This window comes from Balaenoptera acutorostrata, chromosome 3 (assembly GCF_949987535.1).
Source record: "Balaenoptera acutorostrata chromosome 3, mBalAcu1.1, whole genome shotgun sequence".
NCBI classification, from domain to species: Eukaryota; Metazoa; Chordata; class Mammalia; order Artiodactyla; family Balaenopteridae; genus Balaenoptera; species Balaenoptera acutorostrata.
In genome coordinates this window covers 182,024,517-182,132,933 of record NC_080066.1, presented here as the reverse complement: position 1 = coordinate 182,132,933, position 108,417 = coordinate 182,024,517, and the positions used below count along the sequence as shown (strand labels likewise).

Below are 108,417 nucleotides of genomic sequence, written 5' to 3'. Positions count from 1 at the left end.
ATAGTGTGTTAGTTTCTGCTTTACAACAAAGTGAATCAGTTATACATATACATATATCCCCATCTCCAATAAAGTTTTATTGGAACACTAAAAAAAAACATGGACGACTCAGGTTTGGACCAGAGCAGCACCTCTGATGGAGATGTTCTTTCCCAAGTCCAGAAAGCCTGGGGCAGGAACTGGGGCCATACTGGGTGCCTTATGTTTGAGATGCCACCTGGAAAGTCCAGAGGAAACGACAGCTGTATGTTCTAGAGTCAAGAGCACAGGGATGACATTTAAAGTCATGGCAACAAGGTGTCTCGGAGTGGAAGCAGGGAGACTGAGGCCCAGCCTGAGCTTGGCATTGCAGCTGTGAAGCCAGGAAAAGGGGAGAAGCCAGGAGAGTCAGGGGTGAAGGTGGGGTCCACATGCCAACACCAGGGCTTGAGTGTGTGTGGGGGGGTGCCCAGACCCTGAGCAAGATGAAGGCCCTGGGCAACCTGACCCCCAGTCGTGGAACAGAGGGGACAAACGACTCCTGGAGGGCTGCTTCAGTGCCCATCGTGCCCCTGCCGGCCGATCTGGCTCCTCCCACAGGGATTGGGCTCCCCGACTCTGTGGTTGGGGGGATGACATGTGCAGCCCTCTCCCTGGAGCGGGAGCTGTCCCCAGTCCTCTCTCTCCCCCTGGGGGGCAGGGAGCTGTCCCAGACCCTCTCCCTGGAGTAAAGAGCTTCCAGGATCCCCCAAGGCTCCTCCGCTGGTCAAGCCTTGCCAGTGGTGCCCAGACTGGGAGGGGGGTTTGGAGGACCTGGCAGGGCCATCAGTTCTCCTCAAGGTCACCCCAACCCCTGCCTTTATCTGTTTTACTTCTCAAGTTGTTCAGAGGAACTTGTTTCTTGGACCCCCAGGGATCCCTCGTACCCTCTTTTCTCTCTCTCTTCCCGTCCACACCCTTGCTAGAGCCAGTCCCTGCACCCGGCGCAGGGGTGCTCATGGTCAGAACCCCTCCCGGGGCATTTATAAAATATGAGGCCCGGCCCCAGCCCAGGCAGCGGGATCACGGTGGGCGAGGCGTGTCTGGGGCTTGGAAGCTCCAGGCTGGTCCCGATGCACCCACAGCCCCACCTACTTGCTCCCTGCCCACCCGGCACTTGTACCCGTCTTCCGGAGCAGGGCTCTCAAAGCCAGCCCTGGTCTAGAGCCTCATCTGGAACTTGGAAACACACACTTGCCAGACGGCCTGACTCAGAAACCCGGGGGTGGACCCCGACAATCTATGCTCCGATGCCCCCGCGGGGGGACAACGACACAAGCACAAGTCTGAGAACCACGGGCCTAGACCAGGGGCCGGCAAACCATGACTCAGGGGCCAAATGCGGCCCAGCTGTCCCCGCAAATGAAGCGTTACGGGGACAGTCACGTCCACACACTCATGTGCGGTGTGGGGAGCGGCCGGCGGAGAATCGGTGGCCACGTGGTAGCTGGTCTTCCGGTGGCAGATGGGGACCCCCCTCCACTCAGCCCGCCCACTGGGACAGGCTTTCGTCCCTGGTCGTCGCCTCCGCCCTCACGGGTCTCGAGCAGTGGTCTGAGGGCCCGGCCTCTGCAGACAGACACGTGGGGACTCCATGGGAGCAGAGCAGCCGCGGGTCCTGAAGGTACGGTGGGCGCCGGGGAGGCAGCCCCCACCAGTCCTCTGGGAAAAGCACGCCCCCTCTCGCCTGAGGCCCTGGCAGACACCGGGGGGCACAGGCTCCCTCAGCTTCGCCCCCTTTAACAAACCCACCCGAGGGGCCAGGCACTGCGGGACACCCTCACGAACACGACTCCTTCGGCCTGGGACGCCCCTGTGTGTCAGGTGAGAGCCCTGAGGCTCCGAGAGGCTCCCGTGGCCAGTGGGCAGTGGGCGGGCCCGTGGACAGCAGGTGGGGCGGCAGCCCCTGTACGGGGGCCGCGGGCACGGGCTCATATGGCTGCAGTGCAGACTGAGGGCCGCCAGGCGGGAATGATGACGTAAGGTGATTTTTAAGGCAAGAAAAGAAAAGAAAAATGTAACATAAGATTTTCTCTGCCGTTGGCCCCCTTCCACACGCCCTGTGCGCCTGCATCACACACTAACTAGACACCCCCCCCACCCCACCCCGCGAGACACAGGAATGCCCGCTCGCCAAAAAGGCCGTTTCCCCTGGCGCCAGCAAGGTCACTCCTTAGGAGATAACATTCCTTTCTCAATCCCGCAGGGGGTCACGATGACCCACCACTCCCCTTGCTGGACTCCGTAAAGTGTCCACATGTTACCTTGTCGTGTAACCCTTTGTCTCAAAAACATATACAACTGTGCTTTGACCTCTACGGGGAGGGACAGTCCTCAGAGCTTCTGAAAGTCTGTCCCCCGCGTTAGAATCCTCAGGTTGGCTCGAATAACATTTTCCATTTTTTCTTAGATTGACTATGGATGAATGTTTTCGTCAACAGGAGGCTGGAGGACAGAGCAGGGAGAAGAGCCGCCGCTGGGACACGGGGAGAGGCGCGGGGCGGGAGAGGCGCCGAAGAAGCCCTCCCGGTGGGGATGGGAACCGAGGAGAAGAACGGGGTGCATCCTCGGCTAAGCCCAAATGGCCCCCCGAGCTCAGAGACCCAGCTCGGGCCTTCCTCCCCGGACGCCGCAGCTCCACACGCCCACCGTCCACACGCTCCTGCCTGGGCCCGGTCACTGCGGGGAGCGGCTGCTTCCCCCCTGGGACTCAGCCCCGGGAGGGTGGCAGCAGGCCACCCGGCATGCCCGCCAGGCCGCTGATAACTGCACGCCAGACTCAGGCCTTGCCTCTCACCGCCTCGGGCCACTCTGAGCTGTCACAGGGCAGGCCACTGCTCCGGGGATAAAGGGCGGTGTGGAGGACGAGGGACGGGGTAGAAGGGACCCAGGGTGACCCGGGCGCCAGGCTGAGCCTTTCTGAGCCGTGCAGGGGGTGGTGTCGGGCTGCAGGGCAGGCCCCTGCGGGGATGCGGGGTGTGGCTTGCAGAGAGATGCGACTCTTCCTTTCACTTGAACTCTTAGGGGCCTTTGTAGGGGGATTAATTGGCCTGATTTCGTGCTGTCATGCCGCAGGGGATGGGAAGGCCTGGGGGGGAGAAGCGGGGGAAGCGGGGGACGGCCGGTCGGCAGAGCAGTCAGAACACAGGCACGTGCATCCACCAAGGTTGCCGGCTGACGTGGGTGCAGTTCAAGGCGCCCCAAAACAATGACAACGTAACTTCAAAGATCACAGGTCACCATAACAAATATGGTAATAATAATAAAGTTTGTGATACTGAGAGAATTACCAAAACGTGACATAGAGACACAAAGTGAGCAAATGCTGCCGGGAAAACAGTGCCAACGGACGGAAGTGCGCAACGCAAGGTCACCACAAAGCTTCAGTTTGCAGAAACACACGGTATCTGCAAAGGGCAACAACGCAGCGGCGGCCTGCAGCGGCGGCCTGCAGCGTCCGCCCGGGAGCTGCACTGACGTGAGTGGTCCGTGATGAGGGCGCCCACTCTGGCCGCCTGACCCCGCTTTAGTGAGGTTTCCCTCCATGAACTTTCACACCCCTTTTGGACTAATCTGGTAACCTAGGACGCACCATGTTTCCCTGAGTTCCGTGAGCCGCTTTAGCAAATTAACTGAACCTGAGGAGGGGGTCACGGACACTCTGATCTACAGACGGTCGGTCAGAAGCCCAGGTGACAACCGAGCCTTGTGACTGGGGTCTGACGTGTGTGTGTGTGTGAGGTGGGCGGACCATCCTGCAGGGCTGGTCCCTGGACGTGAGGGCTGACGGGACGTCCCAGGCACCTGCTGGGGCCCAGGGATTGCTTGCTGGAGGTGAGGGGGACACACCCCGACTGGACCTGGGACAAGGAACCGGAAGGGACCAAATGGATGTCTTGCACGCGAAGACAGTGCCACGCATGTGACCAGGGGCTCTGGGCAGCGTAGGCCGCTGCTGCCCTCCCTCTCCCCGGAGGGTCCGGGCGCCCTGCAGGAGCCCCACCCCTGCCCCCAGTCGAGGAGGTGTGGGGCGTGGCCGGGCCCCGGGGGAGGCTGACTGGGGGGGCTCTTGGGACGCAGCCCTGCAGGGGAGGGAGGTCCAGCCCCAGGGAGACCCTGGCCAGCCCAGGGCCTCGGGGCCGGCCTGCACAGCTGTCTGGAGTCGGAGGGAAGGTGCTTTCAAGCCCTGTATGGATCGGTCACTGGACGCACACTTCCTCTGGAGGAAAGTGTGATCTTGGGGAGCAGGGGAGGGTGCGGCTTCTTCAGCAAAAAACGTCCCCAGAGAGAACTGCCAGCCGAGGGCCCCTGCCAGCCGGAGGAGAACACCTGTCACCTTGAGGGGAAGCCCGTGGAGCATGGCAGCATCTCCTGCAGCATCCAAAGGCTGGGGAGGTCTGCTGCAGTAGAGCCTCCGAGGGAAAAACATCCTCCGCCCCGATCTCACCCCACACAGGAGTTAATCTGACATGCGTCACAAACCCAAATACAAATGCTAAAACTGTTAACATTTCTAGAAGAAAACACAGAAGAATTTCTCTGTGACTTGGGGTTAGATAAAGATTTCTTAGGAAACTCAGAGGAACTAATCATAAAATAAAAATTTTAAATTAATAGAATAAACATCAAAATCCCAAACTACTGTTCATCTGAAGACACTGTTAAAAATTGAATAGACCACATATAATAAATAACTCAAAACGGCTAAAAGACCTAAACGTAAGACCTAAAACTATAAAACTCCTAGAAGAAAACATGGGGGAAAGCTTCATGACACTGGACTTGGCAATAATTTCTTGGATGTGACACCAAAAGCCCAGGCAACAAAAGAAAAAACAGACAAATGGGACTAGATTAAACTTTAAAACGTTTGTGCATCAAAGGACACAATAAACAAAGTGAAAAGCAACCTACAGAATCAAAGAAAATATTTGCAAATCATGTACCTGATAAGGGGTTAATAGAATATATAAAGGATTCCTACAAATCAACAAAAATCAAATAACTCACTTTAAAAATGAGCAAAGGACTTGGATAGACATTTCTCTAGATTATATACAAATGACCAATAAGCGCCTGAAAAGATGCTCAATGTGACTAATCATCAGAGAAATGCAAATAAAACCACAATGAGATATCATCTTATACCCAATAGTGTGGCTACTATAAAAACAACAACAACAGGAAACAACAAATATTGGTGAGAAGGTAGAGAAATTGGAAGCTTTGTGCACTGCTGGCAGGATATTAAAATGGTGCAGGCACTATGGAAAACAGTACGGAGGGTTCTCAAAAAATTAAAACTAGAACTACCACATGATCCATCAATCCCACTTCTGGGTATTCATCCAAAAGAATTAAAAGCAGTGTCTTGAGGACATCTCTGCACACCCATGCTCATAGCAGCGCTATTCACTATAGCCAAGAGGTGCGGGCCACCCAAGTGTCCATGGATGGATGAACGGAAAAGCCTAATGTCCATCCACACAATGGACTATTACTCAGCCTTCAAAAGGAAGGAAGTTCTGGCACAGGCTGCAACACAGGTGAGTCTTGAGAACATTACACTAAATGGAATAAGCCAGTCACAAAAAGACAAATACTGCATGAACCTACTTATGTGAGGTAAGACAGAAAGGAGAGTGGTGGGCATCGGGAGCTGAAGGAGGAGGGGGGGGTGCTCTTCAGGGGGGACAGAGTTTCAGATTCACAAGATGAAAAAGCCCTGGAGACGGGTTTCACAGCAATGTAAATATACTTAATATTTTGTAACGGTAATTGTTTTGTGTTTTTACTACAATAAAATGAATAGGCAAGGATAGACTAGGATAAAATTTTCGCAAAACATATACCTGACACAGCACTAATATCCTGAATAAAGAACTCCTACAACTCAGGAATAAAAACACCAACCCCCAAAACGAGGCATAAGACTTGAGCAAATACTTCACTAAGGAAGATACAGGTAAAATTTAATACAAAGAACAATTAATAAGAGGGAATTAACTACTTTAGTTTAGTGGGGTAGACAGAATTCTCAAGACTACAGGAAGAGAAGGCTCAAAGCAACCACCACTTCGGAAAGTTTGGTCATTCCTTGTAAAGTCAAACCACCATCTGCTCTATGACCCAGTAATCCCACCACTCCTAGGTATTTATCCGAGAGACATGAAAACATGTATCTATAAGGACTTGTTATATGTCCTTGTCTTTTTTTTTGATGTGGACCATTTTTCTTTTTTTTTTTAATTTTATTTATTTATTTTTTTAATTTATGGCTGTGTTGGGTCTTCGTTTCTGTGCAAGGGCTTTCTCTAGTTGTGGCAAGCGGGGGCCACTCACTATCGCGGCCTCTCTTGTTGCGGGGCACAGGCTCCAGACGCGCAGGTTCAGTAATTGTGGCTCACAGGCCCAGTTGCTCCGTGGCATGTGGGATCTTCCCAGACCAGGGCTCAAACCCGTGTCGTCTGCATTGGCAGACAGATTCTCAACCACTGCGCCACCAGGGAAGCCCCTGTCCTTGTCTTATAAAGGACAGCAGCTTTATTCATAATAGGCCCAAAGCGAAAACAATCCACATGCCCATCAGTAGGAGAATGGATGAATAAACTGGTGTTTTCGTACAATGGATAATAAAAGAACAAATTATTGATTTATACAACAACATGAATGAACCTCAAAAATATTATGTTGAGCAAAAAGCAGCCTGACTCAAAGAGTATATTCCGCTGTAGGATTGCACTTACAGGAACTTCTACCACAGTCAAGACTGCAGTGAAGGAGGTCAGAACGGTGCTTGCTGTGCATGTGGAAGTTTCAGGGCTGATGGAAACATCCTGTCCTCTTAGCAGAGGTGGGGCTGCATGAATTCATCAGCATTCGCTGAACTATGACTCAGATCCACACACTCCCTGTGTGTAAACTGTGCCTCAATTTTTAAAAAAGGCAAAAATAACCGCTCATTTAGAGCTATATGAAAAAAGGAGAGAACAGAAAAAGACCGGGCCATATCTTTTTTTGCTTTATGCTCTCCCAAATCAAGTTACTTTGTAATAAGCCTAAGCCACCAATAATATACAAACAATAAAACTTATATAACGCTCCATATTGTTTATAAAAATGTTTCCACGAAGTTGGAAGAAGTTCTGCTTTCTGGTCATGATTTCTCAACAGTACTTCCAATTTTTTTTTTCATCTATGAGGTAGTCCCTACCATTACCAGTTTGCAAGCTAACATTCAGAAAAGCTTCAAAAGCATTGCCTATGAAGACGGACAGCTGCTGAGGCAAAACCTGCAGTTCTAGGAGAGAGCAGCCAGAGGGCAGTGCTGCTACTCTGATGTTTCTCTACTTACGAGGAAAAAAATGTTCCCCACACTGGAATTGGCTTCCTGAAACCCAAGTATAAGTAGCTCATTATGAAATGTAATTTAAGCAAGAAAATATTATGTAAGAGATAACACGCCTCTCTCTAATTGCAGGTCTTCAAAAGCACAGTCTAATTTAAGATTCCTTTGAAGTCTTTGCCTATCATCTTTCAACATTATACTACTTCTCTGAGGTTACAATGCCATTTTTCTCTTTTGTTTAAAAGAAAAATCTTTTCCAGTTAATGTTCTAAAACTACTGTTCCAATTCAAACGCAAATCCAGGGAATAATCCATAACAAGTCAGAAAGCGGAGCACTGAATTCTGCAGCACTTCCTCACGCGGTATTTAATTGCACTCTCTCAGCCATTGTTCTCTAGTTTCTAGGGAGTCTTAACTTGCCATCAGGGACTGGATCAGATCCATCTTTTGCATTCCTTAATGTACAGAGTAACCTCATGGTGGAGAGAGAAGATGCTTAGTAGAAGATGCTTTACTCACTTGGATTCTGGCAATTTGGATACTGTCTATGCTTCTAAAAGGAAGCCTGGACTTTTCAGAGTGGGAAGCAGGTGGTCAAGAGTTACTTTGAATTCAGCCAAGTCAGAATGTATAGCCTGGAAGCAAATATCCATGACTGCACTGAATCTAGACGATATCCATTTGCCTTGGTCTCTTCTTGTGATTTTTAATACTCCTCCTGTAACTGAGCACTTTGTTGATTAAACGTGTATTCTTTTACTTTTTAAGTTTTTTTTTTCCAGTATATATTGTATCAAACAGGAACTATGTTCGGCTGCTTGTAACACAGACCAAAAATAACAGAGAGTTTAAAAAGTTAATTTCCCTCTCACATAAAAGAAGTCTAGAGGTAGGCAGTCCAGGGCTAATGGGATGGCTGTGGTTGACAGGAACCCAGATTCTGCCATTGTATGTGGGTGGTTTCCACTATCAAGGTCATCTCAAGGTTGAAGATGGCTGCTGAAGCACCAGCCATCAGGTCTGTGTTCCAGGAGAGCAGCAGGAAGAAATCTAAAAGGGCCCATCCTATCCCAGATGACAGAGGTCATTATCTAGAATGTATCCTTCCACATTTTTCTCTGTGCTCTTAGTCCCTTCCAGACAAGCATAAGCACAAATACACACACGTGTACATGTAACATGGTTACTTATTTTTAGAATGAGGTAATATGCACATTTCCACACCTCTCTGTTCCCGCTCGCCCTTCCTTGTGGAATCCCTTCAGGGAGCAGCTCTAAGTCTCAGCTCACTCTTCATACAGCTGCAACTATTCCCTAACGGCGGCAGCCGGATCTTTTTAAAAGTGCTGTATCATTTTAAAAGTTGCTGATGTGGAGGTGGAAGGGAAAATATATATATATTGCTGGTAAAATATGAAGTGTTTTAGCTTCTTTGGAAATCAGTCTGGCAACATCTGTGAACATTGAAAACAGGCCTCTCCTTTAACTTTGATATGTCAGGACAGCTGTACAGTGTAAGGCAGAAGAGAAGTGGTGACTACCCGTCAACGTCAGGGAAGAGTTGCAGCTGTATGATACAGCGCTTTAAAACATCTTGCCCACCAGTCTGTGGGTATAAAGCTCGCTGGTTTCTATTTCCCTTACTCCTAAGGATTTTGAGGATTTTCATGTTTCTGGCCATTCAGATTTGCTCTTCTCTAGACCTTCTATTCATATAATTGTTGTTTTTCTGTTTGATTGTTGCTCTTTGCTGACGGGTTTTTTTTAAGGTTTTTGTATAGTATATATTAGCCCTTTGTCATCCACATCACAAATATTTTCCATTCTACCCGTTGATTGGTTATGGTGTCTTTTGCCATACAACGTTTTTCAGCGTTAATCAAATATGTTTGTATCTCCTTTTATAGCTTCTGGTTTTCCCATCTAGGTTAATAAGGGGCTCCCCATACCTCAAGCAGGATTCTATCCTTGGGCATTTACTCATCCACATACATTTTAAGATATTTTCATCCAAATCCAGAAAGATACCTCATTGGGATTCTTGCTGGAATCGTACTATATTTGCATATTAACGACATCTTTCATGATGTAAAATCTTCCCAAGTATGCTTTTTCATCTGTTCAGATTTTGTTTCTGTCTTTCAATACGATCTCAGTTTTCTTCGTGAGGGTATAGATCCTCCACCTTTATTCTGAAGCATATTTTTTCAGGATGTACATGGAAGGCCTTCTAGGCTCTCATCGCCACGGAAGCTAAGGACTTTTGTATCCCTAGCGTGCATCTAGAAGCCTTACCAAAGGATCTTGTTGTTGCAGAGCTCACACAGCAGGCACGATACTGGACTCCTGGAAAGGCCTGCTCGCAGGGCTGGCCTTTGCCTGGCATCTGGGAGCTTAGATTTCAGGAGGGTTCCCGCCGTTCTCTAACTGATAAGGGTGCCTCACTGAGCCAAAACCCTTTGCATAAACGCCGAGATTTATGCTGAACTGGGAGACTGGCGCTGCAGCACATGCGGGGCAGAGGGGGCCTAGGTGACCAGCCTCCAAGACGACCGACCCCTGGGCCCTGAGGCTCTGAGGAGCTTCCTGGTGGGCAACACTTGACACAAGCTGTCACAGCTCGTTGCTGGACAGATTAACGGTGTGTGACTTCCCTGGGAGAGCACTCTTGGAAGTTTGCACCTGGTGTTTTCATGGACTTTGCCCACGTGCCTACTTCCTTTGCTGATTTTACTTCGTATCCTTTTGCTGTCGTAACTCTTAGCTGTGAGTCCTGCTAGTGAATCACCAGAACTGGAGGAGGTCTTAGGGACCCCAACACATAGATTATACATCATATCAGCAAAAAAGAGCTTTATCTATGTCTAATGTTGTATCAGTTATTCCATCTTTCTAGGTTTACTGCATTTGCTAGAACCTTCAAGTCATTTTTTTATTAATTTTTTATAAATTTATTTATTTGTTTTTATTTTTGGCTGTGTTGGGTCTTTGTTGCTGCACGTGGGCTTTCTCTAGTTGCGGCGAGCTGGGGCTACTCTTTGTTGCGGTGCGCGGGCTTCTCATTGTGGTGGCTTCTCTTGTTGCGGAGCACGGGCTGTAGGCGCGCGGGCTTCAGCAGTCGTGGCGCACGGGCTTAGTTGCTCCGCAGAATGTGGGATCTTCCTGGACCAGGGCACGAACCCATGTCTCCTGCATTGGCAGGCGGATTCTTAACCACTGTGCCATCAGGGAAGCCCCTTCAAGTCGTTTTAAACAATAGCGACAGGAGACATCCCCGTCCAGTTCCTAATTTTAACTGAATGGTCTGAATGCTTTGTCACTGAAGAGAACACTTACTGTGGATTTTGGGCTTTCATTCCTTTTCAGGAGCACCAGCCTCCCAACAACTCGGTTTAGACCCCAGTCCCCGCAGCGTGGTGACAGTGAGCAACTGCGCCCAGGACGAGCCGGGCGCGCGCTGAGCTCCTCCGTCCACAGGCACGCGAGGAACAGGTGCGCAGCGCGAGCGGGGACCACTCACGGCGTTTCTCCCGAAGTCCGCCGGTCCCTGATCACCGAGTGTGTTATTTCACTCACACACAAACTGCAAAGTCTGTAGGGACGTCGCCTCCTTGCCTCACCAGGGACAAACTCACATGATGTCTTACAAAAACGGACACTTGAAAGAGGAAATCGGCCAATAAAGGTGAAAGTGAAGCAAAGATACGAAAAGCGCTGATAACACTGGCAGTGAAATCGGAGTGGACCCTAACGGCCCTAGAAGAGAGGCTGCCGGGGGGACGCGGGCCCTGCGGCTGCTCTGGGGCTGGAGGCGCGCGGCCCGGGACCTGGGGCATCAGGGAGGAGGACGCCGAGGGAGCGGGGCCAGCTTCCCGGCAAGAAGGCGGTGCTGGAGGCTCGTCCCGACCTAGGAAGGGCTGTGCCAGTTGACACCGCGGAGAAGAGGTTCCGCACCAAAAGTTACACGGTGAAAAGAGGGAAGCGCTGTTCACACCACTGTTTTTTCACTTTCTCAGTGTTTCTAATCTTAAATTAGAGTGTACGACATGCACTAGATTGACTATTCTTTTCATTATTCTCTGTATTTGAAGCAGTGTTCCACTGTTCTGACCAAGCATCTCACAGGACAGCTTCGCACTCAGTCTGCATTTTCGCCGCCCCGCCTGCTGTGCAAGCAAGAACTGCCTGCAACTCTCTCCTGTTTCTACTTTACTTCACTTTTTTCTTTTGACTTAGAAATGGATGCTAAATTTCATGAAATGCCTTTTCAGCATCCATTGAATAGAACCACACACTTTTCCTCCTGTATTTATGTGGGACTTGGCTGATGGTTCTTGACATGAAACTGCTCTTATGTTCCTGGAATAGGCCCTGCTTTGTCAGTTATTTATTTTAACATCACTGGATTCCATTTGGTGATAATTTAGTTTTTTCTGTCTGTATTCCTAAGCGGGCTCTGTGTGCAGTGACATTAAAGTCACACGCCACCTTCTTCAGATGAACTGAAGGTGGCTTGAGAGAGATTAGTCAGCATTTGGGTCATCTGTTCTCTGCAGGCTGCGAGCCAAGCTGATGCCAGACCCTTTTTTAGTGGTGGAATTTTACTTCATTTAGCCTGTTTTGCTCCCATTCTTATTTTTTCTCTTAGTCAGACTTGTGAAGGGCTCATCTATTTTTATGAAATCAGCTTTTGGATTTATTTGTCCTGATTAATTTCTATTTCCTGATTTTATATCTTTACTATATTTCTCTTCCGAGCAATTAAAAAAAATTTTTTTTATTATTTTATTTATTTTGGCTGCGACGGGTCTTCATTGTGGCATGCAGGCTCTTTAGTTGCGGCATGCGAACCCTTAGGTGCGGCATGTGGGATCTAGTTCCCCGATCAGGGATGAAACCTAGGCCCCCTGCACTGGGAGCACAGAGTCTTACCCACTGGACCACCAGGGAAGTCCCAGCAATTGCTTTTCTTTGTCTAATTTCTTAAGAATACCTAGTTCCTTTTTCTTTTAGCCTGAGAATTGTACACATTTCAGTATAGAGCATCTTTTCATTGCATTCTGGGCAGTTTGTAATTTTTCTTTTAATTTCTTCTTTTGATCCAAGAGTTATATAGGGACATCTTCTTTTTCTAATTTCCAAGCAGTTAACATTTGGAAAGGAGGGGGACACCTTTTTATTATTTATGTCCAACTTTAATGGATTATAACCAAAAACATGTGGCCTTTAAATTCTCTGATTTAAAAAAAATTGTTTCTTTGTGGTCACGTACACAATCTATTTTTGTAAACATTTCACAAACCTAAGGGAAAGGATACTTTAAATGTGAGGGATGCTGGATTCTACATACATATTATATCAGCTTTATTGACTGTATGATTTAATTTCTATATCCTAATTGGTCAATTAGAATGCTCAGGAGTGAACCCAGGTGTGCCAAGATCACCCATTAGCACTGTATTTGCATGAAACTCTCCCAGCATTTCCAGAAACTTTCTGTTCACAGTATTCATCACTATGCTGCTTGGTGCACACGTGTTCCTAACACACCATTAACTGTGCCTTTGACATTACATAACATTCTTCTTAATTCCACACACTTGACCTTAAACATCACCTCGTCTGATGTTAACTGCACATTCTGCTTTTTGTTCTCATTTATCTGGTATCTTTGCCCTCGTCTTTATTTTCAACTTTCACCACTTTGTGTTCTCTTAAAACACTTAAAGCTGTGTTAGCTGTGTAGCGTAGAGCTGGGTTTTGTTTATTTCGCAGCTCTACTTAGGTGCCTGTCCTTTGGTGGGAAAATTCAGTCCACGTAATAACTAACATACTTGATTCTGTTCCCTTCACCTTCACGTTTATTACTCATCACGAAGGGACCGCCTCCGACCACTCCCTCCCCAGTTTCCTGGTCTGCCCAGGTTGCAGCCACTGTGTCTCTCCCCTTGCTTGTTTGGAAGTCCCCATTCAGGGCTGCCTCCCTTCCACGGCCCTTGTGACCATGGCCACCACGTGAAGACTAGTGTCCAAGTACTTCCCACGCCAAGATGTTTTCTTCCCCCATCTCCCCAACGCACTAACCATGGCCCAGGAGGTCTGTGGAACACTGACTTTTATGATCGGATCCCTACTTCTAAAAGGAAGAATGGGCAGAAGGGGAGGAGAAACAGCAGCCACGGAGAGACTGGGTGAGGAAGTTACTGGATCAGAGATGCTGGTGGCCACCAAGATGGTGACACATGATGGAGTTGCAGATGTGTTTTGGAAATTAAATTCTAAGAGAAAACATAAAATAGTTCAGTGACCACCTATAAATTGCTCCATCCAAGACCCTTCCCTCCACCCAGATGCCTCTCCTGACCTCCAGACGCCTCAGGGCTTCTTATACATCTTTGCTCAACTACCCATGGGTGCTTCAAGCTCAAATCCATAATCTTTCCCATTCCACCAAATCTGTTCTTTATTTTCCTGGCAAAAGATGTCACCATTGACCCAATTATCTAAATTAAACCCTAAAGGTCACCCCAGAAGACTGTTCATCACTCACTTATACATCAAGCCTACCTCCTTCAGGGGTCTGAAAATCCATTCTTCTCTCTCTCCCCAGCTCCACTGCCTGCCTCGGTCCTGGAAGGTCCCCTCCTCCTGCCCGAGCAGCTGTTCTCCCAGTCTTTGCGCTCATCATTTTCTGCTCCTATTCATTCCATCTATTCATCACCCTGAAGCCAGAATTATTTAAAGTTCAGACGTTATCATGCCACTGCTCTGCTTAACACCCCTCGCTGGCAAGCACTGCCTTCATTATAAAGCCCCACACTCCACTGTCTGCTGGCATTCTCTCAGACAAAACCCCAACCTGAACCAGCCTACCTGTCAAGCAGAGTTTATTATTAGACTTCTGGACGGTGTCGTGGAACCCAGGGGCAGGACTGAGCCCAGAACAAAGGACTCAAATGTTCTTCAAGCTTCCCTGCCCCTCCCATCCCTGCTTCTCTGGACATGATGGCTTCAGCCATCACTCAGGCAGCAGGCTGGCCTTCTCCCCACAGAAGAGAACTCCAGAGCTTCAGGCCTTCTCGTTTCAGCCACTCGAGAGTGGCCTGATGCCCTGATCGCCAATTTAAAAACCTGACGGGCACAGTGGTCCAGTGAAGGCAGGTGCCCACTTCTGGATCAATATGGGGCCCACCACACAGATGGCCTGGGAGGAGAAGCAATACTCAGAAGAGGTGTCCAGTGTCAGGAGTTCTCAGAACAGGGCTGGGGAGGTACTGCAGGGCAGACAGAACAACAGCTGCTCTCCGCCCCTTCAGTCTCCCCTCGGGCTAGTTTCCCTGCCTTCGATCCTACACCTGAGTCTTCCGGAACCTTCCAGAACTGCTCAGCCTCCAGACCGTGCAGGCGTTGCAGCGTCTTCACGAAGCTGCCCCTCCGTGCCCCAAACACTTTCCTCATCAGACTCTCCACCTGCCCTCAAAGCTCAGCAGAAACGCCGAGTTCGGGGAGACTCCCCCCGCGCCCACCTGCACCAGGCTAAGGCCCGCCCTCGACAAGAGCCCCCCGCGGCCCCGGCTGCCCCGTGACAACGCCGACTGCGCCCCTCCTGAACGCTGTCTCCTCGCTGAACCACGAGCCCTCGCGGGCAGGAAGCCTCCTTTACGTCCATCTGTAGCGCCCTGGGCCTGGCGCCAGCAGGCATTCACCTGTTCCGAAAGCCGCCTCTTCCTGAAACTATTTACGTTGATGATCTCCTTCTGCACTTCCAAGTCAGAACTGCTGTGATTCACTAATCCACTTCACTTTTAGCAAGTCGCTCTTACATCTGAACACAGCACTTTGACGTCTCCATGGCAATAAGCCCTGTGACAGGAGGTGGCTTTGCCAGCTGCCTCGAGACACATGCCCTGGCCAGCGCCATCGGGTTTCCCTGCCAGAGAAGCCCGGTCACGGAGGAGCACCGTCTTGGTGTGTGCCCGTGGCTCTCACCCCCCTGCCCGTGGCCCTCCTGCTCCTCTAAACACAGGGCCACCCCTCAGCCCTCCCCTCCTGACAGTATGCCGATGCCCCACTCCCTCCCCAGACTGCGGTGGGTTCTGTTCAAACCGTATTTGAATACCAAGTAGGTGTCAGGTATTTCAGATTCAGAAATTAATAGATTCTACCCTTAAGAGACATATAATGTGAAACCCCTCTCTTAGCATTTACTAAGGGGCGGGGTCATTTAACCCTAACCCCCCAAAAGGCAATCCAAAAATGCTTGTGGAATAAATGAACTACTTAATTCTGGTAGCATAAGCAGATGCTTGGACCACCCAGGAAACGGGATACTTAATTCTGTCCAGAGCCTTACAGACAGCTTTGCAGTACAGGGGGCACCGCTGGGGGTGTACAGAGGAAGAGGAGGAATTCACCAGGGGCAAGCAGGGGCAGAAGTCAGTCCAAGCGGAAGGAACACTGTGTGCACGGAGAGAACGTCCAAGTACATGCAATGCTCAGGAAATGATGAGAAATAGCCCCGTGGCACTGGGACCCGGGCTGCAAGGTTGTGTGGTGACACGACAGCCAAAGGCACGTCCAGGCTGGACCAGAGGCATCTGAGCGCTGAGGTGACGTGCATGCCACAGGGTGGAGGACGGGAGGAGGGGCAGCAACTAGACATCAGGCAGGAAGCCTCAGCTACAAAGCATTCGCCTGCCATTCTGACACCATTCTGACAAAGTGTTTGTGAATCTAAAACACATTAATTAGCATTACATCAACAATGAAAATTTTCACTGAAAGAAGTATTTTCTGGAATGAATTCCACTAAATCTGTACAATTCCCTGCTCAATTTTCTAAACAGAGAATGTTTGGGGAGGTGTGTTCTATCTACAGTTGTATTAGTCAGAGCTTCTGTCACCGTGGGATTTCTTTGGGGCCATTTTTTCCCGTGTTAGATCTTATAAAGATGACGGTTGTGTCCATTTTTTAGCTTTCTGTGGCTGCTGTAACACACTGCGGGGCTTGACACGACAGAAGTGGGTTCTCTACAGCTCTGGAGGCCAGGAGTCTGAGAGCAAGGGGCCAGCAGGGCTCCACTCTTCCCGCAGCTCTAGCGGAGGCTCCCGCTGCCTCTGCCAGCCGCTGGTGGCTCCGAGTGGTCCTCGCCTCATGACCACATTGCTCCAACCTCCGCCTCCTTCTTCACGTGGCCGCTTCCCTCTGGGTCCTCTATGTGTCTTTTATAAGGATGCTGGTTAACGGCATTAGGGCCTACCCTAAATCCAGGGTGATCTTCTCATCTCAAGATCCTTAACTTACCTAATCAGATCCTTTCTCCAAGTGAGATCACATTTACAGAGAGTCCCAGGGGTTAAGATGTGGACACAGCTTTGAGGAGAAGTTCAGCCCACTACACTGGTGTCCCGAGAACGTTCTTCCTCTCTGATTTTTCGAATCCAACCCTCCTCCCTCGTGTCCCTTCCCCTCTGGAACACACCCCAGTCCGGCCACCTGCTCTCAGCACCAGTGTCTCTCCCTGGGCCTTACCTGCGGTGGTCTCAACCCTGTGCCCCATGCAGCAGCCAGGATGGTCTTTCTCAGAAAATCAGTTGAGGCACAATACTATACTCAAGCCCCTCTGTAAGCCCGCCACCTCACTCCGAATAAAAGCTGGACTCTGCCCCACGGTCCCAGACCTGGCTTCTGTCTAATGTCCCCTCCTAACCATCCTTGCCCCAGCCTCCTGGCTGGCTGTCCAAATACACCAAGCATGTGCTCCCTCCACAGGGCCTGGGCACATTTTCCTCTGCCCAGAACACCTTTTTCCCAGATATCCCCAGATGGGATCTCTACTTGCTGTCCCCTCATCACAAAGGCTTTCCTACCTGCCCTTTAAAACCTTTTCATTTCACATCATGGATATGTATTACTTACTAAGTAACTTTTTAAATAAAGTTACTTACTTAGCAAGTAATACATAACATTTTAAAAATAAACAACTGTTTAAAAATATGTGACTAGAGAATTATGCACATGAAAAGCAAGGCCATTACCCTCTAAAGTGATGTGGAAGGAGATGCCATCAAATACACTACCTGGTTTTGCAGAAAATATTTACAAAGTTAATGTTATAAAGACTGATGACTGATTTAACCAGCAATATTGATGTGACTGTATGGGGGATGGGGAACATAAGGTACAGAATGATGGAAAGAGCTCAATCTTCATCTATTATAGCAGCAATTAATTAATGACTAAAGCAGAAATCATGAAAAAGCATAATTTACTTAATAAAGTACTTATCAAGATGGAGGCAATTCCAAAAAAAACAGGTAAGAGTTAAAATGGTTTTCTTTGAGGCTGAGAACCAGAGAAATCAAAAAACTGGATTTCTTTTTTTTCTTTTTAAACAAGCCTTTTGGTACTGTTTAATTTTTTAACCATTCACAGAACTTTTCTTCAAAAGCTAACAAGCAGAACGGCTGCTCGACGGCTCAGGTCCATCCTCCTGCACTGCTAACCCCATGGTGTGCTCACTCTGCAGACACGGGCTAACTGCTCCCACCCGGCAAAGCAAAGCGCAAACAGCAGGGTCAAAATATCCTGCTTCTTTTCACAGGGCAGGTGAACTCTTAGCCTTAAAGTTGAACAAAGGACGGTGTGTTGCTAGCTTGGTAGCACCACCTCCTGCGTAAGGTGGGAAGCGCGTTCCCCAGAAACCCCCCCACTGGAATGCTTCTGCTCCGAGCTGCCTCAGAAGCAGCTGAGCAAGGCTGGGGCACAGGTGAAGTGGGGGCCGTGTGCTCAGAAGGTCGTGTCGGGCGGCACAGCCGCTGCTGCCAGCACACTCAGCATCCAGCGGGCTTCCTGGCTGCCGGCCCAGCACAGCACTTGGCCGGGCCCCCAGTTTACAGAAGCTCCCCTAGACGGGGTGGTTTTCGAGTTCTCTACATGAGCTCCTGGTCATGATCCCACGTTGCTGACCAAATATGTGTGCTCTCACAAGCCTCAAACTGTCCACCTGTAAGCAGCCGGCTCAGGTGGACCATTTCTCCGATCCGCCCACTGGCCCTTCCAGACCTTCACTCCAGCTTCTGTCACGCTCGTGTAAGAGCTAACTCAGATCTCATTTACTGCTGCATTTACAGTGGCTCTGCTTTTCTGGAGAAACCCTGCCTGACAAAAGTTGACTTTTAAAAAGAAGTCTATATTCCTTTATCAGTTTTAGAAATTTGGATTTTTTTCAGAATGAAATACCTTTTAATCTCCTCTGACTAATAACTGTCAGAAACAAACTTAGTCTAATGCTTTTATTGTTTTAACATAGATATACTAGTGACCAGGTAATCTCTCTAATTTCCAAAATGTGGACTAAGAATTTAACTTAAGTAGAAACCTAAAATATACAAAACTGAAGCAGTTTTACCAAAATTAGGTATTTTCCCTCATGGAAAAAAAATTAGAAAATGCCATGTGGCTTTGGAAAAAACACACAGCTTTCTCCTTGTGGTAAACTGGGAGCCCTGGTTTCTCCTGTGCCCCAGGTTTAAATCACTGTAACAAAATAGAACATACAAGCATGTTCTGGAACCTTACATGAAAGATTAGCTACTTATATTTACCTTAGTAAATTGAAAGCAAAATACAGCTCTTTTTCCAAATGAAGTCTTCTTTCAAAATAATTTTTCCCAAAATGTTTATTAATACAGTGATCTTCTGTTTCTAGAAAAGACAAGACTTTTCCCAATCTTCCACTTCAACAGAAATACCACTCTCCAGCCTCCACCCGAAGAGGAAAGGAACCGGGACCGAGAAGGCCTTTCAGACCGAGTGGACAGAGGGAGGCAGCCCGCAGGTGGAGCCTTTAACAGGCCTCCGTGGTCCCCAGGAGGGCTGGGAACAGCCTGCGTCCCGTCTAGGAACTGAGGACAATCAGTTTGTGCAGCTGGTACAGAAAGGCGTTCTTCCCTCTGCTGCTCTCCCCGTCCGCCTGCTCCATCACCAGCTTCAGATCAACCTATTGGGGCAAAAGGACCAGTCAGGCTCTGCAATGGGACTTTTCTAGACATAAAGTAAAACAAATAAAACTATACACACACATATACATAGACACGTAAGATGGCAGAAACTACTCTTTTAATTTTCCAAAAATATTTACAGAATGCTTCTCTATTCTCACAACAATAAATACTATATATCTGCTATTTCATCTTTAAATTCATCCTAATAATATGGCAATCTTTACCCAGAAATCTCCCATACATTCCTTCCTATGTAATTGTGAACAGTGAACGTGAACAGAGGCATTAAAGCATGTAAGTTTTCTAAACCACATCAACCTCAGAATGAAATTCTGCTTTCAAATTAAGCCCTGCTATTAGCTTCAAACACCCCCATGGAGGCCGTAGGAGAGGGGGCTGGGGCACAGCTCTGTGCACATGACGGAGTTGGCTCCAGGGACTGGTCCTCAGGGCTCTAACGGGGAAAACCAATCATGGAGCACATGGAGAGAAGGAACATTCTGCAGCAGAAGTAACTTCCAGACTCAGAGTGGGAAAACACCATCTCCAGGGTTGGTAGCCTACTTCCACTGCCAAAGGGATGAGGAACTAGTGCCCCAGCTGGTGTATTTATAAAGACATCCTTGGCTCTAGGATTAAAGCTTCAAATTCCTCCCTGAGTTCCTTTCCTGAAATCACATTTGACTCTAAATCTTACAGACAGGAAATGTCAAGGTGCCCAGTATGGGCCGTGCTCTACCTCACAACTGCTATGGACTGAATTGCGTCTTCCAAATCCCCAATGTGATGATATTTGGAGATGAGGCCTTTGCAGAGGTTATTCAGGTTAGATGAGGTCATGAGGGTGGGGCTCCCATGATGGGATTAGGATGGGATTAGTGCCCTTATAAGAAGAGACACCAGAGAGACACCACTCTCTCTACCATGTGAGGGCACAGTGAGAAGGTGGACGTCTCCAAGCCACTCCAACAACCACTGATGTACCCTAAAAGCTAATCCAGACATTCATACCTGTTTTATCCAAAATTAAAGGATAATTAGCCTGAGGTCTAATTTTTCACCAAGACATTACATAGAGTATACTATCCAGAAACAGCCTGTGTGGTCCGTGACCCCGCCCCGTTAACTGAAGAACCACGCACTTCGCCGCCAGGCCCCCTCTGCTCCCCGGGCACCCTCCACCAACCCTGCTGGAGCCCCTGAACCCATCAAGAGTTCTGTTCCCATCAATCCTGGTGGCAGGCTGCTCACATGGCCACCTATTTCTCACTCACCTGATTCCACTCATATGGCTTTTCATGCCACTTAGGAACAATCTTCTCTCTTGGTTTCAATGGACAGAACAAACTAAAATTTAAAAAAAGAGAGTTTAAGTCACCTTAATTATATGTTAGTAATTGAAAACACTACTGTGATTTTCAAAAAGAGATTTAAATCCTATGTACTTTCCCCCCTCAGAATTGTAACTCCAGTAAGTTTCTTAAAGGTCAAAATTTATGTAATTATGATCAGAGAATATTTTAACCCCCTATACATTCAAAAACAAAAAAAAATGGAGCAACGTGGGTCTATAAGACTGACCCTTGTTTTTTTCTGTGTTCCCCTAGTAACCAGCGGAGGCTGCTCCGTTACCACACATCACCTGGGTTACTGAGTCAAGTTCTAGGAAATGTAAGAGGATCTTTTATACCATTTATTCTTTTTTTTTTTTTTTAATAGTTACTTTATTTATTTATTTATTTATTTTATTTATTTTTTTTTTTGACTGTGTTGGGTCTTCGGTTCGTGCGAGGGCTTTCTCTAGTTGCGGCAAGTGGGGGCCACTCTTCATCGCGGTGCGGGGACCGCTCTTCATCGCGGTGCGCGGGCCTTTCACTATCGCGGCCCCTCCCGTTGCGGGGCACAGGCTCCAGACGCGCAGGCTCAGCAGTTGTGGCTCACGGGCCAAGTCGCTCCGCGGCATGTGGGATCTTCCCAGACCAGGGCTCGAACCCGTGTCCCCTGCATTAGCAGGCAGATTCTCAACCACTGCGCCACCAGGGAAGCCCTATACCATTTATTCTTAAGCAGCCATGACAAGTTGGAAATGTCATCAGCTTAAAAAGGCAGAGATAGAGAATTCTAGCAATAAGAATGTAAAGAAGTCTGCAAATCTTCTTGCACTACGCCCCCCCCAAACAACTATAAAACTAGACAAAATCGTGCAAAAAACATGCCTGAAGACTCTGGATATTAACCAAACGCAAATAAGTGCAGAAGCATTCATTCACAAAAAACTGCTGAACTCCAGGTAACAACAGTGGAGTCTGTGGAATTCGTGCCTGGGGCTACTCCCACCCACCACTCACGCCCACCCCACCAGCTCAACCTGGCACCCTAGTGTTCCCAGGGTGAAAACAGGCATCTTCACTGCCAGACTGAATTCACTTGATTTGGAGCAGAGGGTAAAAACCCTCATGCCTGGCAGCACTGTCAGTGAAAATGGCAACCTCAGTAGGAAATAAATGGAGAAAGCCCACAGCTCTGGCAGCCTTCGGCCCTGGTCCTGCTTGGGGCCAGCAGCAGAGCAGCTGACAATCCAGAAATGCAAGAGGGAGACCCTGGAAACGGGTGCCGCAGAGGCTAGCTGGGCTCACCACACATTCCCTCGCTGACGGAGAAGCGGCACACACACGTGCAGCGGAGACCTAACGGAGGCCCCTGGCCTGCCACACAGCCCTGGCCAACTGGAAGGTGGCATGCACGCACACGAAAGCCCTGGCAAGAAATAAAAGCCAGAGTTCAAAACTGCCTGAACTTTGGATGTACTACCTGACCCACACAGAGACCCACCGGCAGAGGGCAGAAGCCTTAATGACTTAGGTATTTAAGCACAACTTCTCACTAATCATTGGCTGAGCACTAAGCAATGCAGACACAAGGATGACCCCTAACAAGTCAGGCTGAAAAATAAAAAGGAGAATTAAAAAAACAGGCATTGGGGCTTCCCTGGTGGCGCAGTGGTTGAGAATCTGCCTGCCAATGCAGGGGACACGGGTTCGAGCCCTGGTCTGGTAAGATCCCACATGCCGCAGAGCAACTAGGCCTGTGAGCCACAATTACTGAGCCTGCGCGTCTGGAGCCTGTGCTCCGCAACGGGAGGGGCCGCGATAGTGAGAGGCCCGCGCACCACGTAGAAGAGTGGCCCCCGCTCGCCGCAACTAGAGAAAGCCCTTGCACAGAAACGAAGACCCAACACAGCCATAAAAAAAATAAATAAATAAAAGAGCAATGTACATACCTTAAAAAAAAAAAAACAAACAGGCATTAGTGGCCTTACAACATGGTGGGGAAACTGATTCTGCAGAATTCTGCAGGGAGTAATCAAAACCCTACATTAATACACTACATTATCTAAAATGCCCAATTTTCAGCAAAAATTATGAGATATTTTGTGAAGAAACAGGAATGTGTGACCCATACTCAGGAATAAAAAAAAGAACCGCCAACAGAAGCTGACTGAGTGGACTCAGATGTGGTTTTAGCAGGTAAGACTTTAAAGAAGTCACTGCAAGTATATACAAAGAATTAAAGCAAACTATGTAGAAAGAAATAGAGGAAAATATGATGGTAATGACTCAAAGTTAATCTCAATAAAAATTTAAAACTATACACAGAACCAAAGAGAAATTTTAGAGTTGAAAGGTACAATAACTAAAATGGAAAATTCCTTACGTAGGAGACCAAAATCTGTAGGTGTGAGATGGACGAATAAAGAATCAGTAAACTTAAGGACAGACCAATAGAAGTTAACTAATCTGAACAACAGAGAGAAAAAGGACTGAAGAAAAATGACCAGAGCCTCAGAGACCAGTGGGACAACATCAATTGTACACAAACACATGTAAAATGGGAGTCCCAAAGGAGAGGAGAGCAGGAATAGGGCAGAAAAATCATTTTTAAAAATTCAAAGATGCAAATAGGTTATAAGTAAAAGGATAGGAAAAGATATGCCATGCAAACAGTAACAAAACCAAGCCAAAGTAGCTATATTAATATCAGACAAAATAGACTTTAAAACAAGAAATATTACTAGAATAAAAAGAGAGATTTCATAATGACAAAAGGGCTAATACATCAGAAAGATACAAAAATTATAAACATAAACGTGTCTAATAGAGCCCCAAAAGACATAAAAGAAAAGCTGACAGACTTGGAAAAAGAAATAACTCAATAATTAGTTAGAAATTTTAATATCCCAGTTTCAACATTCATAGAACTAGAGAGAAAACCAGCAAAGACAGTGAGTCCTAGAACACCAACTCAATCCACCCAACATCTACAAAACACCCCACCCAACAACAGACATGCATTCTTCTCAAGTGAACATGGACCATTTTCCAGGAAAGACTGTATGTCAGGCCATAAAACAAGTCTCAATAAATTTTAAAAGAAATTCTGAAAGACTGAAATCATTCAAAGTATGTATAATACCTACACAGAAATAAATTATATATCAACATTTTAAAAAGTTGAAAAATCCCAAAATACTTGAAAATTAAACAATATACTTCTAAATAACCCATCAAAGAAGAAATCACAAGGGAAACTAGAGAATATTTTAAAAAGAATAAAAATCAAAATACAACAAATCAAGAAGTATGGGATGCAGCAAAAACAGTAACGGAGAGAAATGTATAGCTTTAAATGTCTGTAACAGAAAAGAATGTCTCAAAACAATAATTAAGCTTCTAAGTTATGAAACTAGAAAAAGAACATGCTAAACCCAGGGCAATCAGAAGTAAGAGAATAATAATTATGAGAGTGAACATCAATGAAACAGAAAAAAAGATAAACACTAGGGGGAAAAAATATCAACAAAACCAAAAGTCAGTTCTTTAAAGAGGTCAACAGAATTAATAAACTTTAGCTAAGCTAAACTGACTTAAGAAGAAAGAGAAAATCTGAATAGACCTAAAACACAAGAAATTTAATTAGTAATTTTAAATCTCCCCACAAAGAGAAGTCCAAGCTCAAATGATTTCATTAGTAAATTCTATCAAATATTTAAAGAAATAATATCAATCTTATATAAACTTTCAGAAAATAGCAGGAAACACCTCCTAACTCATTCTATGAAGCCAGTAGTACTCTGATACCAAATCAAAGATATCACAAGAAAACTACAAACCAATAACCCTCATGAACACAGATGAAAAATCTTTAGCAAAAACCTATTAAAAACCTTTAACTTGTTTGCTATAAAACAAGTTTATAGGGACTTCCCTCATGGCGCAGTGGTTAAGAATCCGCCTGTCAATGCAGGGGACATGGGTTTGAGCCCTGGTCCGGGAAGATACCACATGCCGCGGAGCAACTAAGCCCGTGTGCCACAACTACTGAGCCTGCACTCTAGAGCCTGCGAGCCACAGCTACTGAGCCTGCACGCCTAGAGCTCCGCAACAAGAGAAGCCACCGCAGTGAGAAGCCTGCGCACTGCAACGAAGAGTAGCCCCCGCTTGCTGCAACTAGAGAAAGCCCGCGCACAACAACGAAGACCCAACACAGCCAAAAATAAAAATAAATTTTTAAAAAATAAAAATAAAAATAAAACAAGTTTATAAAAAGAATTACACACTATGTGGAATTCATCCCAGGAATGCAGGCTAGTTTTAACAACCAAAAAGCAATTAATGTAATATACCATACAAATCAAATAAAAGAAAAAAAAACCATGATTATCTCACAGACACAGAAAAGGCATTTGGCAAAATGTGACATCCTTTCCTGATAAAAGCTCTCAGCAAACTAGGAATAGAAAGGAACTCCTTCAACCTGATAAAGAGCCTCTACAAAAACCCTGCAGCTAACATCATACTTAGTAGTGAAAGACGATGCTTTCTCCCCAAAACCGGGAACAAGGCAAAGATGTATATTCAGCTCAATACAGAGGGTTCTAGCCAGTATAATAAAACAGGAAAAAGAAATTAAGAGCATACAGATTGGAAAGGAAGAAGTAAAACTGTCTTTATTCACAGATATGATCCTGTATGTAGGAAATCCTAAAGAATCTACAAAAACTACTGGCACTAACAAACAGGTTTAACAAGGTCACAGGATAAAAGATCAATATATAAAAATCAATTGTTCATTTCTAGCAATGAACAATGCAAAAATAAAGAAAACAATTTAAACTCAAAATAGCATCAAAAAGACTAAAATAGAAATAATTTAACAAAATTCTACACACTTGAAAACCATAAAAAGTGTTAAGAGAAATTAAAGGATATCTAACAGACATTCCAGCTCGGTGCATTGGACAACTCAATACTGTTAAGATGGCAATTCTCCTCAAACTGATCTACAGATTCAATACAATCCCCATCACAATCCCTGCAAGGTTTGTTGTAGAAATGGACAAGCCGATCTTAAATTTTATATGGAAAGGAAAAGGATCTAAAATAGTAAAAAAAACAACTTTGAAAAAGAAGAACAGAATATGAGGACTAACACTACCCAATTTCAAGAATTACTATTAAAGACAGACATAAATCAATAGAACAAAATAGGAAGTTCAAAAATAAACCTTTACATTTATGGCCAATTGATTTTTGACAGGTGCCAGAGGGGGAAAAGACAGTTCTTCAGCAAATGATGTTATAACAACTGGATGTTCATATGTGAAAAAATGAACGTTAAGACTCTTACACGTCACACCATATACAAATATCATCTCAAAATGGATCAAAGACCTCAGTACCATAAGTAAATATAAGAATTAGAGGAAAACAGAGGAGAAAACTTCTGTGACCTTGGGTTTAGCAAAGATTTTTCAGATATAACACCAAAAGCATAAACCATAAAAAAAATTTTTAAAAAGCTAGAGTGGACACCATCAAAATTAAAAACATGTGTTCTTCAGGATATGCCATTAAGAAAATGAAAAGACAAGCTATGCGATGGGGAAAATATCTGCAAATTGCATATTCGGAAGAGACTTTCAGCTAGCATTTATAAAGAATTTCTACAACTCAATAAGATGACAATCAAACCAATTAAAAAACAGGGAAAAGATCTGAAGATACTTCACCAGAAAAGGTGTATGATTGGTTAATAAGGATATAAAAAGATCCTTTATATCATTAGTTATTAAGGAAATGCAAATTAAAACCATAATAAGATACTACCGTAACTCCACTAGATTAAGTAAAATAAAAAATACACTGACAATGCCAAGTGCAGGCAAGGACGTGAAGAGACTGGAACTGTCATATGTTGCTGGTGGGAATGTAATATGCGAGTCACTTTGGAAAACGGTTTGTCCATTTCTTAAAAAATTAACATAAACTTACTATACAACCTACCAATTCTACTCCTAGATATCTACCCAAGAGAGAAGAAAATATATGTTCACTCAAAGACTTTACACGACTTTCCAGAGTAGCATTATTCGTAACAGCCAAATACTGGAAGCAATCCAAACATTTCATCAACTGGTGAATGGATAAAGGAAATGTGGCATACACAAACAGTGGAGTATTATTCAGTCATTAAAAAGGACAAACATGTTACAACACAGATGAACCTTAAACATATTATGCTCAATGAAAGAAGCCAGATTAAAAAAAAAACATTATGCCATTTATATAAAATTTTCAGAGAAGGCCAATCTATGGAGACCAAGAGCAGCTCAGTGGCTGCCTGGAGTGGGGGTAGGAACAGGAGTTGCTGACAAACTAAGAACTTGTGTTTCTAAAAACAGCTTTATTGAGGTACATACCATGAACTAATTAATTTTAAGTACACAATTTAATAATTTTAGTAAATTTATAGATTTGTGTGACTGTTCTAAGGTATTTATAAGCGAACTTTTGGGGATGACAGAACTGTTGTAGAGCTGAGTTGTGGTGATGGTTAGCACAAGTCCACAAGCTTACTAAAACCACTGAACTGCTACCCTAACCCCCACCTACCCAGAGCACAGCAAGTCAGGACACGGCCACCCTCGTCGGGGGTGGAGAGAGAGAGGGGCGTAAGGAGAAGCAAAGGAGTACCAGGTGGCTGGTCCTTCCTGACGAGAAGGCATCCTGTGCTGTCGGGAGCAGAGCTGTGTAAGAACAGGGAGCATCTGCCAACGTGGTGACCTGCCGCTCCTTCCCATATGCATCTTGGGTGATTTCTTTTAGCTTTATGAGCACTTCTAACTTTTTTTTTTTTTTTTTAAATGAAAGAGTTAAGCCTTTTTTTTTTTTTTTTTTTTTATTTTATTTATTTATTTATGACTGTGTTGGGTCTCTTAGTTTTCGTGTGAGGGCTTTCTCTAGTTGCGGCAAGTGGGGGCCACTCTTCATCGCGGTGCGGGGGCCGCTCTTCATCGCGGTGCGCGGGCCTTTTCACTATCGCGGCCCCTCCCGTTGCGGGGCACAGGCTCCAGACGCGCAGGCTCAGTAGTTGTGGCTCACGGGCCCAGTTGCTCCGTGGCATGTGGGATCTTCCCAGACCAGGGCTCGAACCCGTGTCCCCTGCATTGGCAGGCAGATTCTCAGCCACTGCGCCACCAGGGAAGCCCACTTCTAACGTTTTATAACACGGTTTCCCTCACCTGCTGTCACGTGGCACATTCACTGTGTGCAAACACACTGAGATGACCCGTGCACTGTATGTATGTTAAACTTCAACACAAAGTTCACGTAAACATATTTTCAGCCTTTATCGCAATGGCTAAGGCAACTCTGTTCATCTAACGGCTTTCTGAAAGGTGCGCACTGCTCCCTGTTCTCACGCAGGGCTGGATGTGCTGGGAGCCTTCTGTTTGCTCCTCCCCCATGACTGTCCTCCCTTCTCGGCCTCCTCTGAGCTGTCCAGGCTGACCTGGGCTCATGGCTGCACCAACGAGGGCCCCTGTCCTAGGGACTCGGGTTGGGTTTGGCCAACGGGGAGCCCAGCAAGTGGCGGAGGGGGAGGGGGAGGCCAGGATGCTTATCCTGGGGGAAGCGCGACAGCGGGGCCCACTCCTCTAAGCTGGTCCTCTCCACACAGCCGCTCAGCCTCCACAGCCCAGGCCCCCTCTTCCCTCCCTTTGCCCGAGGTGCCCACTGTGGTTTCCCTCCGACCTGCCTGTGCTATTTGAAAGGGTCTCTTTATCACATATTCTCAAGCCGCCCCTACTCGCTGCCTGGCTCCTGGCTGACGATCAGGACACAGGTGGCTGGTGCCTCTGTCTGGCACCTCTAGATGCCACCCCGCGTCAGAGGATCAATCTATCACGTCTCATAAACAATTCAAGGCGTTCACAATCTAGACAGCTAAGAAAGAAACCTCGTCGTCACACAACTCACCCTAAAAGTTTCTGCCGAGCATTATCCTGCAACTGTGTGATTCTTTCTGGCCCAAGACACATCGATCCATTTGGTCCATCACACGCTAGCTTGTTAATAGCGGCTCTGAGAATATTAATCTGTAAATAAATGGCAACGTAAATACTCATATGGTTCTTCTATAATTGAATTCCACTCCACATTCAAATAATTCCTAAGCATTCAGATTTCATATTTTCATGATTATCATCGGTATGGTTTCTGGAAGAAATTATCAAAACGACACAAATAACACCAATAACCACTACCAATAATTTAAGAAACAATAACAAAAGAAAAAAAACAGCAAGGAAGGTTCAGACTTTTCAGTGTAAGCACACTTTTTAAACTTCCATTCTAAAATTTAATAGTTTAACCCATGGGGTTACAATATTCAAAATCTACTTGTATCACATACACAGTAAGCCCTCTGTATCTGTGGATTCAACCAACCTTGGATCAAAAACATTCAGGAAAAAAAAAATTCAACGAAGTTCCAAAAATCAAAACCTGAATTTGCCATACACTGGCAACTATCTACATAGGGTTTACATTGTATTAGGTATTATAAGTAATCCAGAAATCATCTAAAGTATATGGGTGGTGTGCACAGGTTATATGCAAATACTACACCATTTTATATAAGGGACTTGAGCTTCTGTGGATTTTGGTATCTGAGGGGGGTCTTGGAACCAATCTCCCACAGATACCGAGGGAGGACCATATGTTCCTCTCACTTTGTGTGTGTCTTTTCTTCCTTTTTTTCTTTTTAGTATTTGTTTATTTGGCTGCATCAGGTCTTAGTTGAGGCACGTGGGGTCTTTCGCTGTGGCACGGGCTTCTCTCTAGTTGTGGCACACGGGCTCCAGAGCATGTGGGCTCAGTAGTTGTGGCGCGCAGGCTCTAGAGCGCGTGGGCTTAGTTGCCCCGCGGCATGTGGGATCTTAGTTCCCCGACCAGGGATTGAATCCACGTCCCCTGCATTGGAAGGAGGATTCTTAACCACTGGACCACCAGGGAAGTCCCTTGTGTGCGTTTTTTCAATTGAGGTACAATTGGTACATGACAGTATGTTAGTTGCAGGGGTACAAGAGAACAACTCGGTGCTTGTATACACTGCACGGTAAGTCCAGTTACCATCGGTCACCATGTACCTGACCCCTTCACCCTTTCAGCCCCTCTCGGCCCCTGCTGTCGCCCTGTTGGCAACGTTCCCACAGAAGCCCGAGGAGTGCCCCCAGAGCAACAACACGCCACACTTTGTTCCAGCCTGTGCCACGGTGTTCAATGAACTTTCTGCTTTGAGTAATCTGAAATTTAGGAAGAGCAGCAAAGACAGAACAGACGTTCCGTGCACCCCTCGCCGACGCGAGCGCCTTCCACCCGCGGTCCATCTGTCACTACTGAGAGGCTGACCTGGGCACGTCACTGTTAACTAGAGTCCAGGCTCCATGTGGATTTGACCACCTTTTCCACTCACGTCCTCCTTCTGTCCCCCGACCCAATCCAGGGCACCACACTGCACGTCCTGTCACGTCTCCCCGGTCTCCTTTGGTCCAGGGCAGTTTCTTAGCCTTTTCCTGTTTTTTGAGACCTTGACAGTTCTGATTTCTGGTCAGGTGTTTTGTGAGATGCCCCTTCGTCTGGGCTTATGTGACGTCTTTCTCATGATTAGGCTGGGGTGGTGAGTTCTGCGGACAACCCCACAGAGGTGGGGGCCCTTCTCATCCCGTCCCGTCAGGATGCGTGTGCCATCGCCAAGACGGATCACCAGTGATGCTGGCCTTGGCCACTTAGCCGAGGCAGCGTCTGCCAGGCTCAGTGGAAGCCAGTCACTAAGTCCAGTCCACTCTCAAAGTGGGGAGGAGGGGACAGGGGAGGTTTAAGCTCCATTTCCTGGGTACTGTTGGGAATTCTCCTGAGTGGAAGATTTGTCTCCTCTTCCCCATTTGTTTATTCAATCACTTGTTTACACCCTTTGGACACTGTGAGTTATAACCCAATACCCCATGATTTATTTTGTTGCTCTGTTCCAACCTTGGCCACTGGGATCCCATGTCCCTGTGACAGGCTGCATCCTTTTGTTTCTTGAGTGCTTCTTTACTTCCTGGCTCTACAAGAAGCTCCAGGCTCATCCTGTGTTTCCTCTGCCCATTTCTCCAAGGAGCCCTGGTTCCTTTTATCAGAAAATCCTATCAGAAACCGCAATCTGGGCCCTGGGTTTGTTCATGGCTACTGGGGTGTCATCGTTTCTTGAGCTCAGAGAGCTAGGTTATCGGTGCGTGCGTACGAAATCATGTATACACACGTAACTTACTTGCATGCAGTAAGTTAAACATGAATTCCTACTGAACCATGTCTCTCAGTCACCCTGTCCCACAGGGTGTGTTCTAGCCTTCCTTTCTAAGTCCATCTCTAAGTCTAGTAATAAGAAACCTGGCTCCCGCGTCCGTTTACTCCGTTGCTCAACCCCAGTAACACGCAGTTTCAGAATTAACTTGCACTCCATGAGAAACAACTTTACCAAGAAGAAGACAGTGTATATGTGCAGTTTCTTTTTGTCTGTAGCCTTACCATTTCCAGTCAAAAGTGTTTTCCAAAGCTCCTTTTCCCCTCACCCCCTTCAATGCAATTATCCCCCAAATCCTAGTCGGTGTTGGGGGGTGTGTGTGTGTGTGTGTGTGTGGATTGCATATATCAGAGTTCCACTCTTTCACGGGGCACGGACTATGTTTTGTTTTTTTTTTAATATTTATTTTTTCACTTATTTGGTTGCACCAGGTCTTAGCTGCAGCAGGTGGACTCCTTAGTTGCAGCACATGGGCTCCTTAGTTGTGGCAGGCAAACTCTTAGCTGTGGCATGCACGTGGGATCTAGTTCCCTGACCAGGGATCGATCCCAGGCCCCCTGCACTGGGAGCGTGGAGTCTTAACCACTACACCAACAGGGATTTGGTCCCCAGACTACGGGATTTTTTGTTTTTTTGTTGCTTTTTTTTTTTTTAACATCTTTATTGGAGTATAATTGCTTTACAATGTTGTGTTAGTTTCTGCTGTATAACAAAGTGAATCAGCTATACGCATACATAACACTGTATCCCCTCCCTCCTGTGTCTCCCTCCCACCCTCCCTACCCCACCCCTCTAGGTGGACACAAGGCACCGAGCTGATCTCCCTGTGCTATGCGGCTGCTTCCCACTAGCGATCTGTTTTCCATTTGGTGGTCAGACCACGGGTTCTGACGAGCACACGGAGCCGTGCACCCACCCCCGCAGCACACACAGCGCAGCTCCGTCCCTCTCCAGTCCCTGTGGTACCCTTGTGGTCCATCACTCCTCCGCCCCCAGGAACCACGAATCTGTTTTCCGTCCCTATAGTCTGGCCTCTTCCAGAATGTCATATGAATAGAATCATACCGTCTGTAGCCCCCGAGTCCTGGCTTCTCTCACTTAATAACATGCATTTAAGATTCACTCACATTGTTGCATGAATCAACTGCTCACTCCTTTTTATTGCTGAAGAGTACTCCATTGTATGGCTATGCCACAGTTTGTCCATTCCCCTGCTGAAGGACATCTTGACTGCTTCCAGTTTTTAGCTACCATGAATTATGAATGCTGCAATCCATATCACAAACAGGTCTTATGTGGATGTAAGTTTCCAAATCTCTTTGATAAGTACTTAAAAGTAGGACTCCTGGGTCTTATGGCAGGTGTATGTTTAACTTTTAAGAACCTTCCCTTCCACAAAGCACTGGCTTCACTCCGCATTCCCACCAGCAGTGACAGTGTTCCTGTTGCTCCACGTCCTTGCCAGCACTGGGTATTTTCAGGTTTTTGGATTTTAGCCATTCTAATAGGGCTGCAGAGGTACGTCACTGAGATCTTAACTTGCATTTTCCTAGTGACATATGATGTTGAACACCTTTTCATTGGTTTACTGCCATCCATATTTAATTTAGTTGCTTATTTTATTGAGTTTTAAGAGTTCATTACACATTATGAACAAAAGTCCTTCCTTAGATACATATTTGCAAATATTTCCTCCTCGTGTGTAGCCTGTCTTTTCATCCTCTTAACAGGGTCTTTTGCAGAGCAGGTTTTAATTTGATAAAGTCCAACTTATCAATTTTTTCTTTCACAGATTATGCTTCGTTGCATCTACAAACTCACTGCCAAACCCAAGGTCATATAGATTTTCTCCTGTATTTACTTCTAGAAGTTTTACAGCTTCACATTTCACGACTAGGTCTATGATCTAAGGAGTACTTTTAAGCCCCAAAGCCTCTTTACATGAAAGGGCAGTCAAGTTCAATCAACAAAGCCACATGCCCCCTGGAGAAAGGACCAGCCCGCAGGCCTCGTCCAGCGCCCCCCCTCACCCGCTCCTGCACAGCTACGCCAACCTCAGCGACGTCATGGAACTTCCAGCACTCTGGAGGAGTGCTTCCAAACTAGCTGTCCTGAAAGACCAGCTTTGTTTCTCATTTTGTAAAATGCAAGAGAACTGAGTTACTACAACAATGAAATACAAAAACAAAAGCATATAAAACATAAGCCCAAATTTTTCATTATTAAATTCAAAAGCTATAAAATTACTTTTGTCACCCAAGTCTCTAAATGGTCAGCCTTAACTTGTGCACTGATCTGGTCCCAGACCAGCACAGGTACTTCAGCTGCAGAGTCGAGTTTACACCCAAGGGTCAGCCCAGCAAGCCTCCGACCGTGTGTGTGGGAAGGACCGAGTGGGGCAGGACCTTCCTCAGTTCCCACCAGGAACTGGCAAGGATGTCCAGCTGGTCCTGGCCTGGGGTGCGGCCTGGGTAGACACGCACGGCAGTCTTGCTGCCCGCTGCTCAGTTCCACCGCCCAGGAAGGCTTACTGTGCCGGGAGGGACCTAATGAGAAATTCAGAGAGCACCACCTGCCAGGAAGCTACTTCGCACAGAAAAGTGAAACAGGCAGGTCAAGGGAGAGCGAGCGCCTCCAGGACCAGAGGTGTGCGCCTGCACTGTAAGCACGGTGTCAGACTCAGCTCCTGTTGCTGAACGGCTGTACCAGCACAACGAGAGCGAGAAGTAGCTCCCACCCTATGATGCCCTCAGCGGCCTTACCTCTATGACGTCCTCCACGCTGAACTGCACGTCAAATGCAAGCTCCATGTCATGCTCCGGCAGGACAGGGGCCCCTGTAGTCGGATTCCACCCCAAACCACAGAGGACTCCAGTATAGCATCTGCCATCTCGATCAACTCTAAATGAAAAGTTTTGAGAAAAGTTAATATTTCAAAATTGTTAAGCCACTGGGTTTTTTGTTTTTGTTTTTTTTGAATGGGCAGCCTGAGTTTATTTTATATATATAGATAGTATATATGTATTTATTTATTTATTGAAGTATAGTTGATTTACAATATTGTGTTAGTTTCAGGTGTACAGCACAGCAATTTGGATATACATACGTATGTATGTGCATATATCCCTCTTCAGACTCTTTTCCCTTATAGGTTATTAGAAAATATTGAGGGGCTTCCCTGGTGGTGCAGTGGTTAAGAATCCGCCTGCCAGTGCAGGGGACACAGGTTCGAGTCCTGGTCCGGGAAGATCCCACATGCCACAGAGCAACTAGGCCCCATGCGCCACAACTACTAAGCCTGCACTCTAGAGCCCGCAAGCCACAACAACTGAGCCCGTGTGTCACAACTACTGAAGCCTGCGCTCTAGAGCCCGTGAGCCACAACTACTGAGCCTACATGCTGCAACTACTGAAGCCCGCGCGCCTAGAGCCCGTGCTCCACAACAAGAGAAGCCACCGCAATGAGCAGCCCATGCACTGCAACAAAGAGTAGTCCCCGCTCGCCGCAACTAGAGAAAGCCCGCGCGCAGCAATGAAGACCCAATGCAGCCAAAAATAAATTAATTAATTAATTAAAAAAAAAAAATGCGAGCCCTGCTCACTGACACCCTTCTCTTTACTAAAGCCTCTAGGAGTTCCTGTCTGATCTTGGCACGAGAAAGAGCCACAGCTGCAGTCTTACCTCGCGGCACCACCGTGAGTGGGACGGAAACGGTTTCCCACTGATGACCGCTGCCAGGAGACTTGGCGCCACATCCACAGCCCGTTAACAAGAGGACGTCCATCAGCGCGGTGCTGATGCTGGGCCTCAACTCCACCTCCACTTTGATCCCTTTTGCCCCACTTGAACTCGCGCTCCCGTGTGAGGCTGCGTGTCTGTCAGCTCTGTGAGCCTCTTTCTAAACTGAGTCTCAGGGTAGCTCCGCAAATCACCGTAAAGCCTCCCTCAATCACACTGAAGCCGGGGGAGGCGCGGCCGGCCCCAGACCTGCCAAGGGCACTTTTCCATCAGCGCTTTCTCTCCAAAAGGAAGCAGGGGCCCCGTTTCTCCCACTGGGTTCGCATCTTACCCAGGCCTGGGGACAAGACAAGTGCGCGCCCCATACCTGAGCTCCATGACCGGTGCAAACAGCATGCTGAGGAGCGCAGGAAGGCCGGGCACGTGCGGCATCAGCGAGGTCTCCCTCAGCAGCACGGTGGACCCTGCAGACAGTCACGGCCAAGGGCAGCGCTGGGCGCGTCGTCACGCGCGTGACACCTTCCCGCCCCACAACTCCTCCTTGTCCTCAGGCCTCCCTCCCTGTGTTGAGTCTGTCCCACAGGTGTGCCCCAGCAGACAAGTGCTCCCTGGTGTGGGTCCCCACAGCACCCCAAGAGGAACCCCTCCCCCTAAGGCTCAAGCTTTGACCCCGTTTGGGGACCCGTCCTGTCTGGTTACTCTTGCCTTTCCTTTCTCCTCCTTAGGCTACCGGGTTTGTCCCTGGGCCAAGCTCTTGGATTTGCTCTCCTTTGCGGCCAAGCACAGTGGAATGCATGGATGATCAAGGAGTCAATCCACGCACCCCTGCACAGCGGGAAAGGTGACGATGCTCCAGTTCTTAAACCCCCACCAGCCAATGCACTCGGGAAACAGTCTAGAACACGGCCCACAGGCGCGAGGCTGCTCACTGATCATAGGACAAACTGTTCCGGGAACTGGAGCCACGGGGAAGAAGAGAAGAGCGACACCGAAGGGACAGCAGGCCTTCACTCACCGGTGGCGTTAACCGAAAGGGAAGCTGCAACCAGCATCCTCTGGTGGAAGTCCTCGGGGCTGTCGCTGATGATGACAGAGTTGATGCTCTCCTTCTCAATCCAAACGCACCTGAAAGGAGAGCTGTCGGGAGACGGCTGCTCCTCCGCCCGCGAGGCAGTGAGTGATGCCAAACCCGCGAGGAACACATTTCAAAGACAGTCGAACACGCAAACACAGGCCCAACAAGTGCAATACACCACGGCCCAGTCTGCGCTAGGCCTCCTCACGCGGGAGTCCTGGGGCCAGTCCTCCACCTGCTTCGCTCTTCCGCTCCTCGTGTGATCCCGGGCCACTCCCTGGACCCACGTGCTGACCCTGCCCAAACCTCTACCTCCACCCCAGACCTCTGTCCCGTGGCCCACCCACCCCCTTCCACCTCTCAGCAGAGCCCCAGCAGGGCACCCTCCACTCGTGCTCCTCCCCCATCATCAACTCTCATCAAGCACCGGCCTGTTGGGTCCACACCAAAAGCTCTCACAAAGCTGCCCATTTCTGCACCTCCTGTCGTGGACTCGGCACGGTCCGCGGTGGTCCCGCTCTGGAGCACAGTGAGAGCAGCCTGAGAGGTCTGCACCTACCTGAGCACCCTTCACGCTGGGGCTCTGCACACTTTAAAGTGCTCACAGAGCACTTGGACACCTTGTGAAAATGCAGGTTCGAAAGGTCTGGGTGGGGCTGAGCCCTGTATCTCTAACAAGCTCTTGGGGACGCATCTGCTGCTGGCCCTGGAGGAGACTTTGAGAAGCCAGGGTCTACCCTGTAGCCGAAGTGACCATTTAAAGTGCACACAGTGAGGCTTCCCACGGGGCTCGTGAGGCTCTGCGGCCCCCGCACTCCCCCTCCACTTCCTCAGAGGTGACCCAAGGCCCATATGCCTGCTGCTGGGACCCTCCCCCCCCAGCCCTCGCCCTGCCTGCCCTGACAGCTGGACTTCTCCTGGTCTAACTCCTCTGCAGGCTTCAGGTCTCAGATTTCCCTGGAAAATCTCGATGGCCTTCCGACTGTGGACAGGGGCCCCTCTCAGATGCCTTCGTAATGTTCCATGGCCCCTAACAAGACCCTCATCAACCTATCTTGAACTAAGTGGCTTTCTCTGTCCTACCCTCTGCCCGCTGGACCCGTCATCTAGGGGAGGACACCAACTGTGCCGGTCACGACTGTCCCCCAGCTGCTCCCAGGACACAGGGGGCACGCACAGACCTGCTGAACGTACAACAACTGCAGTAAGCACAGAAAAAACGACGGCTGTGAGGAAAGACACTCCAACATGTCTTATACAGAATGGCTTTCACGTAAGAGAGAACAGGAACCGCAGATTTGGAGCTAGTGGAGAAGCTGGAAGGAGTTAGAAAAAGTACCACATTCCTACAGGTTAGGTATAAAAAAGGTTAGTTTCTGATGAGCTCTGTAAAAAGAGGACCAGAGAAAAAAACTTCATGGGAAACTTAAGTTAATCATACCTGAACTTGGATATTCTGGTCAGACTATGACACTTCAGTTCATAAGGGTTAAAAGGCCCATGAAGTATTGCCTGTACACGTAAAATACACAAGATGTTACCAGTAAGTAAAATGTCACTTCACATACATTTTAAAAATCCAAAAGCCAGCTCATAGTTTAAAAAAAGAAAAAAGCTACACCTTCGTCAGTCATAACATCTTCGAGATTTAATGGGAGGAAAATGCCTTAAAGGAGGCATTTTTCTGGGATGCAACTGATTCCATGGTTTCGCTAACCTTCCTCTCTCTATATATATATAAATACATACACATACTTTGGTCAAAAAAAGGAAACACTGCCAAATACTTCAGTAAAAGTGTTCTTTTCATGGCAGCAGACTATTCCAGTTAAATAAGCAGGTCTACGACCACACAGCCAGAGGCTGGGGCAGTAGAAGAGTGAGTCCCTGTCAGCCCTCCTCCAAACGGGCCGAGCGACTGGAGCACCTCCACGGGACGAAGCTAAGCCTTGGCGCTGGTTCCCAAAAGCCCACACACTGTGCTTCCCCTCGTTCTGATGGGCAAGCACTGGTCGCCGTGACTGGAGAATGCTGCCTGCCGTCTGACTGCCTGGTTCTTGTTGCAAAATTCCTGTACCTCCTGGCTCCTTCCTCACCTCCTCGGAGCAGAGTCCCTCAGAGCTACCTGAGAGGCTGCCTCCTGGGCTCCAAGTCCTCACAAAGTCTGCCGAATAAAACATAATCCTCAACTTTCAGGCTGGGCATTTTTTTCACTCAACATCGCCTTTGGAAAGGTTAGTTTTAAAAAAGAACTAGTCATGGGACTTCGCTGGCGGTCCACTGGCTAAGACTCCGCACTCCTAATGCAGGGGGCCCAGGTTCGAGCCTGCTCAGGGAACTAGATCCCACATGCTGCAACTAAGACCCGGAACAGCTAGCTAGCTAGCTAAATAATTAATAAATAAATAAATAAATGTGTTTTTTTTTTTTGGAAGAAAAGAAGAACTAGTCAAAAAGCATTGCTCTATATACTAAACCCTGGGTTTTGGTCTTTTTTTTTTTTTTTAATTTTTATTTATTTATTTATTTATTATTCTTGGCTGTGTTGGGTCTTCATTTCTGTGCGAGGGCTTTTCTCTAGTTGCGGCGAGTGGGAGCCACTCTTCATCGCGGTGCGCGGGCCTCTCAATGTCGCGGCCTCTCTTGTTGCGGAGCACAGGCTCCAGACGCGTAGGCTCAGTAATTGTGGCTCACGGGTCTAGTTGCTCCGCGGCATGTGGGATCTTCCCAGACCAGGGCTCGAACCCGTGTCCCCTGCATTGGCAGGCAGATTCTCAACCACTGCGCCACCAGGAAAGCCCTGGTCTTATTAATATAGGCTCCATTGTGAGAAAAGTAACAGTTAAAAACCAGTAAAGAGGGACTTCCCTGGTGGCGCAGTGGTTAAGACTCCACCTGCCAATGCAGAGGAAACAAGTTCAAGCCCTGGTCCGGGAAGATCCCACATGCTGCGGAGCAACTAAGCCCGTGTGCCACAACTACTGAGCCTGCGCTCTAGAGCCCGCGAGCCACAGCTACTGAGCCCATGTGCCACAACTACTGAAGTCTGCGTGCCTAGAGCCCGTGCTCCGCAACGAGAAGCCACCACAATGAGAAGCCCGCGCACCGCAACGAAGAGCAGCCCCTGCTTGCCGCAACTAGACAAAGCCCGCGCGCAGCAACGAAAAACCCAACGCAGCCAAAAATAAATAAATTAATTAATTTTAAAAAAAAACAGTAAAGAAAAAACCATCATGACTACTAGCTACAACTCAGCTTATACATGTACAATGATTTTTTAAAAATTTAACTGTATTTTAAAATAACTCCTATAAATTACCTTGCAGTTTGGGTTACCCAGTTTATTGGAAGAAAAGCTCTCTAACAAAATCCGGATCACATACTTTTCGTCGTCTTTCAGGGGGGATGGCACGGACATGTCTGTCACATATTCTACTGATTTGGAAAAGAGACCCTTGAGAACTTCATGGCTTTGCTGAACAAAATAAGAAAAGTTCATTTTGCTAAAACGAAAACCAGTATTAAAAGCACTTTATTCCAAACTAATCAAAGTATTTCATAGGCATGACCTTATTCTTAGGTGGTCTTTAGATTATTAAGATGTCAAAAGATAATTTTCTCAAGTACATTTTAAAATTCAAACAAAAGAAATAAAACAGAATTCATTAAAGGCTCAAATCATTAGCCTTTACGACCTTTCAGCCATCAGAGAACTGAAAAGAGCGAGAAGAAGAATTTTCTGTATACACAATGTCAGTTTCATATTGGGACTATTACCAGGATCCCTGGAAGCATTTCCCACATGGAAACACAAACCCAGCCAGCTCTACAGGGACGTTTCCTGCTTGTTTGTCCCTTGCCCAACTCAGCACCTCATCCCCAGCAGAAATTATAGAAGGAAAAACAAACCACCTTCAACATGAGCCTCAATGTGGCATCTCAAACCTTCAGATCAAGAAAAATAGCTTCAGAACTGATTTTGAAAGAAACAGTTGAAAGACATTTTGAAATGTTCAAAATACTTGAAACTAATATTTTATAATTACTTTCCTTAGGGAGATAAATCTTGGAATCCATTTTTAAAAAACTCCCCAAACAGAGAACACTTTCACATCTAATCTTCATTCCAAGAAGAAAAAAACACAGCTCCATAATCAGAAACCAACAAGAACAGCACTTGACCGCCATAATTTGGTCTCAAAGAAACTAGAAGCCATTGACGAGGGCACCACAGACCTTAACACACTGAACACTGTCCAGCTCTTCACCCCCCAACACCCTGAGAGGGGAAAAGGGCCCCCCTTCTCGCTCACTCCCCCGCCCCCTGCACACACACACTCAGACACACACACACGCTCCTCAAAGGAGGACGGAAGCGCACACCTTGGACTCATAGGGCTCCTCGGCCAGCTCGGCATAGCCCTCCTTGACGAGGACGTCTCGCACGTTGGTGGCGCCCTGCAGCGCCGAGGAGAGGTAGGCGTCCACGTGTAGGACGCCGTGCACCACGGAGAAGACCTTCACGAGGAGGGCACGGCCGCTGACCAGCGAGGAGAAGCGCCGGCTGGCCCTGCCGCTCCAGTGCTCGCCGCACACCAGACACCTCGCGGATGGGCGCATCTTGCAAATCTTAAACTCCAAAGCCTACGGGACAGAAGCGCACAGCTGAGCCAGTTTATAAATGTGCGAGACACTCACCCCAAATACCACTGAAAAGTGACCCTGGTGCAGGGATCCTCACCAGTGATCTCCTACAAATCCTACTGAAAACAGTTTCAGGGTAAGTGAGTATTTCATAGGTAAAAAAAACTTGGTTTTCCTTTTCGACAACAAAAAAAGTTTAGAATAACTTTTAGAAACTGCATGTGGGAAAGCATTAGAAATTACTGCTGAATTAAAACTACTTTTTTTGCTAAGTGTGAAACACTCCATATATTTTAATTTGCTCCAAAAGCAGTACTAGCAAAAATATCTACAGCAATATATTTTTGGGAAAAAGCAGAAACCAAATTCGGAGAGCATGACAAAACGAGTGCCAGCCCTCTGGGCCTTGGCCCTGTTCATAAGCTGAGGGGCGACCACATGACCTCCAGAATCCTTCTAGCTTTACGCTCTCAGACCACAGGAGCGTCTCGACCTTACCTGAAAGGGAAGTTCAAGAAACTGACTGGGAATCTCCATTAAGACGTCCAGAGCTACGTGCGCTCTGTTTCCATAGTCTACAAAGAACACCTAGAGGATGAGAAAAGTGCCTCAGTTAGTACAGGCCCAGGCAAACACCGTGTGCCACCAACCATGGCCACGCCACCATCCATCCCAGCTCTGTCATCACAGGATTCCTAGGGACTGGGGCTTAAATCCTCACCTCACTGAGGGAAGTAACTTTTCTACTAGACCACTTTTCTAACTGTAATTATTTTATATTTAATTTCCACTTGAAATTAGAAAAGACTTTCTATCAACTGCTATAAGTCTGTCTCATTTCCCTTTCAGTGATTTGTTACAGAAAAACATACCTCAGCAGAATTTCCAGAAACATAAAGGATTTGTGCTCTAAAGTAGCTTTCTTTATCAAAATCAGCAAAAGGAGCCAGACAGACCAAGTCTGGATGTGGGTGAACGGGCAAGGGCACCAACTTCAGACGGCTGATTTCAGCAGTAAGCTTTTCCAGAATCTCTGAGCTTTTTTCATCAATCCTATATCCCCAGAAGTGCCCCACTTCAACCACCTAAAAAGGAGGAGGAAGAGCAGAGATGAACTCTAGAAAGGATTTCTGTCAAGAGGGACAGAAACTCAAACTGCAGCCCTGGCACACCCCCCTACTACAAGTCACAAACCAGATTCCCCGGTCCCTAAGTATTCTACGGGGGAGGGGGTGCCCGGCTTGAGCGAGGTGAGGAATGGTGTCTGGAGGCACAAGACTTGCGGGCACACAAGCACTGTAGGCTCTGGGGGGCACGTGGGAACAGGGCTGTTCCATCCCTGACCAGAGCCCAGGGCCCCCAGGTGCCCTCTGGGTGGCGAGGGCCGGGTGCGGGGTGAACGCACAGCCCCCTGGAAGAGCAGTGGGGGGACGGGGGAGTGGATGTCCTCGCCTGCTGCCGCTGCAAGACGGCCAGGGCCGCACTGCTGGAGCTCTCCGGTCTCCTGGCATCCAGGTTTCTATGGGAAGTCTCCCAGTGAAGGGTAACTACAGATTTACCAGGAAGCCCGATGCATTTTAACTGAAATTTTATTTTGAAGAAGTAAAAACTACACCCCAATGAATAATGGTGCCAATGCTAGTTTTGTGGATATAAACTGAATTACACAAGCAAATAGCACTATGCCAATTAACATTTTTACATGTATCTTGTCGCCAAAACTGATTTTAAAATGTACTAACATTTTAAAAATTAAACTTTGACTCTAGAATGAATATTTGTGTTTACACATTTGTGTCACAGCCACATTTCAATTCAGCAAGCGAGAGTAATTCAAGCTCACCCAGATTTGCTACAGGTAACCCTTAAACAAGGCAGGTTTGTTCTGCAAGGGTCCGCTTACCCGGATACTTTTCAACAGTAAAGACTACAGGACTGCATGGTCCGTGGCTGGTCGAATCTGAGGATGCGGCGGGACCACGGATACGGAGGGCCGACAGTGAGTTACCCATGGATTAGCCCCACATTGTTCAAGGGTGCAGTGTAGATGACTAAGGTACACAGGCTGTGGGCGAGGGTCTCTATACATCCACTATCTCATGTATACAACACGACAGTTCTAGGCTAAGAAGACAGAAAAGCTCTAATGATTGGATCACACCATTCTTACCTCTGTAACATCAATTGTTAAGAGGAGATCTGTAATCATCTGGGATCTGTCTAACGTGCTAAATGAGACTTGCGCAGGATCAACTGTCTGCTTCTGGAAGTCCACATTCACCCTATTTAACACAATTTATTTTAAAAGGCAATAAAAGTATTACAAAGAAAACATGTTTACATATATGAAGTTACTGCTTGAACTATTCCACTGTTTCTATAAGAACAGAACATTTTAATAACATACCTAAAGCCAGAGATGATGAAGTCGATCTTATCTGAAATGTGTTTCTGATGGCTTCCTGAGCTGCCCTGGGGGAGGGTGTGTACCCCAGTAGTTACATACTACCCTTCAGGAATATATTCTAAAGATCAAGACTGTTATGGAATATCTACTCTTAAGGATATAAATTCTAAATCTAGGACCTGCAATGTTTCCTAACTTGTGGTTTCAGAGGTGAGTGACTCTGACCTTTAGAAAACTACAAGAATCCAAGCCTATTTAATGTTGTTAGGAAACACATACATGATTTTCTAATAAACCTAAGAATTATCATTCATCCCTTGAAGCAATAATATAATAAATGCTAAAATTCCAGGAGATGAAATATAAATTGATAAAAAAGTTTCCTTTCCTAATAATTTTATTCTTAAATGAAGAGGAAGAATTATAAGAGATCTGATCCACCTCTCTTCCCAATTTTCCAACCCATTTATTAAATAAGAGTGACTCAGGCTAAGTTACCCAGCAGGACAGGCCTACTCCACGTTGTTACAGACTGAACCCACTCAACTCCCAAACTCGCAGAATCAAACCATCCCACACTGGATGAAACTCGATGGAACTTACTTCCCTACCTCATCAATTCCTCAAATCCCTGTCAAATTCCTCATGGGGTTAAAAAGATTACAAACAAGAAAAGGTGCAGGAGAATTCTACACACAGCACTGTGTGAATATGACCGAAAGGCAAAGTAATCTGTCAGAAACACTGAAGGGCGATTTAATTGGGTCCAAGAGAAGCCAGCCTGCAAACTGCACGGCAGCTGCCTGGGGGCCGAGCAGACCCGTGCAGGCAGCCCGGCCCCCCCACCCTGCTCAACAGGGACGGGTGGCCTGTGCTGGCAAGCAGCGGGCTGCTGCCAACTGCGCCTGCATCTTGTCCCGCTGCTGGCTCCGCTAAGGGCAAGGGAGACCCTACTCTGCTTAGGAAGAGAAAGGCGGTAACTGTAAGGAGGAAGAAAGGAAACTAACATTAGAGTCAATCCCTTCTATTTAAACTGAAAATGACACAAATGGTTCTACCCAAAACTCCAAACAGCCTTGTACAATAGGTATCATAGCTATTAAACATATGAAAACACTGAGGTTCAGAGAGGTCAAGTAATGTGCCCAAGCACACACAGCTAGAAGACGATGAAACCAGGCTACCACGCCAGTGCTTTTAGTGTGAACTTAAGCAAGGTTAAACAGTTGTTTAAAAATAATATTGAGGGGGCTTCCCTGGTGGCGCAGTGGTTGAGAGTCTGCCTGCCAATGCAGGGGACACGGGTTCGAGCCCTGGTCTGGGAAGATCCCACATGCTGCGGAGCAACTAGGCCCGTGAGCCACAATTGCTGAGCCTGCGCGTCTGGAGCCTGTGCTCCGCAACAGGAGAGGCCGCGATAGTGAGAGGCCCGCGCACCGCAATGAAGAGTGGCCTCCGCTTGCCGCAACTAGAGAAGGCCCACGCACAGAAACGAAGACCCAACACAGCCAAAAATAAATAAATAAATACATAAAGTGTAAAATTAAGAGGTAGAAACAAAATATAAAAAAAAAATAATAATAATAATAATATTGAGAATGTGAAAGCAGGTGGACAGAGTTGTGCCTGCCTCCCTTCTGAAAATACCTTGTGTTCCTGAGCTTGGAAACAGCCCCTCCTTGCACCTTCCCTTCAATCTCCTCTGCAGAATGAACACTGAGTTTAAGGGAAACTTTCAGCTGAGACATCTTAATGGCCATATACACCGCAGGAAGAGTTTTAAACCTCTCTGTTGGATTGCGTGAAAACTCCACAAAGGCTCTGTTCCACAAATGTAAATAAAAAAATAAGTTTATGAGGCATGTTAATTTCTCTCAAGTTTAGAGATTTTCAGTAACACCTCTCTTCAAAACACCAGCAACTCTTCCTTCTGTAATTAATCAAGAAGACGTATTTAAGGGAAAATTATTCACTTAAGAGAAATAAAAGTTACAATGACGTACCATTAAATTAAAACCAAGTATCATCCTCATGTATTACTCAGTATAATGCAGAATAAAGATTAAGTTCAAAAGGAATTTTCGGCTAAGAAATCTTAATTCTCATTAGAACAAAGTGACAGATTTGGGTTTTTGTTTTCCTCTATTTTATTGTAAAATAAAAATCAGACAGAGAAAAGCACACAACTGAGAAGTTCAGTGATCTTTCTGATCTCCCTCCAAAAAACCACCCAGTTTATCACCCAGTAATGTTGAGGCACGCCCCACCTTACGACCCATCCACGTCGCAGTGTCCTATTATCACATCCCTCCCTCTGGGGGAATAAGAATCAAACATGCAGTAAGGGGACTTCCCTGGTGGCGCAGTGGTTAAGACTCTGCCTGCCAATGCAGGGGACACAGGTTCGAGCCCTGGTCCGGGAAGTTCCCACATGCTGCGGAGCAACTAAGCCCGTGCACCACAACTACTGAGCCTGCGCTCTAGAGCCCGTGTGCCACAACTACTGAAACCCGTGCACCTAGAGCCCGTGCTCCGCAACAAGAGAAGCCATGGCAATGGGAAGCCCATGCACCGCAACGAAGAGTAGCCCCCGCTCGTTGCAACTAGAGAAAGCCCGCGCACAGCAACAAAGACCCAACGCAGCCAAAAAATAAATTAATTTTAAAAAAAAACATGCAGTAAGGGTGCCTGCCAGACACTTCCTGGTAAAAGGAAAAAAGCTTCAAGTTTACATTTGTTTGTATATACATGTCAAAATCTCCTGGAGCAAAACATCATACTCAGAAAAACAGACTTATGACCGCTTCAACTACTGCCATGGAAATGCGTGATTTTGGGTGACCTGAAAGGACCCTGAGCTGATGAAAAGCGGCCTGTCGCGTCCCATCCTGTCCCGTCCTCTGGCCTCTCTGCAGCCTCCTGTCTCCACTGCACTGTCCCCTTGCCCTCGGCTCCCTTTCAACCCTCCTCCACCGACACTGGGTGAGCTTACAAGCGAGCACGTGCTGTCTCCTCCTGTCCTCAGCTCCCTTTATTCACTTCCATTTCTGCCATCTTTCTCTAGAAGGAGCCTAAGTCTCTCCTTAGAAATAATTTCTTTCAAATACTCTAGAGCACATTTCCAAGACTCTCGTCTTCCCTGAGTATTTTCAACTCAACACGTGGAGAGAGCCAAGCCCATGACATTCCCTGCGCCCCCCCAGCCCCCGGCCCTGCCCTCCTGTCCACTCCCCCCAGCTGAAGTCCTGGCCCTCGCTGGCTCCTCTCTCGTCTTCGTCCTCCACAGGCCATCAACAGCCGAATCCAAGAGCTCTTCCCTCCCATCCGCTGCCTCCTTTTCATGTCAAAAGTCACCTCGGCTTGGACAACTGCCAAGTTTATGCTGGACGGCTTCTTCTCCTCTTCATCACTCCCCGATTAAGTTCTACAAAACACAGTTCTAGTCAGAACACTCAGGGCTCTCTAAATACCCACTACTGACGTTCATACTCGTCAGCTGGTTACAAATACCATCCGAAAGACAGCGCCTGATGCCCACTCTTCAGACTCAATCTGACACAAAACCAGCTCCTGGCAAGAGGGCTCTGGCTGTGCCTGGCACAAGCCCTACACTTTCCCAAACCACAGCTCCGCTCACACTGGGCTCCTGTCCCACCTGCCAGGGCTGCCTCCCCTCCAGGCCCCTCCAACTCCTCCAGAGGCAGGCCCAGGTGAATGTCACTGCTCCTACTCTGAGCCTCAGATACAATATCTTCTTCCAACCCCCCAGGCCTCTCCCAGGACACTTCACGATGGGCAAACATCTGTGGAACCGATTTTACTCTCCACGCCGACCACTAATTTGAAAATGTCTCACAGGAGGAAACCGTGCGCCCACGTACGACCTGTGCTCCAGTGCCCTTGGCCCTGCACACAGCAGGCCCTGCTGGATCCCAAGGCGGAGGACAGTCTTGACTCAATAACTATTTTATGTCATTCTCTGCCTTTAATATTTGATGCACAGAACTGATAACCAGAAGAACACTGTTACATCCCCAAGTAATTGGTAAGACACTGGTATTACGACTGAACACCAGAAATCTATGAGGAATCGAGTAAAATATAATTAAAATACCTATATAGACATCCCTGAGAGCAAGAAGAAGAAACGAACAGCGAGCGCAATCCAGCAGTAAGGATGAAGGAAAGAGGCCGCTGCGAGCTTCGTGAGAGCCCAGACAGCACCATCCCAATCATCCAAAGAGCACCCACGCACACAGAACTGGAGCCTCAGTGAGGCAGGCGGACTTTCCATAGTCAAGAATGATGGCTTAGCTACGAGAGTCCAATTTTAAGTAAGTAATTTTGTATATGTGATTAAGAATTTGACTGCTAATTTATATTAGAATATTTAAGAAAACTTGAGACACTGTAAGTTTAATTAAATCTGTAACGGTTGTTAGCAGCACCTAGAAAGACTTTACTTATTACGGTTATATATTTGCCATGTGAGGCCTTTACATGCTTACAAAGAAAATCAATATATTAATCACAGGAATGGAACTTAAAATGTGTGAGGCAATTAATCCAAAATTTAAGCAGAATGAATATGCTCAACTTGAGCTATTGGACATAATCAAAGAAAAACCAGAAGTATTTCTCATTTACTAGATTTACAAAGCTTTGTAAATTAAATAAAATGTGTAGGACACGAGAAAATTTTTTCCAATTTTAAAAATTAAAAATCAATTTAAAAACCGTAATAGCCTTTTCTGTGCATAAGCATTCTCTCTCGGAAATGAAAACTCAAAGTGATACTCCAAAACCACTCACTTCTTATCTGCAATTAAAATAGGCCAAATGTAACTGAGTTTTACAATATTTGTCTTCCAAAAATATTTAGAACATGTAAGTTCTAAATGACTATCAGCAGATAAACTCTCCTGCAGGCATCTCTGGCGGCCGGCAACTTACTGTGAAATCTCGGATGGACGCGCCCGAGTGCAGCGCACTTCCAGAGCGCCAACCCTGTACCTCATCATGCTAGTGAACCTTCTCAGCATCAGACGTCCTTTAGGAGGAACGTGGTTGAAAGAGAAGATAAATTGCTCCTGACAACAAGATAAACCACAGCTACGCTTTAAGAGCTGTCCTCAGCAGCCCTTCTGACGACCCATTTCCACACGCCCCCAGTTGAAAGAATCGGCCCCTGTAAACATAAAATCTCGTGGTTCTTTCGTAATTGCAGTGGATTACAAAAATACACTACTTACTTTGCACCATCAAACACGATGGATCTGACTTGGCCGCACTGTCTAAAGAGAGACTGCAGTTGTTTATAGTAGAGAAATCCATAGGGAGGAACGTGCTTCAGCTGTAAAACACCACACTGCATTAACAGCAGCAGACAGAGCTCACAGTCATAATGTTCACAAAAACAGAGCACGCTGTCTTTAAGCACAAGACGTAGACCCGACAGCAGGGTATTTAAGGACTAATGACTTTTAAATTATAATTAAGTTTTAATAATACATGTTAAACAAAGGCTAATTCTTCCCCTGTTAAAAGAATCCAAAAGTCTGAAACAGAAAAGTTAAGACTTATTTTTCATTTTTACTTTAAAATAACCAAGCTGACTAAATACATCTTTTTAAAACATAGTATTTCTATGTAGGCAGCAGCGGGAACCTAAACGTTAAAGGTTAATGCACCCCTTGATGGAGGAGGGGGTGCGTGCTCGCCCCGCAGGCAGCGCTAACCGGACAGGAGCTGCAGCAACCCCTCCCTGTCCGTGCGCTTTCTCCCTCCCATCAGCGCGATCTGTGTTCCGAGCTCCGGCGCGAAACTGGGAGTCCCCTGCCCCGTGACCTGTTTATCTCAGGGCCCAGCACAGCTCCATGAGAGGCAGTGGGTGGCTGAAAGGCAAGGGCTGGGGACTCAGGTCTGAGCTCCTGTCCTGGCCTGTCAGGGTTCTGCAGGCAAAAAGTTATGGAGCCAGCCCAGGACCCAACAGCCACATCCCTTATTAAGGGGGACAATAAGTCCCCGACTCAGAGAGTCAACGTGAAGCTCAGAGAAGAATGCGTAAAAAGCACTCGACAAAGGCTCTCTCAGATGATAAGCGCTACGTAAACACCAGCCACGCTTAGTTTTTATAACGCACACAGCAGGTGACTTTCTGGCCCCCGAGTGCAGGGTGAACAGGCTGCCTGGCGGCTGAAGGAGGCGAGCACAGCCCGCGTCTGAGGAAACGTGCTGGGGGCCCCCACCCCGCTGCACAGGTCGGGAGGGAGCACCACCAAGGCGTGAGAGGAAGCCAACCAGAAGGGCTTGGTCCGCCACGAAGGGCAGTACGAGCAGAGCAGAGGCCCGGCCACACTTCCTCGAGAGCAATAAGGAGCTAATGACCGCCCCTTCAGGTAAAACCCGTCCCCAGGTACAAACTGCATCTCAGCTGCCTCTCGTCCCCAGTGTGAGCACCAGCGCCTCTCCAGTGCTCTGCAGAGACCCTCTCCCTCGTGAACTCTTACTTCTTCAGTAACAGTGTGATGGAAACAGCAAGAGGAGTAAGAGCTGGCAATGACGGCATGTTTACTTTAGGCCAGGAACTCTGCCAAGTGCTCTACACCCCCTTTATTAGATATAGGCCGGTAATGGAACCCAGGGTCTGATAAAAGCCCGATTCCCAAATGCTTTATGCCAGTTGCCTACCCTGAAGTGATCCTGTGCTCAGGTTTAAACAAAGGGTCCACAAATGTTGATCTGATAGTCAGTGCCTGGGACTGACCATCAGATTTGCCCAAAGCTCATGTTAAACACTAATTTCCAGGCCACACTTTCTAGTTCAGATTCTGTGCCACGGGGCCTCAAATCTGAATTTCAAAATAAACAAACACTCTCTAGGTGATTCTATCAAGCATGAATGGGGATCAGAGTTTAAATCACAGTACAAAGGTGCCAACCAAATAACTCTTTACTTTGTGTAAAATGAAGTTGTCAATTAACTAAATGTTCTTAAATTTATGGAGAAGTATCTTAAATCCTTCAAAATGGGACATGAGCAGTCAAGGTTAGCCATGAATACCTAACTCTGCAAGGCTTTCTTTTTTAAGGCCAGGTCTGCAAAACAGGAAGCGAGACTGAGGAACTAGTGGATGCATGTGAAAAGGTCAGACAAGCCATGAAATTCACTTTAGGGGAAAAAAATCCACTTAGTACTTATAAAAAATAGAGACAAGTGGGGAAATAAAATGTTCCGTGTTCGCCACATTGGAATGAAGCTCATCCGAAAACTGGGCACCTGGCCTCCACCCCAGAGAAGGCTGCCCATCTCTCCACCTACCACAATGGTTGTCTTTGGGTCTTTGCCTGCCAGCTCCCTCACTGCCATCTCTTCGTCAGGCTGCCCAAAAGTAAAGTAATTTGGATAAAAAGCACCTGCCAATACAACCTGGAAGAGAAACTTATTTTCATGAAGTAACAGCATTATTTTATCACTTTATCTCACCAATATACTAATCTCATCCCAGAATGACATCTACACTATAAAAGATGAGTTCAATGTTAAAAAAAACACAGAAACACTGGACCTTTAAGCCAATCAAGCAGAAAGTCACAATTCTGGTTACTTCGCCATAACCGAAACACTTTCTACATGTCTTTCCTCCAAGGAGCCTGAGTTCTTCTCAGAATTAGGTTTAGAAAAGAGTGGTGAGTTGAACAAGGATACAAATGATTGTACACACAGAGCCCTGGGGGTTAGCCAACTTTTTCTGCATTTTCCCTGACACACTTACTTCTATGGGTCAGGCCCTTTCCCAAATGTTTAGATAAAATTACAATTAAGACACTTAGATTTAGAGCAGCAGACTTGCATCCAATATTCACTTCTAAAAGCATGCTGCGAAGAGTCCCTTCTTCAATAAAAATAAACCATGTGAAACATACACCCATGGAAGACTCTCTCCTAAACTTCAAGTAATTTTACATCCAGAGAAACACTCCATTTCCCAGCATCCCCCCGTTTACAGGATCCACCTAGAACCCAATTCTGTATGCGTCAGCCAACACACGGACACATACAAGAGGTACTCCTCCTCTGAGCCCCTACATCAGAAGCACTGGTCACCTTTCTAGGACACACTTCCCTCTACACAATGCCTAGAAGGTTCCATCCAAGAAGCTAATTTGATCATGGCCTCCAAAGTTAAAATAATTTTTCAGTGCAAGGGAAGAGCCACATAATAATATTAAGAGCATTTTTACTTTCTTAAAAGCCAAAACAAAAGGATCTCTCCAGAAGCAGTAATAACATTTAGCAGTCTTTAGAAACACTCCTCCAGAGATTAGAAATGGGTCTGGATCATCAACTCAATGACATGGAAAACCTAAACTAGGTAAGACCAGAGTTCTTCCTGGTGCCCAAACACAGCATGAACACTATGGACCTAAAATCTCCTGTGAGGCATGATTTGTATCAGAAAGGGGAAATAGGGCTTCCCTGCTGGTGCAGTGGTTAAGAATCTGCCTGCCAATGCAGGGGACATGGGTTCGAGCCCTGGTCTGGGAAGATCCCACATGCCGTGGAGCAACTAAGCCCGTGCACCACAACTACTGAGCCTACGCTCTAGAGCCCGCAAGCCACAACTACTGAGCCCACGAGCCACAACTACTGAAGCCCTCGTGCCTAGAGCCCGTGCTCTGCAACAAGAGAAGCCACCGCAATGAGAAGCCCGTGTACCTCAACGAAGAGTAGCCCCCGCTTGACGCAACTAGAGAAAGCCAGGGCGCAGCAACAAAGACCCAACGCAGCCAAAAATAAATAAATTAATTAAATAATAATAAAAAAGGCCATCAGATTTCTAATTAATAACTGTAAGCTTTCCAAATCATTAAAAAAAAAAAAAAGGAGGAAATAAGCACTGTCAAAACCACGAGACCTAATAAGAAGAAAGAACCAGGAAGAGACATCCAGGAAACTCCAGAGTACCTGCAGGATGAATCGTTGCTTATATGTATACTCTTGGTCCATGACAGGCCGCCGGGAATCAACATACATGTTGAACTGTGAGATTCTAGTCTTCAATTCTTCATATAATTCAGCCACCTAAGAAAAACACATTGGGAGATGATGTCTCCAAGTGATTATGTTATTCAGAATAGCAAACGCACTAGAAAAGCAGTACATAATAGGGAAAGAATTAGTATGTCTATGGGATGAAACACTGCAGCTATTAAGAACCATATTATTAGGACTTCCCTGGTGGCGCAGTGGTTAAGAATCTGCCTGCCAATGCAGGGGACATGGGTTCGAGCCCTGGTCTGGGAAGATCCCACATGCTGTGGACCAACTAAGCCTGTGTGCCACAACTACTGAGCCTGCGAGCCACAAGTACTGAGCCCACGCACCACATCTACTGAAGCCCGCATGCTCTAGAGCCTGTGCTCCGCAACAAGAGAAGCCACCACAATGAGAAGCCCACGCACTGCAACGAAGACCCAATGCAGCCAAAAAATAAATGAAAAAATTTTAAAACTCATTTAAAGAACCATCTTATTAAAGATTAATTAATAAAGAATGGAAAGGATGCTCAATACAATGTTAACAGAAAATACCAGGATACAAAGCTGTATATGCTTCATGATCCCAGTTATAAACACACATGCACACACAGGAAACCACTGCAAATGCACAAACACAGTCATCTACAGGTGTCAGAGGAACAGGAGACCATGATCACAGCCTTTACTTTAAGTCCTTTAAACACTTCTGAAACCTCTGCCATAAACATATACTTCTTTTGTGATTAAAAACAAGCTAACAGGGGACTTCCCTGGTGGTGCAGTGATTAAGAATCTCCCTGCCATCGCAGGAGACACGGGTTTGAGCCCTGGTCCGGGATGATCCCACATGCCATGGAGCAACTAAGCCCGTGCGCCACATCTACTGAGCCTGCGCTCTAGAGCCTGCGAGCCACAACTACTGAGCCCGCGCACCTTGAGCCCGTGCTCCGCAACAAGAGAAGCCACCTCAATAAAGAGTAGCCCCTGCTCACCGCAACTAGAGAAAGCCCACGTGCAGCAACAAAGACCCAACGCAGACAAAAATAAATAAATAAAAAATAATTCTATTAAAAAAAAAAATCTTCTGTAAGGCTGTAGTATTGATACATACAACTTCTCTAATTAAAAATCAACTAAAAATTATGCAAGTCACTTTCTCTGATCAAAATGCAATAAAAACAAAAATATTAACAAAAACACAAGATACCTAAAAATATTTCTTTCTACCTGGAAACTCAACTATTCTTCTAAAAACTCTGAATCAAGGAGGAAACCGACCCTAAACTAAGTTACAGACAGGGATGACAGTGAGGCCCTACATGCCACACATCAACGAGGTGTGCCCCAAACTGCGCTCACAAGACAATTCACAGCTTTAAATACTTTTAATTAGAAAGACTGGAAGTATTAATAAATTAAATTCTCATCTCAGTAAGACTAAAAACGTAAACCAAGAGACACAGAAAAACTAAATTAATGGAAAAAATTAAAAATCAATTCTTCCAAATCCTCCACCTTCCCCCTCCCCTCAAAACACCTGCACAGTAAAACTGACAAATCAAACCAAGAGTAAGTTCTCTGAAAATAAAAATAAAACAGACAGATTATCTTGCAAACTGTGCCGTAAAGGATTAAGTCAGCAGGCCCGGCTGTCCACACCTTGGACATTCCAAAGAAAGGTTTGGCTCCTGGCAGGTCACCTCCAGGCCCTTGGAATATCCTGCCTTGTAAGAGTGACTTTGTTCACCTGAGGCCTTGGACACAACAAGCAGTTCATGGGAGCAATGTGACCTTTGTATGGGGGGGCCATACAGTACCGGTAACCTCTGGAGGGGCTCAAAACTAAGGAAGTTAAGGTCAGCCATGTGGGCACCCCACACTTATGTAACCAACCCTCAATAAAACCTTGGACGCCAAGGCTCGGGACAGCCTCCCTGGCTGGCGGTGCTTCACGCGGGTTGTCACGCATCGTGCTGCCCAGAAGACTCCACTGGGAGAGGACAGCTGCAAGCTGGCCCCTGGTCTCTCCTGGCTCCTCCCCACCCGCCTCTTACCTTTGCTGACCTTAATCTGTGTCCTTCAGCTGTAGTCAACTGTAACCATGAATGTTAACACATAAATTCTACCAAAGCTGGAAACGAGGGTGTACTACTTGGAATACTCTCTGCTACGCTGGGTATTGCTGGTACTTGATAAACATTTGATAAGTCATCTTTACTTGTATTCAAAGAATTTATAACTTACCTCTCTAATTCTCTTGATTTGAATGTAATTTAACCGTCCCCAGTCAAGTTCATCCTTTAAATACATAAAAGGATAATATTCAATATTAATGTAACAAATTACAGCTAATTTGGCTACTGTAATACATATATCTCAGCTAAAAGTATATACCAAAAAGAATATATACCAGCAAGAAAAATAATATGGCTGACTCTGTAAAAGGTGGCTTTCACGAGTAACTCATGTAGTTATTTTAAGGATACATCTAGGCATGGCAAATTTAAACACACAGACCTATCAACAATCTTTTGAACCTAGTCAGTTTAGAAGGAGAAGAACAACATGCAACCGCACCCACCCCAAAAAATGAAGGCTAACAGGTTGGTTTTTTCAAGCCCATTATCTAAAACTTTGCTGAAAACAGCAGAAGGAAAAGCTTCGGGTTTCTCAGTTTTGAGCCAACACGCCAGGCACGTCCCACAGGTATTTAGTGCTGGCAGCTAAGAGGCTCCTGACACAGGAAGGGTCACTACTACCCAGGGGTGGGTGAAAGGCAGCGCGGCTGCCTCTGGGAAGTGACTACAGCTGAAGGTGGGCCCAGGAGCTGCCCTGGCCTGTGGGCCCTGAGGACCGTCCACAGTGACCTCCGCTCAGGCTGAACGCTGCCGGTTCACACACAGCGCTGAGGCTGAGCTAGAGAAGGCTCGGGAAGCTTCCATGACACGGGCAGCCATCCACAAAGAAACAGCTCACTGACCTTCGGATGCCGCAGCTCTCCTCTTTGTCTGCAAGTCTGCCAAGCCTAAAAACAAATGAACCAGAGTTTCAAAATACTTTATTCGCTAACTGAATTTTTTTAAGTCCAATTTCAACACATTTTGACCACAGAAAATTTACAAATTTAATTTTTCCAATCTACTTCATAGAATTGGACTCCCACCCTCATCTTCTTCTCCCAACACAACTTTTTTTTTTGTCTGTGCCGCGAGGCTCGCAGGATCTCAGCTCCCCGACCAGGGATGGCACCTGCGCCCCCTGCAGCGGAAGCGTGCAGTCCTAACCGCTGGACCGCCAGGGAAGGCCCCATCTCCCAACACACTTTGCTTACTACTGGACATCGGCACCCCTCACGGCGCTTCCGGTGGAGACGGCGTGTGCTGACAGGCGGTGGCAGCCGCCTTCACAGCTCGCCTGGGAAAACCTACCCTGAACGCTTCGACAAGCGCAGCACAGTCACTCTTACTGTTGCCACAGAAATCCACTTTGTTCCTGTAAACAGACGACAAAGAGTGTCACTGGACACCATTAAAACACTATGACTTTTAAAAATATGAATGTTAAATACCTATATCCATCAAGATGCTGCCTAAAAGGCATCACAAAAAAATTCTTCAAAGAAAGAGATGCCGCTAATAAGAGAAAAAACAAAGAGAAGGTAAGACTGTTGGAGCAGCCTTACATTACCCTCCATTACCGCTTCTCGGCTCCCACACTCACCTATAATAAGACACTCATCTAGACATCCAAACACATGTCCGAGGACTATGAGTTTACCGAGCTGCTGATTAACAGGAAGTTGGGCTAAAACTCTTCCTAAGAAGGTCAATTCACCATCATGGGGGTTTTCATCTTCTCTCTGCCTGCTCACCGCAAGTGCTCCAACCTTTATAAAATAAATTAGTGCGATTAGCAAGCACTGATTTATTCACACTCTTTTCTTCCTGAAGGCAGGGAGTTTAAAACAGGAAACGACCAAATTTTGGTGAATAAGGTTCTAAAAGATACCTAAGTCAACTTATGAAAGATTGATACTAAAGTTTTTTAATTCGTTTTTTGATACTCAGAACACATTTTATTATTTTTTAATGCTGGGAGGTGACGCCCAAGCTACCCCCACAAAAGTCTACTTAAGTCCCAGATTTAACGACCATGGCACGCACAGCACTAAACCAAACCTCCAACCACCACGTCACGTGGTCACTCACAGCCAAAACGTACAGACTGTGCACAGAAAACGACGTCCTCAACTTGACTAAGTGTATTTTACGGACGCCCAAGCAGGTACCCAAGGTATCAGAGGCAGCCCCAGCTCTGAGGGCCCGAGGCAGAATGTCCACAGCCCCAACAGGTGGCGGCGCCCAGGCCGGGGCACTGGGCACTCACTGCAAGCAGCGAGAGCGGAGCGCGGGTCGGAGGAGAGTCAGAGAACGCGCAGGAGCAGAGCAGGGCTCCCAGCAACAGGAAGAGGAGAGGCCAGCATGAGGGCGAAGAGCAGAACCAGAGGGCAGGTGGGGAGGAGGCTGGCGGAGCCAGGGCGGGAGAGCAGAGCTCCACGGCTGCATCTCCTATCCAGCGCTTCTCAGCCGCGCCGACAAACCGCAATCCCCTGTCGGGGGGCGGCTGGGGTGGTGAGAGAGTAGGAGCTTCAGCTTCAGACAACTAACAAAGCTGGTCTGAACAACATATATAAAATCTGGAATCAAAAATTAGTCATGACATGCTTTTCCAAGCAAATGCTGATTATTTACAACTGTCAAAATACCTTAAAGATATACACAGTATGAAACTTTTAAAATTCACCCAAAAAATCTTAGCTTTTCCTAACACGAACAAGTATCAGATGGTCCCACCTCCTTTAGCAGAAGGATGGTGCGTTCAATGTCACTCAGGCTAGGTGGAGAAAGGGCTGTTGCCAGCAGAGCTCTCGGTTCACCCATATCAAGTAATTTCACTTTCAATATTGTGCTTCCTAATGGACAACGCTGAAAAGAACAAAACTTAAATTTAGAAACAGTAAAACTAAGTAAATCAATTAACCTATTCACATGACTAGTACTTTAGAGAGAGAAGGAGAGAAAAAGAAGAAAGGAAAACAGAAAGGGGTGGGAGAAGAAGAGAGAGAAATGGGAGATGAAGAGATGGGGGAAGAGAAGGAGAGGGAGAGAGATAAAGAAGGCAAGATGGAAAAGGGAAAGGGTGAGAAAGAAAGGAGAGGAAGCAGGAGAGAGGGAGAGAAAGGAGAGAGAGGCAGGAGAGGAAAGACAGAAGCCAGTTCCACAGCACGAACTATAAAAGCACACAGCAGCAGCGTCTGTGGACAGTCCTCCTATGGGGCCAGAAACGTGACATGGGTGTCAAGTCCCTCACTGGTGCTTAGTGAACAGAAGTCAGTTCTGTGATTAAAGACAAGTTTGATCAGAAGTAATTTTTCTGGGATCAAAATCACATGACACTCAAAATTATATTACTTAAACTATTCAGCAAAACTGTCTACAAAAAAACAAACTATGTCATAAAGATGACCAAAGTTTATTACCAACATCTCAGGAATGACATGGTCGGGGATGGAGCTGTCCCAGAAATCCTTGTATATGAGTCTATAACAGCATCCTTTAGACACTCGTCCAGCACGGCCTGCAAAGGAGAAACATTCAAACTGTGGCATTAATTACTTTAACACTAGCATAAAGATATATTTAAGAATAACCATTAAATATTAAGAAAAACTTCTGTTATCTTCTACCAAACCAGGTCAGTTTGGTAAAAACTTCAGTATAAGTCAGTGTTAGAAGTGATCTTCTATATACAGATTAAGTGCTGACTCCTACTCAGTGATGTATAGTGGAAAATCCAATGCATATTTCTAAAGAGAACCACCTTGGCCCCAAAATACAATGGCAATCAAAACATTTAAAATACCACACATCTCCTGCAAATGCATAGTTCATACTGGTAAAAATACAGAGATCACCAAACGAAAGTAATCAAGTTGGCAAGAGAAGCCCCAGTGAAACGGCTGGTTGTTACCCATCCCAACACCTCTGCAAAGGCGTCCTTCAAGACAATGGCTTCATATGAAATGAGTGATCACATGCAAACAGCTCAAAACCAGGCCTGGACCACGGAGAGCATCCTATAAACGACTGTTCTCTTGTGATGGTATTGCTTGTGCAATGGAAACTCCTTTATCCCCAAACATAATAAAATCTGAGAGAGAGGAGACAGGTGGGGAGGGGGGATCCTTCACAAATACTCAGCTTTTAAAAAATGGGGCAGCCCAGGGAGGAGCTTTCCTTCCCCACCTGTGGAGCCTGGACCCCTGCCCCCTTCGGCCCCCACCCACCTGTCCTGACACAGGAGACTGAGTGCAGAGTCCAGACTGCTGCCTCCGCCACCATCTACCCGCCGTATCTTCAAATGACAGGACTGTCTAAATGGAAAATCCCAAGGTAATGACAAAACCAAAATCAACTCCTAGAACTAATCGGTGAAATCAGCAAGTCACAGGGCACAATACCAACACACAAAAATCAATCATATTTCTATACACTAGAAATGAACATGTGAAAACCGGAATTAAAAATGCCATCACATGGGCTTCCCTGGTGGCGCAGTGGTTGAGAATCTGCCTGCCAATGCAGGGGACACGGGTTCGAGCCCTGGTCTGGGAAGATCCCACATGCCGCGGAGCAACTAAGCCCGTGAGCCACAATTACTGAGCCTGCGCGTCTGGAGCCTGTGCTCCGCAACAAGAGAGGCCACGACAGTGAGAGGCCCGCGCACCGCGATGAAGAGTGGCCCCCGCTTGCCGCAACTGGAGAAAGCCCTCGCACAGAAACGAAGACCCAACACAGCCATAAATAAATAAATAAATAAATAAAATTTAAAAAAAAAAATGCCATCACAATCATTATAATCCCTCCAAATTAAACTGAATACTTAGGTGTAAATCTAGCAAAACATATACAGGGATCTGTATGCTGAAAATAACACAATGCTGATTAAACAAATCAAAGACGACCTAAATAAAGGGAGACACACTATGTTCAGGGATACACAGCTTCATCATAGCAAATATATCAATTCTCCACAAACTGATATACAGGTTAACACAATTCCTAGCAAAATCACAGGAGGCTTTTTTTGTGTGTGAATATAGACAAGATCATTCTAAAGTCTATATGGAAAGGCAAAGTAGAATAGCTAAAACAATTCTGAAAATGAAGAATAAAGTGGGAGGAATCCATCTGTTTCGTGATAAGTCTTACTATACAGTGATCAAGACAGTGTGGTATTGGTGGAGAGAAAAACACACAGATAACAGACATAATGAAGAATCAGAAATAGACCCAGACAAGTACACCCAAGCGATGTTTCACAAAGGTACAGAAGCCTTCAATGGGAGGAGAACAGTGGTGCAGGAACAACTGGGCATCCATAAGCAAACCTCACACCATCTACAAAAGTTAATTCAAATGGATCACAGATACAAATGCAAAACATATCTATGAAATATCTAGAAGAAAACACAGGAGAAAAATCTTTGCAACCTAGGGCTAGGTGAAGAGTTTTACACATGACACCAGAGGCATGATACATAAAATGAGAAACTGATAAATCAGACCACACCAAAATTTAAAACTTTTTTTCTATGAAATACCCTGTTAAGAGGATTAAAGGACAAAATATAGACTGGGGGAAATATTTGGAAACCACCTATCTAATAAAGGACTATATCTAGGATATATAATATAAAGTACTCCCAAAACTCAACAATAAAAATACAAACAATCCAGTTAGAAAATGGGCCAAAGACTTGAACAGACATTTCACTGAAGAGATACAGAAGACAAATAAGCATAAGAAAAGATATTTAACCTCATTAGCATTAAGGAAATGCAAATTAGAATTGCAACGAGATATTATTATGTACCTTTTAGAATGGCTAAAATAAAAAATAGTGGTATACCAAATGCTGGCAAGGATGTGAAAAAAACAGATCTCACACATTGCTGGTAGAACTGTAAAATGGTACAGCCACCATGGAGATAGTTTGGGGCAGTTTCTTATAAAAGCAAACATATACTTACCATACCACCCAGTAATTGCACTCCTGGGCTTTTATCCCAGAGAAATGAAATTTTATGTCCACACAAAAACTTGTACATCAACATTCACGTGGCTTTATTTGTAATCGCCAAGAGCTAAAAACAGCTCAAATGTCCCTCAACAGGTGAATGGTACTGTTGACCTTAAAAATAAAATAATAATTGGGACTTCCCTGGTGGTCCAGTGGTTAAGACTCCATGCTCCCAATGCAGGGGGCCTGGGTTCGATCCCTGGTCAGGGAACTAGATCCTGCATGCCACAACTAAAAGATCCCAAGTGCCACAACTAAAAGATCCCGAGTACCGCAACTAAGACCTGGCGCAGCCAAATAAATAAATAAATAGTCTAAATAAATAAATAAATAAATAAAAACAGTAATTTTACCAGCAAAAATGGGTTTATTCAGAAATAGCAGAGAATTGCAATTTGGGACAAGCAAGCTATGGTAAAAACCATAGGCAAGTCCTATATAAAGAAGAGGAACATTATTTTATAGAGAAAAAGGAGGAAGCTGGGAGGGGTTGTTTTGAACACAAGTCCACTGGAGAAAAGCGAGAGTTCAGGGTGGGGACAGTTTCTCATTGGCCAAGTTGCTGGGGCAGATGATTTCTTGTAGGAGACGCAAGGCACAGTTTTTCCTGTTGGGGCCTATAACTGATGCTTCTTTCCTGTTGCTGGTTCTTGTTGGCTTCTGAAGTTGACAACTCTTCCTGTAATTGAGCTCCAGTGGTACTTCAGGTGGTACTGCACAAGAGCGCCCCCTTCTGACCTCCCCCCTCCATTTTAGTGAGGTTTCCCTTTACTAATTTTCAAAATACAATGGAATATTATTCAGCAATAAAAAGGAAACTTTTGACACATGCAGCAACTTGGATGGAGCTTAAGGACACTACAGCTAGTGAAGAAAGCCAATCTTAAAAGGTTACATGCGGTATGATTCCACCTAATAACGTCTTTGAAAGGCCGCAGCTACGGCTATGAAGAAGGGGTTTGAGGTCGGCAGAGAGTGGCAGGGGACAGTGTGACTAAAGATGCAGCACCAGGCAGCTCCTTCAAGGCAGCTGGAACAGCTCTGTGTTCTGACCGTGGCGGTGGCTACACATGGGATCAACTGGAGAGAAGCCTGCACGGTGTGAACCTGGGCAACTGACTAGGGTCCGCGGTCCAGCCCTGTGCTGACATCAGCTGCCTGGGCTGACGCTGCACCGAGGTAGGAGGTGTCACCACTAACAAGCTGAGATGCTGGGGCTAGGGTTCAAGGGACTCTATGTACTATTTTTGCAACTTCCTGTATGGGAAAAATTTTCTAATCATAGAAACTTTGAACATACAAAAAGACAAAGGATACAATTCCTATAATCTCAAGACTGACCCAAAAATAATCACTTTAAACATTTTTGTATATCTATTGGGTTGGCTTTTTTCCATTATACCTTATGGCAAAAACCAAACGAACTTTTTGGCCAACAATATTTCTAGTCACTTCTTCTAAGCATAGTTTTATGTTCTGGGTTTTTTTCGGCGGGGGGGGGCGGGGGGCGGGGTTGAGATGATTATAACAATACATAAGGTTTTTCCAAGGTGATGAGAAGCTCTCTATGACCGTATACCAGTGACTCCTTAATCATTCTCTTTTTTTAAAATTAATTTATTTATTTATTATTTTTTGGCTGTGTTGGGTCTTCATTGCTGCGCGTGGGCTTTAGTTGTGGCGAGCGGGGGCTACTCTTCGTTGTGGTGCGTGGGCTTCTCATTGCGGTGGCTTCTCTTGTTGCGGAGCACGGGCTCTAGGCACACAGGCTTCAGTAGTTGTGGCTCGCGGGCTCTAGAACACAGGCTCAGTAGTTGTGGCGCATGAGTCTAGTTGCTCCGCAGCCTGTGGGATCTTCCTGCACCAGGGCTCGAACCCATGTCCCTTGCACTGGCAGGCGGATTCTTAACCACTGCGCCACCAGGGAAGTCCCTTAATCATTCTCTCTTAATCCCTCTCCAGGCAAGTTATTTCAAGAGAGGTAACACGGCAACATGGTTAAAGCTGCGGGCTGCAGCCGGACGTCTGGGTCCTAGTCTCGGTCCCAGCACTTCCCAGGGTAACCCGAGCAGGCCACTCCTTCTGTGTGTCGGCTGCATCACTGAGAAGTCAGGGTGTTAACAGCACGCTACCTCACTGGGGGAATGAGGGGTAAATGCGTAAGTACACGGAAAACACTTAGACTCGTGCCTGGCCTGTGGCGAGCATTCAGTAAATGTGGCCTCTATTCTGTTTTTTGATGTGGTAGCTTTGTGACCCAACCCAACAGGTATTCTTGGAGCAGTCCTTCAGCTGTCCTCCCCGAAGGCGCTCTCATAAAGCACAAGCTGCGTCTCAGTCCATGGCGAGAAGGCTGTGCCCTGGAGCCACTCCCCGCAGGCAACTGCACGGCCACTGTGGACAAAGCCCCCCCCACCCCCCGACACCCTGGCGCCGACAAACGACTCCACACCCTCGTCTCCCCTGCAATACACCATGTGCACTCGCAGGAAAGGCTGAGCCCTCCGTGGAGCCAGCTGAGCTCAGGAAACGATCATCCCAGAAGGATCAAAACCTGGAGAGAAGTCAGAGGAAGGACGAGCAGCAGTTACCGAGCGCCCCGCTCGGCTCCCGTGACTAGTCCCCGCGGAAGATGGCGGGACGCTCGTCCAGCAGGCGCTATGGCTCTTACCTGCTGCAGTGCACACGAGGAGGGCCGTGGATTTGAACAGAGTCTGCCAGTATGAGATGCTGCTGCTTAGAACTTAAAACCGGTTCCAATAAAGGAAATCTCTGAATAAGACTAAACGTACAAAAAGCAAAAAATTCAAGAAGACACCCGAATGTGCCACCAACTCCTATTATTGTGCTGGAACGCAAATGCCTTACCTTTTCTCTGATCACAACTGGTTTTAGAGGCCCAACTCAATCGCAGGCTCTGGTAATTCGTATCTTCATCACAAACCAGAGTTCTCGTCAAACAAAAATCTATAACTGTCATTTAAAAAAGGGAATGTAAATACCAGGCTAGCAAGAAATAATTGCATAACAATCACAATGCATAGCGGTAAGACAGTTTATGAAACACACAGCCTTTAGAATTAGTGTACACACAGAAGCCTCTGGAAATGCACCGGCCATTCCCGACTGCTTAGGACGGGGAGGCTGGGGTCACATTCTTTCTTCTAAGTCCTGGGAGTCTGGGCAGAAAGGACATATGCCCTGTAAGAGCCCACACGTCATAACACGAGCCAACACGGGCTGCAGCGACAGGCCAGCCGCACGGGGCTGCGCAGAAGCACGGCTGAAGTGGGGGACTGCCAGGCCCCAATCCTGTGTGTGTGCTGGCGGGGCGGGGGGACAGCTGCTCAGCATCTCTGTGCTTCAGTGTCCTCCCCTGCAAAACCCAGGGACAGGAGCCCCGGCAGCTCCTCCCAGGACAGGCCCCGCCCCGTCCCTCGGAGGAGAGCAGGAGAGCCGGCGGGCCTACCCCTCAGGGCCACTTCCCTCCTCAAGAACCTCCTGCTCCTTAACTACCCCACCACGACCACCCCTCCTTGCTGGCTCCCCAGGGCTCTTGAACACTCCTCCCGCCATAATGTTTGGGGATCTCAATTCCCATAAAAACGGTGCTGGCAGCACCCCGGCCCTCGGTTTCGTGACCCCATCTTCCACCTGTCTCAGCATCTCCTTCCCACGGCCCTGCCTGAGCCCCCTCCTCAATCTCAACTTCACGCATCCTTCCCTAGCAGCAGACCTCTTCCCTCTCCCCGTCCTGTAACCCTACTGCAGCAGTCCTTAATCCCTACAAACGGACCTGCAATCTGTGCGTGTCAGGACCTGCTAAACTGTCCCTGCCCCTCCGCCTCCTGACCCTCCTTCCCTCCTGACCGAGCCACGGGCTCCCAGCCCCCACCGTGACCGCTCCACACATCCGCCTCGACCCCTGGCCTCCCGTCACCCTGCTCTGCTCAGCTGACTCGACCCCAGGCCTGCTGGTCACAGCTCTCCACCTACACTGCGCAGCCCAAGTGGCAGGAGAGGGAAAAAGAGAAACAAAACGGGCTGCAGGCTGACGGCGCCCTTTCAGCTCCCGGTGGCCAGCGGCCCTCGGGACTCAGGCTGCCCCGTCCATCCAGCCTCCTCACACCTCCAGCACCTCCTGCTCGCTTCCAGCTGAGGCCCGGCCTCTGGCTCACGGGGAAAGCAGAGGCCATCACAGGACCCTGCGCCCCCTCGGCAGCACCCCTCCGCCCACGTGGGCCTTCTCCCCAGCATGGGGCCCGAGCCCCGCCCCCACGGCCGGCTCCCCCGCGTCCTCTGCGCCTCTGGGCCCCGCGCCGCCCGGCACACACGTTCTCCCGGCCCCGCCACCGCTCCGGCCGCTGCCCCGGCTCTCCGCTCTCCGCCCGCCCGCCACAGAAACCGCCTCCGCAGCGCCGTCTGGCTTCGCGGCCCCCCGGGGCCTCGGCGCCGACCCTCCGCGACCCCTCCAGGCCGGCCGCGCCTCCACAGGCTCCCCGCCTTGAACCGCCCTCGTGCTCCCCGGGCGGCGCGGAGCCCTGGCCTTAACCTCCTCAAGGCCGCCACCGGGACACCCGCCGGCGTCTCAACAGCCCGGGCCAGTCTCCGCCGGCTCCCGGGGGTGGGCGCACGGCGGGGAGTCACCACGAGCCGTGAAACCTCCGCACCCGGCCCCTCAGCAAGTCAAGCCCCGCGGGCTGCGCCCAGGAACGGCCGCTTCCGCCTCTGCCCCCGCGCTCCCCTCCTAAGGCGCCCGACTCCCACCCGCCCTCTCCTCGGCCTCGTCTCCGTCTCCCCCACCCCCGTCCCCCCCACAGGCCGTCGAGCGGACCTGACGCGCCGTCGCTCCTCCCTCACAAGTCGCTGCCGTCCCGGCTCCCTCGGGAAAAGCTGGAGTCTCCGACGCCCTGGCGGCCTCCCGCCTGGTGCCCTGGTGCCCGTGACCTCCCTGACCTCGCCCCGTCCAGCTGGCCCGGCCTCCCGGCTGTCCCGCGCTCTTCCTTCAGGGACTTGGCACCTCCTGTCCCTTCTACAGAAACGCTCCTCCCGCAGATGCCCCCCACCAGCCGCTGCCCCGCTCCTCCACCCCTTCCTCTGGACATGCCGCGGCCTACCTGACGGCACGTGGTTACCTGTCTAACTGATGGCCCGCCTGTCAACACCCGCCCCCCCTGTGTCAGGAGAACGGCGCCTCGCCTGTTGGCGCACTGTCCCCCCAGCACCTGGACGGCCGCCGGCACAGACGGAGCGCTGCCGGGGCGCCAGCTCATCTGTCCCAGCCACGCTGGCCACCTTGCTGCTCCTCGCACCTGCTCCCCACGCTGTCCCGCCTCTTTCCACGCTCACTCCTCACCCAAGTCACGCCGTCCTCAGCTATCACGTCCTCACAGAGGTGTTCCCACAGCGCCCCATCTAAAAGGTCATTTACCCAATTCACTGTAACCCCTTTCTCTGATTTATTTCCCTACATAACATTTACCTCGACCTGAAATTGCACCTATTTTATCCCCTGCCAATTGCCTGTCTCTCCCACCAGAAGACAACACGCCTCACTCGCCCCGTCCGCCTGCCCACCACCGAGAACAGCGCCCGGCAAGCGTCAGGCTCCCGAACATGAATTAACGCAACCTCACAAAGTGATCAAGGACACACACGTGGGAGACCAGACTACGAGTGGCCTCACCCCGAGCTGACGTGGTGTCTTTCTCAACGACCTGCAGCCACCGGGCGGACTCGGGCTCCTCCCTCCGGTCACTATGTCCAGCGGGGGCAGCCCCAAAGCTCTCCCACTGCCCGCAGCGCCCGGGAACGCCCCGATCGCTTCCTGTGTGTGTCAGTAGCCGCGCCGCAGAGGCTGCCCGGCTGAACGGACCCGTGAGCTCAGATGAGGGCGGGGAGAGAAAAGTACAGGAGGAACTTCGGAACCCACTTTCCTACATTCTCTCCTCCAGAACAGGGGAAGAGACGGGGAAGAACAACTCCTGAGGGACACACAGGCTACACATTCTATGGTTTACGCTGTGAGGAAAACAGCAGGATCTCACCGTATTTGACGTCTGGAACCGTGACAGAACTCTCCGCAATGTTGGTGGACAGAATGATCTATCAAACATCAAAAAAAGAATCTGACATGCTCACTATATACAGGAAATCATTAGGTATTGGGCTCAAATTCTGAAATGAGCCATTTTTTCTATTTTATACAGAAGTCACAGTTAGTCAAGGGTCCTGGGGGCGGGGGACGAGGAGGAGGAGTCAGTGCAGTGCGGGCTCAGCAGCCAAACCTGCTCTGAATCCCAGCTCTGCTCCACCCCAGCGTAGGACCCTAGACTACTTAACCTCAGTTTTCTCATCTATAAAATGGAGATAACAATAGTATCCTCCCTATTACTTGAGTTAATAAATGTGAAATGCTTAGAACTGCTCCAGGCGTGAACCAAGTGCTCAATAAGTATTAGCTATTACCTGTACTACCAGCATCCAATCATTGGACACCTACTTCGTGTCAGGCACTGTAGCACTACCACAATTTAAGTATGGACATATATTATTAAAATTAACCTTCCTAACAGCTCTGCAAGGTAAATATTATCGATTCTACTTTCCAACAGTAAAATTAAGTCTGAGAAGCGATGTGCTCAGAGGCACACACCTACAGGGGACAGAGACCCATGGCATCTGTCCAACTCCCCACGCATGCTCTTAACCCCTACACCTCAATGTTAAGATACAGCCTTTTCCTGGTGGAATCATTCCAGGGGTCCAGTGGAAGCCCCTGATGTACAGAAAACCAGGCCCATGCAACACAGAAGGTTCATAAAAGCAGCAGGCAAGAAACGGCAAAGACAGCTCTCCCTGACCTCAGATATGATAGCTTCAGGGGGTCCTGGAATTACCCAGGGGCACAGAGCACAACCAGGCTAAAGTTCCCAGGAAGGTCTGCAGTACATAAGAGCCCTGAGTTGCCATGCAAGGTCTAGGCTGCCCCTAGAGATGCAGAACCTTCTCACTGGAATCAAGGGGGCTGGGCTGCATGTCTGGGGTCCCTGATGATCTCAAGCAGCACTAGAAGGGTTGTGATAAGACAATCCCATCATTCACACACACAAAAAAAATTAAAGAAATACTCTTAAACCAGGACTAAGAATGTGGGTTCTAACCAAAATCTCCAGAGCAGTGCCAGGGACAAGAGAACAGTCCCCCAGTTTGAGAACTGCTGGGAGTAAGAGGCACTGAAATCCACTAGAAATAATGTCCTGAGGCTGAGGAAATAAAAAACTTTAGCAAACTGATTTATAAAATAAAGACAAAATGAAATAACAGACTTGGCTCATCAGGCAAGTGCTTGTTTAGGTGACTAACCACCAGCTACAGAACATATCGTACAAACAGCTGGAATGTCAGCACTTCTCATTAGCAGAGTCTCTAAGGAAAATGTACCTAAGTGCTCAGAACTGGTCTCCCAGCTGTCCTACCTTTCTGTACCCAGGCACTGGACTTAAAAACACGTTATTCTGTTCTTCCAAAGTCACACTTGAATGGAGTGGATAGACCTGTAACCTAAGAAAGAAGTAAATGAAATAAAATATCCATAAAGAGTAGATATATATGAAAATGAATAACTACTCACTGAGATAATTAAAATTATTTAAGCTAGAAACAATACAATGCTTTACAAGTAAAAATACAACAGTATCATTTTAAACACACCTTTTATGAACCATGTTTGTGAGAATTTCATGCATATAGTTTATTTCACCCAGACCTAGGGAAGAAAAGAAGTGGAGGGGGAAAGAAAGATCTGTATTTATTTCTAAAAAACAACCTTTAAATTAAGATGACATCTTTTATAAATACGGCTCTACCAATTCATTTTATCTGACTTTTTTATCCTCTTCACCTAAATATATCAGAATTACAAGTGAAAATGCATAATGACACTGACTACCAGTAACTCAAAAATATGAGAAAAACCATATTCTTTCTATGTTTTCCTTTCCACAGCAATGACTGCCTGTGAGTGCTGGCCATATGAGATGAGTAATTTTACATTCCTCTCTTCCCCCCACTGGTTTTCCAAATGTCCTACTTTGATTATGCAAAATTTTACAACCAAAAAATAATATTTAAAAAGTCTTGGTCACAGAGATGTGTTAATTTTTTTTCATAAGGTTCATATTTGTAAATAAAGCATGATTGCAGATATAATTAGTTAAGATGAGGTCACAGTGGAGAAGAATAGGCCTTTATTCCAATAGGACTGGTGTCCTCGTAAGAAGACACCCACACAGAAAATGCCATGTAACGATCAAGGCAGAGATAGAAGTATTGCAGCCACAAGCCAAGGAGGGCCAAAGACTGACAGCCAAGAAAAGCTGGGAGGAGTCAAGGAAGGATTCTACCCAGAGCCTCAGAGGGAGCAGGGCCCTGCGGACACCCTGATTTTGAACTTCTAGTCTCCAGCAGAGTGAGAGAATAAATTTCTCTTGTTCTAAGCCTTCCGGTTTATAGCACTTTGTTACAGCAGCCCTAAAAAAACTAACACAGAACCATTCCCAAAAGATCAATTAATGAAATAAATGTATTGTCAAATGAACTCACATAAACACATAACAGAAAAACAACAAACTAAACTGTAGAATATCATTTATACATATTTTATTCAGGCAATGATCAGCAGTTAGGAAGCATTTATTTCACGTCAGGTGTTCTTAAGCTAGTACTGCCCTGACTCTACTTTGGTCATTTCTTCCTTGATACAATATTATGCACACAGCAATCACTGACAAGTATTTATTGGGACAAATGCAACTCCACACCACTGTCAGCTAATGCTTGTTTTCTGGAAATAAAACTAATCCGTATCAACCTAAGCAAAACATGATCAAAGTTTTAAACTCTCATGTTGCATTCCAAAGTAAAATGTTACTCTTATTCATGCTTTTTGTTCTCCACCACAATTAGCACAAATACTCATATGTTCTACATATTACCTTCCAACAACAAAAAATACATGAATTATTGTCATAAGGTTTCATCAAGCTATACCACTTGATTAAAAAATCAAAATCATCATTTTGAAAAAGTACAATTTAACAAAAATTAATCTTTAAGTATCTTAAGAGATTATTTTGTCAAATACTGAAGAAAAAGGAACTCAAGGGCTACCTTGATGATTTTCATGGTATTACAATAATGATATTATTATTAAATAAGCTTTAAATACAGATTGATGACAATTACTTCACATTTCTAACCATATATATGAAATAGCAAATTTAACATAGCCAATTTTTTCTGAAGGGGGTCAGACTGCCCTCAAAAAGTTAAACTCTTCATTATCAACGTTTTTAGCAACACAAAGGTTATAGTAAGAGTCAAACTGAAAAATCACATTTATTCACATTCCCAGAGTCTAAAATGAATAAACCTGCACTACAAATACCATTTTTCACAATATGTGCTAGACACAAACTAGTCTCCATCCAGCGCAGAGTCTAGACCACGAAAGAATGACACTCACCCGGCAAAAACACCAACACACTGCTCCGCTCTGACACAAATGGGGTGCCCGACCAGGTCTTGGTCCTGTTAAAATGGGAAGTGCACAAATATTAATCAAGGCTAAGTAGCCATTGTTTTTCCAGAATCCTCATATTATGGCTTCTGACCCTGAAAGGTTCTTACATCTAGGTCATCGAGTATAATTTTCCTTCTTTTACATAAGAAAACACAGAGGCCCCAGGACGTGAGACACTGTCCAAAGCCCCACAATCACCCAAGGGACCCCAAGCCTCTTGACTACTTTCTCCCATAAAAACTCACTATCCGCAAAAGTCTTCTTTGAAATTCAGTTACTGTAATCCAGAACCTCAAAATACAAAACATTTAGAAAAACTACTACAAACAAAACTTAAACTCTAAGGAATCCAAACTATTATTAGAAAGCATTTTTATAGACCAAGATCTCAAACTGTCCTCTCGCCTCCCTGCTGCTATCAACGTATTTATGTTGTGTGAAGTCAGAACTTTCATTCCTCCACACACCCTTGAGCCCCTCCCCTGTGCCAGGCCCTCCTCCGTGCAGGCAGGCACAGCAGAAAGACAGACAAGGTCCCCACTCTTTGGAGCTTACATTCTAGCTAGAGAGACAGACAAGAAACAAGGAAATCAGACACTTCAGTTCAGCAGTAAGACCGTGACAAGAACAAACGGGACACAGAGCCATGGAGCTGCAGGTACTAGTTTACCCCTCTCACCCCCTCCTCTTTCTTTGCAGTTACTGTTCCCAGGCACAGCATGGATTGTTGTTTCTTGACTGTTCCAAGAAAAAAATAAAGGTTAGAGTGGAAATCAATGAAATAGAAAAAGAAAAACAAAAACCTAGCTCTTTGAAAAGATCAACAGATTGACAAATCTACTTAGTTTGACCAAAAGAAAAAGAGAGAGTCCATATACTACGATCAGAAATGAAAGAGAAGACATTACTACTAGTCCTAAAAAGACACAAACTACTGAAACTGACCCAAGAAAAAACAGACAACCTGAATAGATCTATAACAAACAATGAGATTGAATTAGTAATTTTAAAACTACCCATAAAGAAAGCCCAGACCCCAATGGCTTCAAAGCTGAATTCCAAAAAACATTCAAAGTAATACCAATTCTTCACAAACTCTTCTAAAAAACAGAACATTTCCCAACTCATTTTATGAGGCCAGTATTACCCTGATACCAAAACCAGACAGACATAAGAAAACTACAGACCAATACCTTAAGAATATGAATGTAAAAATCCTCAACAAAATACTAAGTAAACCAAATCCAGCAACATATAAAAAGAAGTATACACCATGACCAAGTGGGATTTATCCCAGGGATGCAAAGTTGATTTAACATCTAAAAAATCAATAAAGACAAAAATAACATGATTATCTCAATAGACAAAAATCATCTAACAAAATCTAACACGCTCTCATTTAAAAAACACTCAGCAGGACTTCCCTGGTGGCACAGTGGTTAAGAATCCGCCTGCCAATGCAGGGGACACAGGTTTGAGCCCTGGCCTGGGAAGATCCCACATGCCGCGGAGCAACTAAGCCCATGTGCCACAACTACTGAGCCTGCGCTCTAGAGCCCATGAGCCACAACTACTGAAGCCTGCGCACCCAGAGCCCACGCTCCACAACAAGAAAAGCTACCACAATGAGAAGCCCGCACACTGCAACGAAGAACAGCCCCTGCTCGCCGCAACTAGAGAAAGCCCACACACAGCAACAAAGACCCAACGCAGCCAAAAATAAATAAATAAATAAACAAAGTAATTAATTAATTAAAAGAAAAGAACACTCAACAAACTAGAAATAGAAGTGAACTTTCTCAACCTGATGAAGGTCATCTACAAAAAGCCCTCAGCAAACATGATAACCTAACAGTGAAAGATGGATGTTTTCCCCCTAAGATCAGTAACAAGACAAGGGCATCCACACTTGACACTTCTTTTCAACAATGTACTGGAGGTTCTAGCCAGGGCAGTTAGGCAAGAAAAAGAAATACAAGGCATCCAGATTGGAAAGGAAGAAATAAAACTATCTTTATTCAACAGATGACATGACCTTATATACAGAAACCCTAAGGAATCCTCCTAGAACTAATAAATGAGTTCAACAAAGTTGCAGAATATAAGATCAATAAACAAAAATCAATTGTCAGGGACCTTCAAGATGGCAGAGGAGTAAGACATACAGATCACCTTCCTTCCACATCAAAAATACATCTACATGTGGAACAACTCCTACAGAACACATACTGAACCCTGGCAGAAGACCTCAGACTTCCCAAAAGGCAAGAAAATCCCCACGTACCTGGGTAGGGCAAAAGAAAAAAGAAAACACAGAGACAGAAGAATAGGGACGGGACCTGCACCTCTAGGAGGGAGCTGTGAAGGAGGAAAAGTTTCCACACACTAGGAAGACGCTTCACTGGCGGAGACGGGGGGTGGCGGGGGGAAGCTTCAGAGCCACAGAGGAGAGCACAGCGACAGGGTGCAGAGGGCAAAGCGGAGAGATCCCTGCACAGAGGATCGGTGCCGACCAGCACTCAGCAGCCCGAGAGGCTTGTCTGCTCCCCCGCCCAGGGGCAGGTGGGGGCTGGGAGATGAGGCCAGGGGCGGGAACAGACGCCCTCAGGCGACCTACATGCAGAGGAGGGGCCAAAACCAAAGCTGAAGCCCAGGAGCTGTGCGAACAAAGAAGAGAAAGGGAAACCTCTCCCAGCAGCCTCAGGAGCAGCAGATTAAATCCCAACAATCAACTTGATGTACCTGCATCTGTGGAATACCGGAATAGACAACGAATCGTCCCAAAACTGAGGCAGTGGACTTGGGAGAAACTGTAGACTTGGGGTTTGCTGTCTGGGACTGATTTGTTCCTGATTTTTATGTTGATCTTAGTTTAGTTTTTAGCACTTGTTATCACTGGTGGGTTTGTTTACTGGTTTGGTTGCTCTCATTTTCTTTTTCTTTTTTTAATTATTATTTTTTTATTTTAATAATTTTTTAATTTCTTTTTTCTTTCCTTTTTTCTCCCTTTTCTTCTGAGCCATGTGGCTGACAGGGTCTTGGTGCTCTGGCCTGATGTCAGGCCTGAGCCTCTGAGGTGGAAGAGCCGAGTTCAGGACACTGGACCACCAGAGACCTCCCAGCCCCAGGTAATATCAATCGGCGAAGGCTCTCCCAGAGCTCTCCATCTCAACGCTTAGACCCAGCTCCACCCAACGGCTAGCAAGCTCCAGTGCTGGACACCCCATGCCAAACAACTAGCAAGACAGGAATACAACCCCACCCATTAGCAGAGAGGCTGCCTAAAATCATACTAAGTTCACAGACCCCCCCCCCAAAACACCACCAGATGCAGCCCTGCCCACCAGAAAGACAAGATCCAGCCCAACCCACCAGAACACAGGCACCAGTCCCCTCCACCAGGAAGGCTACACAAGCCACTGAACCAACCTCACCCACTGGGGGCAGACACCAAAAACAGGAACTACGAACCTGCAGCCTGAGAAAAGGAGACCCCAAACACAGTAAGTTAAACAAAATGAGAAGATGGAGAACTACGCAGCAGATGAAGGAGCAAGGTAAAAACCCACCTGACCAAACAAATGAAGAGGAAATAGGCAGTCTACCTGAAAAAGAATTCAGAGTAATGACAGTAAAGATGATCCAAAATCTTGAAAACAGGATGGAGAAAATACAAGAAATATTTAACAAGGGCAAAGAAGAACTAAAGAGCAAACAATGATGAACAACAAAATAAGTGAAATTAAAAATTCTCTAGAAGGAATCAATAGCAGAATAACTGAGGCATAAGAACAGATAAGTGACCTGGAAGATAAAACAGTGGAAATAACTACCACAGAGCAGAATAAAGAAAAAAGAAGGAAAAGAATTGAGGACAGTCTCAGAGACCTCTGGGACAACATTAAACGCAACACATTCGAATTATAGGGGTCCCAGAAGAAGAAGACAAAAAGAAAGGGTCTATGAAAATATTTGAAGAGATTATAGTTGAAAACTTCCCTAACACAGGAAAGGAAACAGTCAGTCAAGTCCAGGAAGCGCAGAGTCCCATACAGAATAAATCCAAGGAGAAACACATCAAGACACATATTAATCAAACTATCAAAAATTAAATACAAAGAAAAAATATTAAAAGCAGCAAGGGAAAAGCAACAAATAACATACAAGGGAATCCCCATAAGGTTAACAGCTGATCTTTCAGCAGAAGCTCTGCAAGCCAGAAGGGAGTGGCAGGACATATTTAAAGTGATGAAAGGAAAAAACCTACAACCGAGATTACTCTACCCAGCAAGGATCTCATTCAGATTCGATGGAGAAATTAAAACCTTTACAGACAAGCAAAAGTTAAGAGAATTCAGCACCACCAAACCAGCTTTACAACAAATGCTAAAAGAACTTCTCTAGGCAGGAAACACAAGAGAAGGAAAAGACCTACAACAACAAACCCAAAACAATTAAGAAAAATGGTAATAGGAACATACATATCGATAATAACCTTAAATGTAAACAGATTAAATGCTCCAACCAAAAGACACAGACTGGCTGAACGCATACAAAAACAAGACTCGTACATATGCTGTCTACAAGAGACCCACATCAGACCTAGGGACACATACAGACTGAAAGTGAGGGGATGGAAAAAGATATTCCATGCAAATGGAAATCAAAAGAAAGCTGGAGTAGCAATTCTCATATCAGACAAAATAGACTTTAAAATAAAGAATGTCACAAGAGACAAGGAAGGACACTACATAATGATCAAGGGATCAATCCAAGAAGAAGATATAACAATTATAAATATATATGCACCCAACATAGGAGCACCTCAGTACATAAGGCAACTGCTAACACCTATAAAAGAGGAAATCAACAGTAACACAATAATAGTGGGGGATTTTAACACCTCACTTACACCAATGGACAGATCATCCAAACGGAAAATTAATAAGGACACACAAGCTTTAAATGACACAATAGACCAGAGAGATTTAATTGATATTTATAGGACATTCCATCCAAAAACAGCAGATTACACTTTCTTCTCAAGTGCGCATGGAACATTCTCCAGGATAGATCACATCTTGGGTCGCAAATCAAGCCTCAGTAACTTTAAGAAAATTGAAATCATATCAAGCATCTTTTCTGACCACAACACTATGAGATTAAGAAATCAATTACAGGGGGAAAAAAAACGTAAAACACACAAACACACGGAGGCTAAACAATACATTACTAAATTACCAAGAGATCACTGAAGAAATCAAAAAATACCTAGAGACAAATGATAATGAAAACAAGACGATCCAAAACCTATGGGATGCAGCAAAAGCAGTTCTAGGAGGGAAGTTTATAGCTATACAAGCCTACCTCAAGAAACAAGAAAAATTTCAAATAAACAATCTAAACTTACACCTAAAGGAACTAGAGAAAGAAGAACAAACAAAACCCAAAGTTAGCAGAAGAAAGAAATCATAAAGATTTGAGCAGAAATAAATGAAATAGAAACAAAGAAAACAAGAGCAAAGATCAATAAAACTAAAAGCTGGTTCTTTGAGAAGATAAAGTTGATAAACCATTAGCTAGACTCATCAAGAAAAACATGGAAAGGACTCAAATCAATAAAATTAGAAATGAAAAAGGAGACGTTTACAACAGACACCGCAGAAATACAAAGCATCCTAAGAGACTACTACAAGCAACTCTATGCCAATAAAATGGACAACCTGGAAGAAATGGACAAATTCTTAGAAAGGTATAACCTTCCAAGACTGAATCAGGAAGAAACAGAAAATATGAACAGACCAATCACAAGTAATGAGATTGAAACTGTGATTAAAAATCTTCCAACAGGGCTTCCCTGGTGGCGCAGTGGTTGAGAATCTGCCTGCCAATGCAGGGGACACAGGTTCGAGCCCTGGTCTGGGAAGATCCCACATGCCGTGGAGCAACTGGGCCCGTGAGCCACAATTACTGAGCCTGCGTGTCTGGAGCCTGTGCTCTGCAACAAGAGAGGCCGCGACAGTGAGAGGCCCGCGCACCACGATGAAGAGTGGCCCCCGCTTGCCACAACTAGAGAAAGCCCTTGCACAGAAACGAAGACCCAACACAGCCATAAATAAATTAAAAAATAAATTAAAAAAAAAAATCTTCCAACAAACAAAAGTTCAGGACCAGATGGCTTCACAGGTGAATTCTATCAAACATTTAGAGAAGAGTTTAACACCCATCCTTCTCAAACTCTTCCAAAAAATTGCAGAGGAAGGAACACTCCCAAACTCATTCTATGAGGTCACCATCACCCTGATACCAAAACCAGAGAAAGATACTACAAAAAAAGAAAATTACAGACCAATATCACTGATGAATATAGATGCAAAAATCCTCAACAAAACACTAGCAAACAGAATCCAACAACACATTAAAAGGATCATACACCATGATCAAGTGGGATTTATCCCAGGGATGCAAGGATTCTTCAATATATGCAAATCAATCAATGTGATACACCATATTAACAAACTGAAGGAGAAAAACCATAGGATCATCTCAATACATGCAGAAAAAGCTTTTGACAAAATTCAACACCCACTTATGATAAAAATTCTCCAGAAAGTGGGCACAGAGGGAACTTACCTCAACATAATAAAGGCCATATATGACAAACCCACAGCAAACATCATTTTCAATGGTGAAAAACTGAAAGCATTTCCTCTAAGATCAGGAACAAGACAAGGATGTCCACTCTCGCCACTATTATTCAACATAGTTTTGGAAGTCCTAGCCACGGCAATCAGAGAAGGAAAAGAAATAAAAGGAATACAAATTGGAAAAGAAATAGAACTGTCACTGTTTGCAGATGACATGATACTATACATAGAGAATCCTAACGATGCCACCAGAAAACTACTAGAGCTAATCAATGAATTTGGTAAAGTTGCAGGATACAAAATTAAGGCACAGAAATCTCTTGCATTCCTATACAGTAATGACGAAAAATTTGAAAAGAGAAATTAAGGAAACACTCCCATTTACCACTGCAACAAAAAGAGTAAAATACCTAGGAATAAACCTACCTAAGGAGAGAAAAGACCTGTATGCAGAAAACTACAAGACACTGTTGAAAGAAATTAAAGATACAAACAGATGGAGAGATATACCATGTTCTTGGATTGGAAGAGTCAACACTGTGAAAATGACTATACTACCCAAAGCAATCTACAGATTCAATGCAATCCCTATCAAATTACCATTGGCATTTTTTACAGAACTAGAACAAAAAATCTTAAAATTTGTATGGAGACACAAAAGACCCCGAATAGCCAAAGCAGTCTTGAGGGAAAAAAACAGAGCTGGAGGAATCAGAATCCCTGACTTCAGACTATACTACAAAGCTACAGTAATCAAGACAATATGGTACTGGCACAAAAAGAGAAATATATATCAATGGAACAGGATAGAAAGCACAGAGATAAACCCATGCACCTATGGTCAACTAATCAATGATAAAGGAGGCAAGGATATACAATGGAGAAAAGACAGTCTCTTCAATAAGTGGTGCTGGGAAAACTAGACAGCTACATGTAAAAGAATGAAATTAGAACACTCCCTAACACCATACACAAAAATAAACTCAAAATGGATTAGAGACCTAAATGTAAGACTGGGCACTATAAAACTCTTAGAGGAAAACATAGGAAGAACACTCTTTGACATAAATCACAGCAAGATCTTTTCTGATCCACCTCCTAGAGTAATGGAAATAAAAACAAAAATAAGCAAATGTGATCTAATGAGACTTCAAAGCTTTTGTAAAGCAAACTACAAAAAAGACGAAAAGACAACCCTCAGAATGGGAAAAAATATTTGCAAACGAATCAATGGACAAAGGATTAATCTCCGAAATATATAAACAGCTCATGCAGCTCAATATTAAAAAAACAAACAACCCAATCAAAAAATGGGCAGAAGACCTAAACAGACATTTCTCCAAAGAGGACATACAGATGGCCAAGGAACACATGAAGAGCAGTTCAACATCACTAATTATTAGAGAAATGCAAATCAAAACTACAATGAGGTATCACCTCACACCAGTTAGAATGGGCGTCATCAGAAAATCTACAAACAACAAATGCTGGAGAGGGTGTGGAGAAAAGGGAACCCTCTTGCACTGTTGGTGGGAATGTAAATTGATACAGTCACTATGGAGAACAGTATGGAGGTTCCTTAAAAAACTAAAAACAGAATTACCATATGACCCAGCAATCCCACTACTGGGCATATACCCAGAGAAAACCATAATTCAAAAAGACACATGCACCCCAATGTTCACTGCAGCACTATTTACAACAGTCAGGTCACGGAAGCAACTTAAATGCCCATCAACAGATGAGTGGATAAAGATGTGGTACATATATACAATGGAATATTACTCAGCCATAAAAAGGAATGAAATTGGGTCATTTGTAGAGACATAGATGAATCTAGAGACTGTCATACAGAGTGAAGTAAGTCAGAAAGAGAAAAACAAATATCACATATTAACGCATATATGTGGAACCTAGAAAAATGGTACCGATGAACTGGTCTGCAGGGCAGAAATAGAGACACAGATGTAGAGAACAAACGTATGGACACCAAGGGGGGAAAGCATCCGGGGTGTGGGGGTGGTGTGCTGAACTGGAAGATTGGGATGGACATGTATACACTGATCTGTATGAAATGGATGACTAGTAAGAACCTGCTGTATAAAAAAATAAATAAAATAAAATTCAAAAATTCAAAAAAAAATAGATAACCAACAAGGACTTACTGTATAGCACAGGGAACTATACTCAATATTTTGTAATAACCTATAAGGGAAAAGAACCTGAAAACGTACATATATACACACACACACACACATACACACACACACACACATACACACACACATATATAAAACTGAATCAGTATGCTGTATACCTAAAACACAACATTGTAAATAAACTGTATGTCAGTTTTAAAAAATTGGAAAAAAACCCCAAATATCAGAAGCCTATGTAACACTATGGGCCTTATATAAAGGTATTAAAGGTAAACACAAAAACAAAATTATAAACCTTCCTAACTACCAAGAAAAAATTCAAAACATAAAAAGAAAAGGAAGGACCGTGCAATAAATGTGACATATCTGAGGCTGAACACATGAGTCATACATCAGTAAGCCTGGACGGCTGAAGCCAATGAGCAAAAGAAAAAGATTTTCAAGTGGCTCACAAAGCAAAACCAACTCTATGCTATATGCAAAACTCACACTTAAACCCTAAGCAATTCAGAAAATGAAAACAAAAGGATGGCAAAGATTTTAGAGGCAAAGACAAACAAAAGAAAGCAAGAGTTGCAATCCTGATATATGACAAAGTAGAATTCAGACTCCACAGCATTAAGCAAGGCAAAGAAGGGCACAGTATAATGCGGAAGGCCATAGTTCACAACGACACTGGGACAGTTATGAGTATCTAGCAGCAAAAGACTGGAGCAGCCCTCTTCACAAAGCAGAAACCACACATGATGAAGGGAGAAACAGAAATACACTAATAATAGGAGACTTTCACACACCAGTCTCATTCCACGACCATTCCAAGGGTCAAAAAATAAATTTAGGGACCTCCCTGGCAGTCCAGTGGTTAAGACTTCGCCTTCCAATGCAGGGGGTGCTGGTTTGATCCCTGGTCGGGGAGCTAAGATCCCACATGCCTTGGGGCCAAAAAACCAAAACATGAAGCAGAAGCGATATTGTAACAAATTCAATAAAGACTTTAAAAAATGGCCCACGTCAAAAAAATTGTAAAAAGAAAATAATAAATAAATTTAAAAAGCTAACAACATAATGGATAGTGTGCAACTTATGACCATATGTTAAACTTTTCACTCTGATAACAGAAAATTGTCATTTCAAGGGCATGCAGAATATTCATGACAACTGACCATGTGCTAGATCACAGAAAAAAAAACCACTTAAGTTCCATGAAGCAAAAATAATACAAATAATATTTTATGATAACAATTCCATCAAACTTGACATTATTAGTAAAAAGTGCTTAAAGGCCCTTTAATCAAAAAACTTTAAATTTCTCTTGGGTCAAAGGGGAAATATAAGCCAAAATTGAGACTGTCTCAAAAATAATAACAAAAACACTACACATCAGAACATATGGGATACAATCACAGAAGTCACCAGATAAAAATTCATGGATTAAATACTTCTATCAATAAAATAAAAGGATGAAACTAAAATAACAATCAATTTAATAGTTAGAAAACAGCAACAAAGTAAACCAAAAAAGTGGAAGGAAGGAAATTATGGCAAATAATAAATTAAAATAGGGTTCTTTAAAATGTTTTAAATAGGCAACTAATAAACGAATGAACCTAGGTGTAAAATAAACTGATTACCAAACAGAGAGAATTATTATTTAAAGTAATATTTGAAAACAGCTCTCTCTGACTGTATATCCAGTAGGATATATTCTAAGAACAAAAGGAACAGCAAAGCAGTTTTATACTTCACTCACAGGTTTAGTTTTAGAAGGACTATCACTATTTACTTGTTAAACTATTTTATTATTATATTATGGGGAAAAACAAAAAAGTAAATAATGCTTTAGCAACCAAAAGTTTTGGTGTTTAAGAAAAGCACTAAAAATGTAATCAAGCAGGACCCTATGGGGCCTTCCCAGAACAGAAACCACCCCCACACACACACCATGTCCTCCACCTGCCTCTTATTTGTAGAAAAACTTTAGCCTCCTAGGCCTTCCGAGAGTTCCAAAGAGCAAATTTAATCAGAGAAGTGAGAAAATGCAGAAACAAAGGACAACAGTCAAGCAAGACAAAATAATACCAATTTGGCCATTAAACAAAGGCAAGGACCTTTAGTTCCTCCTCAAGGGCGAGAGGTACTATTCTGAGCCACGCTCTTTGAGCTGTTTTGCAGATACTGAAACCCCCACCGGGTGGAAGAAGTTAACTGCATGGTGACCACAAGCCTGTAGACCCCAGACCAGCTGGAACCAGAAGGCTGAGGATGCTGACTCCGATTACCTCACCAACAACCAATCAGAAGAGCGTCCACGAGCTGATCGTGCCCCCACAACCCCCTCCCCCACTCTGTCTTTAAAAACCTGTCTTTAAAAGCCTTTAAAGGCTTTCAAGGAGTTCGGGCTTTTTGAGCATTAGCTGCCTGGACTCCTTGCTTGGCGCCTGCAATAAACCCTGCACTTTCCTTCACCACAACCAGTGTCAGTAGATTGGCTTTAGTGCACATGGGTGAGCAGACCCAAGTTTGCTTCAGTAACGAACATATAAAAGAAAAGCTAAGAAAAGAACAATATTAAATTTGAGTTGAAATATCATTTCATGTATGGCAGTTAAAAATACATTACCAACAACAACAACAAAAAAAACCAATCAAAAAATGGGCAGAAATAGACATTTCCAAATAGACATTTTTCCAAAGAAGACATACAGATGGGCAACAGGCACATGAAAAAATGTTCAACATTGCTAATTATTAGAGAAATGCAAATCAAAACTACCATGAGGTACCACCTCACACCAGTCAGAATGGCCATCATTAAAAAGTCTACAAATAACAAATGCTGGAGAGGGTGTGGAGAAAAGGGAACCCTCCGACACTGTTAATGGGAATGTAAGTTGATGCAGCCACTATGGAGAACAGTATGGAGGTTCCTTCAATAACTAAAAATAGAATTACCATATCATAGAGCAATCCCACTCCTGGGCATATATCCGGACAAAACTATAATTCAAAAAGATACATGCACCCCTATGTTCACAGCAGACTATTCAAATAGCCAAGACATGGAAACAACCTAAATGTCCATTGACAGATGAATGGATAAAGAAGATGCGGTACATGTATACAATGAAATATTACTCCAGTGGAATATAACCTATAATGGAGAAGAACCTGAAAAAGAATATATATATATATATATATATATATATATATATATATATATATACACACGAATCACTTTGCTGTACACCTGAAACTAACACAACACTGTAAATCAACTATACTTCAATAAAATAAATAAATAATACATTTCCAGATACAGCCACTGAAAAGACTTAGAAGCAATGACAGACACCCCAGCAGCAATGAGCACACTTAGAATCCAAATCCTGTTTTCTAAAAACATTCCTCACTACAAGAATCAGTTCCTTGGAGAAATGATTCTTGGTCTAGTGCAGGGAAAGAACACGGTGAATGGCTTGGAACACCTTGTGCCAGAAAGCAAATAAATGCCCCAAAACTAAGGAAGTCATGTCAAATAATACAGGAGCCAACTTACCCAAGGCTCCCACTGGCCAAATTTTGGACAATTGATTGTTAAAAAAATAAAACTGATTATAATTAACTTTGACACTTTAAATAAATAAAATCCATGAGTCTCAAGAGAATGAGAAGACAAACCACAGACCAAGAGGAAACATTTGCAAAACACATACATGATAAAAAGACCTGTTATCCTAGATATATATATAATGCTCTTAGAACTCAACAATAGGAATATGAACAATCCAAGTAAAAAATGGGCAAAAGCCCTGAAAAGACACATCACCAAATAAGACACACAGATGTCAAATAAACCTATGAAAAGATGCTCCACAACATATGTCATCAGGGAAATGCAAATTAAAACAAGATACCATTGCATACCTATTAGAACTGTCAGAACACTGACAGCACCAAATGCTGGGGAGGATGTGGAGCAACAGGAACTCTTGTTCATTGCTGGTGGGAACGCAAAACAGTGCAGCCACTTGGGAGCACAATTTCGCAGTTTCTTACAAAACTAAACATACTCTTACCATATGATCTAACAAATGCGCTCATTGGTATTTACTCACATGAAATGAAAACTTACATCCACACAAAAACCTGCACTTGGATGTTTATAGTGGCTTTATTCACAATTGCCAAAACTTGAAAGCAACCAAGATGTCCTTCAGTAGGTGAACAGATAAACAGACTGTGGTGCATCCAGATGATGAAATATGATTCAGCACTAAAAAGCCCTGAAAAGACATGGAGGAACTTTAACTGCTTATTTCTAAGTGAAAGAAGCCAATCTGAAAGCTGCAATATGTATGATTCCAACTCTATGACATTCTGGAAAAGGCAAAACCGTGGAGACAGTAAAAGGTCAGTGATTGCCAGAGGTTATGGAGGAGGAAGGGGTGAACAGGTCAAGCACAGATGATTTCTAGGAATCTTTAGGGTTAAGAGTGAACCCTAAACTATAGTCTCTGAATGATAATGATGTGTCAATTGTAACAAATGTGCTACTCTGGTAGGAGACTTGATAGGAGGGGAGGCTGTGCATCTGTAGGAGAGGGGGTATACAGGAACTATTTGTACTTTCTGCTCAATTTTGCCTTGAACCTAAAACTGCTCTAAAAAATAAAATCTATTTAAAAGGAAAAAAAAATCCACGAGTCCACTGTGACATGAAAAGAGAGAGATAAGGAGAAAAGAGGCAGGGTAATAAAAGGAAAATTCCTCTTTATAGAACAATCTCAGAGAATAATAAGAACAAGTGATAAAATCAGAACCTCACTAACGTACCAATGACCCAGGCGAGAGCATCAGTGGATACTATTGGATGAAAGGTCGCTGGGCAGCACCCAAGCCACCACCATTCAGACTCCCTGAGTCCACTGAGCCTCAAGCAAGATCAGTGAAAAGACAGCCACACCTATTCACAGCAGTCAAACCACAGGAAAAAGACAAAGGAATGAGGCTGAAAGTTAACCAGGCAAAGGCAGATTTGCCTACAAGGAACAGCTGAACCAAAAGGTAACCTCTCACCATAATAAGAGAAGCCAGAAGACTATGGGAAAATATCATAAAATATTGAAAGACAATAAAAAATGGGTGCATTTAATATATGTAAATTATAGCTCAATAAAGTTACTTAAATTAAGAAATTAGAAGAAGTAAAAAAAGGAACGTCTGAGATGAAAGAATGATGAATAAAATGATATATATTTGAGTAAAGCTAAACACACTGATCATATTAAAAAAACAAAACAACTGTGGGAGCTTAAAAGCAGAGCTGCACGTAAGCTGGCTTTTCCACCTCGCGAGTCAAGCACTACTCAAGGCCCCCGACACACGGAGATCCTGGTGCATCGCTGACCCCGTCCCCGGAGAAACGGGGGGTCAGAATCCGAACACACACAAGTGAAATGTCTGGCAGGAAATCTATTCTGAAGGCGCAGAATACAGCCACCTCACTGCAAGGTACTGTTCACCAGCAATGTAAGACAATGAATACCTTGACACTTTCTGTATGTTTACGTTACACAAATAACAACTAAAAGAAGAGAAATACCATGTCTGTGTGTGTCTAGGGCCTATAAGAGAACAGCTTTCCCAGCAACCGAGTGCTGGTTACTATGAGGAGGTGGAATCTATATTCTGTTTGTTGTCCCAATATATAAATGGTATTTATGAGCTGTAGCAAAATGAGCGCAGTAAAAGGTCTTAATATGGTATAATATTTTGAAAATTAAAGACTCTAACTACCACTTGTAACCTAAAATTGTCCTTAAGGGAAAATAAATATGTTCTAGGTTTCAAAGAGCCAGCTAAATGAAAAAACGTCTGGATTACAATGGGAAACTGCTTAGAATCGGGAATGTATCTTTACAGTAAATGGAAACAAAGGCAAAGAAAGGCTTTCAACAGTTTCTCCTAATATGGTCCTTTAAGTTTTACCTTAGGACTGTGAGTGACTTGACTGACATGACTTCTTTTTTTTTTTTTTTAAAGATTTTTATTAGCTTTTGGTTTTATTTTCTATTTTTAAATTTATTTATTTTTGGCTGTGTTGGGTCTTCGTTGCTGCACGTGGGCTTTCTCTAGTTGCGGCGAGAGGGGGCTACTCTTCATTGCGGTGCGCGGGCTACTCTTCGTTGCGGTGCGCGGGCTTCTCATTGCAGTGGCTTCTCTTGCTGCGGAGCATGGACTCTAGGCGCCCGGGCTTCAGTAGTTGTGACACGTGGGCTCAGTAGTTGTGGTTCGCAGGCTCTAGAGCACAGGCTCAGTAGTTGTGGCGCACGGGCTTAGTTGTTCTGCGGCATGTGGGACCCTCCTGGACCAGGGCTCGAACCCATGTCCCCTGCACTGGCAGGCGGATTCCCAACCACTGCGCCACCAGGGAAGCCCTGACATGACTTCTGCGTGTCTGGAAAAACTATTCTATCTTCAGGCTGCAGTTTCTAGCTTTAAACACAGTCAGTCCTAAACTGTTCTTAGCATGATTTTAACTACTTTAAAATAGAAGTTTCCAGTAAAAAAATTTGCAAGATACTGACTTTATTTTAAAACATACACAGTGGGCTTCCCTGGTGGCGCAGTGGTTGAGAATCTGCCTGCTAATGCAGGAGACACGGGTTCGAGCCCTGGTCTGGGAAGATCCCACATGCCACGGAGCAGCTGGGCCCGTGAGCCACAGCTGCTGAGCCTGCGCGTCTGGAGCCTGTGCCCCGCAACGGGAGGGGCCGCGATAGTGAAAGGCCCGCGCACCGCGATGAAGAGCGGTCCCCGCACCGCGATGAAGAGTGGCCCCCACTTGCCGCAACTAGAGAAAGCCCTCGCACGAACCGAAGACCCAGCACAGCCATAAATAAATAAATAAATAAATAAATAAATAAAATTTAAAAAAAAAAACATACACAGTGACTACTGAAACAGTATCTACAGTTACTATTATAGAAACAGTAAAAAGCTTCAAAACGAATAAAGATTTCTTAATTCTCAGATACATTCAAGTACACTGCCAAGTGGAGCATCTCTTACCCACTCTCCTTCATGTCCAAGCCATCAAACATCTGAATGAGGGAGACAGCGACTTCATAGATGTCCTTGGTTATCACTGGCTCCTCCAAGAGGTGAGGAGAAAGCTAGAAAGAGGAAGAGGAAAAGCCAAAACAGGATCACCAAGGAAACTCTGGGGTCGGATGGGTGACCCGTGAGTTTACCACCATGACAAATACCCCGAATAAACATGGCAAAACTGGTATGCAGCCAGTATCTGGTGCCTGCTAAGCATCAAGCCCTTCTCAAGGCCCGACACCCACGGCACACACGGCACGGGAGCAATGGAGGAGTCAGGGTCCACACGTACAGAAGCGAGACCTCTGGCGGGAAATCTATTCCTAAAACAAAGAAAAAGTTGCTCCAAATGCCGGTGGAGCCAGGAAGAGCTTCTGGTCAGAGCCAGTGCTCATGCCCTCGACCTCAGAGAGCCTGAGGACTGCACCAGCATCACGTGGAAAGTAGCCCTAAAAATCACAAGTACCAGGAAAAGGCAACAGCCCATCTGTATCTGCCAATTTACAGTAATAATATAACCATGTCATAGTATAGCTACCAAGCTTTTTGAGGGGGTCCCTAGACTACTTTTAATTGTGCATTAAAACAAAGCCACATGGAGCCCCGTTCCTTTAAACTTGCCCTTCAGGTGCTTCTCTGGAACACTGGGGTTCAACCACATCCACAGACCCCCTGGTGAGGTTAGAATTACCCGTCTGAGCTGAGACCGTTCACAGGACCAAGGCCATCACTGCGTATCTCTCCAGAATATTCAGCATTACGTTATGTCACTGTTGCCAAAGAATCTATTTTATAGCCATACTGAGTTTTTTCACCAAGAATAAGACAGCTTTTTTGTTTATTTAATAATTTTACTTACCAAGTACTGTATGAAAGACACAACATTTGATTTTGTGAAGAACAGATCAGAAGACTTCAGGAGAAACTCCTTTTCCAATTTTTACTTAGAGTAAATTAAGTCAGCTAGTATTCAAATAATCCATGTTTCATTAAAATTACAATTCTACTAATATAAGTATGACAAATTGACTTTTACTTGATCAATAATTTTGAATAAGCATTCTTGACGTTCAACCTTTAAATAATTTTCTACTTTACCCAAACAATAACCACTATTTACCATAACACAACCAGACAAAAAAGAAATAGAAGAAAAGGTATACTTTTCACAAACTCCAACAGTAGATCCAAACCCCTCTAGAATTGTTTTCCTACAAGCAAGCTGCGGGAAAAGCATGACATCAGTTCACAAGTGATTTCACTGAGTTCTAGAATACAAGCCCAGAGAATATTTTTTGAACACACTGCTAAGATACCAAAGAGAGCCCTGCTTTCTCCAAGCCAGCCTTGACACAGGTGACAAAGGACATACACCAGTCACAGCCCACCCATCCACTTGTTGAACCCATCCCCTTCTGTTTGCGGAGAGGAAACCAGAAGGAGACACGACAGACAAGCGTCCGCATTCCCGGAGGGCACGGTGTGGCCAGGCAGCGGAGTGAAGTGCACTGCAAAGGGCGTGCTCAGTCGGGAGCAGGACCGTGGAGGGAAGCGCCGCGATCCACACAGGCGGGGCCAGGGTAGCTCCAGTCAGCCCGCCCACCGGTGCCCAGTGTTCAGCGACCATGATGTTTCTGTTCCAAGCTGAGGCCCCGGAGCCCCACCTGTCTGCCTCCATCCCAGTCGGCCTATCCGGGAAGGAACCCGTCCCAACCATCCTCCCAAATCCCCTTCAAATGGATTACAGCAAAACCAAGCAGAGTTCTAGAACCGTGATGCTCTAGGGTGGTGGCGCGTGCTCCAAAAAGAACCCACAGGGAGGCCTGGGGAGTGGGCCACGCTCTGCTGCTGGACCAGGCTGCAGATCACAGGTGGCCACAATGCATCCCAGTGCGCGATTACATTTTATGTCCTTTCCTACGGGCCGGTTCTGTGAAGGTTTTTTGGCAATTAAAAAAAAAGTTGAAAATGAAGCATGAAAAGGGCTCTTCAAAGGACACTGAAAGTAACAGCCAGAGTTGGTAACAGAAAAACCAGGAGGGCATCATGGGACCCAAGGGAAGGGTGAGTTTCAAGAAAATCAAAGTGGCCAACAGTGTCAAATATTAGAGAGCTCAGGGGGTGTAGGGCCGAGTGCTCTGGACTTCACAAGGCGGTTACTAGTGATACTGCGGGGTGCAGGCTTGGCTGAGAGGCGGCAGTGAGTGGGGGGCGGGGGGTAGAGAAGTGGGCACTGGGAGTTCAAAGTCTGGCAAAAGCTATGAGAAACAGGGCACCTAACGTGGGTGTCTTTTAAGATGAAAGAGACTCAGCGCTGTTTAAATGTGGAAAAGATGCTAGGAAAGACACGGAGAGGAGGGCAGTGAATCAGACGAGGCCTCTAAGGAGGTGGGAAGGGATGAGACAACCACAGGGTGGAGAGGCCACTGCTCTGGAGGAGGAGGACCTTCTCCCTCACAACACGAGACAGCGTGCTGAGTAATCACATGACAGCACGACTAATCACGGTAATAAAACTGTGATTTTAACAAAGGTCCTCTGACTCCAAAAATTATAATAGAATCTACATAAAGCACCTTTTCTGTAAGGCTTAAAATTAATACGGAGTTAAATCTTGAGTATCGGTTCATTGAAATCCTAAGTGACACCGATCAGGACAGCGCTGGGGCCAGGTGTCCTCTAGCAGGTGAACACGATGCACCCATCCGCCGCCAGGGCCCACACGGGCTCGGGGCATGTGCCCAGGCCAGACCCCACTCCTCAGCACATCCACAAGGAATCCAACACAAAACACACATCAACAGAAGTCAATCAGACATTGGCCAGGTGAAAAGACTAGTAAAGCATTATTACTCTCATATTCCAAAATGGGTCAGACAAGGCACAATGTTTAAATGTTATAAATACGGGCCCTCTTCCCTCCACCTTGAATACGGGCTGCACTTAGAGAGACTTGTTTCCAACCACGGAGTCCAATAAGAAAAGGAAAGAATGTCTCTCCTTACCCTGTTCATAACCTTAGTGGGGGTGACAGACAATAAACAAACAAACTAACCTAATATATATATACACATATACATGGAAAAAGAAAAGGAGGGCAGAGTCACATTGCAAGGGAGCAGCCTGGTAACCACCACCGGGGCCAGGAGATCCGGGCCGCGTCACCAGCGATGAGCCGTGCTGCTGGTCACGATGGGACGGAACAACACTTCACTGTGGTGCTCTTCCTCCCCCAAACTCACAGCCCCGGTCTACCCATGAGAAAAACACCAGAAAAATTCCAGTAGTGGGGCACCCTACAAAATACCTGGCCAGTTCTCCTAAAAATCGCCAAGGTCATCAAAAATAAGAGAAGTCTGAGAAACTGTCACAGCCCAGGGGAACCTAAGGAGACATGACAGCTAAACACAATGTGGGATCCTAGAGCAGAAAAAGAACATTAGGGAAAACCAGTGAACTCCAAACAAACTCAAGTTCAGCTAATAGGAATGTACCAGTGTTAGTTTCTTAGTTCTGACAGGTTTGGGGTTTTTTTTGAAGTGCTACAAAGTGAATGTTAACTGTAGACTCTAGGTGATGGACACATGGGTGTTCACTACAAAATTTCTTTCAACTTTTCTGTTTTGAAATACTGTCATTTTAAAAGCTGGGAGAGGACTTCCCTGGTGGCGCAGTGGTTAAGAACCCGCCTGCCAATGAAGGGGAAGTGGGTTTTGAGTCCTGGTCTGGGAAGATCCCACATGCCACGGGGCAACTAAGCCCGTGCACCACGACTACTGAACCTGCGCTCTAGAGCCCGCGAGCCACAACTACTGAGCCTGCGTGCCACAACTACCGAAGCCCACGCGCCTAGAGCCCGTGCTCTGCAACAAGAGAAGCCACTGCAGTGAAAGGCCCGCGCACTGCAACGGAGAGTAGCCCCGCTCGCCGCAACTAAAGCCCACGCGCAGCAACAAAGACCCAATGCAGCCAAAAATAAATAAACTAGTTAATTAATTTTTTTTTTAATTAAAAGCTGCGAGAAAAAAAAGAAGTGCTACATTCTAATGGCCATCACTGGCCTCCCTCTGACATAATTAGATTTGACAAAATATATCTTCTAATGAGGTGAACCCTAGTCGGCCAACTCATTGTAGTAGAGACTGTTTACTTTAACATTATAGATTTCTTTTTTTTTTTGGAGAGCTGCGCAGCATGCGGGATCTTAGTTCCCCAACCAGGGATCAAACCCATGTCCCCTACATTGGGAGCCCAGAGTCTTAACCACTGGACCGCCAGGGAAGTCCCTACAGATGTTTTTAATAAAAGTCAAACTCTTATACAGAGCAATTTGGCAACGTCCATCAAAATTCCAAATGCACACATCCTCTGACCCACTTCCAGGAAAGCACAACCTACACAGGGGTCCTCGAAAGAGGTGTTTTACTCCCATTCCAAGGATGTCCAGAAACATTTTTGGTTGTCACAGCGGGGTGGGGATGGGAAGGAGCCCTACTTGCACCTGGTGGGTCAAGGCCAGCAGAGCTATTAAATATCAAGCATCCTACAATGCACAGGACAGCCCCCACCATACAGAATTACCTGGCCCAAAATATCAATTGTTCTGAGGCTAAGAAACCCTGGCCTACAAGATACACCTTCACATGCACAAAGATGTTCTCTTTAGCACTGTTTTTAATAAGAAAAGATAAGAAACACTGGAGATTAGTTAAATAAAGAATAATCTTTACTACATGCACCCCAACGTTCATAGCAGCACTGTTCACAATAGCCAAGGCATGGAAGCAACCTAAATGTCCATCGACAGATGAATGGATAAAGATACGGTACATATATACAATGGAATAATACTCAGCCATAGAAAAGAATGAAATAATGCCATTTGCAGCAACATGGATGGACCTAGAGATTATCATACTAAGTGAAGTAAGTCAGACAGAGAAAGACAAATACCATACAATATCTCTTACATGTGTAATCTAAAATATGATACAAATGAACTTATTTGCAAAAAGACTCAGAGACATAGAAAACAAACTTCTGGTTACCAAAGGGGAAAAGGGGTGGGGGAGAGATAAATTAGGAGTTTGGGATTAGCAGATACCAACTACTACATATAAAATACATAAACAGTTAAGGTCCTACGGTATAGCACAGGGAACTATATTCAATACCCTGTAATAAACCATAATGGAAAAGAATATGAAAAAGAATATATACACACACACAATATATATATAACCAAATCACTTTGCTGTACACCAGAAACTAACACATTGTAAATCAACCATACTTCAATTTAAAAAAAAGAATAATCTTTATACTTATATTCACATAAAAGAATGTTATGTAGCCCTAAAAAGGGAATGAAGAAACTATATGACATGTAAAAAATGTGAAAAGGTAAGTGAAAAAAAAACAAGATGCACATAGAATAGAATGCTATCACTCTGTAAAAAAGAGAAACAATACATCAATATTTGCTTGTAAATATGGAAAGATCCAAAGAAATTAACGACAATAATTTAGTGGGGGAACTGGGCAGACAGAGGACAGGAGTAGGAAGGAGATATTTTATACCTGCATATACTCTTCGATCTTCAAATCCTATAAATGTATTACCCACGTGAAAACAACTGTAAATCAACTGCAACTTTTCATAAGAATATATTATCACACACTGTTCCCACAATGCAATCCTCCTTCAGTTTAGAGCAATACAACTTACATTAGAAAAGTTAATTTAACAGAAATAAAATTACCTCTACCCTCAGCTGAAATCTACAATTTTGTAGCTGACCAAAAGCTGACATTTTATTCTTCAACATCAATAAAGTATAAAACCAGTTTGAATAATTTTCACCGGGATATACAATGTGAGTGCTTATCATGCTCACAGTTTAGGACAACAAACCCCGGAGTTTCCTTCCTCTTATTCTTCGCCAGTCCCATTCCACACCATCTCTCTGCTCCAATTTTAAGCTCCAGTAGAGCCTTGCAATTGTAGCTAATAAATGCGGTTTGATCAAATACAGAAGTACATTCACTGTAAAAGAAACAATGCATTCCAACATACCCTGTTATGATGAATGTGCTCCAAATCATTAAGATAATACTCCTCAACTGAATAGGGCTTTCCTTCCACTTCAAAAATATAAGCAGGGTTCATCTTGTTCTGAACGGGAACAGCAAAGTAATCTGCAAACTCTTTACAGTTGATGGTGGCCGACATCAGGACTACCTACAGAGTCAGAGAAACCATTAGAACAGACAAAATGATGGTGATAATAATAACTGAAATGAAATACTTTTACAATTCCAGGCTTGTCTTCTGTTTTAATAATTTTCAAAACTTTAACTGAATACTTCGATTTGATCTCCAGTGTAATTCAAATTATTACAGTTACAGAATGCTCAGAGATGCCAACTTTTAAATTTCTCTTCAATTGCTTTATCAAGTGAGAAACTACATTTCTCCAATAAAGCTAAATTACAACCATTAACCTAAAAGGACACTTTGCATCAGAAAGCTAACTTAAGGGCTTCCCTGGGGGTGCAGCGGTTAAGAATCCGCCTGCCAATGCAGGGGACACGGGTTCGAGCCCTGGTCTGGGAAGATCCCACATGCCGCGGAGCAACTAAGCCCGTGCGCCACAACTACTGAGCCTGCGCTCTAGAGCCCGTGAGCCACAACTACTGAGCCCGCATGCCACAACTACTGAAGCCTGCGCACCTAGAGCCCGTGCTCCACAGCAAGAGAAGCCACTGCAATGAGAAGCCCGTGCACCGCAACGAAGAGTAGCCCCCACTCACCACAACTAGAGAAAGCCCGCGTGCAGCAACGAAGACCCAACGCAGCCAAAAATAAAATTAATTAATTAATTAATAAAAAAAAAAACAAGCTACAGCTTAAAAAAAAAAAAAAGAAAGCTAACTTAAGACAGAATAAGCTACTAGATGATATGCTCCAGAAAAATGAGGGAGTAAAAAGCACCAAAGAGAGGGCTTCCCTGGGGGTGCAGCGGTTAAGAATCCACCTGCCAATGCAGGGGACACGGGTTCGAGCCCTGGTCCAGGAAGATCCCACATGCCGCGGAGCAACTAAGCCCGTGCGCCACAACTACTGAGCCTGTGCTCTAGTGCCCGAGAACCACAACTACTGTGCCTGCATGCTGCAACTACTGAAGCCCACGTGCCTAGAGCCCGTGCTCCGCAACAAGAGAAGCCACCGCAATGAGCAGCCCACGCACCACAGCAAAGAATAGCCCCTGCTCACCACAACTAGAGAAAGCCTGCACACAGCAATGAAAACCCAATGCAGCCAAAAATAAATAAATTTATTAAAAAAAAAAAAAAGAAAGGTCCAGATTCCGGGGACTTCCCTGGCAGTCCAGTGGTTAAGACTCCACGTTTCCTATGCAGGGGGCACAGGTTCAATCCCTGGTCAGGGAACTGAGATTCCACATGCCCTGTGGCATGGCCAAAAAAAAGAAAAAGAAAGGTCCGGACTTGTTGAATAACCTTCAATGTCATCTTTAAGATTCAAAAAAAGGAATGAAATAGCCAAATTCTCTCATTCATTTTATAGTCATCTCAAGCAATAAGACAACTTATTGCAAATCTCGGGTTCCATTTAGTCAGCACCCACCAGGTGAGACTGTGAGCGCCCTAAGGTAGATGTCCCTACCTTGGGGCAGGGTGGGAATGTCTCCCTAAACGGACAGAGAGATGAAACACTTGAAGACAAAATATGTCATGATTTAGAGGGCATCTGTTTTCCAATAACAGCAAATCCTTCCATAGTTCCTTTATATAATGAATGACATGCACCCAATCACTGCTGCTTCTGAAAGACTCCTACTTAGCATGGCTGGATTGACCTATGTCTAAACTGCATAATAATTATAAACCTTTTGCTATTTTGGCCTAGTTCACTTCTTTGTCCTTTTTGTTCAAATAGAATGTAAGCAATGTTTACCATTGCCACAGACTTTCAGTTAGCTCCTAACTCAAGTCTCCTATAATAACAGTGCATATAACTATTCTCAAACTTCAATGTGACTCAGTGCTACTTTTAAAACAGAGATTACAGATATAGTCACATACCTTCAGATTATGGTACCTATTCAACCAAAAGCAGCGCTCTAATACCCAGCATTTCATTAGAGTCAACTATTATCAGATCATTTTCTGCAGCCTGGAGAATATTTTACAATTTAATGCAACATAATAACCAAAAAGTACTCCATAGTCTGATCATACGAGAACGCCCTTTAGCCAGCTTCCTAGCAAGATCTGGAGGACTACACAAGACAATGAATTTTAAGACTCACTGCTTTCAACTGTTTCTATTAAAATAAAGAAAAACAAAACTAAATAATAAATCTTAACCCTAAATGTTTCAGTTACTCATGAAATCAACTTTACCTTCACAAAACGTGAATTTGTTCTTAGAAGTTTGCGGACGACCAACAACAGGAAATCCATTTCTTCAGTTCGCTCATGTACCTGCAAAATAGAAAGGGGGCACCCCACGTGGGAAGGCACACGGCACCGCTGAGTGACCGGAGGGAAAGGGGTTCAACGGTCGCCTAGGGGCCTGGGGACTAAGTCTCTGCGCTAAACGCCGTCCCTCAGGAAACTATCACTCCTGGTTAAGAGGAAGCAAAGAACGGCGGCCCACAAACCAGAGAGCACACACGAGAGGCGTGTGTGTCACTGTGCCCCCCAGCCCCCGTGCTTCTCTGTAGGGCCCTACTGGCATCTGGACAGAGGAATGTTTAGCACTCTCGGCCCTGCCCACTGTGACAACACAAAGCGTCCCACCACCGAGGAGCTGCAGACCAGCCTCCCTCTGCCGCTGCCGGCCCACAGCACCCCTCTGCATGGGCGTATTTACACTACTACTTCAGCAAGGGAGCGCAGGGCGGTGGCTATGCCCAGGCAGCAGTGCCCCTGCCTGGCAGGCTGGAGCTCACAGGGTGGGCTCGGGAAGAGCTGGCTCAGTCAGGAACAGGTAGCGCAGGGCTGGGTGAGGAGCTGAGGGCAACAGGAAGCCCCGCGGTAGCACCCCGGGAAATGGGGCTGCGGGGTCCCCCGGGGGCCTGCTGCTCAGACAGCGCCCTCCTGGCCGAGCCACCCCGAGGGCCTGCCCCGAACCAGCCAACACCCAGGGCTAAGTCACGTGTGGCCATTTCTCTACACTTAGTCGGGCTCCCCAAGGCACAAGGGGACAGCAGATTCTACTCTGGGACATTTCTCTGCCCAAGTGGAGAGATTAGCTACTGAGTCTGAAAGAGGGCGCTCCCTTCTCCTCCAGGCGAAAGGCTCCATTGTTTATTCTCTAGCCGGCTCCTTCCCGGCCGCACTTCCCACTGAAGCAGGTATGGACAGAAATAGTACAGAGAAAAGAAAAAAAAACCAGCAGCTGGAAAGTATTTAACGTTCCTGCATAATGGCTGGAAACCCTAACAGACACCTTATTAATCTAACTCTCATTTCGTTCTATCACCAAACCCCAGAGCACTTCCTCAACACAAACATCCTGCCTCACGTACTTAAGAAAGAAAAATAAAGGCTGTGCTCAGGCAAGAGCCCCAAAGTGACCTCTCCTTAGCGCTGAGACTCCCCTGGCCTCCACACCACCACTACAGCCTCCAGAGCTCTGACTTCACACAACCCGGCTTCTCCCAGTTGCTGGAGGCCGGGCTGCCTCCCCCTCCTGCCCTGAGGACCCCACTCACCCCTGTATCCCAGGATGCCCACAGTCCTCTCCCTGCCCCAGGCCCTTCTCCGTTGCCCATAATTACACATATCTCAGTAGATATGTGCCTCCCCAGCAGAGTGGCTGAGGGCAGAAACTACAACTTCTGCATCTTTACAACCTCAGCACCTAATGAGGCAAGTACTCAAAAAATGTTTACTAAACGAATGATTCACCTGAAGCTAGTTTATCCTTTTTCAAGAGCTAAGAAGTTAAGGACATGATCATTCCATTTTCAACTGCCTGGCCATCTTCAACTTCTTAGATTTCTTTTGAAATTCAAATCATCCTGGACAATAGGAACAAAATTCTTTGTAAAACTGAAACTTCAGGTCTATCCAACCCATTAATTCGTTAAGCAAATAGTTATTAGAGCACGTACGAGGAGCTGGGGACACGGTGGTAGAGCAGGAAGCTGCTCGTGTAACCGAGTGATGAGACGCTCCCCTGTAGGACAAGCTCCTGCACAGTGTAGCTGACTTGCGTTCAGCTACCATCACGCAGCTTCAGGAAGGAATGCACCCAGTAACGCAGTGTGCATGGGCACGTCCACGCCACTCAGGCGTGTGTGCGCAAAGACACCTCCTAACACAGTCAGAGAGTTGCTGGATCTACAGAAATAAATGGAGGCAAGAGAAGTAGAGCTCTGGAGTGAACTACCCCACAACACCATGCTATCTGGAGGCCTCAGTAAAAGGCTCAACAACAAACGGTAACTACTGTGGACTTTATAATACCACCTTTGGGCATACTGCCTAAGTTTGAATTTCATCACTACCTAAAGACACTCAAAACTGCCAAAAGTCATAAAGAAAAATTATGAACCATACTGCACATCACACTGTATTGCAAAGAATAACAACATATTTTCCACCTTTTACTCTCCCAAACAACCAACAGTAATTTAAAACCAAGTAAATGTACACAGGCTAGTAAATGCACCCACTCAGCTTTACCTGCAGTATCAATGGAAGAAATTTTCACATATTGAGGTATGGGGAAGTCATTCTGGCTTATACATGACATGCTTGGACTTTATGCTAATTAGAACAGCCTTGTTTTGTGGCCTGTCACACAGGCATTGTGCATCTGCTTTAACCATTAAAGAAGAGAATGCATTTAAACATAAAAATGGAGTAACTATGGTTCAGGCATCCAAAATGGAGCCGGGTGGCCCTTGTGGATGTGGTTTCAGACACGTTCCTCCATCACTTGGAACCTGAATTTTCTGAACTGTATCAGACTCAAGGACACCTTCAGCCATTCTCAATACAGTATCTGCCAGCAGCTGCCAACTGCAACCTTATGGTCTCAAGGTCTCCGCTTATAATTATGCAACCATTTCAGACCCCAACCAATCCTTGCTTAACTAGCACCCTTACTTCTCTCCAGCTCCAATCCTAATTCTCAACAAACAACTTGTATTTTTCAGTTTTTGCCTTTATAAGCCCCCCATTTTGTAGTCCAGCAGAACACAGTTCAAGTGCTTCTTTAATCTGTGTGTCCCAGGCTATAGTCCTCAGTTTGGCTCAAATAACACTCTTTTCTATTCCTATTATAGATTGTTTACTGATTATTTCCATTGACAGTATGTTTCGGTATTATACTGATCACACACATCTCAAGAGAATGGAGAGACCTTTCCCTAAAGGGCTGCTCAGGGGGTTTCATTCCAGCCTCTATCAGGTACTCCAGCCCCACCTCACAGTCTCCCACAAATCCTATTTATTTGCTGATGTTTCTAACGCCACAAAAAATAAGTAAAGCTTCTCAAGGCATAATTACTGATGAGGTTTAAAACTCAAGAGTTTGGGGTAGAGGCATTTCCAAAGCTCCTAGGAAAACTGTTTGAACACAGCATCTCCCCACCTCAAAAAACTCTATAAACAAAATCAGGAATTCCCTGGTGGTCCAGTGGTTAGGACTCGGCGCTTTCACTGCAGAGGGCGCAGGTTCAATCCCTGGTCAGGAAACTAAGATCCCACAAGCCGCACTGCGCGGCCTAAATAGAACAAAATAGAATCAAATCAAAATCAATTAAATATTCCATCCTTACTGAGAAAAGTCGAGAAAGCTAAGACTGGCACAAAGACAGGGTTCACAATACTTTATTAGAGATTTTTTTAGAAAAGTGAATAGATCAATATCATCTATTTACTTTATTCATTTTCTTAAAAGATATTATGGTCCTTGTTTTACTAGATGGAAAGTATCTGTAAGGCACAAAAAATACCTACAGACAATTAAAGTTCTTTTAATTGTCTGATGTGGCTAACACTCTAAACCAGGGTCAGCAGCCTTTCCCTGTAAAAGGCCAGAGGGCAAATACTTCCAGCTTCACGGAACATATGGTCCTGTCCCAACTACTCATCTCTTCTGTAGAACACCAGCAATCATAAACAAAGAGCAAAACTGTGTGCCGATAAAACTTTACTTACAAAAACAGGGGCCAACTTTGGCCTGAGGGCTGTAGTCTGCCAACCCCTGCTCTAAACAAGGAATCTTTTCACAGTCCTCAACATCCCCACCCACATTTGGGAAGTAAGAGCAAAGTATAAAAACAGAAAATCAACATTCTAAGTAGAATAAGCAGATATAGACCCAAAGTACTTTTTGACACTTTACAAGTAACTTGCACTGTGCTCTCTTATCAAATAAGAACATGAACATAAGAGAAGAGCACTTACTTCATCAATGAAGACATGCGTGAATTCCATCAAACTCTTGGCACTAACTATTTTCTGAAGCAGCACGCCGGTTGTCATATAAATTAACTTGGTATCTTCTGTTGCTATTTTCTCCAACCCTACCTAAAATTGGGGAAGGAAAAAAGAAAGGAGAAAATTTTCAGTTTAAATGGTTCACATTTAACTACCAAAAAATGCTATGTTCATTTCATAATGAAGGTAAGTAAGAAAGGGAAAAAAAATTATTGTATATCACAAAAAATATAGGGCCTAAATTAAAACTGAAATTCTCAAGTTGATTTTTCTTCTTTCTTCTTCTTCTTTTTTGGTGATGGGGGGAGAGATTGGCCTATCTAGTCGTACTTCCCATATCATTTTTATGTTAAAATGATTATGTATGAAGACATCTTCAACATAAAGATATAATTAATAGATAAAATTATATAAAAGTCATTCTCAAGTCTGAGCATTCTCACTTCTTTTCTATTCAACTGAGAAAGAAACTAAAGTTATCAATAGTTTCAAGAACTTCAGAGATTCACTGTTTTTAAAATTATGCCATAATTCTGCTCTATAAGCAACTGATTTCATTTTCTTTTCCAGCAGAAAATAGTCACATCTTATCATCAACTTACATAAAATAAAAAATTAACAAAGAGGGACTTCCCTGGCGGTCCAGTGGTTAAGACTCTGCGCTTCCGACACAGGGGGCGTGGATTCAATCCCTGGTCGAGGAACTAAGATCCCACATGCCATGTGGCACGGCCAAAAAATAAATTAAAAGAAAAAATTAACCGAGAGCAAGATGGCTCCCTGTCAGTCTCACCTGATAGCCCACCAGACCACCCAGGGCCCAGGCGCGCTCTCTACTGATCCACCTGGCGATGCTGCTGGCCCCGATCTTCCGCGGCTGGGTGACCACAATGTTGCAGTAGGTAGAGCGCTGGAGGTAATGATCCAAGATATACTGCGGGAGCTGAGTACTTTTACCACTACCAGTGGCACCGTGTATGATTACCACAGAATTACTTTCTATCAAAGAAACGACCTAGAATTTAAAAAAAAAAAAACCTTCCAAATTGCCACAAATTTAACAATGATGTAATAAAGTATTACCTATGAACCAAAAGCTTTATCTCAGGAAGACTTTCAGAATTTATTTTCTTTTCATCCTTAAAAGTTAAATTATTACCTAACCACCTAAGCATCACAAACGAGAGAAAGAAGGTTACTAACGGTTGCTGAATTTGAAACCAATTTGACTACTGTGAACAATAACTAATTGCCAAAGAAATTCAGGCCAAGTTCACTGAGCCCTATGTCTCAATTTCTTCGTCTATAAATATGAAAACACCAAAATGAATTTCTATAGCTCTTGCTAAGTTTAAATTTCTATTATTTTAAAATTTTGTAATGAACCTCCGTGTAATTCTACTGAGAAACATGAAAACACAGCTGTTATTACACTCAAGTGGCTTTAAATTCTCATTTGAAACTCTTCAGACACATTTTTAAACAATTAACTTCTACTGTTCCACGTACAGACTGTACGGAGCAGCTCTAGAATGCCAACCCAATTTCTCCCCACCACCCCCCGCCTCCACCCTAAACATGCGTAAGCTCTTATCACTCTAGCAATTGCCGTGGTCAGGGAATTCAAATTAATTTTAATATTGGCCTCTTAAAAATTAATAAAGTATATCTACTCTACAAAAGCTGCATGATTCGATCTAAAGCAAAATAAAAATTAAATTTAGAACATTTACAGTTTAGTCTTATCTATAACCACTTCTTCCACTAGTACAGTTAATTAAGGTTTCAATACGCTTACTTTTACCCATGTTTAATAACATGTAACTAATTAAAAGTGTAATCATCCTGCTGCTACACTACCCAACATTGTTCTTAAAATAATGTATCAATGACTGATCAATCACCAGGCAAACAAACCAGGCAGAGTGTAAAGAAAACCCAGTGGAATGCTAGAGAAGACTGCGGCTGAGGGCATTATTTGCTTTCTAAAAAGTCTGGGCAGTGGGTATTGCAAGAAGCAGCTCTCCTGGGGCCCAGCAGGTGTTTACTCACACTTATTTCAGAGCAGGGAAGACTAGATGAATAATTAAATATGAGGAGATGAGCTCAGGGGAAGGCTGAACAAATGAAGCATAGCCGAAAGGAAGGCCATCAACATGCTTATTACACAAAACCACCTCCCCGGGGTGCCTGCCCAGCACCTCATCACTTTCAGACCAGAAACCAAGGGCTGGGTCGCCGGCATTTAGTCAAACAACAAAATTACATTATGACAAAAATAATTTTACCTCTTCCTTACATCGATTTATAGGCAAATCAGGATATTTATAAGTTGTCTCTGGGATGCACATCACATTGCTTGATTTAGCTAAAGGTGGCCTTGGACCTGGATTCAGACAAAACAAATACAATGCTATTTCTTATATGAAAAAAGACAAGGTAGACAACCTACTGTTTTATCTATATATACAGCAAGCTGTACACACACACAAATACACATTCTACAGGCTAACGCTGTGAGCAGGGTAATTAGAAAATTCCCTTAGCACCCACTGCTAATAACTTATACGAGCTGAGCACCACCTTACCCTCCGTGAGAGCAATCAGTGCTGTAGGCTCAGCACTACCATCTAAGATAAAAGATCTGCGGAGCACAGTGCTCATCACTTGAAAATGGCACAAAAATGATTAGCTTAAAGAACAAACTTTTACTTGAAATTTCACACCAATTTGTTAAGTGTTCATTCCTTGCTACTAAAATACATCAGTAGTAGACAACCAAACACCCTAAGGATACCTTGGGAACAAGCACCCTGGAAGGGACAACTTTACTCTGACAAAGACACACCTTGGGGGGCTTCCCTGGTGGCGCAGTGGTTGACAGTCCGCCTGCCAATGCAGGGGACATGGGTTCGATCCCTGGCCTGGGAAGATCCCACATGCCGCGGAGCAACTAAACCCGTGCGCCACAACTACTGAGCCTGCGCTCTAGAGCCTGTGAGCCACAACTACTGAGCCCGCATGCCACAACTACTGAAGCCCGCGCACCTAGAGCCCATGCTCCACAATGAGAAAAGCCACCGCAATGAGAAGCCCGTGCACTGCAACGAAGAGTAGCCCCTGCTCGCCGCAAGTAGAGAAGGCCCGTAAGCAGCAACGAAGACCCAACACAGCCAAAAATAAATAAATAAAATAAAATAAATTTATTACTTAAAGAAAAAAAGAAAGACACACCCTGGGGAGCTCTGCCCAGCCCTGTTACTAAACATCCTCCTGTACATACACGCACTACACTCCGGATGCCACAAATTCTTGACAAATCATCAAAATTCACAGGATACAGACTTCTATTGGGAAGGAAGTTTGACTTCCAAAGTAAATAAACTTTGAAAGCTTCCCTGTCTCTCCCAAACTCAGCACTGAGCTGGCTCCCTCCCCAGGTCTCCCCTCAATGCCCCCCTCCCTGTTCCTCCCAGCCCTTCGCTTCTCTGCCCCAGCCTCTCCCTCTGTTCTGCCATCACCCTTCCCACTTGACACACGTGTCCATGCTTTGCTTTTGCTCTCCTACATTTTCCCCTACACATACTCTCAGTTTCAAAATCGGTCTAACTATATAATTAAAATATGGCTATTTTCCTACAGTTGAATCAAGATGTGCAGTACTTGTTCTGAATTTTAAGAACAGAGGAGACCGTTCTGATCTCTCTCAAAGCAAAAACAGCTTCTCTGTGGAAGCAGAGTTCCTTCTAGGGCATCGCGGCACTGACTTCAGGGGAAAGTTCTCTAAGTCCTGCCCTCAACAGCTTTCTAACCTTCTAGTCACCTCACTACTGACCACCAAACTCCAAAGCGTGCATTTCTCTCCACTCTCACATCTCACTCTCCTTCCGTTGCTCCGCTTAGCTTTTAAGAACAATCACTGACGCTGTCCTGTGTTCCCACTGGTATACTTGCGCTCAATCTCACCCCTTCCAGAAGCACTCTCAGCTAAAAAGCCCTTTAATTTAACCACACTACCTTCAAAACATGTAGCAAAACTCAACGTGTGGGACTTCCCTGGTGGCTCAGTGGTTAAGAATACACCTGCCAAGGCAGGGAACATGGGTTCGAGCCCTGGTCCGGGAAGATCCCACATGCCACGGAGCAACTAAGCCCGTGCGCCACAACTACTGAGCTTGCGCTCTAGAGCCCATGAGCCACAGCTACTGAGCCCACGTGCCACAACTACTGAAGCCCTCACGCCTAGAGCCCGTGCTCCACAACAAGAGAAGCCACCGCAATGAGAAGCCCGTGCACCGCAACCAAGAGCAGCCCCCGCTCGCCGCAACTACAGAAAGCCCGTGTGCAACAACAAAGACCCAACGCAGCCAAAAATAAATTTTAAAAAAAACAAAAAAAACTCAATGTGTGAACAGTTCCTAACTTACAAATGGTTCCAAGATTTTATTAAATTATTTAGAATTCTAAATGATGGCTGGGTACCCAGGCCAGTCTACAAATGCAAGAACTGAGATGATATATGCATAAATAGGGAAAAAATAGAGACCTTCCCATTCTTGGTGTTGGTAGGCTTATCAATCAATAATAGGCCTTCTTAACACAAAGGGAAGGGATGAGACTCCAAACAAACGAGGAGAGACAGAGGGAGGAGCTCCTGAGCTGTGACACCGCTGGGAGACGCAGTGACAGGGAGTGGGACGCAGGGTGAGAGGGACAAGGCCTGCACCGGGAAGAGAGGTGACACAGACTCTTTAGAAAGACAGAAAGGCAGCAGCTGTATTTTTTGCTCAGAACCTGCACCCGTGGCTCACGGTGCTGCTAAACGAGCCACCACTTTGACAACACTGATGTGACTTACATTCCTTGATTACATGCATTTTGAAGGTTGCTGCTTAAAGACAGAAATGCTACAAGAAAAGAATTGCAGAAGTCCTAACTGTATTGTCTAAACCACAGCCCTCTCTCTGTTTAACAGGAAACACAGGCTGACATTTTTAGGTCACTGGCTGCAGCCAACCGAGCGCAAATCAAGTCCAGCCTCCACATCCACCGCCAGAGGGAAGACAGGAAGCAAAAGACATGTTCACGGCTGTGCAGCTCTTTCACCTGTGCAGCAGCAACCAAGTCAAAGGAGGGGGCCAGGAAAATATTACAGGTAAGTTCTCAAAGAAAACAGGTAATTTAACGCAAATCAACAAACCACATACAGCAAAGTGTAATCCAAAAGTGATATGAGAAATACCTCAACCTCAAATTTTATTTTCCTGTTATCTCTTTATCCGAGGTTATTAACATTAAAATGTCTCACATGAACTGGAAAAAACTGGAAACCATGAAAATTGCTAGTTTCGCAAATATAAAATCTAACCCAAAAAATTCAGGAGTCAGGGTTCCAAACACTATATAATGGATTTTAACTGGAGAACATAGTAACATTTCTTATCATAAAATCTAGACACTGTATACTATAGAAAATAAGTTTAATTACTACATTGCTCATTTAAGCATAAAATTAAATCTTCAAAATAATTACATATCACTTTCTCCAAGTACGGGTTGGTATTCCAAATACAAAATTAAACTTAATTTGAATATTTCCCTTCTCAGTTATTGAAAACTCCGTACAGGCCATTCTCTTAAACTCAAAAGAAAAGCTATCAAAGGGATGGAAACAACCACCAAAAATATCACCAAATTAAAAGGGAGGGGGCTTCCCTGGTGGCGCAGTGGTTGAGAATCTGCCTGCTAATGCAGGGGACACGGGTTCGAGCCCTGGTCTGGGAAGATCCCACATGTCGCGGAGCGGCTGGGCCCGTGGGCCACGGCTGCTGAGCCTGCGCGTCTGGAGCCTGTGCCCCGCAGCGGGAGGGGCTGCGATGGTGAGAGGCCCGCGCACCGCGATGAAGAGTGGTCCCCGCACCACGATGAAGAGTGGCCCCCACTTGCCGCAACTGGAGAAAGCCCTCGCACGAACCGAAGACCCAACACAGCCAAAAATAAATAAATAAATAAATAAAGTAGCTATAAAAAAAAAAAATTTAAAAAAAAAAAAAAAAAAAGGGAGGTAGCACTGTGGCCTTTAATCACAACTAAGGACACCATCCCAGGACAAATTCAAAACTGCTATATGAAAACAACAGAAACCCTGCAGGAGTCCACAGCTTGGAACCAAGGTCAAGCTGTTCAGAAATGCTCAATTTTTAAAAAATGATTTACTTTAATCTGTATAAAATATTCTAATGTAATTCACGGAATGTGCGTTCTTGGATTTCTACTTAGAAATAATTTTTTAGAACAGTTATATAGATGAAATAACACCCGTATCACGCCAAAAGCAAAGGTATTTTTTTAATTATTATTTTTTAATTTATTTTTTATTTATTTATTTTTTTGGCTGCATTGGGTCTTCGTTGCAGTACATGGGCTTCTCACTGCGGTGGCTTCTCTTGTTGCGGAGCACGGGCTCTAGGGGCACGGGCTTCAGTAGTTGTGGCATGTGGGCTCAGTAGTTGTGGCTTGCGGGCTCCAGAGCGCAGGCTCAGTAGTTGTGGCGCACGGGCTTAGTTGCTCCGCAGCATGTGGGATCTTCCCAGACCAGGGCTCAAATCCATGTCCCCTGCTGGAAGGCGGATTCTTAACCACTGCACCACCAGGGAAGCCCCAGCAAAGGTATTCTGAATCAAAGTATTTTAAACTGGATATAACAAAACTTTCATGTTGAAACCTTGGGGCTGGACTGGAATTAGAGGTACCAGTGCGATCTCACAGTTTTAATGTAAATAGAATAGGGATAGAAACAGCTGTGTACACACACACACACACACACACACACACACACACACACACACACACACACGAGACCCTCATCTCTTCCCCACAGGCACTGCCGCACTTCAAAGCATGGAGCGGCACCTCCTGCTTCCTGCGGCCCCTCTCCTCCCTCACATCCCTATCCGTGCATCACCTGGTCACTCACATATACAAACCTCAAGCACACCACTGCTGGTCCTGGAGCATGCCATAGGGATTGCCACTGTGTGGAGGTGGCTAGATTACAAATGAGTGCCTGCAAGTGCAAGTGTCTGCTCTTGTAACTTTTGATTTGGATTCATATTTGAAACTGCTATTTGCTTTCTCTGTCCATGGCATCTTAATATATTTGGAGCTTTTCACTAGGCAGTCATATAGCTTTGAGTGCACTTGGAGGATTCACTCAACGACCAATGTTTATCAAGGTGTGTGCCAGGGATGGTGTGAAGCAATGAGAATATAAGTTAAAAAGACCTGGTCCCTCCTCTTACAGAGATTATCATTTAATCATGTAGTTACCCAAATAAATGCTTTTGGAGGTAAATGCTCTGAAAGATAAACTCTCTGGGGACTTAGGACAAGGGTTTCTGACTTGAGCTGGGGTATCAGGAAAGTAACAATTGAGCTTGGAGCTGAAGGATGAATAGACGTTATAGAAGTTACCTAGACAGTTTGGGGATCGGGGGAGGGGAAAATGTGTGCAGAGGGCCTGTACTAGGAGAAAGCCCGGGGTGTGGGTGGGCAGGGTCAGCTGGAGGCTGAATAACAGCCCTCCACAGAGACCCTCACCCTCCCCTTCAGAACATGTGGGGACTGTGCTGCATCACATGGTGAAAGGAACTTTACAGATTAAGCTGAGGAGCTTGAGGTGGAGGGGCTGTGTGGGTGGGTCTGGCGTAATCGCAGGGCTCTTAGCGGAGTCAGTCGTAGATGTGAGGACAGAAGCCGGAGTGAAACAAGGAGGGGGCAGTGAGCCAGGGAGTGCGGGCGGCTTCTCGAAGCTGAAGAGGTGGGGAATGGGTTCTTCCCCAGAGCCTCCAGAAGGAACCAGCTGTGCAGACCTCTGGATCTTAGCCCAGACTGCTTTTGGACCTCTGACGTTCAGAGCTGTAAGAGAATACTGTAAATGTGTGTTGTTTTAAGCTACTAAGGTTGGGATCACGTGTCACAGGAGCAGTAGAGGACGAATGCGGTTGTGTTGGATGAGGCTGGATGAGATATAGGCCCAACTGGTGACAGGGCCTGGGGCCGTGACTAAGAATTTTAGCTTTAATACTCAGAGCAAGGGGAAGCTGTTGAAGGTTCTCGGTTCACCTTGGCATGAGTGTGTGCGGGTGGGGGAATGTTGAGGGGTGAGGTCAGTGTTTGGAGAAGACCACTCTGGTAATCCTGGAGAGACTGGACTGGTGGGGGCCAGCATGGACATGAGGAGAAGTCCAGGTGAGACTGGATGGGGACTGACGACTGGGGTGACGGCATGGAATGGGGAGCTGGTCGTGGGATGGCCAGGACCAGGTGATGCACGGATTGGGGGGGGGGGGGGGGGTGTGTGTGTGTGTGTGTGTGTGTGTGTGTGTGTGTGTGTGTCGCACTGGTACCTCTAATTCCAGTCCAAGGTTTCAACATGAAAATTTTGTTATATCCAGTTTAAAATACTTTGATTCAAAATACCTTTGCTGGGGCTTCCCTGGTGGTGCAGTGGTTAAGAATCCGCCTGCCAGCAGGGGACATGGATTCGAGCCCTGGTCTGGGAAGATCCCACATGCTGCGGAGCAACTAAGCCCGTAACAAGAAGGATCACATCATCAAGAGTCACCTGAAAACTAACACACTTCCCCAAAAGGAAATATTAAATGACAGATGTCTTTCCACAATAACACACAGCTATTTCAGGCTTCTATCAAAGTCCACACACTCCCCTACACAGATAAAAATCACCAGGCCTCTGTTCACTGACATTTAAGAGACTTCTAAGGCTTCCCATAAATAAGCAACGATGCAATAAATGTTCTTACACGTACTACGTTGTACTTTTCTTAGAATAAGCAAATATTGAATCAAAGGACACACTATCACTTTGAACTATCACTTCTGGTAATAATGTACTGGGCTGTTCACACAAATATTCCTTCTGAGGACAACTAAAGATGCTAGATGAAATATACAAACATCATCTTTAAAAAACCGAAAGCTTGGCAAGAGAGAGAGGAAACACCAGGCCAAAGTCTATAGTAAGCCAAGAACACAGAGAGGAAGACAAAGAATTCAAAGCTGCTTCTGCCTTAGGAGAAAGATAAACAATGAGAAATTAACCTGCATATAGTAGAGTGACCAAAAAAATGAAAAATACAAAACTGCATGAGAGAGTGGGGCATAGATAATGGCTCAGAATTTTCCAGAATTGATGAAGGATACCAATATTTTATATTGTCAAGAAGCCCAAATAAATACCAAGAAGAATAAGGATTAGTATACTTTTACATATGGACTATATTTCATAATTTTCAAAAAGGCTGGAAAATATTACTCTAACCCCAACTTCTGTCCCTAAGTCCCAGCATAAGTACATAGGGTAGAAAGAAAGAAGCCAGAACTTCCTGACTAGGAAGTCAGGTAGGAAGTTTGTGACGGATAACCTTTTATAAAGCAAAAAAATCAAAAACTTACTTCTGTCATATGAATACGGCCTAATGCTAATAAGACAGTCAGCTCACTAAAAGAAAGTGCATACTCACAGAAAGTAACTAGCTTAAACCTAAACTCTGAACAGTTGTATCCTTGTATCTCCTCCTTCAGAGGAGGAGAGGTTAAGAAGGATCTTCACCTTTTATTGTATACATTTATGTACTATTTAAATTTTTTTTAATATGATTATTATTTTTAAAACTATTATAATTTTAATAACAATAAAATAATTTTATAATAATATATTATTATTAAAATTATAATAACAATTTTAAGTAATTCTAATTAATAGTAAGGTCAGGGACCGTTATTAGTCTTCCAAAGAACAGACTATTTAGACACTATACTTAAGAGAGAAAAACATGAGCAACTCACAACACATCACACACTCACAATTTATAATCTATCATATACTCATCCCCCCAAAATCCTGAATTAACAAGCAATATGGATTCTTTATTGATCAAAATACATTTCTTAAAGACTTTTAAGAAGTTAATGTTTTAACATGTGAACAACTCACATATCATATTTTATGATATTTAAAGATACTCGTTTACCTGGCCCACTGGTTGAACGACCACTGCCATACACATCAAACTCCTGTGCTTCAAGTTTTCTGTATTTGTTAATATACTCCGTCTCTGAGCTCTTTTGGCTCAGTGGCCTGCAAAGAATATTAAAAGTTAGTATACTGTTTACAAAAAGCTAAGAAATTCCCACATGCTAGGAGAATTCTTGAATAGTTACTTTTTCATTAAGTCCTATAAGAAAAACTGCAAATCGTCAATAAACAAATGAAAATACACTCAAATTCACAGTCAGTCACCAAATA

The 108,417-nt window shown here is 45.1% G+C and overlaps 1 protein-coding gene across 6 annotated transcripts; it reads right to left on the bottom strand.

Moving 5' to 3' along the window:
• Window positions 1-17,690: 17,690 nt before the first annotated feature.
• On the bottom strand, window positions 17,691-94,392 carry TDRD9 (tudor domain containing 9). Of its 6 annotated transcripts, XM_007176229.3 has the most exons (31): window positions 94,032-94,385; window positions 91,681-91,845; window positions 85,569-85,672; window positions 69,635-69,699; window positions 67,822-67,876; window positions 67,587-67,671; window positions 66,156-66,213; window positions 62,977-63,081; window positions 57,505-57,602; window positions 56,819-56,950; window positions 55,686-55,851; window positions 55,534-55,597; window positions 55,394-55,457; window positions 54,946-54,990; window positions 54,210-54,263; window positions 51,892-52,008; window positions 50,245-50,352; window positions 48,176-48,276; window positions 44,571-44,744; window positions 42,687-42,798; window positions 41,389-41,601; window positions 41,015-41,104; window positions 40,256-40,516; window positions 39,192-39,347; window positions 37,314-37,384; window positions 35,813-35,922; window positions 35,165-35,261; window positions 33,821-33,959; window positions 28,691-28,809; window positions 20,648-20,720; window positions 17,691-19,369 (listed from the first exon to the last, which is right to left on the bottom strand). In XM_007176229.3, exons 1-31 carry the CDS (start codon window positions 94,089-94,091, stop codon window positions 19,268-19,270), a joined length of 3,363 nt encoding a protein of 1,120 aa, XP_007176291.2. In that variant the 5' UTR covers window positions 94,092-94,385; the 3' UTR covers window positions 17,691-19,267. The 6 variants fall into 6 exon arrangements, with proteins under 6 accessions (XP_007176291.2, XP_007176293.2, XP_007176292.2 ...); XM_007176231.2 differs by lacking the exon at window positions 56,819-56,950 and having other exon boundaries at window positions 94,032-94,386; XM_007176230.2 differs by lacking the exon at window positions 50,245-50,352 and having other exon boundaries at window positions 94,032-94,384.
• Between the last annotated feature and the right edge of the window lie 14,025 nt (window positions 94,393-108,417).

What these genes read in the sequence shown, in the direction of transcription:
- TDRD9 (XM_007176229.3), bottom strand. Translation starts at nt 94,091, where the DNA reads ATGGATTTCCTGTTGTTGGTCGTCCGCAAACTTCTAAGAACAAATTCA. An exon ending in TGTGTTGGTGTTTTTGCCGG is followed by an intron (nt 67,877 to 69,634) that starts GTGAGTGTCATT and finishes TTTCTTCCCTAG; the next exon opens with GTCTGGGTGAAATAAACTAT. An exon ending in CAGTGCCTGGGTACAGAAAG is followed by an intron (nt 66,214 to 67,586) that starts GTAGGACAGCTG and finishes GATGTTTGATAG; the next exon opens with ATCATTCTGTCCACCAACAT.